The sequence below is a fragment of the Ranitomeya imitator genome, chromosome 7 (genome assembly GCF_032444005.1).
Source record: "Ranitomeya imitator isolate aRanImi1 chromosome 7, aRanImi1.pri, whole genome shotgun sequence".
Classification (NCBI taxonomy): domain Eukaryota; kingdom Metazoa; phylum Chordata; class Amphibia; order Anura; family Dendrobatidae; genus Ranitomeya; species Ranitomeya imitator.
This window is the reverse complement of record NC_091288.1, coordinates 222,545,185-222,655,672: the sequence shown is the minus strand read 5'-3', so window position 1 is coordinate 222,655,672 and position 110,488 is coordinate 222,545,185. Positions and strand designations below refer to the sequence as shown.

The 110,488-nt window shown below is 46.0% G+C and overlaps 2 protein-coding genes across 5 annotated transcripts; both read right to left on the bottom strand.

Annotated features, from left to right (window-relative positions):
* Nucleotides 1–18,440: 18,440 nt before the first annotated feature.
* On the bottom strand, nt 18,441–48,997 carry LOC138645676 (uncharacterized). Of its 3 annotated transcripts, none has more exons than XM_069735137.1 (14): nt 48,758–48,997; nt 40,805–41,054; nt 40,363–40,443; nt 38,922–38,962; nt 38,590–38,845; nt 32,023–32,223; nt 30,405–30,500; nt 29,773–29,865; nt 27,403–27,498; nt 26,414–26,470; nt 20,712–20,740; nt 19,898–20,183; nt 19,401–19,595; nt 18,441–18,913 (listed from the first exon to the last, which is right to left on the bottom strand). In XM_069735137.1, the coding sequence occupies exons 5-14, from the start codon at nt 38,678–38,680 to the stop codon at nt 18,888–18,890; spliced, it is 1,170 nt and encodes a 389-aa protein (XP_069591238.1). In that variant the 5' UTR covers nt 38,681–38,845; nt 38,922–38,962; nt 40,363–40,443; nt 40,805–41,054; nt 48,758–48,997; the 3' UTR covers nt 18,441–18,887. The 3 variants fall into 3 exon arrangements, with proteins under 3 accessions (XP_069591238.1, XP_069591236.1, XP_069591237.1); XM_069735135.1 differs by having other exon boundaries at nt 38,922–38,941; nt 48,758–48,985; XM_069735136.1 differs by lacking the exon at nt 48,758–48,997 and having other exon boundaries at nt 38,590–38,824; nt 38,922–38,941; nt 40,805–40,944.
* A 5,584-nt stretch (nt 48,998–54,581) lies between these two features.
* LOC138645675 (uncharacterized) lies at nt 54,582–94,974 on the bottom strand. Of its 2 annotated transcripts, none has more exons than XM_069735132.1 (12): nt 94,721–94,974; nt 93,997–94,166; nt 93,590–93,612; nt 91,993–92,254; nt 90,302–90,502; nt 83,363–83,388; nt 82,701–82,983; nt 80,612–80,806; nt 79,439–79,512; nt 76,899–76,988; nt 65,323–65,599; nt 54,582–55,559 (listed from the first exon to the last, which is right to left on the bottom strand). In XM_069735132.1, exons 2-12 carry the CDS (start codon nt 94,091–94,093, stop codon nt 55,339–55,341), a joined length of 1,749 nt encoding a protein of 582 aa, XP_069591233.1. In that variant the 5' UTR covers nt 94,094–94,166; nt 94,721–94,974; the 3' UTR covers nt 54,582–55,338. The 2 variants fall into 2 exon arrangements, with proteins under 2 accessions (XP_069591233.1, XP_069591234.1); XM_069735133.1 differs by having other exon boundaries at nt 55,203–55,559; nt 76,899–76,985; nt 94,721–94,860.
* Between the last annotated feature and the right edge of the window lie 15,514 nt (nt 94,975–110,488).

Sequence of the window (110,488 nt, the reverse complement as noted above, 5' to 3'; positions counted from 1 at the left end):
CGTGCCCTAACAGCCTGGTGTAGAGTACCCTAACATCCTGGTGTAGAGTGCCCTAACAGCCTGGTGTAGAGTGCCCTAACATCCTGGTGTAGAGTGCCCTAACATCCTGGTGTAGAGTACCCTAACAGCCTGGTGTAGAGTGCCCTAACATCCTGGTGTAGAGTGCCCTAACATCCTGGTGTAGAGTACCCTAACAGCCTGGTGTAGAGTGCCCTAACATCCTGGTGTAGAGTGCCCTAACTGCCTGGTGCACTGTGCACTAACAGCCTGGTATAGAGTGCCCTAACAACCTGGTGTAGAGTGCCCTAACATCCTGGTGTAGAGTACCCTAACAGCCTGGTGTACAGTGCCCTAACATCCTGGTGTAGAGTGCCCTAACAGCCTGGTGCACAGTGCACTAACAGCCTGGTGTAGAGTGCCCTAACATCCTGGTGTAGAGTACCCTAACAGCCTGGTGTACAGTGCTCTAACATCCTGGTGTAGAGTGCCCTAACATCCTGGTGTAGAGTACCCTAACAGCCTGGTGTAGAGTGCCCTAACATCCTGGTGTAGAGTGCCCTAACAGCCTGGTGCACAGTGCACTAACAGCCTGGTGCACAGTGCACTAACAGCCTGGTGTAGAGTACCCTAACAGCCTGGTGCACTGTGCACTAACAGCCTGGTATAGAGTGCCCTAACAGCCTGGTGTAGAGTGCCCTAACATCCTGGTGTAGAGTGCCCTAGCAGCCTGGTGTAGAGTGCCCTAACATCCTGGTGTAGAGTGCCCTAACAGCCTGGTGCACAGTGCACTAACAGCCTGGTATAGAGTGCCCTAACATCCTGGTGCACAGTGCACTAACAGCCTGGTGTAGAGTGCCCGAACATCCTGGTGCACAGTGCCCTAACAGCCTGGTGTAGAGTGCCCTAACATCCAGGTGCACAGTGCACTAACAGCCTGGTATAGAGTGCCCTAACAGCCTGGTGTAGAGTGCACTAACAGCCTGGTGTAGAGTGCCCTATCATCCTGGTGTAGAGTGCCCTAACAGCCTGGTATAGAGTGCCCTAACAGCCTGGTGTAGAGTGCGCTAACATCCTGGTGTAGAGTGCCCTAACAGCCTGGTGTAGAGTGCCCTAACATCCTGGTGTAGAGTACCCTAACAGCCTGGTGTAGAGTGCCCTAACATCCTGGTGTAGAGTGCCCTAACATCCTGGTGTAGAGTACCCTAACAGCCTGGTGTAGAGTACCCTAACAGCCTGGTGTAGAGTGCCCTAACATCCTGGTGTAGAGTGCCCTAACAGCCTGGTGCACTGTGCACTAACAGCCTGGTATAGAGTGCCCTAACAGCCTGGTGTAGAGTGCCCTAACATCCTGGTGTAGAGTACCCTAACAGCCTGGTGTACAGTGCCCTAACATCCTGGTGTAGAGTGCCCTAACAGCCTGGTGCACAGTGCACTAACAGCCTGGTGTAGAGTGCCCTAACATCCTGGTGTAGGGTACCCTAACAGCCTGGTGTACAGTGCCCTAACATCCTGGTGTAGAGTGCCCTAACATCCTGGTGTAGAGTACCCTAACAGCCTGGTGTAGAGTGCCCTAACATCCTGGTGTAGAGTGCCCTAACATCCTGGTGCACAGTGCACTAACAGCCTGGTGTAGAGTGCCCTAACAGCCTGGTGCACAGTGCACTAACAGCCTGGTATAGAGTGCACTAACAGCCTGGTGTAGAGTACCCTAACAGCCTGGTGCACTGTGCACTAACAGCCTGGTATAGAGTGCCCTAACAGCCTGGTGTAGAGTGCCCTAACATCCTGGTGTAGAGTACCCTAACAGCCTGGTGTAGAGTGCCCCAACATCCTGGTGTAGAGTGCCCTAACAGCCTGGTGCACAGTGCACTAACAGCCTGGTATAGAGTGCCCTAACAGCCTGGTGTAGAGTGCCCTAACATCCTGGTGTAGAGTGCCCTAACATCCTGGTGTAGAGTACCCTAACAGCCTGGTGTAAAGTATCCTAACAGCCTGGTATAGAGTGCCCTAACAGCCTGGTGCACAGTGCACTAACAGCCTGGTATAGAGTGCCCTAACAGCCTGGTGTAGAGTACCCTAACAGCCTGGTGTAGAGTGCCCTAACAGCCTGGTGTAGAGTGCCCTAACATCCTGGTGTAGAGTGCCCTAACAGCCTGGTGTAGAGTACCCTAACAGCCTGGTGTAGAGTGCCCTAACATCCTGGTGTAGAGTGCCCTAACAGCCTGGTGTAGAGTGCCCTAACATCCTGGTATAGAGTGCCCTAACAGCCTGGTGCACAGTGCACTAACATCCTGGTGTAGAGTGCCCTAACAGCCTGGTGCACAGTGCACTAACAGCCTGGTATAGAGTGCCCTAACATCCTGGTGTAGAGTGCCATAACAGCCTGGTGCACAGTGCACTAACAGCCTGGTGTAGAGTGCCCGAACATCCTGGTGCACAGTGCCCTAACAGCCTGGTGTAGAGTGCCCTAACATCCAGGTGCACAGTGCACTAACAGCCTGGTATAGAGTGCCCTAACAGCCTGGTGTAGAGTGCCCTATCATCCTGGTGTAGAGTGCCCTAACAGCCTGGTATAGAGTGCCCTAACAGCCTGGTGTAGAGTGCCCTAACATCCTGGTGTAGAGTGCCCTAACAGCCTGGTGTAGAGTGCCCTAACATCCTGGTGTAGAGTGCCCTAACATCCTGGTGTAGAGTACCCTAACAGCCTGGTGTAGAGTGCCCTAACATCCTGGTGTAGAGTGCCCTAACATCCTGGTGTAGAGTACCCTAACAGCCTGGTGTAGAGTACCCTAACAGCCTGGTGTAGAGTGCCCTAACATCCTGGTGTAGAGTGCCCTAACAGCCTGGTGCACTGTGCACTAACAGCCTGGTATAGAGTGCCCTAACAGCCTGGTGTAGAGTGCCCTAACATCCTGGTGTAGAGTACCCTAACAGCCTGGTGTACAGTGCCCTAACATCCTGGTGTAGAGTGCCCTAACAGCCTGGTGCACAGTGCACTAACAGCCTGGTATAGAGTGCCCTAACAGCCTGGTGTAGAGTACCCTAACAGCCTGGTGTAGAGTGCCCTAACAGCCTGGTGCACAGTGCAATAACAGCCTGGTATAGAGTGCCCTAACAGCCTGGTGTAGAGTACCCTAACAGCCTGGTGTAGAGTGCCCTAACATCCTGGTGTAGAGTGCCCTAACAGCCTGGTGCACAGTGCACTAACAGCCTGGTGTAGAGTGCCCTAACATCCTGGTGTAGAGTGCCCTAACAGCCTGGTGTAGAGTGCCCTAACATCCTGGTATAGAGTGCCCTAACAGCCTGGTGCACAGTGCACTAACAGCCTGGTATAGAGTGCCCTAACATCCTGGTGTAGAGTGCCATAACAGCCTGGTGCACAGTGCACTAACAGCCTGGTGTAGAGTGCCCGAACATCCTGGTGCACAGTGCCCTAACAGCCTGGTGTAGAGTGCCCTAACATCCAGGTGCACAGTGCACTAACAGCCTGGTATAGAGTGCCCTAACAGCCTGGTGTAGAGTGCACTAACAGCCTGGTGTAGAGTGCCCTATCATCCTGGTGTAGAGTGCCCTAACAGCCTGGTATAGAGTGCCCTAACAGCCTGGTGTAGAGTGCTGTTGTGAATTCTGTGGCTGAATTCACTCCTGTGGTCACAAGTGGTACTGCAGCTTCTGAGCTCCCTCCCTCAGGTGTTCTGGTGAGCTCGTTAACTGCTTCATTACTTAACTCCACCTGATGCTGCTATCCTGGCTCCTTGTCAATGTTCCAGTGTTGGATCTGAGCTTCTCCTGATTGTTCCTGTGACCTGCTGCTCTGTATAGCTAAGTGCTTTTTTGCTATTTTGTTGCTTTTTTTCTGTCCAGCTTGTCTTTTGTTTTGCTGGTAGCTCTGAGAAGCAAAGGGTGTACCGCCGTGCCGTTAGTTCGGCACGGTGGGTCTTTTTTGCCCCCTTTGCGTGGTTTGTGCTTTAGGGTTTTTTGTAGACTGCAAAGTTCGCTTTACTATCCTCGCTCTGTCTAAGATTATCGGGCCCCACTTTGCTGAATCTATTTCATCCCTACGTTTTGTCTTTTCATCTTACTCACAGTCATTATATGTGGGGGGCTGCCTTTTCCTTTGGGGTATTTCTCTGGGGGCAAGTCAGGCCTATTTTTCTATCTTCAGGCTAGCTAGTTTCTTAGGCTGTGCCGAGTTGCCTAGGTAGTTGTTAGGCGCAATCCACAGCCGCTTTTAGTTGTGTTTAGGATAGGTAGGTGTGCAGTCTACAGAGTTTCCACGTCTCAGAGCTCGTTCTTTGTTTTTGGGTATTTGTCAGATCACTGTGTGCGCTCTGATCGCTAGGCACACTGTGTCTCTGGATTGCCTTCATTACACCTTTCATTAGCAGACGCATCAGTACAAGGAGCCAACTAATGATTCTCAATAGAGGGAAAGAAAAAGTTCTGACATCATTTTTTTTTTTTTTTTTTTCCTCTGCTCTGTGTTCACTTTTTTTTTTTCCCCTAGACATTTGGGTGTTTCTGGACACAGGTGTGGACATGGATATTCAGGGTCTGTGCTCTTCAATGGATAATCTCGTTATAAATGTACAAAAGATTCAAGATACTATTGATCAGAAATATATGCTAGAACCAAGAATTCCTAATCCTGATTTGTTTTTTGGAGATAGAACGAAGTTTCTAAGTTTCAAAAATAATTGTAAGCTATTTCTGGCCTTGAAACCTCGTTCTTCTGGTAATCCTAGTCAACAGGTTTTGATTATTATTTCTTTTTTGCGCGGCGACCCTCAAGACTGGGCATTTTCTCTTGCGCCAGGAGACCCTGCATTGAGTAGTGTCGATGCGTTTTTCCTGGCGCTCGGATTGCTGTACGATGAGCCTAATTCAGTGGATCAGGCTGAGAAAAATTTGCTGGCTTTGTGCCAGGGTCAGGATGATATAGAAGTATATTGTCAGAAATTTAGGAAATGGTCAGTACTCACTCAGTGGAATGAATCTGCGCTGGCAGCTTTGTTCAGAAAGGGTCTCTCGGAGGCTCTTAAGGATGTCATGGTGGGATTTCCTATGCCTGCTGGTTTGAATGAGTCTTTGTCTTTGGCCATTCAGATCGGTCGACGCTTGCGCGAGCGTAAATCTGTGCACCATTTGGCTGTATTGCCTGAGGTTAAACCTGAGCCTATGCAGTGCGATAGGACTATGACCAGAGTTGAACGGCAGGAATACAGACGTCTGAATGGGCTATGTTTCTACTGTGGTGATTCCACTCATGCTATTTCTAATTGTCCTAAGCGCACTAAGCGGTCCGCTAGGTCTGCCGTCATTGGTACTGTACAGTCCAAATTCCTTCTGTCCATTACCTTGATATGCTCTTTGTCGTCGTTTTCTGTCATGGCGTTTGTGGATTCAGGCGCTGCCCTGAATCTGATGGATTTGGATTATGCTAAACGTTGTGGGTTTTTCTTGGAGCCCTTGCAGTGTCCTATTCCATTGAGAGGAATTGATGCTACACCTTTGGCCAAGAATAAACCTCAGTACTGGGCCCAGCTGACCATGTGTATGGCTCCTGCACATCAGGAAGTTATTCGCTTTCTGGTGTTGCATAATCTGCATGATGTGGTCGTGTTGGGGTTGCCATGGCTACAAACCCATAATCCAGTATTGGATTGGAATTCCATATCGGTATCCAGCTGGGGTTGTCAGGGGGTACATGGTGATGTTCCATTTTTGTCGATTTCGTCATCCACCCCTTCTGAGGTCCCAGAGTTCTTGTCTGATTATCAGGATGTATTTGAAGAGCCCAAGTCCGATGCCCTACCTCCGCATAGGGACTGTGATTGTGCTATCAATTTGATTCCTGGTAGTAAATTCCCTAAAGGTCGATTATTTAATTTATCCGTGCCCGAACACGCCGCTATGCGCAGTTATGTGAAGGAATTCCTGGAGAAGGGACATATTCGCCCATCGTCATCACCACTGGGAGCAGGGTTCTTCTTTGTAGCCAAGAAGGATGGTTCGCTGAGACCGTGTATTGATTACCGCCTTCTTAATAAGATCACTGTTAAATTTCAGTATCCCTTGCCATTGTTATCTGACTTGTTTGCTCGGATTAAGGGGGCTAGTTGGTTCACTAAGATAGATCTTCGTGGTGCGTATAATCTGGTGAGAATCAGGCAAGGAGATGAATGGAAAACTGCATTCAATACGCCCGAGGGTCATTTTGAGTATCTAGTGATGCCGTTCGGACTTGCCAATGCTCCATCAGTGTTTCAATCCTTTATGCATGACATCTTCCGTGAGTACCTGGATAAATTCCTGATTGTTTACTTGGATGACATTTTGATCTTCTCAGATGATTGGGAGTCTCATGTGAAGCAGGTTAGAATGGTTTTTCAGGTCCTGCATGCTAACTCTTTGTTTGTGAAGGGATCAAAGTGTCTCTTCGGTGTGCAGAAAGTTTCATTTTTGGGGTTCATCTTTACCCCTTCTACTATCGAGATGGATCCAGTTAAGGTCCAAGCCATCCAGGATTGGATTCAGCCGACATCTCTGAAAAGTCTGCAAAAGTTCCTGGGCTTTGCTAATTTTTATCGTCGCTTCATCTGTAATTTTTCTAGCATTGCCAAACCATTGACCGATTTGACCAAGAAGGGTGCTGATTTGGTTAATTGGTCTGCTGCTGCTGTGGAAGCTTTTCAAGAGTTGAAGCGTCGTTTTTGTTCTGCCCCTGTGTTGTGTCAGCCAGATGTTTCTCTTCCGTTCCAGGTCGAGGTTGATGCTTCTGAGATTGGAGCAGGGGCGGTTTTGTCACAGAGAGGTTCTGATTGCTCAGTGATGAAACCATGTGCTTTCTTTTCCAGGAAGTTTTCGGCCGCTGAGCGTAATTATGATGTGGGCAACCGAGAGTTGCTGGCCATGAAGTGGGCATTCGAGGAGTGGCGTCATTGGCTTGAAGGAGCTAAGCATCGCGTGGTGGTATTGACTGATCATAAGAACTTGACTTATCTCGAGTCTGCCAAGCGCTTGAATCCTAGACAGGCCCGTTGGTCGTTATTTTTTGCCCGCTTCGACTTTGTGATTTCGTACCTTCCGGGCTCTAAAAATGTGAAGGCGGATGCTCTGTCTAGGAGTTTTGTGCCCGACTCTCCGGGTTTATCTGAGCCAGCGGGTATCCTCAAGGAAGGAGTCATTGTGTCTGCCATCTCCCCTGATTTGCGGCGGGTGCTGCAAAAATTTCAGGCGAATAAACCTGATCGTTGTCCAGCGGAGAAACTGTTCGTCCCTGATAGGTAGACTAATAAACTTATCTCTGAACTTCATTGTTCGGTGTTGGCTGGTCATCCTGGAATCTTTGGTACCAGAGAGTTAGTGGCTAGATCCTTCTGGTGGCCATCTCTGTCACGGGATGTACGTACTTTTGTGCAGTCCTGTGGGATTTGTGCTAGGGCTAAGCCCTCCTGTTCTCGTGCCAGTGGGTTGCTTTTACCCTTGCCGGTCCCTAAGAGGCCTTGGACACATATTTCGATGGATTTCATTTCTGACCTTCCCGTTTCTCAAAAGATGTCAGTTATTTGGGTGGTCTGTGATCGCTTTTCTAAAATGGTCCATCTGGTGCCCTTGGCTAAATTGCCTTCCTCCTCTGATTTGGTACCTTTGTTCTTTCAGCATGTGGTTCGGTTGCATGGCATTCCTGAGAATATTGTTTCTGACAGAGGTTCCCAGTTTGTTTCAAGGTTCTGGCGAGCCTTTTGTGGTAGGATGGGCATTGACCTATCCTTTTCCTCAGCTTTCCATCCTCAGACTAATGGCCAGACCGAACGAACCAATCAGACCTTGGAAACATATCTGAGATGTTTTGTTTCTGCAGACCAGGATGATTGGGTGTCCTTTTTGCCGTTGGCTGAGTTCGCCCTTAATAATCGGGCCAGCTCGGCTACCTTGGTTTCTCCATTTTTTTGCAATTCTGGGTTCCATCCTCGTTTCTCTTCAGGACAGGTTGAGTCTTCGGACTGTCCTGGTGTGGATTCTGTGGTGGACAGGTTGCAGCAGATCTGGACTCAGGTAGTGGACAATTTGACCTTGTCCCAGGAGAAGGCTCAACTTTTTGCTAATCGCAGACGCCGTGTGGGTCCCCGACTTCGTGTTGGGGATCTGGTTTGGTTATCTTCTCGTCATATTCCTATGAAGGTTTCCTCTCCTAAATTTAAACCTCGTTTTATTGGTCCGTATAGGATTTCTGAGATTCTCAATCCTGTGTCTTTTCGTCTGACCCTCCCAGACTCCTTTTCCATACATAATGTATTCCATAGGTCGTTGTTGCGGAGATACGTGGCACCTATGGTTCCATCTGTTGAGCCTCCTGCCCCGGTTTTGGTGGAGGGGGAATTGGAGTATATTGTGGAGAAGATTTTGGATTCTCGTGTTTCTAGACGGAAACTCCAGTATCTGGTTAAATGGAAGGGTTATGCTCAGGAAGATAATTCCTGGGTTTTTGCCTCTGATGTTCATGCTCCCGATCTTGTTCGTGCCTTTCATGCGGCTCATCCTGGTCGGCCTGGGGGCTCTGGTGAGGGTTCGGTGACCCCTCCTCAAGGGGGGGGGGGTACTGTTGTGAATTCTGTGGCTGAATTCACTCCTGTGGTCACAAGTGGTACTGCAGCTTCTGGGCTTCCTTCCTCAGGTGTTCTGGTGAGCTCATTAGCTGCTTCGTTACTTAACTCCACCTGATGCTGCTATCCTGGCTCCTTGTCAATGTTCCAGTGTTGGATCTGAGCTTCTCCTGATTGTTCCTGTGTCCTGCTGCTCTGTATAGCTAAGTGCTTTTTTGCTATTTTGTTGCTTTTTTTCTGTCCAGCTTGTCTTTTGTTTTGCTGGTAGCTCTGAGTAGCAAAGGGTGTACCGACGTGCCGTTAGTTCGGCACGGTGGGTCTTTTTTGCCCCCTTTGCGTGGTTTTTGCTTTAGGGTTTTTTGTAGACTGCAAAGTTCGCTTTACTATCCTCGCTCTGTCTAAGATTATCGGGCCCCACTTTGCTGAATCTATTTCATCCCTACGTTTTGTCTTTTCATCTTACTCACAGTCATTATATGTGGGGGGCTGCCTTTTCCTTTGGGGTATTTCTCTGGGGGCAAGTCAGGCCTATTTTTCTATCTTCAGGCTAGCTAGTTTCTTAGGCTGTGCCGAGTTGCATAGGTAGTTGCTAGGCGCAATCCACAGCCGCTTTTAGTTGTGTTTAGGATAGGTAGGTGTGCAGTCTACAGAGTTTCCACGTCTCAGAGCTCGTTCTTTGTTTTTGGGTATTTGTCAGATCACTGTGTGCGCTCTGATTGCTAGGCACACTGTGTCTCTGGATTGCCTTCATTACACCTTTCATTAGCAGACGTAACAGAGTGCCCTAACATCCTGGTGTAGAGTGCCCTAACAGCCTGGTGTAGAGTGCCCTAACATCCTGGTGTAGAGTGCCCTAACATCCTGGTGTAGAGTACCCTAACATCCTGGTGTAGAGTGCCCTAACATCCTGGTGTAGAGTGCCCTAACAGCCTGGTGTAGAGTGCCCTAACATCCTGGTGTAGAGTGCCCTAACATCCTGGTGTAGAGTGCCCTAACATCCTGGTGTAGAGTGCCCTAACATCCTGGTGTAGAGTGCCCTAACAGCCTGGTGCACTGTGCACTAACAGCCTGGTATAGAGTGCCCTAACAGCCTGGTGTAGAGTACCCTAACAGCCTGGTGTAGAGTGCCCTAACATCCTGGTGTAGAGTGCCCTAACAGCCTGGTGCACTGTGCACTAACAGCCTGGTATAGAGTGCCCTAACAGCCTGGTGTAGAGTGCCCTAACATCCTGGTGTAGAGTACCCTAACAGCCTGGTGTACAGTGCCCTAACAGCCTGGTGTAGAGTGCCCTAACATCCTGGTGTAGAGTGCCCTAACATCCTGGTGTAGAGTGCCCTAACATCCTGGTGTAGAGTGCCCTAACATCCTGGTGTAGAGTGCCCTAACAGCCTGGTGCACTGTGCACTAACAGCCTGGTATAGAGTGCCCTAACAGCCTGGTGTAGAGTACCCTAACAGCCTGGTGTAGAGTGCCCTAACATCCTGGTGTAGAGTGCCCTACCAGCCTGGTGCACTGTGCACTAACAGCCTGGTATAGAGTGCCCTAACAGCCTGGTGTAGAGTGCCCTAACATCCTGGTGTAGAGTACCATAACAGCCTGGTGTACAGTGCCCTAACAGCCTGGTGTAGAGTGCCCTAACATCCTGGTGTAGAGTACCCTAACAGCCTGGTGTAGAGTGCCCTAACATCCTGGTGTAGAGTGCCCTAACAGCCTGGTGTAGAGTGCCCTAACATCCTGGTGTAGAGTGCCCTAACATCCTGGTGTAGAGTGCCCTAACATCCTGGTGTAGAGTGCCCTAACAGCCTGGTGCACAGTGCACTAACAGCCTGGTGTAGAGTATCCTAACAGCCTGGTGTAGAGTACCCTAACAGCCTGGTGTAGAGTGCCCTAACATCCTGGTGTAGAGTGCCCTAACAGCCTGGTGCACTGTGCACTAACAGCCTGGTATAGAGTGCCCTAACAGCCTGGTGTAGAGTGCCCTAACATCCTGGTGTAGAGTACCCTAACAGCCTGGTGTAGAGTGCCCTAACATCCTGGTGTAGAGTGCCCTAACAGCCTGGTGCACTGTGCACTAACAGCCTGGTATAGAGTGCCCTAACAGCCTGGTGTAGAGTGCCCTAACATCCTGGTGTAGAGTACCCTAACAGCCTGGTGTAGAGTGCCCTAACATCCTGGTGTAGAGTGCCCTAACATCCTGGTGTAGAGTACCCTAACAGCCTGGTGTAGAGTATCCTAACAGCCTGGTGTAGAGTGCCCTAACAGCCTGGTGCACAGTGCACTAACAGCCTGGTATAGAGTGCCCTAACAGCCTGGTGTAGAGTGCACTAACAGCCTGGTATAGAGTGCCCTAACATCCTGGTATAGAGTGCCCTAACAGCCTGGTGTAGAGTACCCTAACAGCCTGGTGTAGAGTGCCCTAACAGCCTGGTGCACAGTGCAATAACAGCCTGGTATAGAGTGCCCTAACAGCCTGGTGTAGAGTACCCTAACAGCCTGCTGTAGAGTGCCCTAACATCCTGGTGTAGAGTGCCCTAACAGCCTGGTGTAGAGTGCTGTTGTGAATTCTGTGGCTGAATTCACTCCTGTGGTCACAAGTGGTACTGCAGCTTCTGGGCTTCCTTCCTCAGGTGTTCTGGTGAGCTCATTAGCTGCTTGGTTACTTAACTCCGCCTGATGCTGCTATCCCTGCTCCTTGTCAATGTTCCTGTGTTGGATCTGAGCTTCTCCTGATTGTTCCTGTGACCTGCTGCTCTGTATAGCTAAGTGCTTTTTTGCTATTTTGTTGCTTTTTTTCTGTCCAGCTTGTCTTTTGTTTTGCTGGTAGCTCTGAGAAGCAAAGGGTGTACCGCCGTGCCGTTAGTTCGGCACGGTGGGTCTTTTTTGCCCCCTTTGCGTGGTTTGTGCTTTAGGGTTTTTTGTAGACTGCAAAGTTCGCTTTACTATCCTCGCTCTGTCTAAGATTATCGGGCCCCACTTTGCTGAATCTATTTCATCCCTACGTTTTGTCTTTTCATCTTACTCACAGTCATTATATGTGGGGGGCTGCCTTTTCCTTTGGGGTATTTCTCTGGGGGCAAGTCAGGCCTATTTTTCTATCTTCAGGCTAGCTAGTTTCTTAGGCTGTGCCGAGTTGCCTAGGTACTTGTTAGGCGCAATCCACAGCCGCTTTTAGTTGTGTTTAGGATAGGTAGGTGTGCAGTCTACAGAGTTTCCACGTCTCAGAGCTCGTTCTTTGTTTTTGGGTATTTGTCAGATCACTGTGTGCGCTCTGATCGCTAGGCACACTGTGTCTCTGGATTGCCTTCATTACACCTTTCATTAGCAGACGCATCAGTACAAGGAGCCAACTAATGATTCTCAATAGAGGGAAAGAAAAAGTTCTGACATCATTTTTTTTTTTTTTTTTTTCCTCTGCTCTGTGTTCACTTTTTTTTTTTCCCCTAGACATTTGGGTGTTTCTGGACACAGGTGTGGACATGGATATTCAGGGTCTGTGCTCTTCAATGGATAATCTCGTTATAAATGTACAAAAGATTCAAGATACTATTGATCAGAAATATATGCTAGAACCAAGAATTCCTAATCCTGATTTGTTTTTTGGAGATAGAACGAAGTTTCTAAGTTTCAAAAATAATTGTAAGCTATTTCTGGCCTTGAAACCTCGTTCTTCTGGTAATCCTAGTCAACAGGTTTTGATTATTATTTCTTTTTTGCGCGGCGACCCTCAAGACTGGGCATTTTCTCTTGCGCCAGGAGACCCTGCATTGAGTAGTGTCGATGCGTTTTTCCTGGCGCTCGGATTGCTGTACGATGAGCCTAATTCAGTGGATCAGGCTGAGAAAAATTTGCTGGCTTTGTGCCAGGGTCAGGATGATATAGAAGTATATTGTCAGAAATTTAGGAAATGGTCAGTACTCACTCAGTGGAATGAATCTGCGCTGGCAGCTTTGTTCAGAAAGGGTCTCTCGGAGGCTCTTAAGGATGTCATGGTGGGATTTCCTATGCCTGCTGGTTTGAATGAGTCTTTGTCTTTGGCCATTCAGATCGGTCGACGCTTGCGCGAGCGTAAATCTGTGCACCATTTGGCTGTATTGCCTGAGGTTAAACCTGAGCCTATGCAGTGCGATAGGACTATGACCAGAGTTGAACGGCAGGAATACAGACGTCTGAATGGGCTATGTTTCTACTGTGGTGATTCCACTCATGCTATTTCTAATTGTCCTAAGCGCACTAAGCGGTCCGCTAGGTCTGCCGTCATTGGTACTGTACAGTCCAAATTCCTTCTGTCCATTACCTTGATATGCTCTTTGTCGTCGTTTTCTGTCATGGCATTTGTGGATTCAGGCGCTGCCCTGAATCTGATGGATTTGGATTATGCTAAACGTTGTGGGTTTTTCTTGGAGCCCTTGCAGTGTCCTATTCCATTGAGAGGAATTGATGCTACACCTTTGGCCAAGAATAAACCTCAGTACTGGGCCCAGCTGACCATGTGTATGGCTCCTGCACATCAGGAAGTTATTCGCTTTCTGGTGTTGCATAATCTGCATGATGTGGTCGTGTTGGGGTTGCCATGGCTACAAACCCATAATCCAGTATTGGATTGGAATTCCATGTCGGTATCCAGCTGGGGTTGTCAGGGGGTACATGGTGATGTTCCATTTTTGTCGATTTCGTCATCCACCCCTTCTGAGGTCCCAGAGTTCTTGTCTGATTATCAGGATGTATTTGAAGAGCCCAAGTCCGATGCCCTACCTCCGCATAGGGACTGTGATTGTGCTATCAATTTGATTCCTGGTAGTAAATTCCCTAAAGGTCGATTATTTAATTTATCCGTGCCCGAACACGCCGCTATGCGCAGTTATGTGAAGGAATCCCTGGAGAAGGGACATATTCGCCCATCGTCATCACCACTGGGAGCAGGGTTCTTCTTTGTAGCCAAGAAGGATGGTTCGCTGAGACCGTGTATTGATTACCGCCTTCTTAATAAGATCACTGTTAAATTTCAGTATCCCTTGCCATTGTTATCTGACTTGTTTGCTCGGATTAAGGGGGCTAGTTGGTTCACTAAGATAGATCTTCGTGGTGCGTATAATCTGGTGAGAATCAGGCAAGGAGATGAATGGAAAACTGCATTCAATACGCCCGAGGGTCATTTTGAGTATCTAGTGATGCCGTTCGGACTTGCCAATGCTCCATCAGTGTTTCAATCCTTTATGCATGACATCTTCCGTGAGTACCTGGATAAATTCCTGATTGTTTACTTGGATGACATTTTGATCTTCTCAGATGATTGGGAGTCTCATGTGAAGCAGGTTAGAATGGTTTTTCAGGTCCTGCATGCTAACTCTTTGTTTGTGAAGGGATCAAAGTGTCTCTTCGGTGTGCAGAAAGTTTCATTTTTGGGGTTCATCTTTACCCCTTCTACTATCGAGATGGATCCAGTTAAGGTCCAAGCCATCCAGGATTGGATTCAGCCGACATCTCTGAAAAGTCTGCAAAAGTTCCTGGGCTTTGCTAATTTTTATCGTCGCTTCATCTGTAATTTTTCTAGCATTGCCAAACCATTGACCGATTTGACCAAGAAGGGTGCTGATTTGGTTAATTGGTCTGCTGCTGCTGTGGAAGCTTTTCAAGAGTTGAAGCGTCGTTTTTGTTCTGCCCCTGTGTTGTGTCAGCCAGATGTTTCTCTTCCGTTCCAGGTCGAGGTTGATGCTTCTGAGATTGGAGCAGGGGCGGTTTTGTCACAGAGAGGTTCTGATTGCTCAGTGATGAAACCATGTGCTTTCTTTTCCAGGAAGTTTTCGGCCGCTGAGCGTAATTATGATGTGGGCAACCGAGAGTTGCTGGCCATGAAGTGGGCATTCGAGGAGTGGCGTCATTGGCTTGAAGGAGCTAAGCATCGCGTGGTGGTATTGACTGATCATAAGAACTTGACTTATCTCGAGTCTGCCAAGCGCTTGAATCCTAGACAGGCCCGTTGGTCGTTATTTTTTGCCCGCTTCGACTTTGTGATTTCGTACCTTCCGGGCTCTAAAAATGTGAAGGCGGATGCTCTGTCTAGGAGTTTTGTGCCCGACTCTCCGGGTTTATCTGAGCCAGCGGGTATCCTCAAGGAAGGAGTCATTGTGTCTGCCATCTCCCCTGATTTGCGGCGGGTGCTGCAAAAATTTCAGGCGAATAAACCTGATCGTTGTCCAGCGGAGAAACTGTTCGTCCCTGATAGGTAGACTAATAAACTTATCTCTGAACTTCATTGTTCGGTGTTGGCTGGTCATCCTGGAATCTTTGGTACCAGAGAGTTAGTGGCTAGATCCTTCTGGTGGCCATCTCTGTCACGGGATGTACGTACTTTTGTGCAGTCCTGTGGGATTTGTGCTAGGGCTAAGCCCTCCTGTTCTCGTGCCAGTGGGTTGCTTTTACCCTTGCCGGTCCCTAAGAGGCCTTGGACACATATTTCGATGGATTTCATTTCTGACCTTCCCGTTTCTCAAAAGATGTCAGTTATTTGGGTGGTCTGTGATCGCTTTTCTAAAATGGTCCATCTGGTGCCCTTGGCTAAATTGCCTTCCTCCTCTGATTTGGTACCTTTGTTCTTTCAGCATGTGGTTCGGTTGCATGGCATTCCTGAGAATATTGTTTCTGACAGAGGTTCCCAGTTTGTTTCAAGGTTCTGGCGAGCCTTTTGTGGTAGGATGGGCATTGACCTATCCTTTTCCTCAGCTTTCCATCCTCAGACTAATGGCCAGACCGAACGAACCAATCAGACCTTGGAAACATATCTGAGATGTTTTGTTTCTGCAGACCAGGATGATTGGGTGTCCTTTTTGCCGTTGGCTGAGTTCGCCCTTAATAATCGGGCCAGCTCGGCTACCTTGGTTTCTCCATTTTTTTGCAATTCTGGGTTCCATCCTCGTTTCTCTTCAGGACAGGTTGAGTCTTCGGACTGTCCTGGTGTGGATTCTGTGGTGGACAGGTTGCAGCAGATCTGGACTCAGGTAGTGGACAATTTGACCTTGTCCCAGGAGAAGGCTCAACTTTTTGCTAATCGCAGACGCCGTGTGGGTCCCCGACTTCGTGTTGGGGATCTGGTTTGGTTATCTTCTCGTCATATTCCTATGAAGGTTTCCTCTCCTAAATTTAAACCTCGTTTTATTGGTCCGTATAGGATTTCTGAGATTCTCAATCCTGTGTCTTTTCGTCTGACCCTCCCAGACTCCTTTTCCATACATAATGTATTCCATAGGTCGTTGTTGCGGAGATACGTGGCACCTATGGTTCCATCTGTTGAGCCTCCTGCCCCGGTTTTGGTGGAGGGGGAATTGGAGTATATTGTGGAGAAGATTTTGGATTCTCGTGTTTCTAGACGGAAACTCCAGTATCTGGTTAAATGGAAGGGTTATGCTCAGGAAGATAATTCCTGGGTTTTTGCCTCTGATGTTCATGCTCCCGATCTTGTTCGTGCCTTTCATGCGGCTCATCCTGGTCGGCCTGGGGGCTCTGGTGAGGGTTCGGTGACCCCTCCTCAAGGGGGGGGGGGTACTGTTGTGAATTCTGTGGCTGAATTCACTCCTGTGGTCACAAGTGGTACTGCAGCTTCTGGGCTTCCTTCCTCAGGTGTTCTGGTGAGCTCATTAGCTGCTTCGTTACTTAACTCCACCTGATGCTGCTATCCTGGCTCCTTGTCAATGTTCCAGTGTTGGATCTGAGCTTCTCCTGATTGTTCCTGTGTCCTGCTGCTCTGTATAGCTAAGTGCTTTTTTGCTATTTTGTTGCTTTTTTTCTGTCCAGCTTGTCTTTTGTTTTGCTGGTAGCTCTGAGTAGCAAAGGGTGTACCGACGTGCCGTTAGTTCGGCACGGTGGGTCTTTTTTGCCCCCTTTGCGTGGTTTTTGCTTTAGGGTTTTTTGTAGACTGCAAAGTTCGCTTTACTATCCTCGCTCTGTCTAAGATTATCGGGCCCCACTTTGCTGAATCTATTTCATCCCTACGTTTTGTCTTTTCATCTTACTCACAGTCATTATATGTGGGGGGCTGCCTTTTCCTTTGGGGTATTTCTCTGGGGGCAAGTCAGGCCTATTTTTCTATCTTCAGGCTAGCTAGTTTCTTAGGCTGTGCCGAGTTGCATAGGTAGTTGCTAGGCGCAATCCACAGCCGCTTTTAGTTGTGTTTAGGATAGGTAGGTGTGCAGTCTACAGAGTTTCCACGTCTCAGAGCTCGTTCTTTGTTTTTGGGTATTTGTCAGATCACTGTGTGCGCTCTGATTGCTAGGCACACTGTGTCTCTGGATTGCCTTCATTACACCTTTCATTAGCAGACGTAACAGAGTGCCCTAACATCCTGGTGTAGAGTGCCCTAACAGCCTGGTGTAGAGTGCCCTAACATCCTGGTGTAGAGTGCCCTAACATCCTGGTGTAGAGTACCCTAACATCCTGGTGTAGAGTGCCCTAACATCCTGGTGTAGAGTGCCCTAACAGCCTGGTGTAGAGTGCCCTAACATCCTGGTGTAGAGTGCCCTAACATCCTGGTGTAGAGTGCCCTAACATCCTGGTGTAGAGTGCCCTAACATCCTGGTGTAGAGTGCCCTAACAGCCTGGTGCACTGTGCACTAACAGCCTGGTATAGAGTGCCCTAACAGCCTGGTGTAGAGTACCCTAACAGCCTGGTGTAGAGTGCCCTAACATCCTGGTGTAGAGTGCCCTAACAGCCTGGTGCACTATGCACTAACAGCCTGGTATAGAGTGCCCTAACAGCCTGGTGTAGAGTGCCCTAACATCCTGGTGTAGAGTACCCTAACAGCCTGGTGTACAGTGCCCTAACAGCCTGGTGTAGAGTGCCCTAACATCCTGGTGTAGAGTGCCCTAACATCCTGGTGTAGAGTGCCCTAACATCCTGGTGTAGAGTGCCCTAACATCCTGGTGTAGAGTGCCCTAACAGCCTGGTGCACTGTGCACTAACAGCCTGGTATAGAGTGCCCTAACAGCCTGGTGTAGAGTACCCTAACAGCCTGGTGTAGAGTGCCCTAACATCCTGGTGTAGAGTGCCCTACCAGCCTGGTGCACTGTGCACTAACAGCCTGGTATAGAGTGCCCTAACATCCTGGTGTAGAGTACCCTAACAGCCTGGTGTACAGTGCCCTAACAGCCTGGTGTAGAGTGCCCTAACATCCTGGTGTAGAGTACCCTAACAGCCTGGTGTAGAGTGCCCTAACATCCTGGTGTAGAGTGCCCTAACAGCCTGGTGTAGAGTGCCCTAACATCCTGGTGTAGAGTGCCCTAACATCCTGGTGTAGAGTGCCCTAACATCCTGGTGTAGAGTGCCCTAACAGCCTGGTGCACAGTGCACTAACAGCCTGGTGTAGAGTATCCTAACAGCCTGGTGTAGAGTACCCTAACAGCCTGGTGTAGAGTGCCCTAACATCCTGGTGTAGAGTGCCCTAACAGCCTGGTGCACTGTGCACTAACAGCCTGGTATAGAGTGCCCTAACAGCCTGGTGTAGAGTACCCTAACAGCCTGGTGTAGAGTGCCCTAACATCCTGGTGTAGAGTACCCTAACAGCCTGGTGTAGAGTGCCCTAACATCCTGGTGTAGAGTGCCCTAACAGCCTGGTGCACTGTGCACTAACAGTCACCTCCATGTAATGAGCCGAATGGTGAAGGCCACACATGCCAGTCATCTCCACCTCATACACTAAGTTCTGGTGGACACACAGGCTCAGTCACCTCCATGTAATGAGCCGAGTGCATTAATTCAATAACTATAAAGAGTCAATGTATATATTCCATTAATGCACAATTCATGTCACCTAATGTTCACCCAACAAAGAGAACTACAAACATTTTTAACTTTCCCTATGATAATTTATTGTCTTGCTGTTTTTCAGCCTCTGTGGTGGTCACATTAGGACACATCCAGTGAAGTCCATCAGTAAATACGAGTACATCTTTCTGATAAACCGGTTGAACAGGTCAATATTTCTACTAACAGATCGCTTGTTCCATTAGTCATGTTGTCGCCAAAATATTCTGCTGATTTTTGTGACTTCATGTTGAACATTTTCTGAGGACTGAAACCTAACGAGTCATTGCCGAGCCCAGGAGCATTTACACAAAGGAGAGAGACTGAAACAAGTGATCTGATTGTAGGATTCATCTGATCCTTCACGTCTGGTGATTCGTCCTCTGGCCATGGAAGAAGTTCAGTATCTCGGCAGAATTATCTTCATAGTCAATGTGATCAATGTCGTCTTCATCTGAGGACCATGGGATCGTATTATGCCACGTGCTCACACACTTGATGAGACGACAGATCCTGGAAATAAGAAACAATGGAGACTTAATATCACATTTTACTTTATAGTATTTAGTCTCCCTGAAGTCAATTATTGAAATGTAAGAGAGCATTTGTCATCTTTTTTTCAATGCAAACATCTGATGACTTGAAGTTTCAGGCCTCAGTGTGATGCCGCTCTAGTGAGAAAACATCTAATAGGGGTTTGGACTTTTCATGGAGATCATGGGTGTGTCCAAATAACCAAATACTGCAATGGTTACATTGGTTGGGTTAATGAGAGGTAATGTTGTGTGTATAAGTGAACATTAACGGATTTGGTGATTTCATGCGCTCAGGTCTCAGCACAGGAGGATGCTTTCATGAGGGTTTTAAAAACTGTCTTGTGATACTTCAATATCAATTTCACGGTCCTTACTAGCACCTCGTAAGAAGCCAATGAAGGCCATGTGGTGTCCGACCTCATGGAAGGTTCTCGGAACAGCTGAAGTCTATGACATGGACATACCTGCTCCTCGGAGAAAAGCTTTCAGTTGGTCAATTTTCTTTCTTAGTAACCTTGAGTCCATCTTATCATCATGTGACACCAGCACTAAGTCAGCGGCCCATTGTGCAATACTGCGCTGTTCTTGCAGGATGCCCTTTTTCCGGTAATCACCACTATCCTCCAGGTCATCAATGATCACCAGAACATTACTCTTGCCTGTACACAGAAGATCTGAAGTCAGTCTCAATTTTATGCTGCGATGGCCATTTTGCAAAATTGACAACAGGAAGTGACGCCATATTAATTGTCAATTTTAAAAAGCAATATAAAAGTAGAACCACTGTGCCTACCTCTCGAGAACCACTGCAAAAATGGCCATAATTTATGTGGAAATCGTCTCTAGTGATCGACTTCATACAGATTAATACCTTGGAACGTTCACTCTGGTGGGTTTATATTAACCTGGCTATGACAACCCCTGACATAAAGAACATGTCCATCCACATCTCATCTCTCACCAAGTATAAGATGAAGCGTTTGTAGCTCTTGGTCATACAGAGAATCGGTCACATCGGTGACGTTGACTCTTCCTCTGCTCTTGCTGTGATAAAGGATCCCAACTGTGCCCTGATTGATGTCGTCTATGAAGTCCTGGAACCTCTGACTGTTGTAGATGAAGCAACTTTTCACATTTGCAACAAGAGATCTGAACTCCTCAGATCTGAGTTTCTCCACCAGCCAGTAGTAATCTCTGTCATCTGATCTGGAGAAGATTCCAACCCGATGATGTTTTATTACTGTCCCCTGATAAGAGATGGAACAGATAGATAATGTTCAGGGGTGGAAGATTGGAAAACTCAATGCAGTCACATCATCCCTCACTTCTTAATAACAATGAACATCATTATCGATTGCATTGTGGATTTTCCCAGATCTCATCAAAAATTACCTAAAACCATTAATGATAAATATTGAAAGTCACAAGTGTTCATTTTTGACCAGGGCTGCTGTTTATGACAACATTTTTTTTATTTTGGGTCCTAGAGACCAGATAATATCTAAAAGTGGTTGTTTCACAAATAAATCCCATGTCCTTACGAACTGTTTGTGCAATTGGGAGTCAGTATGTAAGCAATAAAATTCCAATTTATTAGTTCCTTTATCTCAATAGCAACTTCAGAGAACTCTCATTATGGCTTACAAGAAGAATATTGTGGATTTTGGAGCTGGTTGAGGAGATGATGAAGTCTGGGTTCCTCCACATTGGACCAGCGTAGGATCCCTTCATCTGTTATAAATATGGGGTCTTGGTCATTCCATAATAACTCTTACCTGTGGTGAGAGAGGTCCATGTCCGGTACCTGTGGATAAGTGATAGGAGGATTGTAGTTTCTTCTAATAGTGTATGATTCTAGGATTCACATTAATATTTATTACAGGTAATCAAACCTTTTGACATTTGAGTTCAGGTTTGTCAAGTTTAAAAAAAACAAGCCTCATTTTCGAGTGAATCGATTTGCTGCGAACCTCAATGCTGCAAAACCTCCAAATGCCCTGAAAGGATGTTTGTATCACTCTGAGGTCTACTAGGTCTGTATCTTACTCTCTTCAAACACTTTTAAGACAATCACAGCCTTAGTAATGTCACCATAGAACAAGATAGTAACCAGGTAGTAACCAACAACTCATATAATAACAGTGCTATGACAGATTTTTAAAAAATTAGTACGAAAATTATCCTTCTTAGGCGATTGTGACAAGGATGATCGTTCTGGGTAGAACACTGACTACAACTGACTATGTCGCTGACAGAGGTAACATCCTCCTGCTGAGGCTGAGACAAATGATGTGCGATATATTTGATGATGCCCTTCGCTTTCTCCCCACAAATACGCTTTCTGTAGGCAAAGGAGACCAGTTGTGGCCTGGTTTGGTAACACTACTGGTGATACTACAACGGCTGCTGCTAGCAACTCCCACATTCATAGTCATGGCTTGTTGTTTTCTTCTTTTAGACTACACAGTCCATTGCTATTGCCACTTTCTTTTTACCATACATTTTGGACAACTCTATAATTAATGGGTTTGTCCACTACTTTTTTATTGATGACCTATCCTTAGGAAATTCAAGGGCACCATGGTGCTTCAGTGGAATATAATTAGGATCCTGGGTTCAAACCCACCAAGGACAACATCTACAAAGAGTTTGTATATTCTCCCCGTGTTCTGTGGGTTTCCTCTGGATTCTCCGGTTTCCTCCCACATTCCAAAGACATACTGATAGGGAATGTAGATTGTGAGCCCCATTGGTATTATTTATACATTATGTATTGTTGTTTTTTTATTTTTACAAAATTAAGCTGCATTCCAAAAAATTATAAAATAGGAAACGATAAGTGGGTTCTCATCCCCCAAGCCAGCGGCGCTGTACAGGTGTGCTGCACACGGATATAAAACCCGACTAGTAAAACAAATATAAAGAAAATAAATGTTTTTACACGCAGACGCTGGAGGTGAACGGATGCACTTAAGTTTCTGGATTTGGGAAGTTTTCTGTTGTATTCAAAGAACCGATAAAAGATTTCACGAGAAATGTAAGAACTGAATCCAGCGTCTTGTAACATAGTAACATAGTAACATAGTTAGTAAGGCCGAAAAAAGACATTTGTCCATCCAGTTCAGCCTATATTCCATCATAATAAATACCCAGATCTACGTCCTTCTACAGAACCTAATAATTGTATGATACAATATTGTTCTGCTCCAGGAAGACATCCAGGCCTCTCTTGAACCCCTCGACTGAGTTCGCCATCACCACCTCCTCAGGCAAGCAATTCCAGATTCTCACTGCCCTAACAGTAAAGAATCCTCTTCTATGTTGGTGGAAAAACCTTCTCTCCTCCAGACGCAAAGAATGCCCCCTTGTGCCCGTCACCTTCCTTGGTATAAACAGATCCTCAGCGAGATATTTGTATTGTCCCCTTATATACTTATACATGGTTATTAGATCGCCCCTCAGTCGTCTTTTTTCTAGACTAAATAATCCTAATTTCGCTAATCTATCTGGGTATTGTAGTTCTCCCATCCCCTTTATTAATTTTGTTGCCCTCCTTTGTACTCTCTCTAGTTCCATTATATCCTTCCTGAGCACCGGTGCCCAAAACTGGACACAGTACTCCATGTGCGGTCTAACTAGGGATTTGTACAGAGGCAGTATAATGCTCTCATCATGTGTATCCAGACCTCTTTTAATGCACCCCAAGATCCTGTTTGCCTTGGCAGCTGCTGCCTGGCACTGGCTGCTCCAGGTAAGTTTATCATTAACTAGGATCCCCAAGTCCTTCTCCCTGTCAGATTTACCCAGTGGTTTCCCGTTCAGTGTGTAATGGTGACATTGATTCCTTCTTCCCATGTGTATAACCTTACATTTATCATTGTTAAACCTCATCTGCCACCTTTCAGCCCAAGTTTCCAACTTATCCAGATCCATCTGTAGCAGAATACTATCTTCTCTTGTATTAACTGCTTTACATAGTTTTGTATCATCTGCAAATATCGATATTTTACTGTGTAAACCTTCTACCAGATCATTAATGAATATGTTGAAGAGAACAGGTCCCAATACTGACCCCTGCGGTACCCCACTGGTCACAGCGACCCAGTTAGAGACTATACCATTTATAACCACCCTCTGCTTTCTATCACTAAGCCAGTTACTAACCCATTTACACACATTTTCCCCCAGACCAAGCATTCTCATTTTGTGCACCAACCTCTTGTGCGGCACGGTATCAAACGCTTTGGAAAAATCGAGATATACCACGTCCAATGACTCACCGTGGTCCAGCCTATAGCTTACCTCTTCATAAAAACTGATTAGATTGGTTTGACAGGAGCGATTTCTCATAAACCCATGCTGATATGGAGTTAAACAGTTATTCTCATTGAGATAATCCAGAATAACATCCCTCAGAAACCCTTCAAATATTTTACCAACAATAGAGGTTAGACTTACTGGCCTATAATTTCCAGGTTCACTTTTAGAGCCCTTTTTGAATATTGGCACCACATTTGCTATGCGCCAATCCTGCGGAACAGACCCTGTCGCTATAGAGTCCCTAAAAATAAGAAATAATGGTTTATCTATTACATTACTTAGTTCTCTTAGTACTCGTGGGTGTATGCCATCCGGACCCGGAGATTTATCTATTTTAATCTTATTTAGCCGATTTCGCACCTCTTCTTGGGTTAGATTGGTGACCCTTAATATAGGGTTTTCATTGTTTCTTGGGATTTCACCTAGCATTTCATTTTCCACCGTGAATACCGTGGAGAAGAAGGTGTTTAATATGTTAGCTTTTTCCTCGTCATCTACAACCATTCTTTCCTCACTATTTTTTAAGGGGCCTACATTTTCAGTTTTTATTCTTTTACTATTGATATAGTTGAAGAACAGTTTGGGATTAGTTTTACTCTCCTTAGCAATGTGCTTCTCTGTTTCCTTTTTGGCAGCTTTAATTAGTTTTTTAGATAAAGTATTTTTCTCCCTATAGTTTTTTAGAGCTTCAATGGTGCCATCCTGCTTTAGTAGTGCAAATGCTTTCTTTTTACTGTTAATTGCCTGTCTTACTTCTTTGTTTAGCCACATTGGGTTTTTCCTATTTCTAGTCCTTTTATTCCCACAAGGTATAAACCGCTTACACTGCCTATTTAGGATGTTCTTAAACATTTCCCATTTATTATCTGTATTCTTATTTCTGAGGATATTGTCCCAGTCTACCAGATTAAGGGCATCTCTAAGCTGTTCAAACTTTGCCTTCCTAAAGTTCAGTGTTTTTGTGACTCCCTGACAAGTCCCCCTAGTGAAAGACAGGTGAAACTGCACAATATTGTGGTCGCTATTTCCTAGATGCCCGACCACCTGCAGATTTGTTATTCTGTCAGGTCTATTAGATAGTATTAGGTCTAAAAGTGCTGCTCCTCTGGTTGGATTCTGCACCAATTGTGAAAGATAATTTTTCTTGGTTATTAGCAGAAACCTGTTGCCTTTATGGGTTTCACAGGTTTCTGTTTCCCAGTTAATATCCGGGTAGTTAAAGTCCCCCATAACCAGGACCTCATTATGGGTTGCAGCTTCATCTATCTGCTTTAGAAGTAGACTTTCCATGCTTTCTGTTATATTTGGGGGTTTGTAACAGACCCCAATGAGAATTTTGTTACCATTTTTCCCTCCATGAATTTCAACCCATATGGACTCGACATCCTCATTCCCTTCGCTAATATCCTCCCTTAAAGTGGACTTTAGACAAGACTTTACATAGAGACAAACCCCTCCTCCTCTCCGATTTTTACGATCCTTTCTAAACAGACTGTAACCCTGTAAGTTAACTGCCCAGTCATAGCTTTCATCTAACCATGTCTCGGTTATTCCCACTATGTCAAAGTTACCTGTAGATATTTCTGCTTCTAGTTCTTCCATCTTGTTTGTCAGGCTTCTGGCGTTTGCGAGCATGCAGTTTAGAGGATTTTGTTTTGTTCCAATCTCCTCGCTGTGGATTGTTTTAGAAATGTTCTTACCTCCCTTCTGAGTATGTTTTCCTGGGTCGTCTTTGTTCGAGTCTAATGTTTTTCTTCCCGTCCCCTCTTCTTCTAGTTTAACGCCCTCCTGATGAGTGTAGCGAGGAGTCGCACACCGTCTGCTACTGACGCTGAGCTCAGATTTTTTTCTGTGCCTTGTTTTTGCGTTTCTTGTCATTGAGAAGGAAGATGCCGGCTCCTCCATCACAGACGCTGACTGATCATATGGCGGCTGGCATCTCTCCTATCTCGCTCCCGCTATCACTTGAATCTCTGCTTTATTGGCAGAACACTTCGCTCATCTTCCTCACTGCTGCACTTGTACCACACATACAGTCCGGACGATTTATCCAATGTTTTCGGGCTTCCTCTTCCTATCTCTATTGTTGAGCTGTGAGCTCTGACATCTGCTCACTATCCTATAATCACCTTTAAATGGCTGCTGCATTCCCTGCCTTGCCTTTTATACAGGCTGTCTTACTCCCTCCTCATTGGCTGCAATACACAATGTGATGTGATAGCTGCAAGGCATTATGGGGAACCTAACAGCAAAACAAGGCAGAGCTTCTTACCTGCCTAGGCCTCTAAACAAATGCACTATCAGGATGCAGTGGACCCATGTGGTGAAGCTCTGCCTTGTTTTGCTGTTTTTTTCTATTTTTTGGAGGATCTCTGAATCCTCTTCTTGTGCTCTTGCTATTTAGAATTAGGACTCGTAAGCGTGAGGACCCTTGACGCGGGTTACGAGCTTGCGTATTTTGGCCAAAGTATAAACTAATACCTCACAAAGAATTTTTATATTTTTTTGTGTTTTTTGCACTTTTTTTCGGGGTGCAGTTGGGCCCATTTTTGTCTTGTAAACTGTGGTGTCTGTTCACATGGGGTGCATTTGGATAGCGCTGGGCAGGCCCGCCTGATCTAATAGAAGGGTGTCACTACTAGGCTTGCCTGGATGCTGTGCATCTCCATTGTGTGAACAGCGCCACATACAAGTCTTTTATGTGCAGCAATGTGCCAAGCAGCCACCCCCTCCATTAGTTTGGTAGGTTGAGAGTGGTTGCCTCATCGGTTATGCTGCACCTGTGTTGTCTCCATCTTAACCACATGGCTCCACTGCATCCTGATAGTGCATTTGTTTAGAGGCCTAGGCAGGTAAGAAGCTCTGCCTTGTTTTGCTGTTTTTTTCTATTTTTTGGAGGATCTCTGAATCCTCTTCTTGTGCTCTTGCTATTTAGAATTATGGGGAACCTGTGCAGTCACCCCTGAGGTCATTTGTGCCTTCTGCGGCTGATAAAATCTTCTATACATAGGTGGAGGGCGTTTTTTTTAGTGATCTACGCAAATCGAATTGTAAGTTCTTCAAATTTGCCAGAACCTGCGACTTTCCTAAAATTCTACTTGAGTTAAATTTGCATCAATATTTGTATGATGATAAACACAATGAATGAGATCTTTACCAGATGTAGGGAATGTTCTCGGTGCAGCATTCGGTCTCTGGTCATATTTGATCAAATCTGTAGAGGGGACATCATACACAATATAATGAGTGACAACAGAGCGAACGTTCCTCTGCACGACACTAATTGTTATAACTTATCAGATTATCATCAAACAATACAGCACTCAGCAGTGATATCATCGGGGGTGATATCGTCGGGGGTGAGCAGGGTTGTCTCATTGGTTTTAGGTTACAGGTCAGAAGTCTCATCTGAGCACCACAACATATTTCAATGGATCCATAAAATAAACTGTTTAGAAAAAGTAAAAAATAAAATTGACCAAAATAAAAAAACCAAAGAATGAAGGGAGGAATGAAAAGATGAAAAAATGGAGGGAAGGAAGAGAGGAAAATAATATGGAGAAAGGAAGGGAGCGATTGGGTATCAAAAAAGAAGGGGAGAGAAAGGAAAACCAAAGGGTGGATGGAAGGAAAAAAAGAAAGAGTAAAAGTTACGAAAAGAAAGGAAGAAAGAAAGAAAGAAAGAAAGAAAGAAAGATAAGATGAGTGGGTTAAAGGAAGCGAGGACGGAAGGAAGAAGTAATAAAAGGAAGAAAACTGGAAGATTGAGAAGTAGAAAGGAAGGAAGAAAAAAGAAAATGAAGAAGAATTAGTAAGTGGGAATAAAGAGAGAGGAAAAAAGGAAGAAAGTAATGAAAGGAGAAAAAATGGGTCGGGAAGAGGAAGATAGGCAGGACGGAACAGGAAAGAAAGAAGGAAGGAAAAAAGAATGATGGAAGAATGGAAGAAAGGAGAAAAAAAGGGAAGTACAGAAGGAGGAAAGAAGGAAAATTGAAAAAAAGAGGGAAGAAAAATAAGGAAAGAACAAAGAAAGGTTGAAGATAAGGAAGTATTCAATGTCTATGATATGATGGAAAAAGAGGAAAAAACACTGCTGAAAGGAAAAAGGAAGAAAAGTAAGATGTTCACATAGTTATGACATTTCACCTGCGCTGTCACGGTATCCGGTGTTTTGCGGCTCCTGGTGACGGTGATCGCTGCTGATGAGATTCCTGGTTGATCTCCTGCCCATAGATTGTGTCCCTGAAATGACCGCACATATAATGAAGATGGTGGCACTGTGCCCTATAATATCGCTCATACTATCAGGAATCACATCAATGGTCACTGGTTTATGTGGAATCATTGGTTTATTTTTTTTTTACTTAAAGTGGATCTGCGCCAGATTACACAATATAATTTGTATACAACATTGCTAAGATCTCTTAGACCAGATGAGGCTGGGATATTTGCTTTGAAAATAGAACAATTAACTTGGTTACTGACATATTCTTGGAATACCTGCAATGTAATTTTCCCACATGATCAAGAGCTTTACATTGGTTTTTACACTTATATGACAACTTTTCTGACAATCTGGAAGAATATGGGCTCTTGCAGCTGAATATTTATCAACACCTATTGATGTGTCCAGGTAGCTGGAGCATCAATAGGCTGAAACCTGTCTGAACGCTGTGTTATTATATCCATGTCATGGAGGGAAAGTCGGTGCTTATTCTGGGCAGATATGTAGCTCATTGGAGCGTTCTTCTGCTTTGGTCGTTACATTGATGACGTCATTATAATATACGGGCCCCGATGTGACGACCAGTCAATGCATCAATAATCCTTTTCACCTAAAATTCACAGTGGAAATATGGAAGCAAATCTTCTCTGTCTGAAAATGCCAAGTGATATCTATCTTCTCACTACAGAAGATGATTCCTGGTAATACTAAACTGTGGGCAGATTCACATCACCCAGTGCGAGTGATAAAGCCGATCCAACCGGAAGATTTGCAGGAGGAAAAGAAAGAGTGTGAGAAGATTGATGGAGCGGAGTTACTCTGAATGGGACATAGAAAGTGGACTAAGAAGAGGGGCAGAGGAAGAAGAAAGATGCGTCCTATGATGCTTTATTCTACTGCACATAATGACATGGAAATCAATCAGATTAATAATATGATATCATTTTTGTAAAAAAAATAAATCAATTTGCGACAAGATAGAATTATAGAAGATATACTACAAAGAGATATAAAATGGATCCTAGAACAGCACTGACCAAAGGACAGGAGCCCAAGAACAGCACTTACCAAAGGACAGGAGCCCGGTAACAGCACTGACCAAAGGACAGGAGTCCGAGAACAGCACTGACCAAAGGACAGGAGCCCAAGAACAGCACTGACCAAAGGACAGGAGCCCGAGAATGACACTGGCCAAAGAACAGGAGCCCAAGCACAGCACTGACCAAAGGACAGGAGCCCAAAAACAGCACTGACCAAAGGACAGGAGCCCGAGAACAGCACTGACCAAAGGACAGGAGCCCGAGAACAGCACTGACCAAGGGACAGGATCCGAGTACGGCACTGACCAAAGGACAGGAGCCCGAGAACAGCACTGACCAAAGGACAGGAGCCAAAGCACAGCACTGACCAAAGGATAGGAGCCCAAGAACAGCATTGACCAAAGTACAAGAGCCCAAGAACAGCACTGACCAAAGGACAAGAGCCTGAGAACGACTCTGACCAAAGGACAAAAGCCCGAGAATGACACTGACCAAAGGACAGGAGCCCGAGAACAGCACTGACTAAAGGACAGGAGCCCGAGAACAGCACTGACCAAAGTACAAGAGCCCAAGAATGGCACTGACCAAAGGACAGGATCTGAGAACGGCACTGACCAAAGTACAAGAGCCCAAGAACGGCACTGACCAAAGGACAGGATCTGAGAACAGCACTGACCAAAGTACAAGAGCCCAAGAACGGCACTGACCAAAGGACAGGATCCGAGAACGGCACTGACCAAAGTACAAGAGCCCAAGAACGGCACTGACCAAAGGACAGGATCCGAGAACGGCACTGACCAAAGTACAAGAGCCCAAGAACGGCACTGACCAAAGGACAGGATCCGAGAACGGCACTGACCAAAGTACAAGAGCCCAAGAATGGCACTGACCAAAGGACAGGATCCGAGAATGGCACTGACCAAAGTACAAGAGCCCAAGAATGGCACTGACCGAAAGACAGGATCTGAGAACGGCACTGACCAAAGTACAAGAGCCCAAGAACGGCACTGACCAAAGGACAGGAACCGAGAACGGCACTGACCAAAGTACAAGAGCCTGAGAATGGCTCTAACCAAAGGACAGGAGCCTGAGGTTTCTACTGTCTGTTTTGGTTAAAGGGTTATTCACTTACAGTTATGTCCAGACATTTTGGACGGTGACTCAAGGTTTGGAATATTAGCAAGTAAAAAAGGGTTAATCAGAAGTGCAAGGTTTCCTTACAGTCCCGATCGATGGGCTGGATTTACTTACGGAAAAAATTGAAGCCAGAATTCTTCTCAGAGCCCCGGACCGGACGAGTTTCCTTCCTGTACTTGGGCAGAGTGGCTGACATGCTTTCCTTACCTGTAAGAAAATAAAAGGAGGAAGGAGGAAAAAAAAGAATTTAGTGACAAGGAAAGGAGGAAAGAAGTGAGAGAGGAAAGTAGGAAGGAACAAAGTAAGGAATGAGGGAAAGAAGAGCCGAAAGGAGTGACAGAAGGAGAAAATGAGGGAAAGAAGTGAGAGAGAAAGAAAGGAAGGAAGTAGCGAAAAAAGCAAGAAAAGGAGGAAGAAGAAAGGGAGTGAGGATGTAATGAAGGAAGAAATGAAGGTGGAAAAGAGAAACAAAAGGAGAAACAGTGAGAGAAGGAAGGAAGAAAGAATACTGTAGATTAAGGAATTAAGTAAGAAGCAAAAGAAGGAATTGAGAAAGGAAGTAGAGAAGAAAGAAAATAAGGAATTAAAGTAGAAAAGGAAGAGAGGGGAAGGAAGGAAACAGAGAAACAAAGGATGGAAGAAAGGAAGGAATTGAGGGAAGACGGGAGGAATGAAGGAAATATATAAATATTTACTTTGTTACATTGATGTACGGAGGGGAATTTACTTATTTGTGACATTTTCACCTTTTCCGTTGTCGTATTTGATCATTTCGGGCTCCTGGTGACGGTGATCGCTGCTGAAGAGATTCCTGGCTGACCTCCTGCCCATAGATTGTGTCCCTGAAATGACCGCACGTATAATGAAGATGGCGGCACTGTGCCTACATCAGCTGTAGGATCAGGAAACATCAATGGGCACCATATTTTTAACATTGAAGGGTTGGCCGTCTTTTGGGACATTTTTTTATTTTTAAGTGCACGAATCTTGGGCTGAGAGTCATGTTTCCCTTTGTTTTTATTACACGTTTTACAATCTCTTTGTTTCCTGCACATCCAACCTTCATGAGAAATGAACGGTGACGAGTTCTCAGCGGTCGGCCACGTTCTCCTATGAGGAAAGCTGCACCACAAGAGAAGGTGGCCGACCTCTGAGAGCCGTCAGCGAGCCCATCCTGGCAGGAGACATTGTAACTCTTGTATCTTTCTTTTTTAGCTTCTCTTGGCTGATTTCTGACCTCAGTCTACAATTAAAGTTGAAAAAAAGAAGCGAAGAGCCTGTAAAAGCCGAACAATACATAGTTTGTAATAAAAAACAAATGTAAAAATAATTTGTGTTCCAAAATAAATGCATTTTGTTAAAAAAAAATGCTCTTAATGGTAGCCAACCCCTTTAAGGATGTTGCACATTGTCTTTTTTTCCATTAAAAATACATGAAAACAGGAATGTAAGTTGCTCTTTACACTTGTCACAATAAATGTAAAAGTGATTCTCCCACTAACAAAGTTGATTTTAATCAATACATCTTGGAAAAATAATATCCACAATTGATGTTAAAAAACAATGTTCCTGTGCTGAGATAATCTTATAAATGTCCCCTGCTGTGTAGTGTGTAATGGCTGCGTCTGACCGTGTAGAGCTGCTCCAGTTCATGGTTGGCGCATATCCCAGCTGCTTGCCAAGGGAGAAAGCATGAGAAAATATCCTCATGACGTAGCAGGGAGTCAGAGCCACTCATTTTCCTGTTTGTTTTATCACAGGAGCGAGTGTCTCTGCCTTGTCACCGACCCTCCGAGCTCATCATAAACCAAGTATAGAACACATGAGCTCAGCCGCTTCTGAAGCTGTTAAGTCACTGACTTGATTTATGATGAGCTCAGGAGACTAGGGATGAGCTATAAACACTCACTCCTGTGATAAAGCATGCAGGAAAACATGCTCCTCACACAAAGCAGCGGCTGAGAGCCCCTGCTGTGTTATCAGTACACTCACTTATGTTTCCTCCCCAGAACAGCAGCAGTGTTATGTACTGAGCACGAACTGCAGCAGCTCTACATGGAGAGACACGGCCATTACACAGTACAGCGGGGCACATGTATAAGATTATCTCAGCACAGGAACATTGCTTTTTAAACACATCCAATTGTAGAAATTATTATTACAAGATCTATTGATTAAGATGTACTTTGTTCATGGGAAAACCCATTTATTAATCACCGGTGATACAAAACACATAACACATGAGAGTTCATGTACATTTATGTATTTATAAATGTAATAATTATACATTTATACATTTATTTAATAAAATGACTGACATTTAATGTGGATGTGTCAGTGATTACAGTGTTCTCCATATCTGACCTTTCTTCTTCTTTCTCATGCTCCCTGGGGGATGGTCATTCACTAAGCAACTCAGAAAATTACTATGTAGTTCCACTTTGCTGAAGAGAAAGACTTTGTCCCTGTATTGGACCCAGTTTCCATTTTCTCGTAGTATTCTCTCCTTTTCCCTCTCGTTGTTGCCCTCCAGATTGTAAATAATGATGATCAGGTTCTTCCGCTCTGCACAGAAAACATCACAGGATAAAGTAAAGATTGAGAGAATAAGAACATCGATGTCAGACATATGTGAGAGGAGCCAGGGCTGTAGTCGTGGCTCTCAGGGGTGGCTGCTTTAGAACACCCTGGCCCTCCGTCACAGGCACATAATATCTATCTCTGTAGCGTACCTTTCGTTCCACTTTCTGACCCATCAGGGTCCTCTCTAATCTGCTGAGGAGTTCTTCCTCACGGCGTCAAACAAAGAGAGTCAGAGTCCAGTTCCAACTTAACAAACAATTTTACTTGGTTCCACTCTCAGTACGTCCAGCTCAGTTACAGCAACATCATAGAGAACATCACAGAACACATCTTAAACTTGCCCTGCACTTTTACTCACTTTCAGTATGTCCCCTGGATGCACTGACTCGTCTGGCACTGCAGCATTCCTTCTGGTCAGCTTAACTATCTTCAGACATAAGGGCATCAGCCCACGTAGTTACCTGCCGCTTATTGAAGCTGCCCTGCATCCCTTCTCTGCTGTGACCCTCGGCCTACAGGACCTGGACGACTGGGCTCCTTACTTGAACATTACGTGGCCAGCTGCTTTGTCCAGGCTTTAAGGCCCTCTGACCTGTCTTGGCTCCCTGGCCCTACTAACTCAAATCAGGAAATCCTTATGGCTTACCCCAGTTGGGCCCTCCTAAGTTAACTAGTTCCTATCTTAATACTATTTGGTCCTAATGTGCCCCCTCTAATGGGCCAACTTGAGTTCTGCACTCTCCCTATATTCAATGAACACATAGCAGCATTAAGGTATATAACAATATATACAGAGTAGAACATTTACATTTATCAACATTTAACCGGAATGGGTGTGGGGCTTAAAACAGTCTGAATAACCCCTTACACTCCCCAATCGTTTAATAATGGTCGTACCCGACCATATTGTATTCAACACTTTAATATTTACAATTTAATACTCCACGCAGGGAGATGACCACTGTTACACAGCTATTAGCTCAACGTGAGCAAAGTCTTTTAGTGCTGCATAAGAGTCCATCCTCCTTTTTTAGGTGCCTGGTACACAGTCCCCAGGTGCACCTTCAGTCCTTTGAACACCGCTCCCGTCCATCTCCAGGACCCGAGCACATAAACAAAAAAAACCCCCAAACAGTCCATTGTATAATAACATGACCTGTCCATCAGGTCCTTAGTCCTTGGGGCTTGTCCCTCTACTTTGTGCAGAGCACTGCCCTTCTACCGTGTGTGCACTGCATTTTCCTGAAGCATAGTCTGTTGCCACAGCCGCATGCAGTCAGTTCCTCTCTCCAAGGGTCCGTCACTCCGCAGAGTTGGAGTCCTGCTATTCAGCAGGAGAGGCGCAACAGGTACAACAAAACTGGGAAGGGGGAAAGAAAAACACTATTCAACCACGGCTTGCACCAGCCTCACTGCACCCGACTTTGGGGGGTGCTCCAGGGCTCCTTTGCCGCAGGGACATGGAACAGTCCCATACATTTTCAAATTGTGCCACAAGCACTATACTTTAAAGTTCAAAGATGAGGGTTTTATACAATTCAGCGGTACGTGTCCCATGCCGCTTTATCTCCTTTTGGGCTCCATGCCCGTGGGCTGACCACTGATGACTCTGCATCTGCAGAAGTCATGGGCTGCCAAGCTATGGCAAAGGCAGGACCTGGCCGGGCAGTGGTCAGGTTACAGGGTAACGACTGAGCCTGTTCCAGGCCTGCATACAGTCCCACTTCATCCTCCTCTTGTAAACTGACGGCTATGGCCTAGTACCCCTGAGGGCCATCCTCCTTATAAAAGATAACCCAATCTCGCTCCCTCAGGGTTTGGCCGAATTTCACAGAGGCAACTTTTACATATACCTTGGCATTTGTGTCCACTTCCCGAATCTGGTGCGATGTCCAGCCATAGTTCCCCCTCCGGGTTGGCGAAGTTCGGCCCACACCTTCTTCTCCCACTGCTTCTTTTACTCAATGACCACCGCAATCCAGGCGGCCTGTCTGGGGGATGGGAAGGGGCCCTTAATCTCCAGGTGGAAATGATACAGGCCAAGGGACAAGGTGCCGCTATGCATGGGCCTGTTCTCTGGGGTTTGGGGCTGAGGCACAGTCCAGCCTTCCGGAGTCAGGGGCCAAGGACCACTTACCGCCATCTGCTCCAGCATCCTGGCCGCCATCATCTTATGACCATCAGGTCATTCTGCCTGTAAAGCTGCACACTCCGACTTGGCCTCCATTTTCGGTGCTGGTTCCTCCGGGTCAGTCGCTGCTTCCGGTTCACCAGCCTCGAGCTCCCGACGTCGATGTTCCCGCTCCCGACGTCAATGTTCCCGCTCCGGCAGCCACCGGTCCTACTCCTCTGCAGATAATGGGAATTGGTGGGTCCAGAACTCATCCGTGACTCCCCTCAGCCTTCCCGGTCAGGTCTTTTCTTCCTCCGGCTGTCACTTCCACTAGACGTGGCCTATGCCGCCACAGCAATGGGTGCAGAAGTGGTCCATCGCTGTTGCTGCCATGTCTCGCAATGACATTGCATCTGCTCCTGGGGTTTTCTTCTGGGCCCCACCCATTCCAAGGTGGAATCGCTTCTGGCCACTCCACCCATTTCTCCGTAATCTGTGGCAAAGGGCAAGGTCTTCTTCTTTTCAAACGCACCCACCATGGGCAGGCACCACTCACCAGTTTAGGCCGCCAGCTCCACCAGGCAGATTTTCACGCCATCTCTGAGTCAGGACACCCATGAGGAGTGGGATTAAAGTTGTCTTCCTCCATCTGCGCGCCACTTTCCGCCATCTTCAGAGCTGCCATTTTTGCCACCATTAAAGTGTCGGGCACGTCCAGGGTATCAGTCACTTCCAGAATATCAGTCACATTAACAATATCTTCATCGTTCTTTATCACATCCACGGCATTCCTAAGTTGCAAGGGTGCGGGATTCTGCTGCACTTAACTAAGTGTGAGAGGAGCCAGGGCTGTAGTCGTGGCTCTCAGGGGTGGCTGCTTTAGCACACCCTGGCCCTCTGTCACATGCACACAATGTCCCATTTGTGGCATACCTTTTGTTCTGCTTTCCAACCAATCAGGGTCCTCTCTAATCTACTGAGGAGTTCTTCCTGATGGCGTCAAACAAAAAGAGTCAGAGTCCATTTCCAATTTAACGATTTTACTTGGTTCCATTCTCAGTACGTCCAACTCAGTTACAGTAACATCATAGGGAATATCACAGAACACATCTCTATCTTGCCCTGCGCTTTCCCTCACTTTTTGCAGTATGTCCCCGGGATGCACTGACTCATCCGGAACTGCAGCATTCCTCCTGGTCAGCTAAACTATCTTCAGGTGTTCCCCTGTCCGTTTTGCAACAGATATAAGGGAATCAGCCCACGTAGTTAGCTGCTGCATTTTGGAGCTGCCCATCATCCCTTCGGCCCACAGGTCCTGGACGACTGGGCTCCTTACTTGAAGATTATGTGGCCAACTGCTTTGTCCAGACTTTAAGGCCCTCTGACTTGTATGGGCTCCCTGGCCCTACTGACTCAAATCAGGAATTCCTTATAGCTTACCCCAGTTGGGCCCTCCTAAGTTAACTAGTTCCTATCTTAATACTATTTGGTCCCAATGTGCCCCCTCTATTGGGCTAACTTGAGTACTGCACTCTCCCTATATACAATAGACACATAGCAACATTAAGATATTTAACCATATATACAGAGTAGGACATTTACATTTATCAACATTTAACCGGGACAGGTGTGGGGCTTTAAACAGTCTTTGGAACCTCTTACACATAACACTGACTATTTGGTGACAATGGCACCTGTCAGGGATGGATGGGTAGAAATATATTGGGCAGCAAGTGAACAATCAGTTCTTACATAGTAACATAGTAACATAGTTAGTAAGGCCGAAAAAAGACATTTGTCCATCCAGTTCAGCCTATATTCCATCATAATAAATCCCCAGATCTACGTCCTTCTACAGAACCTAATAATTGTATGATACAATATTGTTCTGCTCCAGGAAGACATCCAGGCCTCTCTTGAACCCCTCGACTGAGTTCGCCATCACCACCTCCTCAGGCAAGCAATTCCAGATTCTTACCGCCCTAACAGTAAAGAATCCTCTTCTATGTTGGTGGAAAAACCTTCTCTCCTCCAGACGCAAAGAATGCCCTCTTGTGCCCGTCACCTTCCTTGGTATAAACAGATCCCCAGCGAGATATTTGTATTGTCCCCTTATATACTTATACATGGTTATTAGATCGCCCCTCAGTCGTCTTTTTTCTAGACTAAATAATCCTAATTTCGCTAATCTATCTGGGTATTGTAGTTCTCCCATCCCCTTTATTAATTTTGTTGCCCTCCTTTGTACTCTCTCTAGTTCCATTATATCCTTCCTGAGCACCGGTGCCCAAAACTGGACACAGTACTCCATGTGCGGTCTAACTAGGGATTTGTACAGAGGCAGTATAATGCTCTCATCATGTGTATCCAGACCTCTCTTAATGCACCCCATGATCCTGTTTGCCTTGGCAGCTGCTGCCTGGCACTGGCTGCTCCAGGTAAGTTTATCATTAACTAGGATCCCCAAGTCCTTCTCCCTGTCAGATTTACCCAGTGGTTTCCCGTTCAGTGTGTAATGGTGATATTGATTCCTTCTTCCCATGTGTATAACCTTACATTTATCATTGTTAAACCTCATCTGCCACCTTTCAGCCCAAGTTTCCAACTTATCCAGATCCATCCATTCTTGAACCTAATAATTTGGAAGCAGAAGCAACAGACATGAGTGAGAATCTGTGGGGCTTTATCATGAGTGAAATTGTGATGTCTGGAGAACTGGTCACCTCCAGGGCTGTGTGGGGTGTTCCTGTTATACAACGGGTCTTTCGGGGTGCTCCCTGTAAACAGTGGGTCTTGGGGGTTTCATATTATAAGGCAGTTTTTGTGAGTGTTTCCAGTACCTGGTGGCTCTTGTGGGGGGTTCCCAGTATTTGTTGGGTCTTGTGGGGGGTTCCCAGTATTTGGTGGGCCATGTGGTGTGTTCTCAGTATTTGGTGGGTCTTGTGGGGAGGTCCCAGCATTTGGTGGGTCTTGTGGGGGGTTCCCAGTATTTGATTAGCATGTGGGGTGCTCCCAGTATTTGGTGGGTCTTGTGTGGACTCCCAGTATTTGGTGGGCATTGTGAGGGGTTCCTGGTATTTGATGGGCCACATGGTGTGTTCCTGGTAAATGTTGGGTGTAATAGGGGGTTTTCCCAGTACCTGGTGGGTCTTGTGGAGGTTCCCAGTATTTGGTGGGTCTTATGGGGGGTTCGTAGTGTTTGGTGGCCCATGTGGGGTGTTCCTGGTAAATGGTGGGTGTTGTGGGATATTTCCATTACATGGAGGATCTTGTTGGGTGTTTCTGTTATGCATGAGTTAGTGGTTACCAAAAGTAGTACGAGGAAGCTGAATTTGTGACAGGGACACGGGTATGCAAAGCTCTCTCATGTGTGTAGGCGAGCCCATCTGGTTTGATCCCAAATAATATAAACTGTAATTGAAATTGCAGAAAAGCTAAATAGGTTGTCTTGTCAGAATTTTAAGAAAATGGTCTGAGAACATGGAAAGTTATCAAATATACTGTATACAGTGTGGAAAATAAGTATTTGATATGCTGCCGATTTTGCAAGTTTTCCCACTTACAAAGAATGGAGAGGTCTGTAATTTTTATCGTAGATACACTTCACCTGTGAGAGACAGAATCTAAAGATCACCTTCAGAAGGTGGGGAGCCCATCCTCATCTGCAGAAGGTGTGGGAACCATCCTCATCTGCAGAAGGTATGGAGCCCATCCTCACCTACAAAAGGTCAGTAGGTCCTCATCTGCAGAAGGTGTGGGGACCATCCTCATCTGCAGAAGGTATGGAGCCCATCCTCACCTACAAAAGGTCAGTAGGTCCTCATCTGCAGAAGGTGTGGGGACCATCCTCATCTGCAGAAGGTATGGAGCCCATCCTCACCTACAGAAGGTCAGTTGGTCCTCATCTGCAGAAGGTGTGGAGCCCATTCTCCCCTGCAGAAGGTGTGGAGCCCATTCTCACCTACAGAAGTTCAGTAGGTCCTCATCTGCAGAAGGTGTGGTGACCATCCTCATCTGCAGAAGGTATGGAGCCCATTCTCACGTGCAGAAGGTGTGGAGCCCATGCCCATCCTGCCCCACACTCTGTTACCTTTTACCTGTGTGTCTGGATCTACATGTGAGCTCCTTAAACCTAGCCAGCAGAATATTTAATCTTCGATGCTTTCCTGGATATTTTGCACAGCCCTCATTATTTTATGATTTTTGTTCTGTGGATTAGTCTACTGATCTCTTACCAGTCAAGAACCCAAGTCTCCATGTTATGGCTGGAATTGTCTCGCGGTTATATCCGCTTTTCATGTAGATGTAGAAGGTGCAGGAGGACATTGTTTTTAATATCTTCTTCGTGTCCGTATCAGACGTGTCAATGAATTCAATCTTCTTTATTATTTTTGAGAAGTAATGAGAACTCAGCGCTGCACGAAACCATCCAAAGGTATTCTCTGCCAAGAAGTCAACGATGATCCCAACCTTGTGTGGTTTATTTGATCCCTGTGTAATAGAAAAAAATGGAGGCAAGGAAAGAAGGAAAGAAGGAAGGATATCTGAAAGGATTTATCATTCTTACCGTGCAATCTGTCCCGGGTTCTGTCAATCAGAGGAGAATACCTCGATAAAACACATAGATCATTATATGATGTAATAAATGTCCAGTATAACATATATATAGTGTGCAGGATGAATGTGTGTATAATCCGGACAGTGACAGTCAGCAGCAGGCGCCATTATAGCCGGAGGAGATTCCACAGACATATTGGTGTCAGATATGAATGTAGACTTATTCGCACCATACATACGGGGGTTTCCACTAATAATTCCCCTTTTCATCAGTCTATCTCTTCCTAACAATCACTTTTCTAATATACTTCTATTCCCTGCGCTGTTTCTCTGTGCGGTCACATAACGCTTTCTTGTATTGTAGGACATTCGATCTGGACAGAGAGACTTGTACAAGGGCAGGTGACAAGTGGGCCGCCTTTCATTGATGGACAGGAGTCTGGTTGTGCATGCTCAGGTCACTGACTTCACTGTCGTCCACTGCCCGGATCTGGCCAAAACCTTGGTGCGCCGACCATACAGCATGCGTGCCCAGGCCCCTGTCAATCAATGAAGGACAGCCCACTTGTCACCTCCCCTTGTCCAACTGCCATGTCCAGATTGAGTATATTAGAGAAGTGATTGTTAGGAAGAGATAGACTTATAACAGGGGAAATAGTAGTGGAAACCCCCGTAAGTATATATTATAGTACTCTTACAATGCTCTAGACCACCAGAGATGTTAACATTATCTCCCTCACTACCTGAGACCACCAGGGAATTTATAATAAAACTACTAACTACTCTACCATCAGGGATATTAACATCTTACACCTCGGAATTTGTCGTAAAGTTCTTCATTACTCTAAACGACCAGTGTCCTCGCTAGCAGTCCCCTCACCTCCATAGACCATGAGGACTCCAGTAATCCGCCCGCTGATGCCTCACGCCGTCAGTTACTTTACCAGCATAGCCATTACTACACCACTCGTGAAGGCATCACTCTACTAGATTAGTACAGATGTGTCCATGGTGATTTACTAATTGTCTATCACTGCCCTTAACTGCCAGGACGGCCTCCATTAAACCCTTCTTCTCCACTGATCACCAGTGGTTTAACCCTGCTGTTGTCTTCGGTCAAATACGACCGACCTTGAACTTCAATATTCTTTAAAATATTCAAGACGCAGCTCTGAAACCCGTGGCCGGCCAACCCATCCTCATTTAAGTCAATCAACCACAAGTTTCAGAACCGCATCTTGAACACCTGAAAAAATACCAAAGTTCAAAATCGGTCTACCCAGACCGAAGACAACAGCAGAGTTAACCAGATAATTGCTCTATAATTCACTACACTATGGCAGGAGGTCGTGTTCCGGGGAAAACTTGATGGCACAACATGAGAACTTGCAGAGGTTTCTTAACAGGCAGGGGTGATATGAAAAGATATCATGAAAATGACTAAACCTCACCCATTACATCTTCCATGGTGTCTTTGATCTTTTCAAACTTCTTTAGAGTCTCTTGCTCCATCTTGATCTGAATACACCAATCTATTCAGGAGAAAGAGCGTTGGGTTATATGGAAATGAGATCCTGAGAGCCTTCACTGTGTGTCCGTTTATCAATAATCGGCAGCATGCCCTGCAGATCTGTGCAGAGATCAGGCTCACTTTACTGCCTGCTGTTCATAGTAGTCCACCTATGATATCTATTATCTGGGAAAGGAGGAGGTACCAAGGTCATATCACTGGGCCCTGGTACCTGAGGGGTCTCAAAGGTCCCTCTACAACATAAGGAGACACCAGTAATATGACTGACACATGGTAGGTGGGAGCCGGTCACAGATTTTGCATTAGGGTCCAGAAGCTTAACATTTTCTGAGAATAAGATGATTATTCCAGGATTTACTTACCTCGACTATTATCCTTGTGCAGTGCTGATCCCTCACACCTTGGTGGATGATGTCCCTCAGATTGTCTGCACCATCCTCCCTGGTTGTGGCCTCATTATGTCTTCATTCTGTGACGGGAATCGTTCTTGTCCTTCTGTTGCCCACCTGTCACTGGAGACTGAAGTCTGTAGATGTGAACCTGAGAAGATCCTCATTCTTATCTCTCCAGGAAATAAGAGAGAGTTTTCTTGGATGAGTCCAATGTTCAGTTCTAAACCCGAGATACGAGGGAGATGTCAGCAGAGGAGTTCACGGGAGGGGAATTCACAAACATCTCAACATAAGACGAAGGCCCAGAGGAGGATGGAGGAGAGTATCCAAAACAAGGATAACAGGAGCGCAACGAGCCACAAAGTGATCCAGTACTGAACTCAGGAGAAAGAGAGAGCAGACACCTGACTTAATGGAGATAATGGAGGAGCAAGAAGCTAATGGAGGAGCAAGAAGCTCCTCCATTATTACTCTAATTCTGATGACTGTCCCCCATGAAAATCCTAAGAGAACGAGACCAGGTTTTTACTGGTCAATATCACTTCCGAAAGTTAAAAAAATATTGATGACTTCTGCACAACCAGAACTACCCATCCTCTGTCTCCTATAGATATAATGAAGCATGGAGGCCCAAACACTAAAGTTTAATAGCCCCAGACTCATTAATAGGGATGGGCGAACGTGTGCTCAATGATACTCAGTTATCACGAGTAGCACGATGCTAGGATGTCCTCGTTTCTCGGTAATGGGGGGTGCTCGATGTAAAACTCAAATCCCCGCTCGCATCTTGGATGCCTGTTACGCAGCCAATAAGCATGTGGGGATTGCCTATGAGTCATAGTAACATAGTAACATAGTTAGTAAGGCCGAAAAAAGCCATTTGTCCATCCAGTTCAGCCTATATTCCGTCATAATAAATCCCCAGATCTACGTCCTTCTACAGAACCTAATAATTGTATGATACAATATTGTTCTGCTCCAGGAAGACATCCAGGCCTCTCTTGAACCCCTCGACTGAGTTCGCCATCACCACCTCCTCAGGCAAGCAATTCCAGATTCTCACTGCCCTAACAGTAAAGAATCCTCTTCTATGTTGGTGGAAAAACCTTCTCTCCTCCAGACGCAAAGAATGCCCCCTTGTGCCCGTCACCTTCCTTGGTATAAACAGATCCTCAGCGAGATATTTGTATTGTCCCCTTATATACTTATACATGGTTATTAGATCGCCCCTCAGTCGTCTTTTTTCTAGACTAAATAATCCTAATTTCGCTAATCTATCTGGGTATTGTAGTTCTCCCATCCCCTTTATTAATTTTGTTGCCCTCCTTTGTACTCTCTCTAGTTCCACTGTATTCTCTGTATTCACTGAGTCACTGTATTCTCGTAGCCATCTTGGTTGTGGCATTACTGTGACTGGCCGTCTAACATCAGAGGTTCTAGAAGGACAGGCACCGGACACTGACGACATTGCTCAGCTCTGTGACACTTCATATTGGAGGGACAGAGTGCTTGTCCTGTCCTGTGTGTGCACAGAATAATGAATCAGAGTCCTGTAGTGTAGATACTGGTGCTGAAGTTGAGCCGTCATACTAACAGCCCCTCCAAGGCATCACATACAATATGCATATAGCCTAGGGAGGGGCAGAGAGTCGCAGGAGCAGGGAGAGTGACAGAATCCAGTCCATAGGCAGGGATTAGGCCTGTGCAGTCCGTTGGGAAATACAGCTCTGGCAAAAATGAAGAGACAGACTCCTATACAGAAAATAAATACCAGAATAATAATCTTATATAGTCAATGAATACAACCAAAATATATAACATCAAAAAATATTCATCTGACCAATTTAGATAACCAATAATTTTTTATTTAAACATAATAAAATATCACCATAACACTGCAAAAAAATGGAAACTTTATTGATATTGCTATAAAACATTTTTACTTATTAAAAAAATCCCTCCCTGACGAAGCGGAAAGCGAAACGTGCGTTGGAGTGGTGTGTGCAGGGCAGCGGCGTCCGGATACTGGTTGGTATTGTGGTTACTTTTCTGTGGCACTTGGTCTATACAATTTATATATGGCACAAATTGTTTTGGTTCTGGTCTAAGTTATTGTGGCTCAAAGCACTAATAATTATCTATTATATATTGATGCACTTTGCACAAATTATTTTGTTTTTAGCACTAATCTTTTTTGATATGTATTTTCACTGGATTATATGAATTTGTCGGTTTTTATTTATATTTATTAGTAACATAGTAACATAGTTAGTAAGGCCGAAAAAAGACATTTGTCCATCCAGTTCAGCCTATATTCCATTATAATAAATACCCAGATCTACGTCCTTCTACAGAACCTAATAATTGTATGATACAATATTGTTCTGCTCCAGGAAGACATCCAGGCCTCTCTTGAACCCCTCGACTGAGTTCGCCATCACCACCTCCTCAGGCAAGCAATTCCAGATTCTCACTGCCCTAACAGTAAAGAATCCTCTTCTATGTTGGTGGAAAAACCTTCTCTCCTCCAGACGCAAAGAATGCCCCCTTGTGCCCGTCACCTTCCTTGGTATAAACAGATCCTCAGCGAGATATTTGTATTGTCCCCTTATATACTTATACATGGTTATTAGATCGCCCCTCAGTCGTCTTTTTTCTAGACTAAATAATCCTAATTTCGCTAATCTATCTGGGTATTGTAGTTCTCCCATCCCCTTTATTAATTTTGTTGCCCTCCTTTGTACTCTCTCTAGTTCCATTATATCCTTCCTGAGCACCGGTGCCCAAAACTGGACACAGTACTCCATGTGCGGTCTAACTAGGGATTTGTACAGAGGCAGTATAATGCTCTCATCATGTGTATCCAGACCTCTTTTAATGCACCCCATGATCCTGTTTGCCTTGGCAGCTGCTGCCTGGCACTGGCTGCTCCAGGTAAGTTTATCATTAACTAGGATCCCCAAGTCCTTCTCCCTGTCAGATTTACCCAGTGGTTTCCCGTTCAGTGTGTAATGGTGATATTGATTCCCTCTTCCCATGTGTATAACCTTACATTTATCATTGTTAAACCTCATCTGCCACCTTTCAGCCCAAGTTTCCAACTTATCCAGATCCATCTGTAGCAGAATACTATCTTCTCTTGTATTAACTGCTTTACATAGTTTTGTATCATCTGCAAATATCGATATTTTACTGTGTAAACCTTCTACCAGATCATTAATGAATATGTTGAAGAGAACAGGTCCCAATACCGACCCCTGCGGTACCCCACTGGTCACAGCGACCCAGTTAGAGACTATACCATTTATAACCACCCTCTGCTTTCTATCACTAAGCCAGTTACTAACCCATTTACACACATTTTCCCCCAGACCAAGCATTCTCATTTTGTGTACCAACCTCTTGTGCGGCACGGTATCAAACGCTTTGGAAAAATCAAGATATACCACGTCCAATGACTCACCGTGGTCCAGCCTATAGCTTACCTCTTCATAAAAACTGATTAGATTGGTTTGACAGGAGCGATTTCTCATAAACCCATGCTGATATGGAGTTAAACAGTTATTCTCATTGAGATAATCCAGAATAACATCCCTCAGAAACCCTTCAAATATTTTACCAACAATAGAGGTTAGACTTACTGGCCTATAATTTCCAGGTTCACTTTTAGAGCCCTTTTTGAATATTGGCACCACATTTGCTATGCGCCAGTCCTGCGGAACAGACCCTGTCGCTATAGAGTCACTAAAAATAAGGAATAATGGTTTATCTATTACATTACTTAGTTCTCTTAGTACTCGTGGGTGTATGCCATCCGGACCCGGAGATTTATCTATTTTAATCTTATTTAGCCGGTTTCGCACCTCTTCTTGGGTTAGATTGGTGACCCTTAATATAGGGTTTTCATTGTTTCTTGGGATTTCACCTAGCATTTCATTTTCCACCGTGAATACCGTGGAGAAGAAGGTGTTTAATATGTTAGCTTTTTCCTCGTCATCTACAACCATTCTTTCCTCACTATTTTTTAAGGGGCCTACATTTTCAGTTTTTATTCTTTTACTATTGATATAGTTGAAGAACAGTTTGGGATTAGTTTTACTCTCCTTAGCAATGTGCTTCTCTGTTTCCTTTTTGGCAGCTTTAATTAGTTTTTTAGATAAAGTATTTTTCTCCCTATAGTTTTTTAGAGCTTCAATGGTGCCATCCTGCTTTAGTAGTGCAAATGCTTTCTTTTTACTGTTAATTGCCTGTCTTACTTCTTTGTTTAGCCACATTGGGTTTTTCCTATTTCTAGTCCTTTTATTCCCACAAGGTATAAACCGCTTACACTGCCTATTTAGGATGTTCTTAAACATTTCCCATTTATTATCTGTATTCTCATTTCTGAGGATATTGTCCCAGTCTACCAGATTAAGGGCATCTCTAAGCTGTTCAAACTTTGCCTTCCTAAAGTTCAGTGTTTTTGTGACTCCCTGACAAGTCCCCCTAGTGAAAGACAGGTGAAACTGTACAATATTGTGGTCGCTATTTCCTAAATGCCCAACCACCTGCAGATTTGTTATTCTGTCAGGTCTATTAGATAGTATTAGGTCTAAAAGTGCTGCTCCTCTGGTTGGATTCTGCACCAATTGTGAAAGATAATTTTTCTTGGTTATTAGCAGAAACCTGTTGCCTTTATGGGTTTCACAGGTTTCTGTTTCCCAGTTAATATCCGGGTAGTTAAAGTCCCCCATAACCAGGACCTCATTATGGGTTGCAGCTTCATCTATCTGCTTTAGAAGTAGACTTTCCATGCTTTCTGTTATATTTGGGGGTTTGTAACAGACCCCAATGAGAATTTTGTTACCATTTTTCCCTCCATGAATTTCAACCCATATGGACTCGACATCCTCATTCCCTTCGCTAATATCCTCCCTTAAAGTGGACTTTAGACAAGACTTTACATAGAGACAAACCCCTCCTCCTCTCCGATTTTTACGATCCTTTCTAAACAGACTGTAACCCTGTAAGTTAACTGCCCAGTCATAGCTTTCATCTTAACCATGTCTCGGTTATTCCCACTATGTCAAAGTTACCTGTAGATATTTCTGCTTCTAGTTCTTCCATCTTGTTTGTCAGGCTTCTGGCGTTTGCGAGCATGCAGTTCAGAGGATTTTGTTTTGTTCCAATCTCCTCACTGTGGATTGTTTTAGAAATGTTCTTACCTCCTTTCTGAGTATGTTTTCCTGGGTCGTCTTTGTTCGAGTCTAATGTTTTTCTTCCCGTCCCCTCTTCTTCTAGTTTAACGCCCTCCTGATGAGTGTAGCGAGTCTTCTGGCGAATGTGTGTTTCCCAGGTTTGTTGAGGTGTAGCACTTTGCACTTTGATTATGGTTAATGAATGAAATGTTTCTGCTAATAAATTATATGTTATTTATAGTATAATTTGTGTATATGTATACTATGCACATTGATTAACCCCTATCTGACCTTGGACGGGATAGTACGTCCGAGGTCAGAAGCCCCGCTTTGATGCAGGGCTCCGGCGGTGAGCCCGCATCAAAGCCGGGACATGTCAGCTGTTTTGAACAGCTGACATGTGCCCGTAATAGGCGCGGGCAGAATCGCGATCTGCCCGCACCTATTAACTAGTTAAATGCCGCTGTCAAATGCAGACAGCGGCATTTAACTACCACTTCCGGCCGGGTGGCCGGAAATGACGTCATCGCCGACCCCCGTCACATGATCGGGGGTCGGCGATGCATCAGGATGGTAACCATATAGGTCCTTGAGACCTCTATGGTTACTGATCACCGGTGGCTGTGAGCGCCCCCCCTGTGGTCGGCGCTCACAGCACACCTCCATTTCTGCTACATAGCAGCGATCGGCAGATCGCTGCTATGTAGCAGAGCCGATCGCGTTGTGCCTGCTTCTAGCCTCTCATGGAGGCTATTGAAGCATGGCAAAAGCAAAAAAAAAAGTTGAAAGAAATGTTAAAAAAAAAATAAAAAAATAAAAGTTTAAATCACCCCCCTTTCGCCCCAATCAAAATAAATCAATAAAAAAAATATCAAATCTACACATATTTGGTATCGCCGCGCTCAGAATCGCCCGATCTATCAATTAAAAAAAAGCATTAACCTGATCGCTAAACAGCGTAGTGGGAAAAAAATTAGAAACACCAGAATTACGTTTTTTTGGTCGCCGCGACATTGCATTAAAATGCAATAACGGGCGATCAAAAGAACGTATCTGCACCAAATTGCTATCATTAAAAACGTCATCTCGGCACGCAAAAAATAAGCCCTCAACCGACCCTAGATCACGAAAAATGGAGACGCTACGAGTATCGGAAAATGGCGCAATTTTTTTTTTTTTTTTTAGCAAAGTTTGGAATTTTTTTTCACCACTTAGATAAAAAATAACCTAGACATGTTAGGTGTCTATGAACTCGTACTGACCTGGAGAATCATAATGGCAGGATAGTTTTAGCATTTAGTGAACCAAGCAAAAAAGCCAAACAAAAAACAAGTGTGGGACTGCACTTTTTTTGCAATTTGACCGCACTTGGAATTTTTTTCCCGTTTTCTAGTACACGACATGCTAAAACCAATGATGTCATTCAAAAGTACAACTCGTCCCGCAAAAAATAAGCCCTCACATAGCCATATTGACGGAAAAATAAAAAAGTTATGGCTCTGGGAAGGAGGGGAATGAAAAACGAACACGGAAAAACGAAAAATCCCAAGGTCATGAAGGGGTTAAGTACACTGATTGCCATTTTGTGCCAATCAGTTTCTGTATGCCCTGCCCTGTGCATACATAGGTTTCGTGGTTGACCCCCATATTTTATGTATATCTATTTAAAAAAAAATAATAAATACATTTTTTTTATATCAATATCAATAAAGTTTCCATTTTTTGCAGTGTTATTGTGATATTTTATTATGTTTAAATAAAAAAATTATTGGTTATCTACATCGGTCGGATGAATATTTTTTGAGGTTATAAAAATGAAGAGACCACTGCAAAATGTCTAATTTTTCTCTTCATAGGTATATTTTTGAGTAAAATGTAAATTGTTATTTTAGTCTATAAACTTCTGACAACATGTCTCCGAATTTCCAAGCAATAAATTTTGTATTTTTTTCTGAAAAGGAGAAGTGGTCAAAATAAAAAAAACCCAGTACTTTCAGACCTCAAATAATGCAAAGAAAACAAGTTCATAATCTTTTAGAAGCAAGAATGTTTGAACTCAGGAAGAGCAGAGTGCAAATTACCTACAGAAGGGAAAGTGTGCTGAAGAAAGGAAAGATCCCAGAGTGAGTAAAGTAAACCGCTAAATGCAAAATAAAGAACAAAGTAAATACCGTTAGTTAATATGCCACCTTCTACCCCAAAAGAAACAGAAGATAGGTGAAGAGCAAAGAAACAATAAAGAGATAAACTCTAGCTAGAATTTCACTGACTGTCTTTAAGCTACAAGAAATGCCAGCAGGGGAAAGAATATGAAGCTGCATCCGTAAGGTGATAGATCAAATGAAAACACCTGTGTTATGCGGAACGGCCTGAGGTGAGAATAATCAGATCTAAACACCTGGAGAAAAGATGTGCCCGCTATGGCACGAGAAAACACAAAACACAGGTTCAACAGTTCAAACCAAGGAAAGTGACAATGCTATAGAAATATGTAAAGAAGAATAGAGAAAAAAGATCTAGAAGATCAGATAAGAAAAAGAAGAGAAGGAAAACTACAAGGAAATGAAAATATGAATAGAATGATGGCGGGAAAGAAGAAATTATTGATAAGACATAAATGAGCTAAAAGGACAAATACAGCAAAGAGACGTTCGCAATGGTGGATCTTGAGGGACGTGATGCGAGTCATACAAAAGATTAATAAGCGCGGTCAGTGATCTACACTTGTTGATCTTTCATTACTCACGTTTTCACGCCGAGTTTTCAGTTGATTTCCGAGACTCCCATCAATAAAAGAAGCAGGATGATTTCTGAGTAACTAGTGGTACCTCGCATTTCATAGAGCAGACGAGGTTTGGAAATGGAGAAAGATCAGTTATTGGCGGTCTCATCTGTAGCTTGTATCTACACATCTGAGGATGGGTTGATGTGGTGGATCATGTCAGCTTTGTCCATGTGTGACCACGGCAGATATGGAGATTAGGGTAAGGAGAAATGAGGCAGGAACGTAATATAGGGTCATTGTGTGACACAAGGGACAATATTTCTAAAACTGTCCAAGGTCCATGGTCCACCTGGACACCTGTCAATAAGATAATGTGTAAAAGGTAGAACACAGTCATTTGTGCACAATCCTATCTCAGAGTAATAAGGAAACAAAGAAATAGCCATGATAGTTCTGTATATAATACAAGTTTCTAATCTAACATGGCCGTATCATGCAAAGCATGTAGTCCCGTAAGGAAGGACTGTCCCTCAGCCGATGGTAATCACCCACCTGATGGAAAGTTCCCGAAGTAGCTGATTATCAGGACATGAACGTACCCGATCCTCATGGAAGACTCTTTAGTTGATCGTTTTTCTTTCTCAGTAACTTCAGGTCCATCTTGTCATCATGTGACACCAGCAGTAAGTCAGCGGCCTGTTCCACCATGCTGTGCTGTTCCTGTAGGACGCTCGCTCTCCGGTTATCACTACTGTCCTGCAGATCATCAATGATCACTAGAACATTCTCCTTCTCCATTCTCCAATCAGGAAGGACTATCGATTGTGAGCTCCATTGGGGACAGCGATGATAATGTCTGTAAAGCGCTGCGGAATATGTTAGCGCTATATAAAAATAAAGATTAATTATTATTATCATAGCCTATATAAAAGCCAAGGCAGGGAATGCAGCTGCCAGCTGAGATGACTCTGGATAGCCATAGGATGTCACAGCTCACAGTTTAGTCACAGAGATCAGCAAAGAAAGATTGAAAACCATTTTTTGCACAAAGGGTGAAAAAATTCTGCAAAGTGGTGACATAACGGAGAAGAAGAGAGGAATGGCACCGAACACTTGGGAGACAGGCTGTAGGTGAGCATATTTATACACTCACACTACATTACATGCTTGTGCCCACACAGAAATAAAAAGGTTAATGGGAAGCTTCTGTTGTAGGAGATTTCCTGCTTTCATCATTTCGACCACAGACAAGGCTTGTACCAGACACGACAACGTGACAAAGCGTCAGAACAAGCAGAGTCATCAGGGAAGATCCTGCAATCACCATCAGTTGGTTCCTAATTTGTCCCTACATTATAATGCTCTCAAATGAGCAAGTGAGCTGTGAGATCTTATATAGACAGGTCTGTGCCTTGCACAATTCTGTCTCTGAGCTCCATGGCCAGTTCCTTTGGCCTCATGATTCTCATTTGATCTGACATGCCCTGTGAGCTGTGAGATCTTATATAGATAGGTGTGCGCCTGGCCACAATTCTGTCTCTGAGCTCCTTGGCCAGTTCCTTTGGCCTCATGATTCTCCTTTGGTCTGCCATGCCCTGTGAGCTGTGAGATCTTATATAGACAGGTGTGCGCCTGGCCACAATTCTGTCTCTGAGCTCCTTGGCCAGGTCCTTTGGCCTCATGATTCTCCTTTGGTCTGACATGCCCTGTGAGCTGTGAGATCGTATATAGATAGGTGTGCGCCTGGCCACAATTCTGTCTCTGAGCTCCTTGGCCAGTTCCTTTGGCCTCATGATTCTCCTTTGGTCTGACATGCCCTGTGAGCTGTGAGATCTTATATAGACAGGTGTGCGCCTGGCCACAATTCTGTCTCTGAGCTCCTTGGCCAGGTCCTTTGGCCTCATAATTCTCCTTTGGTCTGACATGCCCTGTGAGCTGTGAGATCTTATATAGATAGGTGTGCGCCTGGCCACAATTCTGTCTCTGAGCTCCTTGGCCAGTTCCTTTGGCCTCATGATTCTCCTTTGGTCTGACATGCACTGTGAGATCTTATATAGACAGGTGTGCGCCTGGCCACAATTCTGTCTCTGAGCTCCTTGGCCAGGTCCTTTGGCCTCATGATTCTCATTTGGTCTGACATGCACTGTGAGCTGTGAGATCTTATATAGACAGGTGTGCGCCTGGCCACAATTCTGTCTCTGAGCTCCTTGGCCAGGTCCTTTGGCCTCATGATTCTCCTTTGGTCTGACATGCCCTGTGAGCTGTGAGATCTTATATAGACAGGTGTGCGCCTGGCCACAATTCTGTCTCTGAGCTCCTTGGCCAGGTCCTTTGGCCTCATGATTCTCATTTGGTCTGACATGCACTGTGAGCGGTGAGGTCTTATATAGACAGGTGTGCGCCTGGCCACAATTCTGTCTCTGAGCTCCTTGGCCAGGTCCTTTGGCCTCATGATTCTCATTTGGTCTGACATGCACTGTGAGCTGTGAGATCTTATATAGACAGGTGTGCGCCTGGCCACAATTCTGTCTCTGAGCTCCTTGGCCAGTTCCTTTGGCCTCATGATTCTCATTAGGTCTGACATGCACTGTGAGCTGTGAGGTCTTATATAGACAGGTGTGCGCAGCTCCAAATCAAGTCCCATCAGTTTAATTACACACAGCTGGCCTCCAATGAAGGAACAGAACCATCTCAAGGAGGATCACAAGGAAATGGACAGCATGTGACTTAGATATGAGTGTCTGAGCAAAGGGACTGAATACTTATGACATGTGATATTTCAGTTTTTCTTTTTTATTAAATTTGCAAAAATTTCTACATTTCTGTTTTGTTCAGGCAAGATGGGTGCAGAGAGCACATTAATGAGAAAAAATGAACTTTTTTAAATTTACCAAGCGGCTGCAATGAGACAAAGAGTGAGAAATATAAAGGGGTCTGAATACTTTCCATTCCCACTGTGACTCAGGATCAGCTAGTAGCAAACTCCAATTATCAGCTTTGCATCATTGCCCTCCCCATGTATATTTACCCACAGTGACTCTACACTGCCACAGCTCCCTACAATGTCTTCAGGTTTTAAGTTGTATTCACCCCCTTAACGACCTATGACATGCTATGTCCGTCATAGGTCCTCTCTCCCTCTTTGGTGCTGGCTCCAGCTATGAGCCCGCATCTTTTCCAGCAAGGGTGGAATGGCGATCCATTCATGGCTGTTAACTAGTTAAATGCTGCTGTCAATCTCTGACAGGGGCATTTAACTCGCACAAACTGGATGCCCATTGACACCCCTGTCACATGATGGGGCACCAAAGGGTTGGAATGACAACCCGTGTTCTGCAGGAGACCCTTGTGATTGTCATTGTTGAACTGTTATGAGCGTCGCCCAGCAGTTGTCGCTTATAGCAGATGAGCATTTCCCCTGCACACCGAAGGGCTGAAGCCCTATAGGCAGCACAGGCGATCGGATGATCACAGCTTCTAATCTCCCATGGAGACTACTGAAGCAAGAAAAAAGTAAAAAAATATATATATTAAAAAAATTAATAAAATAATATTATTTATTTATATAGCACCATTAACTCCATGGTGCTGTACATGAGAAGGGGTTACGTACAGAGTTTTAGATATCATTTACAGTAAACAAGTTTACAGTGACAGACTGGTACAGAGGGGAGAGGACCCTGTCCTTGCTGACTTACATTCTATGGGATAGTGGGGAAGAGACAGAAGGTCGGGGGAGCGGCAGCTCTGGTGGTGGGTGAGGCGGCAGCTCGGGTGGTTGATGAGGCAGCTGCTCAGGTGGTTGGTGAGGCGGCAGCTCTGGCGGTGGTGACGCGGCAGCTCGGGTGGTTGATGACGCGGCAGCTCCGGCCGTTGGTGATGCGGCAGAATGGTTATTGCAGGCTGTAGGCTTTTCCTGAAGAGATGAGTTTTCAAGTTCCGTCTGAAGGAGCCAAGGGTGGTGGATAATCAGATGTGTTGAGGCGTGGAATTCCAGAGGATGGGGGATATTCGGTAGAAATCTTGTGAGGAGCGAATAAGTGTGGAGGAGAGAAGGAGGTCTTGGGAGGACCGGAGATCACGTGAGGGAAGATATTGGGAGATTAGTTCAGAGATATAGGGAGGGGACAGGTTGTGGATGGCTTTGTAGATCAGTGTTAGTAGTTTGAACTGGATTCGTTGGGGAATTGGGAGACAGTGGAGGGATTTGCAGAGGGGAGAAGCAGGGGAGTAGCGAGGAGAGAGGTGGATTAGCCGGGCAGCAGAGTTAAGGACGGACTGGAGTGGTGCAAGGGAGTTAGTGGGGAGGCCACAGAGGAGGGTGTTGCAGAAATCGAGGTGGGAGATGATGAGGGCATGCACAAGAGTTTTAGTAGATTGTGGGCTGAGGAAGGGACGGATTCTGGCAATATTTTTGAGTTGGAGGCGACAGGAGGTGGCAAGAGTTTGGACGTGAGGTTTGAAGGACAGGGCAGAGTCGAGAGTTACCCCGAGGCAGCGGATTTCAGGTGTGGGAGAGAGCGTGATGCCGTTTGCCATAATAGATAGGTCAGGTAGGGGGAATACGTGAGATGGGGGAAAGATGATGAGTTCGGTTTTGTCTACATTGAGTTTTAGGAAGCGAGAGGTGAAGAAGGAGGATATGGCTGACAGACACTTCGGGATTCTGGACAGCGGAGAGGTGACATCTGGGCCAGAGAGGTAGATCTGAGTATCGTCCACATACAGGTGGTACTGGAAGCCGTGGGACTTTATGAATTGTCCTAGGCCAAGAGTATAGATGGAAAAAAGTAGGGGCCCTAGGACAGAGCCTTGAGGGACTGCAACAGAGAGCGGGCGGGATGAGGAGGTAGTGTGGGAGTGGGAAACGCTATATGTGCGGTCGGAAGGGTATGAAGCAATCCAGGATAGGGCAAGGTCTTTGATACCAAGGGAAGAAAGAATCTGTAGCAGTAGGCAGTGGTCGACTGTGTTGAAGGCAGAGGACAGGTCAAGAAGGAGGAGGATGGAGAACTGTCTGTTAGCTTTGGCTGTAAGTCATTAGTAATTTTGGACAGTTCAGTTTCGGTGGAGTGGTGGGGGCGGAAGCCAGATTGGAGGTTGTCAAGGAGAGAGTTAGATGAGAGGAGGGAGGAAAGTTGAGCATGGACATGCTGCTCAAGGAGTTTGGAAGCAAACGGGAGCAGTGATATGGGGCGATAGCTGGCAGCTGATAAAAGTTCCTCTCACCCCCCTTTTGCCCCATTTAAAATAAAACAATTAAAAAAAAAAAAGCACATATTTAAATCGCCCGATCTATCAAAATATAAAAAGAATTAATCCGCTTGGTAAACAGCGTAACGAGAAAAAAAGTCAGAACCCCGCATTACCTTTTTTTGGTTGCTGCAACATTTTAATAAAATGCAAAAACAGGTGTTCAAAAGATTGCATCTGCACAAAAATGGCATCAATAGAACGTCTGCTCTGCATGCAAAAAATAAGCCCTCACATGCCCATATTGATAGAAAAATATAAAGTTATGGCTCTGGGAAGAAGGGGATCAAAAACAGAAATACCCCTGGTATCTAAGGGGTTAATGAAAGTACACGCCCCTCCACCTTTTCTGCCTTTCCTGTCCTTCCTGAATGGAGTGGAACCATCTGTTTGTCACCCAGTCATGGCGTTCGTCCAGGCCGTCCTATTCTGTACGTGCTCCTCTTTTGTTATGTGGTTTCTCCTCTATCTTCTTAGAAACGCGTTGACAATTACATCTGCCGTTGTCTCCCCATCGCCTCCTGGATTCCTTTCTCCATCATTATTGGAAAACAGTATTAGTGTCTTCAGCAGAAAAGATTCATCCTCCATTGTATCCTTTCCTTTATTCCTTCATTCAATGACAGTGGACACAGTACAATAGATTATAGAATCTTCCCCAGAAATTTCACATTAACCCCTTATTCCTCAGCTATCATGGAACAATATGTCTCCTCCATACATCTGTGACATGGTCTCCCGCTACCTACCTACACGCAACCTTCGACCATCTCAAGATCTCCTTCTCTACTCCTCTCTCATCTCTTCCTCCCACAACCGCATCCAAGATTTCTCCCGTGCTTCCCCCCTACTCTGGAACTCTCTACTCCAACACATCAGACTCTCACCTACCACGGAAACCTTCAAAAAGAACCTGAAGACCCACCTCTTCCGACAAGCCTACAACCTGCAATGATCCCCAGTTTACTGAACCGCCACATGACCAGCTCTACCCTCACCTAGTGTATCCTCACCCATCCCCTGTACACTGTGAGCCCTCACGGGCAGGGTCCTCTCTCCTCCTGTAGATTGTGAGCCCTCGCGGGCAGGGTCCTCTCTCCTCCTGTAGATTGTGAGCCCTCGCGGGCAGGGTCCTCTCTCCTCCTGTATCCTCACCCATCCCCTGTAGACTGTGAGCCCTTGCTGGCAGGGTCCTCTCTCCTCCTGTACTTGTGTGTTTTGTTTTACTCATGTTTATTGTACTTGTCTATATTTGCCCCATTCACATGTAAAGCGCCATGGAATAAATGGAGCTATAAAAATGAATAATAACAAAATAATAATAACAATATTTCAGTCTCTAGTTATTTTCATGTCAGACATTTCTTCATGTTGCTGATTTTGTCCATTGTCGATTTGCTCATTCTACTTCTGTGCTTGTCCTGATCCATGTTCTTCTTCTCAGATCTAGTGAAGAGGAAGATCTCTGCCACCATTGTCCCCAGACTCGGCTGTTTCTCCAGGATCTGCTGCTTCATCTTGTGTCCAATGTCATCCAAATCATCAATCACCACAATCACCTTCCTCTTCCCTGAAAAACAGTCACATGATATAGAAGGGAAAAGAGACAGACCTCCCCCCAAGAAAAAAAAAACAGTCACATGATATAGAAGGGAAAAGAGACAGACCTCACCCCAAGAAAAAAAAAACAGTCACATGATATAGAAGGGAAAAGAGACAGACCTCACCCCAAGAAAAGAAAAAACAAGCGACACTACTCTGTTCTCTGTCCTCCTGGACCTGTCTTCTGCCTTCGACACTGCGGACCACTCCCTTCTGCTACAGATTCTCTCATCTCTTGGCATCACAGACTTGGCCCTATCTCGGATCTTGTCATATCTGACAGATCGAACATTCAGTGTCTCCCTCCCCCACACCACCTCCTCACTTCGCCCTTTGTCAGTCGGTGTTCCTCAAGGCTCTGTTCTCGGACCCCTACTCTTCTCCATCTACACCTTCGGCCTGGGACAGCTCATAGAATCCCACGGTATGCAGTACCATCTCTACGCTGATGACACGCAGATCTACCTCTCCGGACCTGACCTCACCTCCTTACTTACCAAAATCCCACAATGTCTGCTATTTCGGCCTTCTTTTCTGCTCACTTTCTAAAACTGAACATGGACAAAACAGAATTCATCATCTTTCTCCCACCTCACTCTACCCCTCCACCAGACCTATCCATCAATGTCAATGGCTGCTCACTTTCCCCGGTCCCGCACGCCCGGTGCCTCAGGGTGATCCTCGACTCTGCACTCTCTTTCAAGCCACATATCCAAGCCCTTGCCTCCTCCTGCCGTCTCAAACTCAAAAATATTTCCCGAATCTGCGCATTCCTTGACCCAAACACCATAAAAACACTAGTCCATGCCCTCATCATCTCCCGCCTCGACTACTGCAACCTCCTACTCTCTGGACTCCCCTCTAGCACTCTGGCACCACTCCATTCCATCCTACACTCTGCTGCCCGACTAATCCACCTGTCTCCCCGCTATTCCTCAGCCTCTCCCATATGCCAAGCCCTTCACTGGCTCCCCATTGCCCAGAGACTCCAGTTCAAAACCCTTACCATGACGTACAAAGCCATCCACAACCTGTCTCCTCCATACATCTGTGACATGGTCTCCCGGTACCTACCTACACGCAACCTCCGATCCTCTCAAGATCTCGCATCCAAGACTTCTCCCGTGCTTCCGCCATACTGTGGAACTCTCTACCCCAAAACATCAGACTCTCGCCTACCACAGAAACCTTCAAAAAGAACCTGAAGACCCACCTCTTCCGACAAGCCTACAGCCTGCAGTGATCCTCAACCTACTGAACCGCCGCACAACCAGCTCTACCCTCTCCTACTGTATCCTCACCCATCCCCTGCAGACTGAGCCCTCGTGGGCAGGGTCCTCCCTCCTTATGTACCTGTGTGCCTTGTTTTTTGCTCAGGTTTAATGTATTTGTCTATATTTGCCCCGTATTCACATGTAAAGCGCCATGGAATAAATTACGCTATCTAATATATAAAGCTGAATGTGTGTATGTATGTGTGTGTGTGTATGTATGTATGTCCGGGATTGGCATCTGCACCGTCGCAGCTACAGACACAAAATTTTGCACACTCACACGTCTAGACCCCGAGAGCGTCATAGGCTTTGTTGTGAGGTGAAATTTTAACCCCGCGCGTTCCAATTCACCAAACAATTTTGCCCCTATCTACATAATGGGGAAAAAAGTGAAAGGAAAACTGTTGGAGGCGTCGCAGCTACAGCCAGAAAATTTTGCACAGTCACACGTCTGGACCCTGAGAGCATCATAGGCTATGTTGTGAGGTGAGATTTTAACCCCGCGCTTTCCAATTCACCAAACAATTTTGCCCCTATCTACATAATGGGGAAAAGTGAAAGGAAAAGTGTTGGAGGCAAATTGACAGCTGCCAGATGTGAACAAGCTGGACTTAAAGAGTGAGAGCGATGGCGCCAAAGAGTATATACCGTACAGTTGCTAAGGTGGGGCCCCGACATGAGATACTCACCACACACGGGGATATGAACACACACACAAAATGCGCCACACACTACCACGTGCTTGAACACATATACCACCCTCAGCACACATTTCACCACACATACACCAACCTCGCCACATAAAAGTCGAGACACAAAAGTCACCGCTCAAAACTCGCCACGCTCAAAACTCGCCACATGCAAAACTAGGCTCACGCAAAACTCGCCACAAGTGAAAAACTCACCTCATGGAAAACTCGCCACACGCAAAACTTGCACACGCGGAAAAATTGCCACATGCACAAAAGTTGCAACACATGCAAAAGTTGCCTCACACAAAACTTGCACATACTCAAAAGGCACCACACATAAAACTCGCCATGCGCAAAACTCGCCACACGCAAAACTCGCCATACGCAAAACTTGCTGCACAAAACTTGCTACACTAACCTGTCACATGCAACTCGACACAAAAAGTTGCTACACGCATGTTGCCACACAAAACTCTTCTCACAAAAGTCGCTACATGCATGTCGCCACACGCAACTCAACACACACGACTTGACAAACGAAACTCGCCCTAAAACACACACAAGTCTGGTATTATCCTTCAAAAATAAAAATCTGATTAATAAGCAGACAAACTACAAGAGCAACAAATGTACCATATAGGAAATACGGCAGCTGTCAGTCACATGACCTGTCTATTATGTGTATGTGTGAGCTAATATATACTGCCAGGGGGGAGGGCTTCCTGTTGGCTGGGGATTTATCAGGCTGCCAATTTAGCTTACAAATACTGAGGTAAAAATACTGAGCAAATAACGTGTTAACGAGGTCTAATACAGGAGGAGATGACACACAGGTATATACTATATACAGGGGAGATGACACACAGATATATACTATATACAGGAGAGATGACACACAGGTATATACTATACAGAGGAGGAGATGACATACAGGTACATACTATATACAGGAGGAGATGACATACAGGTATATATTATATACAGGAGATGACATACAGGTATATACTATACACAGGAGGAGATGACATACAGGTATATACTATATACAGGGGAGATGACACACAGATATATACTATATACAGGGGAGATGACACAGGTATATACTATATAGAGGAGGAGATGACATACAGGTACATACTATATACAGGAGGAGATGACATACAGGTATATGCTATATATAGAAGATGACATACAGGTATATACTATACACAGGAGGAGATGACACACAGATATATACTATATACAGGGGAGATGACACACAGGTATATACTATATACAGGAGGAGATGACATACAGGTATATACTATATATATAGAGCCAGGGTTGGAATCCGCAGTCCCACCATCTGACCTTCAAGGACCATCAGGTAAATTGCAGGTTATTAACCTGTCTGATCATCAGCTTACTCCGGTGGAGCTTTCGGTGTTGCAAAGAGGCTTAACATTTTCTCCCGTACAAACTATTGATAAATTTACACTTGTCAAAGACTTGTACTTGTTTTGTAGGGGTTTGGTTCTGCAAGTTTTGCACAGTAGGCCACTGGCTATGGAGGGACTGGACCGGACGGACCAACGGGTACTTCAAGATTTATTACAACTGCTACAGGAGGAACCCATAGATGATGGTAAGACCCGATTTCCACATAGAAATAGGTCGGTCATGACTCCACCTTTTTCTTTGGTGCCGGCAATCAGAGTATTCTTCGAGCTAGTCAAGAAGGATATTCTTGCATTGCGTCCATTCTCACGTATACCTGATAACCTCAAAAGAGAAGAGAAGCGGGCTATTACTAATTTGCAGTCTAATCCTGCCTTCCTTATCAAGGAGGCCGATAAGGGGGGGAATGTGGTCCTATGGCCACATACCCTCTACCTAGAGGAGGCCCATCGCCAATTGGACAATGCCCGCTTTTATAGGAGGTTGCCATCTGATCCAACAGGGGTCTTCTCTACTAGGTTAAGGGGTCTTCTGGATAGGGCCAAGGATTTGGGGATTATCAACAGCCATGAATTTGATTTTATGTGGGTCGAGCATCCAACCATAGCTACCTTTTATATGTTACCTAAGGTGCATAAAGATCTTTGGAGACCTCCTGGCCGCCCTATTGTGGCCAGTATTGGTAGCTTATGTGAGAAAATTTGTAGATATGTGGATCATTTTCTCCAGCCGTTGGTCAGAACATTACCATCTTTTATATTGGATTCCTCTAACTTTATCAAGAAGTGCCATGAGATTACGTTGTTACCTGGGGCCTTTTTGGTCACATGTGATGTAGAGGCCCTCTATTCAAATATTGACCACAGCGATGCTGTCACGGCAGTTTTGCATTTTCTGGATCTGCTAGGACATTCTGACAGAATGCACGACTCGCTGATAGTGGATCTTGTGGAGTTCATTCTTAAACATAATTACTTCACATTTGATAGAACATATTATCTCCAGACATCAGGTGTGGCAATGGGGGCCAAATGTGCCCCGGCTCTCGCCAATCTATTTTTGGGATGGTGGGAGGTGACCATGGTCTATGTACTGGATATGTTTAGGGATAAAGTGCATCATTGGATGCGCTTTATTGATGATGTGTTCTTTGTGTGGTCCGGGACGGAAACAGAATGTAGGGAATTTATGGAACTGTTGAACAACAACTCTCACAACATTTTTCTTACCTATACAATATCTTCCTCCTCAGCCACGTTTCTGGATTTGGAAATTATGGTGGAAAATGGCGCTGTTCTAACCAAGCTATACCGTAAGGCAACAGCAACCAATAGCCTCCTCGACTTTAGAAGTTTTCATCCCCAACATACGAAATATGGAGTCCCGATTGGGCAATTTTTAAGATCAAGAAGAAACTGTACACGTGAGGAGGACTTCCGTTCTGAAGCTCGGACACTCACTTCCCGATTTAGGGATAGAAATTATCCTCAGAGATGTATATCCCAAGCATTCCAAAGGGCTAAGGCCCACACACAGGAGTCTCTTCTGGACAATAAGCATAAGGTACGAGATTATGTCCCAAAATTTATAACCAACTACAACACTCATTGGCCGCAAATAGGTAATATATTGCGGAAACATTGGGGCATATTAACTACGGACCTAAACACTTCTAATATTGTCGGAGAGCGGCCCCTTCTTGTGGCTAGAAGGGCACCCAATCTAAGGGACCTGTTGGTTAACAGCCACTATAAGCGGCAGACTACCAGACTCAATCGAGGGATTAAGCTTAGGGGTTCATTCCCGTGTGGGGATTGTAATATCTGTCCCCACATGGGCCCATGTAGAGATGGTTTTGACAATCCTATTGATGGTAAGCGGTTTCGTCTTAAGGGATATATTAATTGCAAGACTAGACATGTCATCTATGCCTTAGTTTGTCCATGCCAACTGGTCTATGTTGGCCAGACCTCCCAAGAACTGAGACGCAGGATACAGAAACATTTCTCCACCATTAATTTGGCCAGTAGTGATATTGGTAAAGGGAGGACTCTCACTCCGGTGGCGGCCCATTTTTTGGCACACCATTCGGGTAGTGTTTCCAACATACTGGTGGTGGGTCTGGAAAAGATTACTATTTCTGAGAGAGGGGGTTCTCCGAAGAAAAGGCTACTTCAGGCTGAATCACGCTGGATATTTAATTTGGGTTCTATCGCCCCCGCAGGTCTAAACGAAGAGCTTCTATTCACCGGGTTCTTGGGTTGAAGGAGCGACTATTCTTGGATGGACCATCTTATATACAGATTTCCTTGAAGCTAAATTTGGAGGGAAGAAAACAGGGTGGCTCTATATTCCATCTCTATATTCCATCTCTTTACCTACAAGGACTGCTGGAGGATGAGAGTATATCGTGGATATGGGTTCCTACTGGTGGTCGTGCGATTTGGAGGGGATTTTTGCTACCCACAGGATGGACCTTATGACTGGTTATTTGAAGTTGTACCTATTTTCATCCATCTATTCTGATGCTATTTATTGGTGTTATTGGAATCTAAGGAGTGCATGTCTATATTGGCTCAGGGGATACATTGTGCTCCTTTTGGCCTTGGCTCATGGGGTTCCTTATAGTAATAGGTTTTTTTTTTTTTTGTTTTTTTTTTCTTCCCCCCCCACCCCCTCCCCCTCCCTTTTTTGCATATTATATGCGTAATGTTGATATATATTATAATTGGGATTTATTGTAAGGGTTCTCTTTCTATGCGTATTATATGTGTAATATTGATATGGTATCTGTGTTGGGGTTTTAATAGGAGAACAAATAAATGACTTAATATGTACCTTATATAATAAAAGGATTGTCTAATATGGTTTGTTCTACTTCCTATTGCTTTTGTGGGGAATGGATATGATTGGTGGGACTGCTTGATCCCCGGGGACCATATATGTGTGCGTGTGTATTGGATGGTTTGAGATTGTGTGTATACACTGGACGGTATTTCTATCTCCACAGGCTTGGATACATGGCCTCTTATGGGTTTGAGCCCTGGATATTATGCATAGAAGGGGCAAACTAGTTTGCTCTTTTTTATGCATACCTTCTCACTGCATGCATATATGGCCTATTTTCCTACCTATTGATTATTGAGTTTTTGCTATTCCATCCATTTGTCATCTTTTGTACATCTATGTGCATGTTTCTTCCCTCCCTCTCCCCCTTTTTTTTTTTTTTTTCTTTTCTTCCCCTCCTTCCCCCCCCCCTCCTTCCTCCTTTCCTCCCTCCCTTTTTGGGATTCTATTTATATTAAGTTGGCTGGTTCATGTCTTTATGGCAGTAATATCTTCACCTTGGGTATTTCCCTTATCGTCCTATATGGATATCATGACATTACAGTGTCTGCTCCTGCAGCCTATCGGCTGCTTAGTATTTTGCTGCAGAGAATCCTGGACAGTGGTGAGTCATAGCCTCGCTCTCCAAGTCTGGTGTGAGCTGATGTATCAGTCCAGTTCCCCTGGTGATGTGTGGCTCCACACCTGTAGGCTATTCAATACTGATTGCATATGTATATATAATTTGCTATTGGCAGTGCTTTGTACTACCCCTGACGAAGCCTCATTTGGGAGGCGATACGCGTGGGGCCCAGTGCTTGTTTTATCCTCGGACATCCCTCAGCCTGCTCGCTTCAAAACGCTGGTTTGTATTTGCTTATGGCGTTTTGTTTAGTCTTGTATGGTTCTGACTATCAGTGTCTATATGTATTTGGACTCCCCATGAGCCATTAGGCAGGGCACTTCTAAATCATATATGGTATACAGATTATTAAGTTTGTATCTGTGCCTCAGGCTGTAATATGGATGTTTTGTAGCTATTTTGTACCATGTAGGATTGCAAGCACTATAGTGCTTTTAATTGTGTTTTAATTTTTGTGCCAATAAAATTTGTATTTTGTTATATTGTGTTGGGTGGTGTGCATTTTATAGTGGAGTCTTTTTTCTTTGTTTTTGTATTTAGGTTTTTTCCACTACTTTGCACCCCCTATATATATATATATACCAGCTTTATGGCGGTGCACCAGTTGCTTTTTGTATAATATATATAGAAGGAGATGACACACAGGTATATACTATATACAGGGGAGATGACACACAGGTATATATTATATACAGGAGGAGATGACATACAGGTATATACTATATATAGAAGGAGATGACATACAGGTATATACTATATATAGGAGGAGATGACATACAGGTATATACTATATACAGGGGAGATGACACACAGCAGGTATATACTATATACAGGGGAGATGACATACAGGTATATACTATATACAGGAGGAGATGACATACAGGTATATAGTATATACAGAAGAGATGACATACAGGTATATAATATATACAGGAGGAGATGACACATGGGTATATACAATATACAGGAGGAGATGACACATAGGTATATACAATATACAGGAGGAGATGACATACAGCAGGTATATACTATATACAGGGGAGATGAAATACAGGTATATACTATATACAGGAGATGACATACAGGTGTATACTATATATAAGGGAGATGACAAACATGTATATACTGAGGTGAAAATGAGAGGTGTGAGGTGAAAATGAGAGATGTGAGGGGGAAAATGAAAGATGTGATTGGGAAAATGAGAGGCGTGATGGGAAAATAAGAGAAGTGAGGTGCTCTAACTAACCACAGATATTTACTATGCCCAGGCAACGCTGGGCTCTTCAGCTAGTAACATTATATTATAATAATAATAATAATAATAAAATGATATAGAAGGAAAAGGAGACAGACCTCCCCCCAAGAAAAGAAAACAAATATATAGATATGAAAGGAATACAAATAGAAATATATAGAAGAGGAATGAAAGAAAAGTGAAAGTAAATGATGATAATGATAAAAATACTGTAAAAGAAAAGTAACAAAAGAAGAATATGGAAGAAGACAATGATAATCTAAGAAATATAAGGATAAAGTGAAATAAAGGAAACTGATAACAGGGAAGCAAGAAGACTACGAAGCTGATGATAAGACATTAGTGAGAGAATATAAAAGAACATAAGCAAAAAAGAAAAAGAAAGTCAAAATAAGAGTTTTAAATAAAAGGACAAGGAAAAAAAAGAAAAGGAAAAGGAGGAAAAGAAGAAGGGAAATAGGAGAATATGGAATAAAAAGAAAAAAGAATACATAGAAAAAGAGGAATTGAAAAAGAGAATGAAGATGAAAAACGTAAGACTTAAAGAAAAACAAAGTGAGGTATATTAGGAAAAAAGAATTGAAGAATACTAAAGAAAAAAATGAATACAAGTAGAACAATACATGAAAGAGATAAATAATATAAATATACAGAAAAAGAGAGAAGAAGGTGAGATAAGGAAGAAGATGAGGATGAAGAAAACATGAAAGAGATGAAAAGTGAAGGACAGATATAGAAGACACAACAGGATAAAAGACAAAAGGAAAAGGGCAAAATAACAGATGAAAAAAGTATAAAAGAAAAAAATAAAACAAAAATGCAAAGAAATGAAGAGACAATAAAATGAAAGAAAAAATAAAAAACAGAAGAATATCAGGATGACAAAGACATGAAAGAGGAAAAAGGAAAGATAAAGAAGAAACAGAATAAAATAAGGAAGAGATAAACGGAAGCATCGAGCAGATGAGAAAGGTAGAAAAGAAGCAAGGAAGGAGAACTAAAGATGGAAAGTTAAAGAAAAGAACAAAAAGATATAGAGAAAGAAGATATGGAAGAACAGAGAAACAATAGGATCAGAAATGTGAGCACAATGCTCGAAGGAGAAACAAATAAAAATATATCAAGAAAGAAAAAAGAAGTAGAAGAAAGAAAGAACCAGAAGAGGATAAGACATAAAGGAGATAAAAAGCAAATAATATAAGACAGAAGAGAAACAGAAGTAGAGAACGATGAAGACATCAAAGGTGTTTATGATGATTTATGAATAGAAAGAAAAAAGAAAAACGTAACAGAATGAAGACGGCAAAGAAGAAAACAAGGGTAAGACACGGGGAAATGAAATGATCAGAAAAAAGAGAGAACAGGTAAGGAGGAATATGAAAAAGATGATAACGAGACAAAAATACTGTATTAGGCACAGAAAAAGAAGTGTAGACGAACAGAGACATAAAATAATGAAGAAAAAAGTGAAAGTGATAAAATGAGAAGTAATTAGTGATAGGAGGAATATGGAATATAGAAGAGAGAAGGATGAAGATAAACACTAGTGGACACATTGCAGCACATGGTCTCCTGTCTCCGATGGAGACACTATGGCTTCTCACCGAATTTGATTGACAGCTGTTCCAGCTCCGTATGATAAAGAGAATCTTTGGTATCACTGAGACGAATCTTCCCATTCTTCACACTGTGGTATAAAATCATAAACTTCACCTTAAAGGCCATCTCTCGAAACATCTCGTCGTTACCTAAAGTTTTATAACAATGAACATCCTTATGTCCAAACTCTTCTGATGCGAGGAGTTTCTTCAACCAGAAATAGTCACTTTCCTCCGACCTAGAGAAGATGCCAACGGTGGATTTTGATGAAGTTGGTGTGGGCTATATGAAATACAAAAGATTCAGTTACGAATATCGGATTCTTATTCCAATGACAATAATATCATGGCCGAGAGAAGCGGTGTTACCGGTACATGAACATCGTGACATGTGGGAGTAATGGAACAAGAAATATACACAAGTGGTCAAATTTGTTGGTCCCCCCCGTTTAATGACAGAAGAACCCACAATGGTCACAGAAATAACTTGAATCTGAAAAAAGTAATAAATAAAAGATCTATGAAAACGAACCAATGAAAGTCAGACATTGCTTTTCAACCATGCTTCCACAGATTACAAAAAAAAAAAATAAACCTCATGAAATCGGCCTGGAAAGAAATACATAGTAACATAGTTATTAAGGTTGAAGGAAGACTTTAAGTCCATCTAGTCCAACCCATAGCCTAACCTAACATGCCCTAACATGTTGATCCAGAGGAAGGCAAAAAAAACCCATGTGGCAAAGAGTAAACTCCACATTGGGGAAAAAAATTCCTTCCCGACTCCACATACGGCAATCAGACTAGTTCCCTGGATCAACGCCCTATCAAGGAATCTAGTGTATATACCCTGTAACATTATACTTTTCCAGAAATGTATCAAGTCCCCTCTTAAATGTAAGTAATGAATCACTCATTACAACATCATACGGCAGAGAGTTCCATAGTCTCACTGCTCTTACAGTAAAGAACCCGCGTCTGTTATTATGCTTAAACCTTCTTTCCTCCAGACGTAGAGGATGCCCCCTTGTCCCTGTCTCAGGTCTACGAGTCTTGGGTGTTTTTAGCTGTGTGTTTTGGGTCATTATCCTGTTGCAAGACCCATGACCTGCGACTGAGACCAAGCTTTCTGACACTGGACTGAGACCAAGCTTTCTGACACTGGGCAGCACATTTCTCTCTAGAATCCCTTGATAGTCTTGAGATTTCATTGTACCCTGCACAGATTCTAGACCCCCTGTGCCAGATGCAGCACAGCAGCCCCAGAACATAACAGAGCCTCCTCCATGATTCACAGTAGGGACAGTGTTCTTTTCTTGATATTCTTCGTTTTTCCATCTGTGAACATAGAGCTGATGTGTTTTGCCAATAAGTTCCATTTTTGTCTCATCTGTCCATAGGACATTCTCCCAGAAGCTTTGTGGCTTGTCAACATGTAGTTTGGCAAATTCCAGTCTGGTTTTTTTAAATAATTTTTTCCAACAATGGTGTCCTCCTTGGTCGTCTCCCATGAAGTCCACTTTGGCTCATACAACGACGGATGGTGCGATCTGATGCTGATGTTCCTTGAGCTTGAAGTTCACCTTTAATCTGTGTAGAAGTTTTTCTGGCTCTTTTGTTACCATTCGTATTATCCGTCTCTTTGATTTGTCATCAATGTTCCTCCTGCGGCCGCGGTCAGGGAGGTCGGCTACAGTCCATGGATCTTACATTTCTGAATAGTATGTGCAGCTGTAGTCACAGGAACATCAAGCTGCTTGGAGATGTCTTATATCCGTTACCTGTAACATATTTGTCTATAATGTTCTTACTAATCTCCTGAGACAACTCGTTCTTTCGCTTCGTCTGGTCCATGTTGAGTGTGATACACAGCGTGTCACCACACAGCACAGTGATATCTGTAGCCCTATATACCGGCCACACACTGACTCCAGGATTGTAGACCCCTGTGATGAGTGGACACACCGTGATCTAACATGTCACCACACAGCACAGTGATATCTGTAGCCCTATATATTGGCCCCTCACTGACTCCAGGATTGTAGACCCCTGTGATGAGGGGACACACCGTGATCTAACATGTCACCACACAGCACAGTGATATCTGTAGCCCTATATACCGGCCACGCACTGACTCCAGGATTGTAGACCCCTGTGATGAGTGGACACACCACGATCTAACATGTCACCACACAGCACAGTGATATCTGTAGCCCTATATACCGGCCACGCACTGACTCCAGGATTGTAGACCCCTGTGATGAGTGGACACACCACGATCTAACATGTCACCACACAGCACAGTGATATCTGTAGCCCTATATACCGGCCACGCACTGACTCCAGGATTGTAGACCCCTGTGATGAGTGGACACACCATGATCTAACATGTCACCACACAGCACAGTGATATCTGTAGCCCTATATACCGGCCACACACTGACTCCAGGATTGTAGACCCCTGTGATGAGGGGACACACCATGATCTAACATGTCACCACACAGCACAGTGATATCTGTAGCCCTATATACCGGCCACGCACTGACTCCAGGATTGTAGACCCCTGTGATGAGTGGACACACCACGATCTAACATGTCACCACACAGCACAGTGATATCTGTAGCCCTATATACCGGCCACGCACTGACTCCAGGATTGTAGACCCCTGTGATGAGGGGACACACCGCGATCTAACATGTCACCACACAGCACAGTGATATCTGTAGCCCTATATACCGGCCACACACTGACTCCAGGATTGTAGACCCCTGTGATGAGTGGACACACCGCGATCTAACATGTCACCACACAGCACAGTGATATCTGTAGCCCTATATACCGGCCACGCACTGACTCCAGGATTGTAGACCCCTGTGATGAGGGGACACACCGCGATCTAACATGTCACCACACAGCACGGTGATATCTGTAGCCCTATATACCGGCCACGCACTGACTCCAGGATTGTAGACCCCTGTGATGAGGGGACACACCGTGATCTAACATGTCACCACACAGCACAGTGATATCTGTAGCCCTATATACCGGCCACGCACTGACTCCAGGATTGTAGACCCCTGTGATGAGGGGACACACCGTGATCTAACATGTCACCACACAGCACAGTGATATCTGTAGCCCTATATACCGGCCACGCACTGATTCCAGGATTGTAGACCCTGTGATGAGTGGACACACCGTGATCTAACATGTCACCACACAGCACAGTGATATCTGTAGCCCTATATACCGGCCACGCACTGATTCCAGGATTGTAGACCCTGTGATGAGTGGACACACCGCGATCTAACATGTCACCACACAGCACAGTGATATCTGTAGCCCTATATACCGGCCACGCACTGACTCCAGGATTGTAGACCCCTGTGATGAGTGGACACACCGTGATCTAACATGTCACCACACAGCACAGTGATATCTGTAGCCCTATATACCGACCACACACTGACTCCAGGATTGTAGACCCCTGTGATGAGTGGACACACCGTGATCTAACATGTCACCACACAGCACAGTGATATCTGTAGCCCTATATACCGACCACACACTGACTCCAGGATTGTAGACCCCTGTGATGAGGGGACACACCGCGATCTAACATGTCACCACACAGCACAGTGATATCTGTAGCCTTATATACCGGCCACACCCTGACTCCAGGATTGTAGACCCCTGTGATGAGTGGACACACCGCGATCTAACATGTCACCACACAGCACAGTGATATCTGTAGCCCTATATACCGGCCACGTACTGACTCCAGGACTGTAGACCCCTGTGATGAGGGGACACACCATGATCTAACATGTCACCACACAGCCCAGTGATATCTGTAGCCCTATATACCGGCCACGCACTGACTCCAGGATTGTAGACCCCTGTGATGAGGGGACACACCGCGATCTAACATGTCACCACACAGCACAGTGATATCTGTAGCCCTATATACCGGCCACGCACTGACTCCAGGATTGTAGACCCCTGTGATGAGGGGACACACCGCGATCTAACATGTCACCACACAGCACGGTGATATCTGTAGCCCTATATACCGGCCACGTACTGACTCCAGGATTGTAGACCCCTGTGATGAGGGGACACACCGCGATCTAACATGTCACCACACAGCACAGTGATATCTGTAGCCCTATATACCGGCCACGCACTGACTCCAGGATTGTAGATCCCAGTGATGAGGGGACACACCGTGATCTAACATGTCACCACACAGCACAGTGATATCTGTAGCCCTATATACCGGCCACGCACTGACTCCAGGATTGTAGACCCCTGTGATGAGGGGACACACGCGATCTAACATGTCACCACACAGCACGGTGATATCTGTAGCTTTATATACCGGCCACGTACTGACTCCAGGATTGTAGACCCCTGTGATGAGTGGACACACCGTGATCTAACATGTCACCACACAGCACAGTGATATCTGTAGCCCTATATACCGGCCACGCACTGACTCCAGGATTGTAGACCCCTGTGATGAGAGGACACACCGCGATCTAACATCTCACCACACAGCACAGTGAGGATCTGTAGCCCTATATACCGGCCACACACTGACTCCAGGATTGTAGACCCCTGTGATGAGGGGACACACCGCGATCTAACATGTCACCACACAGCACGGTGATATCTGTAGCCCTATATACCGGCCACGCACTGACTCCAGGATTGTAGACCCCTGTGATGAGGACACACACCGCGATCTAACATGTCACCACACAGCACAGTGATATCTGTAGCCCTATATACCGGCCACGTACTGACTCCAGGATTGTAGACCCCTGTGATGAGTGGACACACCGCGATCTAACATGTCACCACACAGCACAGTGATATATGTAGCCCTATATACCGGCCACACACTGACTCCAGGATTGTAGACCCCTGTGATGAGAGGACACACCGTGATCTAACATGTCACCACACAGCACAGTGATATCTGTAGTCCTATATACCGGCCACGTACTGACTCCAGGATTGTAGACCCCTGTGATGAGAGGACACACCGCGATCTAACATGTCACCACACAGCACGGTGATATCTGTATCCCTATATACCGGCCCCTCACTGACTCCAGGATTGTAGACCCCTGTGATGAGTGGACACACCGCGATCTAACATGTCACCACACAGCACAGTGATATCTGTAGCCCTATATACCGGCCCCTCACTGACTCCAGGATTGTAGACCCCTGTGATGAGTGGACACACCGCGATCTAACATGTCACCACACAGCACACTGATATCTGTAGCCCTATATACCAGCCACGCACTGACTCCAGGATTGTAGACCCCTGTGATGAGGGGACACACCGTGATCTAACATGTCACCACACAGCACAGTGATATCTGTAGCCCTATATACCGGCCACGCACTGATTCCAGGATTGTAGACCCCTGTGATGAGGGAACACACCGTGATCTAACATGTCACCACACAGCACAGTGATATCTGTAGCCCTATATACCGGCCCCTCACTGACTCCAGGATTGTAGACCCCTGTGATGAGGGAACACACCGTGATCTAACATGTCACCACACAGCACAGTGATATCTGTAGCCCTATATACCGGCCCCTCACTGACTCCAGGATTGTAGACCCCTGTGATGAGGGGACACACCGCGATCTAACATGTCACCACACAGCACAGTGATATCTGTAGCCCTATATACCGGCCACGCACTGACTCCAGGATTGTAGACCCCTGTGATGAGGGGACACACCGCGATCTAACATGTCACCACACAGCACGGTGATATCTGTAGCCCTATATACCGGCCACGCACTGACTCCAGGATTGTAGACCCCTGTGATGAGGGGACACACCGCGATCTAACATGTCACCACACAGCACGGTGATATCTGTAGCCCTATATACCGGCCACGCACTGACTCCAGGATTGTAGACCCCTGTGATGAGTGGACACACCGTGATCTAACATGTCACCACACAGCACAGTGATATCTGTAGCCCTATATACCGGCCACACACTGACTCCAGGATTGTAGACCCCTGTGATGAGGGGACACACCGCGATCTAACATGTCACCACACAGCACAGTGATATCTGTAGCCCTATATACCGGCCACACACTGACTCCAGGATTGTAGACCTCTGTGATGAGGGGACACACCGCGATCTAACATGTCACCACACAGCACGGTGATATCTGTATCCCTATATACCGGCCACGCACTGACTCCAGGATTGTAGACCCCTGTGATGAGTGGACACACCGCGATCTAACATGTCACCACACAGCACGGTGATATCTGTAGCCCTATATACCGGCCACACACTGACTCCAGGACTGTAGACCCCTGTGATGAGGGGACACACCGCGATCTAACATGTCACCACACAGCACAGTGATATCTGTAGCCCTATATACCGGCCACACACTGACTCCAGGATTGTAGACCCCTGTGATGAGGGGACACACCGTGATCTAACATGTCACCACACAGCACGGTGATATCTGTAGCTCTATATACCGGCCACACACTGACTCCAGGATTGTAGACCCCTGTGATGAGGGGACACACCGCGATCTAACATGTCACCACACAGCACAGTGATATCTGTAGCCCTATATACTGGCCACGCACTGACTCCAGGATTGTAGACCCCTGTGATGAGGGGACACACCGCGATCTAACATGTCACCACACAGCACAGTGATATCTGTAGCCCTATATACCGGCCACGCACTGACTCCAGGATTGTAGACCCCTGTGATGAGGGGACACACCGCGATCTAACATGTCACCACACAGCACAGTGATATCTGTAGCCCTATATACCGGCCACGCACTGACTCCAGGATTGTAGACCCCTGTGATGCTCGTTAGTGGACACACCGTGATCTAACATGTCACCACACAGCACGGTGATATCTGTATCCCTATATACCGGCCACACACTGACTCCAGGATTGTAGACCCCTGTGATGAGGGGACACACCGTGATCTAACATGTCACCACACAGCACAGTGATATCTGTAGCCCTATATACCGGCCACACACTGACTCCAGGATTGTAGACCCCTGTGATGAGGGGACACACCGCGATCTAACCTGTCACCACACAGCACAGTGATATCTGTAGCCCTATATACCGGCCACGCACTGACTCCAGGATTGTAGACCCCTGTGATGAGGGGACACACCGCGATCTAACATGTCACCACACAGCACAGTGATATCTGTAGCCCTATATACCGGCCACGCACTGACTCCAGGATTGTAGACCCCTGTGATGAGGGGACACACCGCGATCTAACATGTCACCACACAGCACAGTGATATCTGTAGCTCTATATACCGGCCACGCACTGACTCCAGGATTGTAGACCCCTGTGATGAGTGGACACACCGCGATCTAACATGTCACCACACAGCACAGTGATATCTGTAGCCCTATATACCGGCCACGCACTGACTCCAGGATTGTAGACCCCTGTGATGAGGGGACACACCGCGATCTAACATGTCACCACACAGCACAGTGATATCTGTAACCCTATATACCGGCCACGCACTGACTCCAGGATTGTAGACCCCTGTGATGAGGACACACACCGTGATCTAACATGTCACCACACAGCACAGTGATATCTGTAGCCCTATATACCGGCCACGCACTGACTCCAGGATTGTAGACCCCTGTGATGAGTGGACACACCGTGATCTAACATGTCACCATACAGCACAGTGATATCTGTAGCCCTATATACCGGCCACACACTGACTCCAGGATTGTAGACCCCTGTGATGAGGACACACACCGTGATCTAACATGTCACCACACAGCACAGTGATATCTGTAGCCCTATATACCGGCCACGCACTGACTCCAGGATTGTAGACCCCTGTGATGAGAGGACACACCGCGATCTAACATGTCACCACACAGCACAGTGATATCTGTAGCCCTATATACCGGCCACGCACTGACTCCAGGATTGTAGACCCCTGTGATGAGGGGACACACCGCGATCTAACATGTCACCACACAGCACAGTGATATCTGTAGCTCTATATACCGGCCACGCACTGACTCCAGGATTGTAGACCCCTGTGATGAGTGGACACACCGCGATCTAACATGTCACCACACAGCACAGTGATATCTGTAGCCCTATATACCGGCCACGCACTGACTCCAGGATTGTAGACCCCTGTGATGAGGGGACACACCGCGATCTAACATGTCACCACACAGCACAGTGATATCTGTAGCCTTATATACCGGCCACACCCTGACTCCAGGATTGTAGACCCCTGTGATGAGTGGACACACCGCGATCTAACATGTCACCACACAGCACGGTGATATCTGTAGCCCTATATACCGGCCACGCACTGACTCCAGGATTGTAGACCCCTGTGATGAGGGGACACACCGCGATCTAACATGTCACCACACAGCACAGTGATATCTGTAGCCCTATATACCGGCCACGCACTGACTCCAGGATTGTAGACCCCTGTGATGAGGGGACACACCGCGATCTAACATGTCACCACACAGCACAGTGATATCTGTAGCCCTATATACCGGCCACGTACTGACTCCAGGATTGTAGACCCCTGTGATGAGCGGACACACCGCGATCTAACATGTCACCACACAGCACAGTGATATCTGTAGCCCTATATACCGGCCACGCACTGACTCCAGGATTGTAGACCCCTGTGATGAGTGGACACACCGCGATCTAACATGTCACCACACAGCACAGTGATATCTGTAGCCCTATATACCGGCCACACACTGACTCCAGGATTGTAGACCCCTGTGATGAGTGGACACACCGCGATCTAACATGTCACCACACAGCACAGTGATATCTGTAGCCCTATATACCGGCCACGCACTGACTCCAGGATTGTAGACCCCTGTGATGAGGGGACACACCGCGATCTAACCTGTCACCACACAGCACAGTGATATCTGTAGCCCTATATACCGGCCACGCACTGACTCCAGGATTGTAGACCCCTGTGATGAGTGGACACACCGTGATCTAACATGTCACCACACAGCACAGTGATATCTGTAGCCCTATATACCGGCCACGCACTGACTCCAGGATTGTAGAGCCCTGTGATGAGTGGACACACCGCGATCTAACATGTCACCACACAGCACAGTGATATCTGTAGCCCTATATACCGGCCACGCACTGACTCCAGGATTGTAGACCCCTGTGATGCTCGTTAGTGGACACACCGTGATCTAACATGTCACCACACAGCACGGTGATATCTGTATCCCTATATACCGGCCACACACTGACTCCAGGATTGTAGACCCCTGTGATGAGGGGACACACCGCGATCTAACCTGTCACCACACAGCACAGTGATATCTGTAGCCCTATATACCGGCCACACACTGACTCCAGGATTGTAGACCCCTGTGATGAGGGGACACACCGTGATCTAACATGTCACCACACAGCACAGTGATATCTGTAGCCCTATATACCGGCCACACACTGACTCCAGGATTGTAGACCCCTGTGATGAGGGGACACACCGCGATCTAACCTGTCACCACACAGCACAGTGATATCTGTAGCCCTATATACCGGCCACGCACTGACTCCAGGATTGTAGACCCCTGTGATGAGGGGACACACCGCGATCTAACATGTCACCACACAGCACAGTGATATCTGTAGCCCTATATACCGGCCACGCACTGACTCCAGGATTGTAGACCCCTGTGATGAGTGGACACACCGTGATCTAACATGTCACCACACAGCACAGTGATATCTGTAGCCCTATATACCGGCCACGCACTGACTCCAGGATTGTAGACCCCTGTGATGAATGGACACACCGTGATCTAACATGTCACCACACAGCACAGTGATATCTGTAGCCCTATATACCGGCCACGCACTGACTCCAGGATTGTAGACCCCTGTGATGAGGGGACACACCGCGATCTAACATGTCACCACACAGCACAGTGATATCTGTAGCCCTATATACCGGCCACGCACTGACTCCAGGATTGTAGACCCCTGTGATGAGGGGACACACCGCGATCTAACCTGTCACCACACAGCACAGTGATATCTGTAGCCCTATATACCGGCCACGCACTGACTCCAGGATTGTAGACCCCTGTGATGAGTGGACACACCGCGATCTAACATGTCACCACACAGCACAGTGATATCTGTAGCCCTATATACCGGCCACACACTGACTCCAGGATTGTAGACCCCTGTGATGAGAGGACACACCGTGATCTAACATGTCACCACACAGCACAGTGATATCTGTAGCCCTATATACCGGCCACACACTGACTCCAGGATTGTAGACCCCTGTGATGAGGGGACACACCGCGATCTAACATGTCACCACACAGCACGGTGAGGATCTGTAGCCCTATATACCGGCCACACACTGACTCCAGGATTGTAGACCCTGTGATGAGTGGACACACCACGATCTAACATGTCACCACACAGCACAGTGATATCTGTAGCCCTATATACCGGCCACACACTGACTCCAGGATTGTAGACCCCTGTGATGAGGGGACACACCGTGATCTAACATGTCACCACACAGCACAGTGATATCTGTAGCCCTATACACCGGCCACGCACTGACTCCAGGATTGTAGACCCCTGTGATGAGGGGACACACTGCGATCTAACATGTCACCACACAGCACAGTGATATCTGTAGCCCTATATACCGGCCACGCACTGACTCCAGGATTGTAGACCCCTGTGATGAGGGGACACACCGCGATCTAACATGTCACCACACAGCACAGTGATATCTGTAGCTCTATATACCGGCCCCTCACTGACTCCAGGATTGTAGACCCCTGTGATGAGGGAACACACTGCGATCTAACATGTCACCACACAGCACAGTGATATCTGTAGCCCTATATACCGGCCACGCACTGACTCCAGGATTGTAGACCCCTGTGATGCTAGTTAGTGGACACACCGCGATCTAACATGTCCCTTCTGTCACATTATTTTCAGGGTTCCATCATTTCTGTCCAGGACGATTTCATGAGTTTTATTTTAGAAAAAATTCTATAGAAGCGTGGTGGAAAAGCAATGTCTGACTTTCATCTGTTCATTTTCTTAGATTTTTTATTTATTATCAGTTTTGTCAGATTCAAGTTATTTTTGTGACCATTGTGGGTTTTTCTGTCATTTAACGAGAGATACCAACAATTTTGACCACGTGTGTAGGTCTACCCACAGACACAACAACCATAGCTCCTACTAATCCTGAGGCACTGCAGAGCCGGCAGTAAGTCGGAGCCGGCCGTGGCTACAGCCGCCGCTCAGTGACTGAAGCCAGAGACTGCCGGGGGGAGTAAAGGGTTAATTTCTTCCCGGGAGCTGGGGCTGCCTCAAGGCTTTAGAATATTATTAACCTGCAGATTAACCCCATATTTGCAGGATAATTTTTATATTACAGATTCCCTTTAAGTTCTCAAAGCTATAAAACCAAGAGAAGTGTATGACTTACACGTTCCACGTAGGAAGATTGCTGCTCTGCAGGAGGAATGTGAGGACCATGCGATTCCTCTAAAAATGGATCATAAACGGCTCCTCTCTTCTGGAAAGAAATTAGATTAAAGGGAATTTGTCAACAGGTTTTTGCTACCTGATCTATAAGAAGCATGGCGGGGCAGAGACCAGATTCCACTGATGTGTCACTTTCTAGAATGTGACCTGATGTTTCCACAAAATCAGTGTTTTATCAGTAGGAGATGATCACTGGAGGATTGGGTGTCTCATGCCACCTGGTTATCCATCTTTGTTTAACCCCTTCCTAAATACTAATTTGCAGCATTCAGTCAATGTACAATGTATGAAGAAAGCTGCCAGAGTATTCTGGGTGCAAGAAATAAAGGACTCACAGCTCTGCTAGATCTGCTACAGAGAAAACAGGGATTGTAGCAAAACTACAGCAAGTAGCCCCATAAGTGACAATTCACGGGAACACGATCTCTACGATATATCATCCTGTTCTCAGATGACATAGTGTAAGGCTGCTGACAAGTCCTGTTAGCAAAATATCATCCTAGGTCTATACTGGATGTATCATAGATGATATATTACCCCAGGTCTATACCAGATGTATCATAGATGAAATATTACACCGGGTCTATACAGGATGTATCATAGATGACATATTACCCTGGGTCTATACCAGATGTATCATAGATGACATATTACCCGGGTCTATACCGGATGTATCATAGATGACATATTACCCGGGTCTATACCGGATGTATCATAGATGACATATTACCCGGGTCTATACCGGATGTATCATAGATGACATATTACCCGGGTCTATACCAGATGTATCATAGATGACATATTACCCCGGGTCTATACCGGATGTATCATAGATGACATATTACCCCGGGTCTATACCGGATGTATCATAGGTGACATATTACCCCAGGTCTATACCGGATCTATCATAGATGACATATTACCCCGGGTCTACACCGGATGTATCATAGATGACATATTACCCCAGGTCTATACCGGATGAATCATAGATGACATATTACCCCGGGTCTACACCGGATGTATCATAGATGACATATTACCCCAGGTCTATACCGGATGTATCATAGATGACATATTACCCCAGGTCTATACCGGATGTATCATAGATGACATATTACCCCGGGTCTATACCGGATGTATCATAGATGACATATTACCCCAGGTCTATACCGGATGTATCATAGATGACATATTACCCCGGGTCTATACCGGATGAATCATAGATGACATATTACCCCAGGTCTATACCGGATGTATCATAGATGACATATTACACCAGGTCTATACCGGATCTATCATAGATGACATATTACACCAGGTCTATACCGGATCTATCATAGATGACATATTACACCAGGTCTATACCGGATCTATCATAGATGACATATTACACCAGGTCTATACCGGATCTATCATAGATGACATATTACCCCAGGTCTATACCGGATGTATCATAGATGACATATTACCCGGGTCTATACCAGATGTATCATAGATGACATATTACACCAGGTCTATACCGGATGTATCATAGATTACATATTACACCAGGTCTATACCGGATGTATCATAGATGACATATTACCCCGGGTCTATACCGGATGTATCATAGATGACATATTACCCCAGGTCTATACCGGATGTATCATAGATGACATATTACCCCGGGTCTATACCAAATGTATCATAGATGACATATTACCCCGGGTCTATACCGGATGTATCATAGATGACATATTACCCCGGGTCTATACCGGATGTATCATAGATGACATATTACCCCGGGTCTATACCGGATGTATCATAGATGACATATTACCCCGGGTCTATACCGGATGTATCATAGATGACATATTACCCCGGGTCTATACCGGATGTATCATAGATGACATATTACCCCAGGTCTATACCGGATGAATCATAGATGACATATTACCCCGGGTCTATACCAAATGTATCATAGATGACATATTACCCCAGGTCTATACCGGATGTATCATAGATGACATATTACCCGGGTCTATACCGGATGTATCATAGATTACATATTACACCAGGTCTATACCGGATGTATCATAGATTACATATTACACCAGGTCTATACCGGATGTATCATAGATGACATATTACCCCGGGTCTATACCGGATGTATCATAGATGACATATTACCCCAGGTCTATACCGGATGTATCATAGATGACATATTACCCCGGGTCTATACCAAATGTATCATAGATGACATATTACCCCGGGTCTATACCGGATGTATCATAGATGACATATTACCCCGGGTCTATACCGGATGTATCATAGATGACATATTACCCCGGGTCTATACCAAATGTATCATAGATGACATATTACCCCGGGTCTATACCGGATGTATCATAGATGACATATTACCCCGGGTCTATACCAAATGTATCATAGATGACATATTACCCCAAGTCTATACCGGATGTATCATAGATGACATATTACCTGAATTTCACTGTATATTGGCATGTTTCTCTCATTTTCAGATTGTGAGCACTTTGGTGATTCTAAACTTTTGCCTGTGAAACAAACAGAACGTTCCTTTTGTCATTTATAATATTTTATTACTTCTCTCTTTGCAGCTTTATAATATTCTCCTATAATTCTCCTATAATGTAGAGAGACAAATCATATTTATCTAAACCTGAGATGATCTTTTCACATAAAATAAATGTTTCACCAGTTTAACATCTTCTCCCCCGGTTGTATTCACACTGTACGTTGTTATGCATCTTCTCCCCCGGTTGTATTCACACTGTACATTGTCGCGGTTAATTACTTGATGGTAATAATAAAGTGACTGTGCCTGGATAAGGGGCAATCAAAGAGGATGAAACGTCCCCGCTCTCAGGGCTGTGCCCAATGCCCGCTTCACCGGAGCTTTTACCAGGGTCACTTTATTATCACCATCAAGCACTTAACCATTTGGTGTTATTATCTATTATTATTCCCTTTTTGTTACTCTGCCATAGTGGTTTAAATGTATTGGACTTAATCATTCTTATGCAGAAACTCTATATTGTTGCCTGTACTTAGTAGTAATTTTTTTAGATATGATTTATTTATGATATAATCCATGGACTATATATGGTGCATTTTACCAAAGTGTTTTCATCAGTATTTATATTCTACATATATTCATTATTCATCATTATCTTCATTGTAATTATCTCCTGATGAAATAAAGATATCTCTCGATGGTTGTAATGGACCTTAATGAAAGTAACATAACCTAGTAGCAGACCCTCTCTTGCCTCCAATCCCCCCTTTTCTGTGGAGTTCTTGTCTTGTTACTATGTCCTTAATTTATAAAATAAAAATGTACGAGTAAATTATATATGCAGTCGTGTTTCGTACTTTTAGGTAGCATGTTCCGAGTGGTTACACGACAATTATTATTGTTGCCTTTGTGCTAATCTTTAATAATTCCTAGCTGTGCCCATCGGTTCTGTATTGGTTGTAGAGATTTAGGATTCTACTTCTTGTGTTCCGCAGTCCTCATATTGCCCTACGCAGACAGTCCTATCTGAACGTCCCTCACAGACTCATCGGGGGATTGTGGACACCAGATATCGGACGACCAAATGATGAGTAATAAAGAGGATTTCTGTTTAATACCTGAAAGTCGAAGGAAATAATTCAGGATCTTTGATTTAGCGGATTGTCCCCGGTTCTCAGTCTTGTCTTCATATGAAATAAGAATCAGGTCACTGGCGTAATTGGCGATCTTTGGCTGCGAGAGCAGGATCTGGCTCTTCTTCTCATTACCCGCGTCCTCCAGATCATCAATTATCACAATTGTGTTCTTCTTCCCTGCAAATCACCAGCTGGATTAGTGATCTACTTCTGAGCATCCATTTAATTTATGGCATGGGTCAATAGAGGACACGAGCCTCCAGGTCAGACTCACGTCATAGCCTCCAAAACTGATGGCTAATCCCCCAACAATCATGTCTACGGGTAAAATATAATCTGTCCCTGGCATCTTCTGCAGGGAAAGTGAGGATTTCCACCCAGTCTAATAGTTTTCATAAAATGAGCAGCTTTAATGTCTACAATCATGTCTTCAATTACCGAATTAGCAAGACTAAACTCTGCCCTAATTCTAGCCTTCGTCCTAATTCTTACTGGAAACATCAGCTACAATAACACGAGCTACTTACCAGCTTTATTGTTAATTGCAATTATTAAATCATGTTCATGGGAAGAGCGGTTAGAGGGAGAAAATAAAATGTTATTCTTCCTGCAACCTCTCGATGTTTTACAGGGAACAGTAACAGTCACAGCTCACTCCACCGTGATCACTCCCCCTGTACGTTGATTGACAGTTCGCTCTGCACATATGCTACTACTGTTTACTGTTGTATCTTGACTGGCAGAGTGGATATTACCTTTATTATGGTTCCAACGATTAAGAAATAGAGAAAGGAACGGCACAAGAGGAGTACAAACTCTTTTGGACTTGGACTCTTATGAGAAACCGATTTGCAGGTGTCACAAAATATCTGGGTATATGGTGCTCTGCAATTCTAGCGTATAGCTGAATTATCATCAAGACAGAGAAAAAGAAAATATGCGGCACTCGGGCCGTTTCGCACAGTGAGTGCTTTGACGGGTCCAGGTGCGAAACGGCCGTCGTCCTCTCTCCACTACCGCACCCTCCTGTATACCTGATGTCCTAATGGATGTATGAACATGCAACATTTTTATACCAATAAAGAGCACGAATATACAGCAAAAGGAGGGTGAGTGCCGCATAATTTCTTTTTCTCTGTCTTGATGATAATTACCTTTATTATTCTCTGGGATCTCTATTGAACTCAAAGCATATTAAACTGAGGACTGGGAAGGGGTTACCCATAATAAAAGATTACACTGACCTGTGGAAGTCCCGACGCTCAACTTTCCTGCCACCTTGTCCTCGGTTTTGGACCGGTGATTGGTCTTCAGTATTCTGGAACTAATAGGTCAATGACGTGCAGACATGTGGGGTCCGCCGCACAACATGAGGTCTAGTCAGTGCCAGAAGTCTGAGGACTGACCACCTTCAAACAGCGAGCAAGGACCGGGCGGGGATCAGCACAGCAGGACAGGTGAGGATAAGATTTACTTATTTAAACTTTCCTGTTCCTCCATATATGATGGATTGACTTTAGAGCATAATATTCAGAAATCAGAGCAGTTTAGATTTGGACTGAATTTAGGACCCAGACTACTTCTCTATAGAAAGAATCTATTCAGCTGCCATTTTGCTGGATTCATGTAAATCTAATTATGAAAAAACGAGAATCTCGTACTTTTGAATTTTTTAAGGAATTTGGAACCAGTTTGATTCATAATGAACTTGTTTCCCTCATCTCTACGTACGGTATAACCTTGCTCTTAAACCTAACCAAAACCATGTATCGAACCCTAACACTAAATCTAATCCTATCCCCAAACCTGTTGCCCCAGTCCCAACACTAAATTCAGCACTAATCTAAGCTTTAAACTAAATTCCAACCCTTATTCCAACCAATACTTCAATCCTAGCACTAAAACCAATCCTAAACTTATCAGCAAATCCACTTATAGCAAAACATCTAATCCTAACCTGAGCTACTCTTAACCTTAACCCCACACCTAGCTGAAATCCTAGTGGTTGTGAGTGCAGCTGCTCCAGATGATGGTTCTGGTAGGAGTCAATTTATGGGTGTTTTTCTCTTACCCAGGGTTGTGGACAGTTGCTGCAGCTCCTCATCGTACAGACTGTCTGTCACATCAGTAATGTTGACCCTGCCATTTTTCTTGGTGTGGTAGAGGATCCCGAATGTGCAGTGGGACAAGTCCTCACTCATCTGCTGGAAACCATTGTTGGAGATGAAGCATGGTTTGACAGATAGAACGTGGTCTCTGAAGTCGTCAGTTGCCAACAAAGCCGTCAGCCAGGAGTAATCTCGGTGCGCTGAACTGGAGAAAATCCCAACGTTATATTTTGTCCCGAACACAACCTTGAAAGGAAAAAGACATTAAAATATTATCGAGCAACTAATACAGGACTGCAGACTGCACTGGGTCTCCAAGCCTTTACTAAAGTAAAATACTTCCAAGCCTCAAGCTTCATCATGGAAGAGGCACCAACATTTCATCAGTGGTTAGCACTGCAGCCTTAAAGCACTGAGGTTCTGGGTTCAAATCCCACCAAGGACAACATCTACAAGGGGTTTGTATGTTCTCCCCGTGTATGCGTGGGTTTCCTCTGGGTTCTCCAAAGACATATTGATCAGAAATGTAGATTGTGAGCCTCAATGAGGTCTGTGCTGATAATGTCTGTAAAGTGCTGTGAAATTACTGGCACTATATAAGTGAGTAAAATAAATAAATATCTACCTGTTTGGAAATGGCGGCCTGAAAACCTGCAGAACGAAAAGAATTTCAAGTGAAAAAATGGACATGAAATGGGTGAAATATTACGACTAGAACTTGTGTTGGCATTACGACTACTATCAGGTTAAGGATGTCTTGAGATGGTCAAAACCAACAATTTTATTCAAGCTAAAACTGGTTCAATAAGCTTTCCTTCTACCTCATGTTTTTGGAGGAGTTGTTCATTTACTGGAGTGGTTTTGAAATGTTTTCAAAGAGTTTTCTATTTTTGTTTCTCCTGAAGAGTTTTTTTGTAGCCTTTTAAGTGGAGAGGGCCTAGCTTAGAGCTGATTCCATCACAAGATGTTTCAAAGAAGTGGGGTGTAGTTTCTTTTTTTTCCCAAATGACATTTTAAAGACAGAAATGGAAAAGAAAATAGCTAAAAAAATTAACATGTTAACAGCAAAGTGATTTTACAAAAGAAATAGATAGGAAGTGTTTTACGTGATTAGTCAAGTTTTTTTTTGGAGCAGACCAGCTCAAAATATTCTCTGCCTCCTGTGATCTCAGAGCATTTATTGTTAATTAGGCCACATGTATTTTTCAGTAGGTCAGGAAACACAGACCATTGTTCATATGAGCCGGAACGCTGACTTTTGAATTGATGTTTGGCCTTGGGAGACAGGACTGCAGGGTAATTGAACAATTGGTGTTTTCTAAAATGTTGCTTACCCATTATATCAGTCCATGCAGCTTGTTTCATGCAGCTGCTTCGAAAGCATCACCAAACCAGGGATTCAAGCTTCAGGAGGCTAATTTGCATATTCCAGGTGCCTTCTGGGAGAAGCGAAGTCTCCCTAAGCTAGAAGATCGTTGGGTACAGCCGGGACCAGCTGCTTCGAAAGCATCACCAAACCGCGCGTCTTACGGCGCGCGAATTTTTGCCTGTAGGACATTATTGCAAGAGAGCTTGGCTGAGTAGATTACACAAGAAGGAAAACACACAGCAAGTCAGCAGGATCTAGGAGCAACATGGCAGATGTGACAACCTACATGGTGAGCTGCAGCATGTGCTACATGTTCACAGATCGACCAGAAGAAGAATCCAATTTCACCTGTCAGAAGTGTAGACTAGTGGCCCTTTTAGAAGAAAAGGTGCGGGGTCTGGAAGAAAGAATAGCAACTTTGAAACTCATCAAAGAGAATGAAGACTTTCTAGACAGAACAGAAGCATCTCTACTGGTCACAGAAGGTGCAAAAAGTGTCAGAGAACCTCCAAAAGCAGATGAGTGGAAGCATGTGACCAAAAGAAGCAAGAAGACCATGGAGAAATCACCAACCACACAACTGAAGAACCGATATCAAATCTTTGTAGAGGATGAAGATGGCACACCTAAGAATGAAGCAATACCAGCAAGCAAAAAAGAAAAGGGCACACAGCAACAAGTGACAGCAAAAAGTACAGCCAAGAAGCAACGAAGAGTGGTGGTGGTGGGAGACTCACTACTGAGAGGCACAGAAGCAGCCATCTGCAGACCGGACATAACCGCAAGAGAAGTATGCTGCCTTCCAGGTGCGATGATCAAGGATGTGACCGATAGGATACCAAAGCTCTTCAGCTCCAAGGACGTCCACCCATTTCTTCTGATACATGTTGGCACCAATGACACGGCAAGGAAGGACCTACCGACAATCTGCAAGGACTTTGAAGAGTTGGGGAAGAAAGTAAAGGAACTGGATGCACAGGTAGTTTTTTCTTCTATCCTTCCAGTATACGGGCATGGCACCAGGAGATGGAACAGGATCCTTGATGCAAACAACTGGCTAAGACGATGGTGCAGACAACAAGGATTTGGATTCCTGGACCACGGTGTGAATTACTGGTATGATGGACTCCTCGCCAGAGACGGACTACACCTCAACAAACCTGGGAAACACACATTCGCCAGAAGACTCGCTACACTCATCAGGAGGGCGTTAAACTAGAAGAAGAGGGGACGGGAAGAAAAACATTAGACTCGAACAAAGACGACCCAGGAAAACATACTCAGAAGGGAGGTAAGAACATTTCTAAAACAATCCACAGTGAGGAGATTGGAACAAAACAAAATCCTCTGAACTGCATGCTCGCAAACGCCAGAAGCCTGACAAACAAGATGGAAGAACTAGAAGCAGAAATATCTACAGGTAACTTTGACATAGTGGGAATAACCGAGACATGGTTAGATGAAAGCTATGACTGGGCAGTTAACTTACAGGGTTACAGTCTGTTTAGAAAGGATCGTAAAAATCGGAGAGGAGGAGGGGTTTGTCTCTATGTAAAGTCTTGTCTAAAGTCCACTTTAAGGGAGGATATTAGCGAAGGGAATGAAGATGTCGAGTCCATATGGGTTGAAATTCATGGAGGGAAAAATGGTAACAAAATTCTCATTGGGGTCTGTTACAAACCCCCAAATATAACAGAAAGCATGGAAAGTCTACTTCTAAAGCAGATAGATGAAGCTGCAACCCATAATGAGGTCCTGGTTATGGGGGACTTTAACTACCCGGATATTAACTGGGAAACAGAAACCTGTGAAACCCATAAAGGCAACAGGTTTCTGCTAATAACCAAGAAAAATTATCTTTCACAATTGGTGCAGAATCCAACCAGAGGAGCAGCACTTTTAGACCTAATACTATCTAATAGACCTGACAGAATAACAAATCTGCAGGTGGTCGGGCATTTAGGAAATAGCGACCACAATATTGTACAGTTTCACCTGTCTTTCACTAGGGGGACTTGTCAGGGAGTCACAAAAACACTGAACTTTAGGAAGGCAAAGTTTGAACAGCTTAGAGATGCCCTTAATCTGGTAGACTGGGACAATATCCTCAGAAATGAGAATACAGATAATAAATGGGAAATGTTTAAGAACATCCTAAATAGGCAGTGTAAGCGGTTTATACCTTGTGGGAATAAAAGGACTAGAAATAGGAAAAACCCAATGTGGCTAAACAAAGAAGTAAGACAGGCAATTAACAGTAAAAAGAAAGCATTTGCACTACTAAAGCAGGATGGCACCATTGAAGCTCTAAAAAACTATAGGGAGAAAAATACTTTATCTAAAAAACTAATTAAAGCTGCCAAAAAGGAAACAGAGAAGCACATTGCTAAGGAGAGTAAAACTAATCCCAAACTGTTCTTCAGCTATATCAATAGTAAAAGAATAAAAACTGAAAATGTAGGCCCCTTAAAAAATAGTGAGGAAAGAATGGTTGTAGATGACGAGGAAAAAGCTAACATATTAAACACCTTCTTCTCCACGGTATTCACGGTGGAAAATGAAATGCTAGGTGAAATCCCAAGAAACAATGAAAACCCTATATTAAGGGTCACCAATCTAACCCAAGAAGAGGTGCGAAACCGGCTAAATAAGATTAAAATAGATAAATCTCTGGGTCCGGATGACATACACCCACGAGTACTAAGAGAACTAAGTAATGTAATAGATAAACCATTATTTCTTATTTTTAGGGACTCTATAGCGACAGGGTCTGTTCCGCAGGACTGGCGCATAGCAAATGTGGTGCCAATATTCAAAAAGGTCTCTAAAAGTGAACCTGGAAATTATAGGCCAGTAAGTCTAACCTCTATTGTTGGTAAAATATTTGAAGGGTTTCTGAGGGATGTTATTCTGGATTATCTCAATGAGAATAACTGTTTAACTCCATATCAGCATGGGTTTATGAGAAATCGCTCCTGTCAAACCAATCTAATCAGTTTTTATGAAGAGGTAAGCTATAGGCTGGACCACGGTGAGTCATTGGACGTGGTATATCTCGATTTTTCCAAAGCGTTTGATACCGTGCCGCACAAGAGGTTGGTACACAAAATGAGAATGCTTGGTCTGGGGGAAAATGTGTGTAAATGGGTTAGTAACTGGCTTAGTGATAGAAAGCAGAGGGTGGTTATAAATGGTATAGTCTCTAACTGGGTCGCTGTGACCAGTGGGGTACCGCAGGGGTCAGTATTGGGACCTGTTCTCTTCAACATATTCATTAATGATCTGGTAGAAGGTTTACACAGTAAAATATCGATATTTGCAGATGATACAAAACTATGTAAAGCAGTTAATACAAGAGAAGATAGTATTCTGCTACAGATGGATCTGGATAAGTTGGAAACTTGGGCTGAAAGGTGGCAGATGAGGTTTAACAATGATAAATGTAAGGTTATACACATGGGAAGAGGGAATCAATATCACCATTACACACTGAACGGGAAACCACTGGGTAAATCTGACAGGGAGAAGGACTTGGGGATCCTAGTTAATGATAAACTTACCTGGAGCAGCCAGTGCCAGGCAGCAGCTGCCAAGGCAAACAGGATCATGGGGTGCATTAAAAGAGGTCTGGATACACATGATGAGAGCATTATACTGCCTCTGTACAAATCCCTAGTTAGACCGCACATGGAGTACTGTGTCCAGTTTTGGGCACCGGTGCTCAGGAAGGATATAATGGAACTAGAGAGAGTACAAAGGAGGGCAACAAAATTAATAAAGGGGATGGGAGAACTACAATACCCAGATAGATTAGCGAAATTAGGATTATTTAGTCTAGAAAAAAGACGACTGAGGGGCGATCTAATAACCATGTATAAGTATATAAGGGGACAATACAAATATCTCGCTGAGGATCTGTTTATACCAAGGAAGGTGACGGGCACAAGGGGGCATTCTTTGCGTCTGGAGGAGAGAAGGTTTTTCCACCAACATAGAAGGGGATTCTTTACTGTTAGGGCAGTGAGAATCTGGAATTGCTTGCCTGAGGAGGTGGTGATGGCGAACTCAGTCGAGGGGTTCAAGAGAGGCCTGGATGTCTTCCTGGAGCAGAACAATATTGTATCATACAATTATTAGGTTCTGTAGAAGGACGTAGATCTGGGTATTTATTATAATGGAATATAGGCTGAACTGGATGGACAAATGTCTTTTTTCGGCCTTACTAACTATGTTACTATGTTACTATGTTACTATGTTTACATGCTAACATTGAGAGACAAACTATGCAAATTGATAGATTAATTAAACAATGAGGTTTGACTTCATCTCTCCTTCCACCTGACCTGTGAATGATGGTCTGAAGACAGATGTGGGTATAAAAAGGGACCTCTACCCTTCTGCAGAGAGACTCAACAGAACAGCAGCCAAGGCACCATGGCTCCAACCGGAGGAATACAGATTTGATATTCTACAGTACTCTAGCTTACGGGACCACAGCCCCAGCTGGAGGGACACAGATCTGCTCCATTGACCATCACTGAACCTGTGGAAACTTTCAGAGAAGCTAAGTTTGGATAATCAGGTCACCTGGCCCCATGGAGATGTTTGGAAAAGCCAGGTTGGGACAGTCAGGTCACTTAGCCCCATGGAGATGTTCAGAGAAGTCAGGTTGGGACAATAAGGTCAACTGGCCATGTACGTCAATGGGCTGTCAGCTTCCTAACATTGATGTTACCTCCTCTCTGTGGGTGCTCATCAAAAGCGAGGTGCCACTGGTGGAGGTTGTCGGCCCTGGAAGCCTTAAAGTCACAGCTGCTCTAATCCCAGCGAGACAGCGGAAGGGTGAGATTCTGTAATTTGCACCATCTTACGATTTGCTTGGACTGTGCTATATGTTATAGCATGTTGGTGGCTCAATAAACTATTGCCGCACTGTTTTACCCTCACCCTATGTTGTCTGAGTAGTATTCTGCTCACGGGAAAAGGGCACGAGGGTTCAGTGGTATAAGCCCTGGCCCATGCCGTCTTTCTAAAGACAGCCAGGCCATTGGACAAGAACACCTACTGTCCCTCGTGTCTCAACACCTGCACATAGTCTTGCTCTAACCCCTGCCAAAAATGATGAAAAGTGCACATATTGGAATCACTGAGACTTGTCGCTTCCTGATAAATCTACAAATGACAAATCTGAACCAGATTGTTGGTCATCACCAATGATACATATTCTACATTTTACTGCTTCCGAGTCTCTCGATGAGTTGGTGACTGATTAACTCTACAGATTGGAGCAATTATTTTGATTTGCTGCCTTTGGGTTGGATTTCCATCTTAAGGGAGTTTTATGATCCTTTCCATTGGTACAATGAACGTTTCTGGCTGTTCATAAGGATGAATTTACTATCCAGACACAATGGGCTCATTGAGTGTTCACCATCTTTACTAGCAGCTTGCTATGTGAATAGAGTGCTATATCCTCTATGCCTGTGCTAATTCAATATGAAAGCATGGCCCGTAAAGCTGGCAGCATAGCCCACCTGCTCCATCTAATGTCTTACAGCCTCATCGGGTTCTCTCTGCTCAGACTCTCGTGTCCCCACAGTGGTCAATGCCGGCAGTGGTCATGTAGGATATAGACCTTCTCCTCCCCCTCTGTACTTGTTCTGATGTGTGAAGATAAGGCTGCTCATGGTTCAGAGTAAAGACCAACTTACACATTATATAGATGTAATCTAAGTTATCGGCTGACAATGTCTCTCCCAATACACTTGAACGGTTGGCCAAACCTTCTTGTGTTCTCTCTGAGAGAGCTGCTGCCAGGCTCCTCGATGGCGGCCTATCTACTTGCTGAAAGAAGGATTGAACAGGTCAGATCCTTCTCTATTCAGATATGATCTGTCGGGAGAGTCGGGAGGTCCAGATACACATTACACTGTCGGCAAATCCTGCAGATATCAGTGGATTTGGACGACTTTAGTCGAAGATGTCCAGAGGAACATATGACTTAATATGTAACACAAGAATCTGCAATTGTGCTGAGAACACAGAATGAGGAGAACCTTTCACCTTGTAATGACTCTATATATTACATTTTATTACCCTCCTCTTATCCTTCTCATATTATAGCAGTGACTCTGACATTTACATAAACGCATAAATAAAAGCTGTAATGACAGTGAAGGATTTGCAGGCACTAACCTCGGGCGTCGTTGTTTGGTTCCGGCTGTTCTGAGGAATTATGAAAATACTTCTGATAGTCTGACATCTTCTCCCTCTCTGTGAACAGGAAGACAGCCCGGGCATATTTCTTTACATCGTCATACTTTTCTATGATCCGAGCCTTCTCGTCATTATCGCTGATCCTTACGTTATCGATCACCACAACCAGGGGCTTCTTCCCTGTGAAGATATGACTGAGCTCAGACTACAACAGATGGTCTATATCGAGATCTTAGTCATGATGATCGAGTACTAAAATGCTCGAGCACTCGGTGTTCGAATCGAGCAGGTCGGACGCTCGCACAGGCTGGACTCTAGCAACGAGTATAATGGAAGTCAATGGGAAACGAGCATTTTTCCGGAGGACAGAAGAGCTGGGGAGGGGGGCAGGAAAATGTCGGATATGGATGGAAACAGCGCTCAACTGGAATGGGAACAATATGGGGAAGACGCCTGGATGCATCTGACTCCCAGGTCGCTGCTGGGGACAATGCTGTCAGAGTATTACGCCATTTTTACGGACTGACAATTAAGGATACAAAACCGAAGATAAAATGGATTTAACAGGAAAAAATAACAGGAAAAATTCTCTCTTGTATAATGACTTGTACAGTGGGGAAAATTACAAAGAAAAAAAAATCTCCTCTTCCTCCTACCCTTAATAGCCGGTCATCCCTCACGGTATTTCCGCCTCCCCTATGATGACAGAAGATGACATCATAGAGGGGGAAATAAAACTGCATCCCTCTTTAGTCACTGGTAAAGGTAATTTTACCATTTTACTACTTTATCTGGGCTGTGGTGTGTGTGTGTAATTTGTGAAGGACGAACTCTGAGACTCACAAAGCCCATGGGGACAATGCAGGAACTGCCAAATATTTGAAGGAAGAAGGACCTGAAGATCCGCCCTGTATTAGACATAAATGAGGGATTATACACATTCTGTTACAATTGTTACGTAGTGGAACTCCTAGACTATGTAGTAAGTGCAAGGGCTGCCAAAAATTAGAATAAGGGACTGAAAAACACGTAGAGGACGCCTCAGAAAACATTTTTTCCCCATTTTTAAGAAGTGTGACTCCTAGACTGGTAAAGCCTATGCACTAAGTGGAGGAACTGAAAAACATTTACCCTTAGGGGGTATATATGATGAAAGGAGTCATCATACACACCCTGATGATGGTCGCATTGTGATCCTTTAAAAAAAATTTTGAGTGAGGGCCACCTGATGACCCTACGTTTGAGTTGGCTTTATGTTTCGCTGTTGTCATCCGGTGGGGTTGAGAAGTCTGTGCCCATCCAGGCCTTGTTCATTTTGATAACAGTCAGCCTGTCAGCATTTTCAGTTGACAGGATAATGCGATTATGAGTTACTATGCTCCGGCGGGAATAAAAACCCGCTATGGGCCAGCACCTCCAAGGCTTAGAGGGACAGACCATGCCAAGTGTCCAGCTTGGATACCCAAAGCTGTACAGCCCAGATGAATCACGGAGGATGTTGGTACCATCGGCATGGTGCTCCATCACCATCTTTACATTTAGCATGATGGACATTATTTTTGCATCTGGCGGCAGTAGACGGTGAAACGACTGCACACAATGACTCTGACCATCGTAGTCTCTCTATCCTGCAGAGCGAACGACAGCCTTAGTCCAGACAGGCCTCTTACCTTGCACGGACAGTGACTTCAGCCTCTGAGCCGGTGACGCGCCTGGGGTCAACTCGTATTCTCTATGTACGTAGATGCAGAAGGTGTACTCAGCGCTCTGCTTTTCCCAGTTCTTTTCCTTAATTGTACCGATCTTGATGAAGTTTGCGCTCCTAACGTGTTCTTTGAAATGCACAGAACTAATGATTCCAATCAACCACTGGACGTCACTCTCTTCAAGAGCGGAGACGACCACGACGTTGTGTCCTGACGTCAGCTGGCTCTATAATGGCAGAATATATTATACAAGCTGTACACTTATCCTGGTGATGGCATACACATAGGGGAATGTTATCGTGAGGTCTGCCTAACTGGTTGGGTCCAGTAGTTACCGCTGGACGCCTCGGAGGGGCTTCTAAGGTTAAGCACTGGCTCCAGAACCTCAGTGCTTCTGACTTTATGACCCCCATCCATAAAAGTGTTTTTGCCAAATTTTTGTCATAAAATGCTATAAAAGGTCACAAAACTTTAGTGCAACTTTACATTTTCACGCCAGTTTTGGACAACTCTACCAAAGTGGTTGGAGCATGGGAAGGACACAGCGTGGTGAAATTCATCAAAAGTTGTGGAGTAACATATAAGAAATCTTACTCCAATTCCTGACTGGAGCGATATTTCTAGAGAGGTTCACGACACTGATAAGATGTGTCCAAGTCATTGAGTATCATGTGCCTCTTAATTAGATGCATCTTAATTCTGCACCCAAGAAGGAGAATAAGAATTAAGTCATAATGAATCTGGCTCTACGTGTTCTGGGAACTCTGAGCCCTCTATACTGAGCTCCATTATTGGTGGTCCTCACCATCACTGCAATATTATTTCAAAGGAGCTCATTCCTCCCAGCTCCACCTTATATGGACAAGTATAGAGAGAAAAGCTTCAGAAAAGCGATGTGAGCTTGAAACGTTGGCCCAGACCCTCCCGATTGATGAAATCATGTAGTAACATACAAAACCTAAAATGTCTTCTACTATCGGGGGCACAAAGAGCTTAACGAGATTTTATGCTCCTTTCTTTAACTTTCCATATGACCTCGTAAATTAATAGGAAATAGCATATCCTTACCTTCTGGTTTACGTAAAGTTCCTTCATCCCACTGGCCATGCCCTTTGCAGGTCTCCTCTTCTAAAGTGGTGCGCACATGACGGTTGCAGCCAATCACTGTGGCCACTGATTGGCTGCAGCAGTGATATGCTGAACCTGCCAAAAGAGAAGAAGACACAGGCAATGGACATGGCCAGCGGGAGCTGAAGATAGGGCAAGTGAGTGGAAGGTAAGTAGATGACATTAATGGGTTTTTTTTTATCACATTTGAACCCTTTCCAAAGTTAAAGTTAAAGAAAGGGGATAATCTTCAAAAGACGGAAAGTTTGGGAGTAAGTAAGTGGATCTTATGTGATCATCCCTGGTAGTAAAGGTGATACCAGATCTTTGCTGCATGGTCTGCACTTCCTGATATGAAAGTGGATCCCTCAGGTTACAGATTTGGAGCAAATCAAAGAAATTAGTGTTTTGGAGAATCGTTCAGCCAGAACTTCTCGATAATTAAAAATCTTACCGATTTCTTTCCCTTTCCAAGATCTGAAAAAAAAAAAGACAATAATAAAGTAAATGTACCGTGTACGCCTCATTACTGTACACCGACATACTGCAGGCTCTGTCATCAGGAGCTTAGGGGCCAAAAAGTTTTTAGAATTGTGGAAACTTTGCTCCTCCACCTAAAGGATGGCGGCTCTTGTGATACCGTGACCTTGTAGTGGTCCATGTATGTAGATGAGGTTGTGCACTCAATGGAAGGATGAGGGTGATTAGAGGAACATGCAAAGACAAAAACTGAGGAGATCACGATTCAACAAGTCACAACCCTAAGGATGACAAGTGCCGTAAGGACAGACAAGGCTCAATATCATTATGGTGATGGATGAAACCTGGTGATCAGCAGTGTCGTTATCTTACATGACCCACCTTTAGTCTGCTCCATGATATCTTTTAGCTGCTTCAGTTTCTGGCACATTGCATCCCCCATATTTTCGAAGCACAGCGCTTTACTCTGCAGATCCATTCAAGTTCTTTCTTGTCTCAAGACCAATGTCCTTACAGAAGTTCTGCCCTATCAGTCTGAGGAGCTCGATGTTCTGAAAGGTAAATTTGTAATATTTGTCTTAGTAAATATTATATTAGAGAAAACATATTTTTCCAAAGGTGAAGATGAAGCTCCTGGTCCCGAGGGAAGAACTTATACATTTATAGGGTCCACACCGACCATGTGATATTTTCATCTTATGATGCAGAGGACCTTCAGGCAAAACCAGGACCCCAACTACTATGCGGCAGACAGTGTCTTCTTATGTGGCAAAGGGACCCTACAGGGCTTTGTGGCCTGAATGCTATCTCTTGTGATATAGAAAAAGATAAAGCTGCACCCTTAATTGTTAAGCATGGTAACTTATAACTATTCTAAGCATTTATGTTTTGTGATATGACCTAGATTTTATATTAGAATCTCAACATCTTCAGTTGTTATTTAGTAGAAAATCATCGGCAGAATTCATAATCAATCATCATCAATAAATCAGCAATCAATCATCATCACCAATAAATCAGTCATCCTGGTTATGAGAGCCTCTATACTATCGGACACCCTGCCACCATTGGACACATTGAATTGAGAACGCTTCTGGCCTCTTACTGCATCTGTTTGTCCCCGAGGTGGTGTCGTCTTCTCTTTTCCTGGAGGTCTCCGAGTTCCCAGGTGGTTCCTGTGTCTTGTCCTTCCTTTCTTGCTGATGAAGCTGCTTATTTTCTAGGAACAACCTGAAAAGAAGGTTTATAAGGCTCCTTTTCCTGCAGCATTACACAAGGTCTTCCTCTCCAATCTTTTCCTTAACGTTCCCGGATCTGAGTAGACGCCTCCGCCTTACCTCCTGCTGAGTGACCTTAGGCACCAATTTATTGTAGGATGTTTCATGTATGATTTTCATTCTCAGGTCAAGGTCCATGTTGGACGTTCCTCCACCTCCTTTACAAACAAAGGTGATAAAACCATACAGACTTTACTCACAGATATAAGAGCTAAAATAAAATATGTAACAAAGCTTAAAGAGTATCAGTCCTTACTAGATGAGCGGTCGTGTGTGCATGGGAGTAATACCGGGGGTTCTTATCGATATATCCATTATATCATGCATGTTTTGACTGTTTTGTAAGATATGGGGGATTCGTCTCTTAGCTCCGTGTCACATCGCTCATGTTGTTATTGTTAATACTTGAGAGTATAAAATGTTCAAATGTCATTCTTGCATTTTCAGGGTAATGTTTCTCTTTCTTTAAGGTCCATGGTAATCCCGAAGTTGATGCTAAGGACAACACGCCTTCTTGAACATGCGAGTATGGGAGACTAGATGACATTTTTGTATTATGTTTCTCAGACTAGGAAAACTCTGTAAATTAAGTGATGACAAAATTGTGAGGGCTCAGTGCAGGATAGAGTAAGTTGTAGCCAAAGAAAAGGTAGTCCCGATTTATGGCCACCTAGAGAGGTGAATGGAGCTCTAGGAGAGGTTCTTCCACTTCTGAAACGAGTGAAGATGATATTATGATATTAAAACACCTAACAGTTTTATTTATAGAGGGATACATGGTAAAATATGCAGGGGTAATAATAAGGAACAGGAAAAACAAATGTCACCCACATAAATCCAGAAGGTACAGGATGTGCAGACACAATCTTAACTAATCATACTTAGCCCACAAATGGCAAGAGGCATGGCAATAATATAATCCAATGTTGAAGCCCATTTGCCACAGATGTTGGCGCACTTACAGGAACCGTTGGTGCACATAATAACCCTTAAGAAAATCCATCTTACTGATGGTCCTGTTATGGACCTGGTGGTTAGGAGCACCCGGAACGACCTGATGGATAAACTCACACAGGACAAGCTCTGGGAAGTGGGAGCTCTGCTGACCGCAACCCCTAATCCTATCACACAACTAGAAATAGCCGTGGAGCGTACCTAACACGACCTAGATGCCTCTTCACAGCCTAAGAGCTAACTAGCCCTAAAGATAGAAAATAAAGCCTACCTTGCCTCAAAAAAATTCCCCAAAGGAAAAGGCAGCCCCCCACATATATTGACTGTGAGTTAAGATGAAAGTCACAAAGACAGAAATGAAACAGGTTTCAGCAAAGGGAGGCCAGACTTACTAAACAGACTGAGGATAGGAAAGGTATCTTTGAGGTCAGCACAAAAAACTACAAAACGACCACGCAGAGTGTGCAAAAAGACCTCCGCACCGACTCACGGTGCGGAGGTCCACTCTGCATCCCAGAGCTTCCAGCTAGTAAGGCAAAATCATGATAACCAGCTGGACAAGGAAACAATGAACAAATAGATAACTAGCAGGGACTTAGCTTCTGCTGGAGTAGACAGGTCACCAGAAATATCCAAGACTGAACTGAACCTGTACAAGAACATTGACAGCTGGCATGGAGTAACGATCTGAGTGGAGTTAAATAGAGAAGCCAGCCACAGAATAAACTACGTCACCTGTGGAAGGAACCTCAGAAGCAGCAGCTCCACTCACAGCCACCAGAGGGAGTCCATGGACAGAACTCGCCGAAGTACCATTCATCACCACAGGAGGGAGTTCGATAACAGAATTCACAACAGTACCCCCCCTTGAGGAGGGGTCACCGAACCCTCACCAGAGCCCCCAGGCCGATCAGGACGAGCCAAATGAAAGGCACGAACGAGATCGGCAGCATGAACATCAGAGGCAAAAACCCAGGAATTATCTTCCTGACCATAACCCTTCCACTTGACCAGGTACTGGAGTTTCCGTCTCGAAATACGAGAATCCAAAATCTTCTCCACCACATACTCCAACTCCCCCTCGACCAACACCGGGGCAGGAGGATCAACGGAGGGAACCATAGGCGCCACGTATCTCCGCAATAACGACCTATGGAACACATTATGGATGGCAAAAGAAGCTGGAAGGGCCAAACGAAATGACACAGGATTGAGAACCTCAGAAATCTTATACGGACCAATGAAACGAGGCTTAAACTTAGGAGAGGAAACCTTCATAGGAACATGACGAGATGACAACCAAACCAAATCCCCAACACGAAGTCGGGGACCAACACAGCGCCGGCGGTTAGCGAAACGTTGAGCCTTCTCCTGGGACAATGTCAAATTGTCCACCACATGAGTCCAAATCTGCTGCAACCTGTCACCACCGTATCCACACCAGGACAGTCCGAAGGCTCAACCTGCCCTGAAGAGAAACGAGGATGGAAACCAGAATTACAGAAAAAAGGCGAAACCAAAGTAGCCGAGCTGGCCCGATTATTAAGGGCGAACTCAGCCAAAGGCAAGAAGGACACCTAATCATCCTGATCAGCAGAAACAAAGCATCTTAGATATGTTTCCAAAGTCTGATTAGTTCGTTCGGTTTGGCCATTTGTCTGAGGATGGAAAGCCGAAGAAAAAGATAAATCAATGCCCATCTTAGCACAAAAGGACCGCCAAAACCTCAAAACAAACTGGGAACCTCTGTCCGAGACGATGTTCTCCGGAATGCCATGCAAACGAACCACATGCTGGAAAAACAATGGCACCAAATCAGAGGAGGAAGGCAATTTAGACAAGGGTACCAAATGGACCATCTTAGAGAAGCGATCACAAACCACCCAAATGACCGACATCCTTTGAGAGACAGGGAGATCTGAAATAAAATCCATGGAAATATGCGTCCAGGGCCTCTTCGGGTCCGGCAAGGGCAAAAGCAACCCACTGGCACGAGAACAGCAGGGCTTAGCCCGAGCACAAGTCTCACAGGACTGCACAAAAGAACGCACATCCCGTGACAAAGAAGGCCACCAAAAGGATCTAGCCACCAAATCTCTGGTACCAAAGATTCCAGGATGACCCGCCAACACCGAACAATGAACCTCAGAGATAACTCTACTAGTCCATCTATCAGGGACAAACAGTTTCTCCGCTGGACAACGGTCAGGTCTATCAGCCTGAAACTTCTGCAGCACGCGCCGCAAATCAGGGGAGATGGCAGACAAAATTACACCCGGTTTGAGAATACCCGCCGGCTCAGGCAAACCCGGAGAGTCAGGCACAAAACTCCTTGACAGGGCATCCGCCTTCACATCTTAGAGCCCGGAAGGTACGAAACCACAAAATCAAAACGGGAGAAAAACAGCGACCATCGAGCCTGTCTAGGATTCAACCGTTTGGCAGACTCGAGATAAGTCAAATTCTTGTGATCCGTCAAGACCACCACGCGATGCTTGGCTCCTTCAAGCCAATGTCGCCACTCCTCGAATGCCCACTTCATGGCCAACAACTCTCGATTGCCAACATCATAATTGCGCTCAGCAGGCGAGAATTTTCTAGAAAAGAAGGCACATGGTTTCATCACCGAGCCATCAGAACTTCTTTGCGACAAAACAGCCCCTGCTCCAATCTCAGAAGCATCAACCTCGACCTGAAACGAGAGCGAAACATCTGGCTGGCACAACACAGGGGCAGAAGAAAAACGACGCTTCAACTCCTGAAAAGCCTCTACAGCCGCAGAGGACCAATTGACCACATCAGCACCTTTCTTGGTCAAATCAGTCAACGGTTTAGCAACACTAGAAAAATTAGCGATGAAGCGACGGTAAAAATTAGCAAAGCCAAGGAACTTCTGCAGGCTCTTCACAGATGTCGGCTGAGTCCAATCATAAATGGCCTGAACTTTAACAGGGTCCATCTCGATAGTAGAAGGGGAAAAAATGAAACCCAAAAATGAAACCTTCTGAACCCAAAAGACACATTTCGACCCCTTCACAACCAAGGAATTCGCACGAAGGACCTGGAACACCATTCTGACCTGCTTCACATGAGACTCCCAATCATCCGAAAAGACCAAAATATCATCCAAATATACAATCATGAATCTATCCAGGTACTCTCGGAAGATGTCATGCATAAAGGACTGAAACACAGATGGAGCATTAGAAAGCCCGAATGGCATAACCAGGTACTCAAAATGGCCCTCGGGCGTATTAAATGCTGTTTTCCATTCATCGCCCTGTTTAATTCGCACAAGATTATACGCCCCTCGAAGATCTATCTTGGTGAACCAACTACCCCCCTTAATCCGAGCAAACAAATCAGACAGCAGTGGCAAAGGGTACTGAAATTTGACTGTGATCTTATTAAGAAGGCGGTAATCAATACAAGGTCTCAAAGAGCCATCCTTCTTGGCCACAAAGAAGAACCCTGCTCCCAACGGTGATGACGACGGGCGAATATGACCCTTCTCCAAGGATTCCTTTATATAACTCCGCATAGCGGCGTGCTCTGGCACAGATAAATTAAACAGTCGGCCCTTAGGAAACTTACTACCAGGAATCAAATTAATAGCACAATCGCAATCCATATGAGGAGGTAAGGCACCGGATTTGGGCTCTTCAAATACATCCCGGTAATCTGATAAAAACTCAGGGACTTCAGAAGGAGTGGATGGCGAAATTGACAGCAATGGAACATCACCATGTACCCCCTGGCAACCCCAGCTGGACACAGACATAGATTTCCAATCCAACACTGGATTATGGACCTGTAGCCATGGCAACCCCAAAACGACCACATCATGCAGATTATGCAACACCAAAAAGCGAATATCCTCCTGATGTGCAGGAGCCATGCACATGGTCAATTGAGTCCAGTACTTAGGCTTATTCTTGGCCAAAGGCGTAGCATCAATTCCTCTCAATGGAATAGGATACTGCAAGGGCTCCAAGAAAAATCCACAGCGCCTGGCAAACTCCAAGTCCATCAAATTCAGGGCAGCGTCTGAATCCACAAATGCCATTACAGAATACGATGACAAAGAGCAAATCAGAGTAACGGACAAAAGAAATTTAGACTGTACCGTACCAATGGTGGCAGACCTAGCGAACCGCTTAGTGCGCTTAGGACAATCAGAGATAGCATGAGTGGAATCACCACAGTAAAAACACAGCCCATTCCGACGTCTGTGTTCTTGCCGTTCAGCTCTGGTCAAAGTCCTATCACATTGCATAGGCTCAGGCCTATGCTCAGAGAATACCGCCAAATGGTGCACAGCTTTGCGCTCACACAAGCGTCGACCGATCTGAATGGCCAAAGACATAGACTCATTCAGACCAGCAGGCATGGAAAACCCCACCATGACATCCTTAAGGGCTTCAGAGAGACCCTTTCTGAAAATTGCCGCTAGGGCACATTCATTCCACTGAGTGAGCACAGACCACTTTCTAAACTTCTGACAGTATACCTCCGCTTCATCCTGACCCTGACACAAAGCCAGCAAGATTTTCTCTGCCTGATCCACTGAATTAGGTTCATCATAAAGCAATCCAGGCGCCAGAAAAAACGCATTAACATCACGAAATGCAGGATCTCCTGGCGCAAGGGAAAATGCCCAGTCTTGAGGGTCACCACGCAACAAAGAAATAATGATTTTTACTTGTTGAACGGGGTCACCAGAGGAGCGGGGTTTCAAAGCTATTATGATCTCTTACCACGTGCAACCACAATAATAATAATCTTTATTTTCTATACAGTGCTAACATATTCCCCAGCGCTTTACAGTTTTCACACATTATCATCGCTGTCCCCGATGGGGCTCACAATCTAGAATCCCTATCAGTATGTTTTTTGGAATGTGGGAAGAAACCAGAGAACCCGGAGGAAACCCACGCAACGCGGGCGGAACATACAAACTCTTTGCAGATGTTGTCCTTGGTGAGATTTGAACACAGGACCCCAGCGCTGCAAGGCTGCTGTGCGAACCACTGAGCCACCGTGCTGCCGAAGTCTCAGCAATATTCCTTTTACAGGTAGTTCAATCATAACTTCCTCAACAGTGCAACCACAAGTCACAACAGTAGCAACTCTTTGATGTAGCATGTCTGGAGTCACACAGGGACCAAGCTTGGGGCTGCAAGGTCCAGGTGATTATGGACACAGGAAATGGATGGCAGGATAATCCTCTGAGGTAAGCCAGGCAGTGGTGGACATCTCCTGCTAACCCGGCTTGTCTACAGGTGCCGTCAGACTCCAGGGCTCACTGCATTGGACTGCAAGGCTGTCAGCACTTTCCATGAGCTACTCCTCTAGGTCCTTACTTTCCCCACTCAATGATTGACAGCTCACTTGTTCCCCAATCCCTTCTTCTCCAGCTTGCTCAGCCAGTCAGTCCTTTCCACTACTGCTGCTCCTCCTCTTCCAGGTTGCGAAAGTGAACAAAGGTTTTTGGTAGTTGTAGTCCAAGGCAATACAGGAAAAAGGTTACATTCTTCCCCTGGTGAGTTGCTGTAGGTTCCCAAACATGAAATCAAGACTCACCACCTAGAACAAAAACTTGTGATAAAGCATCCTTACTAGGACAAATTCATGGACTTCTTCATCCGATGCATCAGCAAATTCACCACATACTGCAAAACCGTATTCCTCAATTATGCTCATCTCCCCTAAACTCCTGGAATATTGTGCTCCAGTTTAAGGCTCCATTATACTGGTGCTGGTCTTTATTGGTCTATAGGGGCAGACTGTCCTCCTCCAAAACTGGACTAGTGTTAGCGCTTACCATGTGCTCCTGTCCTGGGTCCTCCAGAAGGAAGCGGTCCTGACACAATGCCCACACACTTCTCTCTCCCTTCTTCAGCTTGCTCCGCCAGGTTTCTGACAGTTGTAGCCCAAGTCAATGCACCAAAAGAGGGATTAATGTCAGGGAAACACTGCCTGGTCCTGACTGCAGCAGTCTATGGACACCATGCTAACCCTACAACGGTTACATAAATAAGTACTAAATGCATTTATATATTCATAAAAGAATATAAAAAATAAAGCCCTGCTCCCATGAGGAAAAAAATATATATTTTATTAGAAATAGGTTATATATTATGTATATGAAGATGTTGTCCTCCACTACTGGAAAACCTCAACTTTATCAGTTCAAGTCCTCGATTAAGCTTTGAGTAGAGTCTACTGGCTCCTTCCAGGGATGTCAGCACCGCTGTTCCCAGACGGTGACATGACGTTGTGTCACGTGCCAACTGCAGCCAGTGATCGGACAATTGTTCAATAGTGGACAAACCCTTTAAATATAAACAGCAAAATACTTAATAAACTGCGGAATTTAATCGACAATTGAATTTGCTTGAAGCATAAACTAAAAAATAAAAATTGCTTCTTTTCTGCATTTGCAAGATTTACAAATGATAGAAATTACACAGTAATTTCTATGTATCTTAAAAGTGTGCAAACAATAATGCATAAAATAAAGCATCAAACAGCCACATCAGTGAAAAAAATACTATTGTTGAACCACAGAGAAGGAAAAATGCAAAAAATGTAAAGGGGTCTTCCAGTTTCATCTTTATTTCAGCTTGCCCATCCACACTCCAGTGCTGCCAGTGACTCTGTACAGGTTGCAGCTCTGATGTCACAACCACAGCACACATGACCGCTGCCACCAATCACTGGACTTGTGTTGTCTGCTCCATCACCACTAAGCCCTGTGTGTGGCGTCAGCGGTCATATGAGCTGTAGATGTGACATCATCCATGCAGCCTGTATAGAGTCGGTGCTAGAATAGGGGAGGAGGATTAATATTTTTAACACAGACATGCTTATGGTGTGCAGCAAAAACTTGAAAGATTAACACTTCTCCCCTAAAATGTTAACAGTGAAGACAGTGCTGTATAAGGTGCACTCCCATGTCCTTAGTCCAGGGCATATCGTGAAGTTGAACTAGGTGTACAATGTCTTGGTGTGAGAGCAGAGAGGAGCATGGAGCACACGGCCTGAGGGCAGAGAGGAGTACTGAGCAAACGGCCTGAGGGCAGAGAGTAGTACTGAGCACACGGCCTGAGGGCAGAGAGTAGTACTGAGCAAACGGCCTGAGGGCAGAGAGGAGTACTGAGCACACGGCCTGAGGGCAGAGAGTAGTACTGAGCAAACGGCCTGAGGGCAGAGAGGAGTACTGAGCACACGGCCTGAGGGCAGAGAGGAGTACTGAGCACACGGCCTGAGGGCAGAGAGGAGTACTGAGCACACGGCCTGAGGGCAGAGAGGAGTACTGAGCACACGGCCTGAGGGCAGAGAGGAGCACTGAGCACACGACCTGAGGGCAGAGAGGAGTACTGAGCACACGGCCTGAGGGCAGAGAGGAGTACTGAGCACACGGCCTGAGGGCAGAGAGGAGTACTGAGCACATGGCCTAAGGGCAGAGAGGAGTACTGAGCACACGGCCTGAGGGCAGAGAGGAGTACTGAGCACACGGCCTGAGGGCAGAGAGGAGTACTGAGCACACGGCCTGAGGGCAGAGAGGAGTACTGAGCACACGGCCTGAGAGCAGAGAGGAGCACTGAGCACACGGCCTGAGGGCAGAGAGGAGCACTGAGCACACGACCTGAGGGCAGAGAGTAGTACTGAGCAAACGGCCTGAGGGCAGAGAGGAGTACTGAGCACACGGCCTGAGGGCAGAGAGGAGTACTGAGCACACAGCCTAAGGGCAGAGAGGAGTACTGAGCACACGGCCTGAGAGCAGAGAGGAGTACTGAGCACACGGCCTGAGGGCAGAGAGGAGTACTGAGCAAACGGCCTGAGGGCAGAGAGGAGTACTGAGCACACGGCCTGAGGGCAGAGAGGAGTACTGAGCACACGGCCTGAGGGCAGAGAGGAGCACTGAGCACACGGCCTGAGGGCAGAGAGGAGTACTGAGCAAACGGCCTGAGGGCAGAGAGGAGTACTGAGCACACGGCCTGAGGGCAGAGAGGAGTACTGAGCACACGGCCTGAGGGCAGAGAGGAGTACTGAGCAAACGGCCTGAGGGCAGAGAGGAGTTCTGAGCACACGGCCTGAGGGCAGAGAGGAGTACTGAGCACACGGCCTGAGGGCAGAGAGGAGTACTGAGCAAACGGCCTGAGGGCAGAGAGGAGTACTGAGCACACGGCCTGAGGGCAGAGAGGAGTACTGAGCACACGGCCTGAGGGCAGAGAGGAGCACTGAGCACACGGCCTGAGGGCAGAGAGGAGCATGGAGCACACGGCCTGAGGGCAGAGAGGAGCACTGAGCACACGGCCTGAGAGCAGAGAGGAGCACTGAGCACACGACCTGAGGGCAGAGAGGAGTACTGAGCACACGGCCTGAGGGCAGAGAGGAGCACTGAGCACACGACCTGAGGGCAGAGAGTAGTACTGAGCACACGGCCTGAGGGCAGAGAGGAGTACTGAGCACACGGCCTGAGGGCAGAGAGGAGCACTGAGCACACGGCCTGAGGACAGAGAGGAGCATGGAGCACACGGCCTGAGGGCAGAGAGGAGCACTGAGCACACGGCCTGAGAGCAGAGAGGAGCACTGAGCACACGACCTGAGGGCAGAGAGGAGCACTGAGCACACGGCCTGAGGGCAGAGATGAGTACTGAGCACACGGCCTGAGGGCAGAGAGGAGTACTGAGCACACGGCCTGAGGGCAGAGAGGAGTACTGAGCACACGGCCTGAGGGCAGAGAGGAGTACTGAGCACACGGCCTGAGGGCAGAGAGGAGCATGGAGCACACGGCCTGAGGGCAGAGAGGAGTACTGAGCACACGGCCTGAGGGCAGAGAGGAGCACTGAGCACACGGCCTGAGAGCAGAGAGGAGTACTGAGCACACGGCCTGAGGGCAGAGAGGAGTACTGAGCACAAGGCCTGAGGGCAGAGAGGAGTACTGAGCACACGGCCTGAGGACAGAGAGGAGTACTGAGCAAACGGCCTGAGGGCAGAGAGGAGTACTGAGCACACGGCCTGAGGGCAGAGAGGAGTACTGAGCACACGGCCTGAGTGCAGAGAGGAGTACTGAGCACACGGCCTGAGGGCAGAGAGGAGTAATGAGCACACGGCCTGAGGGCAGAGAGGAGTACTGAGCACACGGCCTGAGGGCAGAGAGGAGTACTGAGCACACGGCCTGAGGGCAGAGAGGAGCACTGAGCACACGGCCTGAGAGCAGAGAGGAGTACTGAGCACACGGCCTGAGGGCAGAGAGGAGTACTGAGCACAAGGCCTGAGGGCAGAGAGGAGTAATGAGCACACGGCCTGAGGACAGAGAGGAGTACTGAGCACACGGCCTGAGGGCAGAGAGGAGTACTGAGCACACGGCCTGAGGGCAGAGAGGAGTACTGAGCACACGGCCTGAGGGCAGAGAGGAGTACTGAGCACACGGCCTGAGGGCAGAGAGGAGTACTGAGCAAACGGCCTGAGGGCAGAGAGGAGTACTGAGCACACGGCCTGAGGGCAGAGAGGAGTACTGAGCACACGGCCTGAGGGCAGAGAGGAGTACTGAGCACACGGCCTGAGGGCAGAGAGGAGTACTGAGCACACGGCCTGAGGGCAGAGAGGAGTACTGAGCACACGGCCTGAGGGCAGAGAGGAGCACTGAGCACACGGCCTGAGAGCAGAGAGGAGTACTGAGCACACGGCCTGAGGGCAGAGAGGAGTACTGAGCACAAGGCCTGAGGGCAGAGAGGAGTACTGAGCACATGGCCTGAGGACAGAGAGGAGTACTGAGCACAAGGCCTGAGGGCAGAGAGGAGTACTGAGCACACGGCCTGAGGGCAGAGAGGAGTACTGAGCACACGGCCTGAGGGCAGAGAGGAGTACTGAGCACACGGCCTGAGGGCAGAGAGGAGTACTGAGCACACGGCCTGAGAGCAGAGAGGAGTACTGAGCACACGGCCTGAGGGCAGAGAGGAGTACTGAGCACACGGCCTGAGGGCAGAGAGGAGTACTGAGCACACGGCCTGAGGGCAGAGAGGAGTACTGAGCACACGGCCTGAGGGCAGAGAGGAGTACTGAGCACACGGCCTGAGGGCAGAGAGGAGTACTGAGCACACGGCCTGAGGGCAGAGAGGAGTACTGAGCACACGGCCTGAGGGCAAAGAGGAGTTCTGAGCACACGGCCTGAGTGCAGAGAGGAGTTCTGAGCACACGGCCTGAGTGCAGAGAGGAGTACTGAGCACACGGCCTGAGTGCAGAGAGGAGTTCTGAGCACACGGCCTGAGTGCAGAGAGGAGTTCTGAGCACACGGCCTGAGTGCAGAGAGGAGTACTGAGCACACGGCCTGAGGGCAGAGAGGAGTACTGAGCACACGGCCTGAGTGCAGAGAGGAGTACTGAGCACACGGCCTGAGTGCAGAGAGGAGTACTGAGCACACGGCCTGAGGGCAGAGAGGAGTACTGAGCACACGGCCTGAGTGCAGAGAGGAGTGCTGAGCACACGGCCTGAGTGCAGAGAGGAGTACTGAGCACACGGCCTGAGGGCAGAGAGGAGTACTGAGCACACGGCCTGAGGGCAGAGAGGAGTATTGAGCACACGGCCTGAGGGCAGAGAGGAGTACTGAGCACAAGGCCTGAGGGCAGAGAGGAGTGCTGAGCACACGGCCTGAGGGCAGAGAGGAGTACTGAGCACACGGCCTGAGAGCAGAGAGGAGTACTGAGCACACGGCCTGAGGGCAGAGAGGAGTACTGAGCACACGGCCTGTGGGCAGAGAGGAGTACTGAGCACACGGCCTGAGAGCAGAGAGGAGTACTGAGCACACGGCCTGAGGGCAGAGAGGAGTACTGAGCACACGGCCTGAGTGCAGAGAGGAGTACTGAGCACACGGCCTGAGGGCAGAGAGGAGTACTGAGCACACGGCCTGAGAGCAGAGAGGAGCATCGAGCACACGGCCTGAGAGCAGAGAGGAGTACTGAGCACACGGCCTGAGGGAAGAGAGGAGTACTGAGCACACGGCCTGAGGGAAGAGAGGAGTACTGAGCACAAGGCCTGAGGGCAGAGAGGAGTGCTGAGCACACGGCCTGAGGGCAGAGAGGAGTACTGAGCACACGGCCTGAGAGCAGAGAGGAGTACTGAGCACACGGCCTGAGAGCAGAGAGGAGTACTGAGCACACGGCCTGAGGGCAGAGAGGAGTACTGAGCACACGGCCTGTGGGCAGAGAGGAGTACTGAGCACACGGCCTGAGAGCAGAGAGGAGTACTGAGCACACGGCCTGAGGGCAGAGAGGAGTACTGAGCACACGGCCTGAGTGCAGAGAGGAGTACTGAGCACACAGCCTGAATGCAGAGAGGAGTGCTGAGCACACGGCCTGAGGGCAGAGAGGAGTACTGAGCACACGGCCTGAGGGCAGAGAGGAGTACTGAGCACACGGCCTGAGAGCAGAGAGGAGCATCGAGCACACGGACTGAGGGCAGAGAGGAGTACTGAGCACATGGCCTGAGGGCAGAGAGGAGCACTGAGCACACGGCCTGAGAGCAGAGAAGAGTGCTGAGCACAAGGCCTGAGGGCAGAGAGGAGTACTGAGCACACGGCCTGAGGGCAGAGAGGAGTACTGAGCACACGGCCTGAGTGCAGAGAGGAGTACTGAGCACACGGCCTGAGGGCAGAGAGGAGTACTGAGCACACGGCGTGAGGGCAGAGAGGAGTACTGAGCACACGGCCTGAGGGCAGAGAGGAGTACTGAGCACACGGCCTGAGGGCAGAGAGGAGTTCTGAGCACATGGCCTGAGTGCAGAGAGGAGTTCTGAGCACAAGGCCTGAGAGCAGAGAGGAGTACTGAGCACACGGCCTGAGGGCAGAGAGGAGTACTGAGCACACGGCCTGAGTGCAGAGAGGAGTATTGAGCACACGGCCTGAGAGCAGAGAGGAGTTCTGAGCACACGGCCTGAGGGCAGAGAGGAGTTCTGAGCACAAGGCCTGAGGGCAGAGAGGAGTGCTGAGCACACGGCCTGAGGGCAGAGAGGAGTACTCAGCACACGGCCTGAGAGCAGAGAGGAGTACTGAGCACACGGCCTGAGGGCAGAGAGGAGTACTGAGCACACGGCCTGAGGGCAGAGAGGAGTACTGAGCACACGGCCTGAGGGCAGAGAGGAGTACTGAGCACACGGCCTGAGTGCAGAGAGGAGTTCTGAGCACATGGCCTGAGAGCAGAGAGGAGTACTGAGCACACGGCCTGAGGGCAGAGAGGAGTACTGAGCACACGGCCTGAGGGCAGAGAGGAGTACTGAGCACACGGCGTGAGGGCAGAGAGGAGTACTGAGCACACGGCCTGAGGGCAGAGAGGAGTACTGAGCACACGGCCTGAGGGCAGAGAGGAGTACTGAGCACACGGCCTGAGTGCAGAGAGGAGTTCTGAGCACACGGCCTGAGTGCAGAGAGGAGTACTGAGCACATGGCCTGAGTGCAGAGAGGAGTACTGAGCACACGGCCTGAGTGCAGAGAGGAGTACTGAGCACACGGCCTGAGAACAGAGAGGAGTACTGAGCACACGGCCTGAGGACAGAGAGGAGTACTGAGCACACGGCCTGAGGGCAGAGAGGAGTACTGAGCACACGGCCTGAGAGCAGAGAGGAGTACTGACCACACGGCCTGAGGGCAGAGAGGAGTACTGAGCACACGGCCTGAGGGCAGAGAGGAGTACTGAGCACACGGCCTGAGGGCAGAGAGGAGTACTGAGCACACGGCCTGAGGGCAGAGAGGAGTTCTGAGCACACGGCCTGAGTGCAGAGAGGAGTTCTGAGCACACGGCCTGAGTGCAGAGAGGAGTACTGAGCACATGGCCTGAGTGCAGAGAGGAGTTCTGAGCACACGGCCTGAGTGCAGAGAGGAGTTCTGAGCACATGGCCTGAGTGCAGAGAGGAGTGCTGAGCACACGGCCTGAGTGCAGAGAGGAGTTCTGAGCACACGGCCTGAGTGCAGAGAGGAGTACTGAGCACACGGCCTGAGGGCAGAGAGGAGTGCTGAGCACACGGCCTGAGTGCAGAGAGGAGTGCTGAGCACACGGCCTGAGGGCAGAGAGGAGTACTGAGCACACGGCCTGAGGGCAGAGAGGAGTGCTGAGTACACGGCCTGACTGCAGAGAGGAGTACTGAGCACATGGCCTGAGTGCAGAGAGGAGTACTGAGCACACGGCCTGAGTGCAGAGAGGAGTACTGAGCACACGGCCTGAGAACAGAGAGGAGTACTGAGCACACGGCCTGAGGACAGAGAGGAGTACTGAGCACACGGCCTGAGGGCAGAGAGGAGTACTGAGCACACGGCCTGAGAGCAGAGAGGAGTACTGAGCACACGGCCTGAGGGCAGAGAGGAGTACTGAGCACACGGCCTGAGGGCAGAGAGGAGTACTGAGCACACGGCCTGAGGGCAGAGAGGAGTACTGAGCACACGGCCTGAGGGCAGAGAGGAGTTCTGAGCACATGGCCTGAGTGCAGAGAGGAGTTCTGAGCACACGGCCTGAGTGCAGAGAGGAGTGCTGAGCACAAGGCCTGAGTGCAGAGAGGAGTTCTGAGCACACGGCCTGAGTGCAGAGAGGAGTACTGAGCACATGGCCTGAGTGCAGAGAGGAGTTCTGAGCACACGGCCTGAGTGCAGAGAGGAGTTCTGAGCACATGGCCTGAGTGCAGAGAGGAGTGCTGAGCACAAGGCCTGAGTGCAGAGAGGAGTTCTGAGCACACGGCCTGAGGGCAGAGAGGAGTACTGAGCACACGGCCTGAGGGCAGAGAGGAGTGCTGAGCACACGGCCTGAGTGCAGAGAGGAGTGCTGAGCACACGGCCTGAGAGCAGAGAGGAGTTCTGAGCACACGGCCTGAGTGCAGAGAGGAGTACTGAGCACACGGCCTGAGAGCAGAGAGGAGTGCTGAGCACACGGCCTGAGGGCAGAGAGGAGTGCTGAGCACACGGCCTTAGTGCAGAGAGGAGTGCTGAGCACACGGCCTGAGGGCAGAGAGGAGTACTGAGCACACGGCCTGAGAGCAGAGAAGAGTGCTGAGCACACGGCCTGAGTGCAGAGAGGAGTACTGAGCACACGGCCTGAATGCAGAGAGGAGTACTGAGCACACGGCCTGAGGGCAGAGAGGAGTACTGAGCACACAGCCTGAGAGCAGAGAGGAGTACTGAGCACACGGCCTGAGTGCAGAGAGGAGTACTGAGCACACGGCCTGAGTGCAGAGAGGAGTACTGAGCACACGGCCTGAGGGCAGAAAGGAGCACTGAGCACACGGCCTGAGAGCAGAGAAGAGTGCTGAGCACAAGGCCTGAGGGCAGAGAGGAGTACTGAGCACACGGCCTGAGGGCAGAGAGGAGTACTGAGCACACGGCCTGAGTGCAGAGAGGAGTACTGAGCACACGGCCTGAGGGCAGAGAGGAGTACTGAGCACACGGCGTGAGGGCAGAGAGGAGTACTGAGCACACGGCCTGAGGGCAGAGAGGAGTACTGAGCACACGGCCTGAGGGCAGAGAGGAGTTCTGAGCACATGGCCTGAGTGCAGAGAGGAGTTCTGAGCACAAGGCCTGAGAGCAGAGAGGAGTACTGAGCACACGGCCTGAGGGCAGAGAGGAGTACTGAGCACACGGCCTGAGTGCAGAGAGG

Coding starts and splice junctions, on each gene's coding strand:
- LOC138645676 (XM_069735135.1), bottom strand. CDS start 40,423: ATGGAGCAAGAGACTCTAAAGAAGTTTGAAAAGATCAAAGACACCATG. Junction 38,846..38,921: donor AACCCGGGACAGATTGCACG/GTAAGAATGATA, acceptor TCTATTACACAG/GGATCAAATAAACCACACAA. Junction 29,866..30,404: donor CAAATACGACAACGGAAAAG/GTGAAAATGTCA, acceptor ATTTTCTTACAG/GTAAGGAAAGCATGTCAGCC.
- LOC138645675 (XM_069735132.1), bottom strand. CDS start 94,093: ATGGATCTGCAGAGTAAAGCGCTGTGCTTCGAAAATATGGGGGATGCA. Junction 93,613..93,996: donor TATCATGGAGCAGACTAAAG/GTGGGTCATGTA, acceptor TTTTTTTTTCAG/ATCTTGGAAAGGGAAAGAAA. Junction 82,984..83,362: donor AGGCCGCCATTTCCAAACAG/GTAGATATTTAT, acceptor TTTCCTTTCAAG/GTTGTGTTCGGGACAAAATA.